The sequence below is a fragment of the Pelophylax lessonae genome, assembly GCF_965119305.1.
Source record: "Pelophylax lessonae genome assembly, chromosome: 3".
Taxonomy (NCBI): Eukaryota; Metazoa; Chordata; class Amphibia; order Anura; family Ranidae; genus Pelophylax; species Pelophylax lessonae.
Genome location: NC_138770.1, coordinates 216,467,759 through 216,611,937, shown reverse-complemented (window position 1 = coordinate 216,611,937; position 144,179 = coordinate 216,467,759). Strand labels below are relative to the sequence as shown.

Sequence of the window (144,179 nt, the reverse complement as noted above, 5' to 3'; positions counted from 1 at the left end):
AATGTTTGTGGAGTTGCACGATGAGTTTCCCCTTCTCTTTTTTTGGTGGGTATACTACTTTGAGAATGAATCCTGCGAGCAACCTTGAGGTCCTAGATTAATGGGCTATCTGCTGCAGACACTCCACCTCTCATAACAGTGTAAATAACTTAAAAATAAATAGTGCCAATATATAATAAGCAATGTTAAAGTGCCAATAGTGCCAATAAATATATATATATATATATATATATATATATATATATATATATATATATATAAACGTGAGTATATAAAGTGAAATAGATAAAAAAGTACAGCATGAAAATAGTGGCAAATAACCGTGCTGAAAAAGGTATAAAAAAAGTCCAGTATGAAAACAGCAGCAAATGACCGTGTTGAAAATTAATAAATAGATATAGTCCAAACAACCATAAAAGTAATCTGTGCTCCCAAAGATGAGTAACCAGAGTGTCACAGTAGACAGTCAAACCGTGCACCCCCTTGTGAATGGTGCTCACCTCAGCTCTTTATAGAAAACGCATGATCTAAGGCGGTGCTGATCGGTCTCCCCCGCTATACCACCACGATTTCCATCATCTCTAGATGCGATTGTATATGTGCATGTTATGCACCTACTAATGTGAGTGAGACCATTACATCTTTTATTCAATAAATACTGGTTTTGAAGGATTTCATGCACTATTGCAAGTCTCTCTATTCCCATATTATGTTGCATTGAGTGATACTGCGAACCAGGTCTCAGCTGTGGATAAAAGGAGTCTTATAGATGCGGATGGATGATTCATAGGATCCTTTTACTTATGCGTTTTCTACAAAGAGCTGAGGTGAGCACCCATTCACAAGGGGGTGCACGGTTTGACTGTCTACTGTGACACTCTGGTTACTCATCTTTGGAAGCACAGATCACTTTTATGGTTGTTTGGACTATATCTATTTATTAATTTTCAACACGGTCATTTGCTGCTGTTTTCACACTGGACTTTTTTTATACCTTTTTCAGCACGGTTATTTGCCACTATTTTCATACTGGACTTTTTTACCTTTTTCACTTAACATACTCACGTTTATATATATATATATATTTATTGGCACTATTGGCACTTTAACATTGCTTATTATATATTGGCACTTTAACATTGTTTATATACACTGTTTTTGATGCACGCAGTGTAATTTATGATTATATATCCGCGCAGCACTATTTATTTTTAATGTATACTACTTTGGATACTATTTTCCTAAGCACCAATTGCATAGCCTTTGGAGAGGTCCAGCGAGTGTGGCTGATGAGACATGCTAAGTGTATGCCTACAAGTGGATGTCGTGGCAATGACAGGCTGTTAACCTATTATTGTCTGGTGAGTGTATAATCACTGGGAGAGGCTGCACGCGGTGTGGTGACGGTTTTTATATATCGCATTTCCGGATGTCCCTCACATGGTGTACCTTGTGAATATCTTCTGATTATACGGACTGATTAAATTCATATTTGGACTATTATGATATATTAATTGTTTTTTGTCCTAATAATCTATTTGGGTGGTGCTGTGTCATTTTAGCATATGCCTGTATGAATTTACGCTGCACCCAAGTTATGATTAACCTCCTATAAGGAATGTCTGCATATGCGTTTGGAGGACTTTTTATAAATACATATATTTGCATGTGACTGGGGTGGCTTATGGATTGATTTCAGTGTATAAGGTAACCACAACCTCTATTCGTGTTTTATTAATTTATTAATGTTATTAATAAGTGATTAGCGCCGCTTGATGTTTTAGTTCTTAGGAGCTTATACATCCTATTGCTTATTAAATAAAAAACGATCCCTTGCAGTGGGGCTGTGCCTGCATTACAAGGGTTACTTGTGTATTTATGTTTAAGGGAACAATAAAAGGAAGTATACTTACCCAATCCTCTGCTCCTTCCTGCAGCTAGACTGGTCCCTGCAGCTTCTGCACCCACTAGCGGACCAGGCTCCTGATATCATCAAGACCAGAGCAGGGTCCATAGCCCTGCTTTTGAAGTGAGGATGCCATGGGATTGTCCACCGCTGGATCATGGGAAGGCCCTGCCTGCTAGCTGAGTGGAGGATCAGGTAAGTAAAACTTTTTACCCTCTAGCCTGGACAAGGTTATTATTAATATTATTATTATATAAAGTTATTACCCTTGTAGTGTAGGCAAGACTCACTGCAATCGATCTTTTATTTTCTGCCCGGAGTTGGGCTTTAGGTAGGTAATCAAAAGTCAAGATTTTTCCCACCATAGGATTGTGGATAGGATGTATAGATAATTGGTGTCCAGCTTGGCCTTTCTGCTCAGGTGTCCGAGCCCTATTTTCTTTTGATATTGTTTCCCCTTTCATCTCCTCCCATATTGCTGGCATCTCATTAAAAGAGTTCAGTGCAATTTACCATCAAAAGCATAATATTATTTCAACAACTTACTTTGTTAAAATGCATATCACCAGATTTTACATAGCCTTTAGTCTAGTAAAGAAGATATTAAGGCAGTACTACCCCTTGTTTTATTATCTAAAAAAAATCTCATTCCAATATACAGCAAAACCTTAGATTGGGAGCATAATTTGTTCCGGAAACATGTTGGTAATCCAAAGCACTCTTATATCAAAGCAAATTTTCCCATAAGAAATAATGGAAACTCAGATGATTCGTTCCGCAACCATTTATTCATAAGTCCTTCAGTTTATTGTCCGTATAAAAAGATTATAGCAATGTCCATCCACAAATGGCAGCCTCCACAAGGGGATTAGAAGCAAAATCCAGCAGGAGCTACAGTCTATAAAAGAGAAGAGAGGCGCCTCTAAGTGTAACAATATGGTTACATTTAATGAAGGTACAAAATTGAGCAACTCACATGGTTGATGATTAAAACAGGCACATCTAAGTATGCAGGCATTCGGGGTAAAGCTGTCCACATAGACAATCCTCCACCCCGCAGCTCCCACCACTGTCAGTCTGCAATAGTGACTGGGAAGACTACCCTGCAGTAAAGTGAGGGTTGAAGCACTCGTGGAGCGTAGCATGGAAGGGATGACGTCAATGGCGATGAGGAAGATGGTCTATGTGGACAGCTTGATGCCTGCATACTTAGATGTGCCTGTTTTAATCATCAACCATGTGAGTTGCTAAATGTTGTACCTTCATTAAATGTAACCTTATTGCTACACTTAGAGGCACCTCTCTTCTCTTTTATACTCAGTTGTGACATGACGCTAATTGTATATCAAGACATCGCTTGTTTATCAAGTCAAAATGTATAAAAAAAATTAGCTTGTCTTGCAAAACGCTCTCAAGTCATTCTCAATCCAAGGTTTTACTGTACTGTAATTCCCCAGGAAAAAACAAGGCACAATTTTAAAGTGTTACTAAACCCACAACAGTAAAATCTGTCTGTAGATGCAGAATAGCATGCTTGTTATAATCACTGTGTAACTTAAGAAATGAATCCTCTGCATTGTGTAAAAAGGCTGTGTGATCCTGTATGCACAGATGCTCCCCCTCCTGCACGTTTACTCTGGGCATGTTTAGATAAGACACAGTAAGTGTAGTTCAGCTGCACATGCTCAGTTTTGTCTTTATTGCTGGATAGAAAGCTTCCTGGATTTAGCTGAGCTATTCAGGTCACATGGTATTAACATCACACATGTGGGCATGTATACAGATCCAAAATGACAGCCCAGTCCCTCCCTCCACCTCCATGCCCAGTAACTAAAAAAAACACAGTGGCTGGGATATCACATCTTGATTGATGGATGATCCGCCTCCCATAAAAGCATGAGGACACAGGCTATAGAGGATGTCAAGAGGCAGTGAAATCTCCTCCTACATGAACTCCTCTGGACATGGGCAGACCCTGCCCAGTACCACGTGACCATGGTATACAGATCCGCTAAGAAGGTATATAGCTGCAGTATTTTAATGTAAAAAGATTATTTATAAGCTGTGGGCAGTGCAGGGGGCTAATGAACATTTTTTAGATTTACTGGGTTTGGTAACACTTTAATTTGTTAAGCTCTTTCTTATATAGGCCGGCAATGACAATGCAATAGTGAGTTAAAATTTTATTACATATAGAATGCATTTGTTTATTTTTTTATATTTTGTTATTACAATTTAATTCATTAATTGAAGTATGGCTCCCAACCTTCCATCCCCAGGCTGTAAAGAACATAGGAGTCAATGTATGAAGAGCCATGATCAATATATGGGGGGTTACTGCGCTTCAAGGGTGCCAACTATGAATCCCTATTAATAGTGAAAATATATTACATAGGTGTATTTGAAATCAGCATATACCAATTAACGGAACTGGATAATAAATAATAATAAGGGTACTGATGAAACTAAAATAAATGTGTGCAAATCCTTTTTCATAAATTAAATCCTCTTATTACATAAATTAATAAATAAAGTGCTTTTTCTGTGTGCAGTGTGTCTTCCTTCTTATTATACCAAAATTATATAAATTATTCAATAATTATTAACGACAAATCAATATTGCAAATGTTTGAAGCATATATGCAAGTTATTGGCCATAAAAAGGGTATGGGAGCCCAGGTACTGCCCTGGGGGACATGTACCAATGCAAAAAACGTTTTTAAAAAAGATTGTTTTTGAAGGAGCTGTGATTTTAATGATGCTTAAAGTGAAACAATAAAAATTAAAAATTCCTTTAAATATTGTGCTTGGGGGGTCCTTTTAGCCTGCCTGTAAAGGGGCGCATCTGTACTGTGTATAGAACCTGCTGCAGCAAAACTGACCTATATAAAAAAACTTACTGCAAGCTTTCAAACCATTGCCGGCAATATAAAAATGTAAAATAAAATGGTGTGGCCCTTTGGGTCTGGAATGGATTTTAACCAGTTGCCTACTGGGCAGTGGGCACTTATACCCCCTTCCTGACCAGGCCAATTTTTTTAGCTTTCAGTGCTCTCACGTTTTGAATGTCCATTACTCAGTGATGTAACACCATACCCATATGACATTTTTGTTCTTTTTTGCACACAAATAGAGCTTTCTTTTGGTGGTAGTTAATCACCACTGTCTTTTTTTTTATTTTTTGTACTATAAATAAAAAAACAAAAAAAAAACAAACAGAAATTTCTGTTATAAAAGTTTGCAAATTAGTAATTTTTCTTTATAAATTTTGGCCAAAAGTTTACTGCTGCATATCTTTGGTAAAAATAACCCAAATTAGTGTATATTATTTGGTCTTTGTGAAGGTTTTGGAGTCTACAAGCTATGGTGCCAATCACGGAAAATGAACACACCTGATGTACCGATGGCCTATATCATTTCTTGAGCCACTAACAAGTCAGGAAAGTACAAATACCCCCCAAATGACTCCTTTTTGGAAAGTAGACATTCCAATGTATTTAGTAAGAGGCATGGTGAGTTTTTTGAAGTTGTCATTTTTTCCCACAATTCTTTGCAAAATGAAGATATTTTTCTTCACAAAATTGCCATATTAACAGGTTATTTCTCTCACATGGCATATGCATACTTGCAAAAAACACATTCTGCTACTCCTTCTGGATATGGCAATACCACATGTGTGAGACTTTTTCACAGCCTAGTCACATAGAGAGGCCCAATATGCAGGGTGCACCATCAGGTGTTCTAGGGACGTACTGTAATTTGCACATCTCATTTCTTGACTACCTGTTCTACTTTTGAAGGCCCTGGAGCACCCAGACAATGGAACGCCCACAAAATGACCCTATTTTGGAAAGCAAACACCCCAATGTATATTCTATGAGGGATAATGAGTCTTTTGAACATGTCATTTTTTTCCACACGTTTTTGAAAAATGTGAAAAGAAAAAGAAAACTCATTTTTTAAATGCATTTTTTATGGCACTGATGGGCAGCGATGAGGATCCACTGATAGGGTGGCACTAATGAGCACTCACTGATGGGCACTGATGCTCACTACTGGGCACTGATGAATACTAATAGGGCATTGTAGTGACACTAATGAGTACTGTAGTGGCACTGATGAACACTTTAGTGGCACTGATGAGCACTCACTGATGGCACTGTAGTGTGGGGTGGGACTATGAGCACTGAACCATGACTTTGTCCAATCAGGACTCTGACAGTGTTCTTGTGCCCTGACTGGGCAAAGGCTTGCATTGCTCCAGCCAATCAGGGCCCTAGAATGTACTTGCAGCGCATTGTGGGGCGCTCAGCGGACGAACATCCCACCAAGCGCCCTGCAAATTCAGGTGTCCGGCGAAGAGGCAATGTTCAGGCCTAACTTTTGCTCTCCTCAACTGTTCGCTCAACTCTACAAATAATGTTTCACTGTCATGAACTAATTAACATCTGATGTAAAACAAAACTGTTGGTACTGCCTTAGCTAAATATGATTGTTTTATAGATACATGAACCTAACATGTATTTATTGATGATGCCAATGCCCTTTAAACACTTTATAGATGCAGTAAATTGAAGAAAAATCAGATTTTAACATGTTATTTAAAGTTACATTTTACATATAGCAGAGGGATTTGTGCTATATCAATGTTATCTCTGTAAAATTTGCACAGTTGTTTCAATAAGATTTCTTTCCCAGGCCTAATTATGGAAACTAGAGGTTTGTAGATTCTGCATTGCTGTAATTACTCTCCTTGTATACTGATAAGATAACCTCAAAAATAATCTATGTCTTCATTTCACAGTGGGCCATAGGTCAGCAGTAATCTCCTACAAATAATGTACTATTAAAGAATAATGCAGCAATACATTTCAAGAGCTGTATAAGTGTAAGCAAATAAAAGTTAAGATTGTTCCACTTAGCCTCAATATCAAACAAGATGACATTTAATTCCATTACCATAGAAGAAATGTTACTATCATTATAATTTCACAATAATATTTAGTCATTTAACAGAGCCTGCTAAGAGATGGATAAAAAAGGTTAAGTGAAAGCACCATTAGGAGATAATAATATGAGATGATTTTTAGACTTAGTCAAATTGGTCACTAAAATGTTATGTGCCAATTACGCAGTGCCTAGTGAGCCCAGAAGTTTTTATAAGATGATATCTTTTCAGAAAGGTCCTTAAAGAGAACTAGTCAGAAATGGTTTATAATAATCTGAAAAGCTGAACTCCTGGCACCATCATTTGAATAGATTTAAACATATAAAAAAAAATTGCGCTACTGATCAATAGTGATAATAGCAATCATAAGTAAACATATGTAACCTATGCAATAGCCACTGAGCAGAGATTTATCATGGTTGGATATACACCAAATAAAGTCAAAGTGAAAAAACAATGTGTGAAGAAATTCAAAAAGTGAAAAATTAGGAGAATCAAAATCAAAAATAATATTGAAATTGAAAAATGTAAAAAGTATTGTGCTCTTCATAAATGCTAAAATAAAATTCAAAAATGTAGTGCATATAATAGAAGTCCATCACCCTTTAAAGATTCCAACTGTGACACAGCCACCTTAATGATAAGAATGCAGGCTTACCAGCTTTATATGGCCTTCTGGTTAGAGAAATAGCAACAGGCCATGTGGCCAAACAATCCAGACCAGGGTCTTGCTAAGGAATACTCAGAGGATTCCCTTTAGAGGCAGAAGGTTGCATAGTAACGGTCATCCAGATATCCCTGCCATGGGTTTAATTCCTCCCCTGATGATGTGCATGGCTCAGGTGGATCGGTCAGTCTCTCCAGTGTCCAGGAGATCAGATGGCTTTTCTCTCTGGTTTGTCAGTTCTGCCCCAATGGGGCAGATGTGACACCACCAAGACAGGATTGGCGGGGTTTTTGTTTGTCAGGAATCGGCACCCACTTCAACTCAAAGAGGCTGGAGAACCGACACACAGGAGAGGAGAGTCATCTCATCGACCAGACACCGGAGAGACTGATTTGTCCACCTGAGCCATGCACATCATCAAGAGAGGGATTCAACCCATGGGAGTGATACCTGGACGACCATTACTGTGCAACCTTATGTCTCTGAGTATGCGTTAAGAAAACCCTGACCAGGGTTGTTGCCCTGTTGACCGTTCTCTAAACAGAAGGTCATATAAAGCTGGTAAGCCTGTATTCTTAAAGTTAAGGTGACGGTGTCACAGTTGAAATTTTCTTTAAGGATGATGGACTTCTACTATATGCACTGAGTTTTTAATTTTTTTTTTTTTTTTTTTTTACATTTATAAAGAGCACAATACTTTTTACATTTTTCATTTTTTCAATATTATTTTTGATTTTGATTCTCCTAATTTTTCACTTTTTAAATTTCTTTACGCATTGTTTTTTTTCACTTGGACTTTATTTGGTATATATCCAACAATATATATCTCTGCTCAGTGGTTTTTGTATGGTTTTCATATATTCCTTTTGATTGTTATTATCACTATTAATCAGTAGCGCATACTTTTAATATGTTTAATTTAAGAGCACTGTGCCAATATCTCACAGCAGAGTTGCTGCTTATTTTCCCCAAAGAGATTTTTATTGTCATGTATTTTATTATTCATTTTGTCACTTGTGTCTAAGGACAATTTATTTTTCATTTTAAATTTGAATACATTTGCAGGGGTTGGTATCTGGTTATCTCTGGTGTGTAGCAATTCCGTATTTCTTTTTATCATACAGCTTAAAAACTGAGCTTTTAGTCACGCTTGATAGTACAGCTCCCTCTGTACTTCTGCCCCCTGCACAGCACTGCATGTATGATAGAGGCTAGTGCTTGTGTTGTATCCTTGTCCCTGTCTATGCTTGGCAATTCAGAACATGCAGCCTGTTGCAATACTGCAGCCATGCATTTTTGAATGGGAAAATACTGGCAGGAATGGTATCAGTGAAGGGGGAAGTACAGTGACAAATGTATTGTTCAGTAAAACTAAAATTGTAATTTTTAAGTATATGAATAAAAGAAGCCCCAACCTGCTACACAGCAGAGGTAAACAGACACTAAGCCTTCTGAAGCTATTCAAATGATTGAGCTTAGCATTATGAGAGGTAATTCAGATTATTGCAAATCATTCCTGACTAGTATTAGTTAATCACAGTGTTATGTCACTGAAAGCTTTTGTTGTTGTAGTTCAGAGTTGGACATGTTGGAGGGGGGCTGCTTTAGATTTCTCTTGTACAAACGAATAATGTGTTAATGCTGCAAAAAAATATATAAAATATATAATGAAAACCATTCAATTGTCAAATCATTTAATTGTTTATCGTTTGGACCTTTTATTAGGTGCAAATGAGGTTTGGTAGTAATTGGCCTGAAAGCCATAACTGGTTATTGATTGTATCTATTTTTTTTTTTTAGAACTGCATGAACGTTGTAAAGAATTTTATGAATGGCTTGAAAGGGAACATACTGTATTCATTTTAAAATATATTTGTCAAAATTATGAAATGAAAACTCCTATTTTATACTCTCAAGTGGCATATTAATTTAATTCTAGTGAAAATGAACTTACTCAACTTCAGTGCAGGTTGCATTCCTGAAACTAGCATTCAGTCCTAGAGTCAGAAAATGACTGAATGTCTAGTCAAAACATTTTTTTGGAGAGTTAGAACCCCTGCTGGGCAGGGGCAGGACAGCAAATTTTGATTGGGCCCCCAAGGAACCCCTTTCTGTGGCACTTGGCAGTTAAACTACAATATTGTCATTGATATAAACAGATCAAAAAGCTAAACTCAAGGACAGACAGAAGCAAAATGTATTTTAAGCTGCTATACCACTTGGAGTGCCGATCCAAGCGCAAATCCAAAATGCTTTTGGTGACACTCACTGCTGGCAGGTATCGACGTCCAAAAAGCTTATCTTTAGAATGCTACAATGCATGTGACAGCAGGGACAACGCACACCTAAACAGCTGTAATTATGAATGACAATTGTCTTCAACCTGGTTACTCCCCAGGCCACGCCCCCCGATAAGATTTGTCCTGCCCACAGAGTTTAATCATAGTTCTATGACTAAGTCTGTGGGTGAGATGAAAGGCATCAAGAGGGGTGGCCTGGGAGGAGCCTGGCTGAAGCCACTTTTCATTCATTCACAGTTACAGCTGTTTAGGTGTCCTCTTCACATGCATTGTAAGTGGTTGTAAACCCTTACATATACCCAGTGAAGGGACTATCCTCAGGTTATTCACAGAGATTAAACAAATCCATCTACATAATTTGTGTCTGTCTAGCTGCAGTCTTCTCTTCTCCACATCCATTCAATGTGCTGAATTTATAAGCTTGTCTGAAAGTTCAGAAAAAAAAGGGGTGGAAAGCTGATGCAGAGCTCAGTGAGGAGAGTCAAGCAGCTGGAGGTCCCTCTTCTGTCACCATTTTTCTCTTGGTGTCAGGAAAACGTGTCAGAAGCGATTCATGTTGATAGCAGAGGAATGAAGCAGCAGACAGAAATTACACTTAATGCTCCTAATTGAGACAAATTAACACTATAGAAGGATATGCTTTGTTCATATATAATGTCTAAGGTTTACAATCACTTTAAATTGGAGATATACATTTTTTTCTGTTCAGACTGTGGGTTAAAACACTGATTAGATGCAAGCGCTGTTCTGCTGACAAATTTCTGTACCGCTCATTCGACTTTTCAATCGAGGAATGTCAGATGGGAAGCAGCCAACGGACCAGCCACAATGCAATTTTCCGCCGGTTCATCAAGAACTTTCTAAATTTACTACGCTTATAGATAGCTTTAGTCGGTGTAGTACCAGGGACCAGCATTGTGGAGTTTTTGGTGAAGAACAGAAGTTCGGGGAATTCCCTTTTAACCTTAAAGGATAAGTTCACCTTTTGTAACATGTTACATTTTGTAATGTGTAACACTCATATTCAGGGTGTAACATGTAACATATTACAAATCCACTGGTCCCTGAACCTCCCCGGCTTCCTGATGTTACAAGCTCCAGCATTCTGTCATTATTTGCAAAGAAAGTGACCGTGCAGAGCTCCGCCCACCCAGCCACATCAGTCATTCACAGAGTTCTGTGAATAGAAAACTACAAGGTCCAGCATCCTTAGCGGCTGTTGGCTTGTATTTCTCAATGAACTACCATGGCGCTGTTGATCGCTGTGGTAGTTCATTGATGTTTCCTAAAAGTGTGTATATGTTTGACCGTATATTGTACAGCCAAACAGCTTACACAAAAAGTCTGCAAGAGCCCTGCATTGCACCCAAGATCTCCCAAAAAAAATAAATAAATAAATAAATAGTAATAATAAATTCATATTTTGTTATCTGCAAAAAGATGTGCATTTATTTTTTTTTTTTTAAAAGGTGAACTTATCCTTTAATCTTCAAGCAAACTCCTCTGTCCTTAGTAGCCTCCTGTTTTTTCAGCCTATTAGATCTAAGTTCTCAGGGACAAAAAATTGGTCATAGATGAGTCAGTTTATTTTTGTTCAAGCAGCACATATTGGGTGTGTATGGGGGAATCCTTCCCTCTGTGTTTTTATATTCTGACAACAAGGAGACTTCCCTACTGTCATAAGACACAGATCGGCACTGCAGTCTATAGCCTACAGTGCTGATCAAGCATTTTTTTTCCAACACAGCGATTGTACAGAAGTTAATCAGTAGATCGACTTCTCTTCAACCACAGTGACCATACTTGGATTGAAATTTGTCCTGTCATTGCTGAACTGACCGAATTTCAATCAATGTATAGCTTTAGTGTAAAGGGGTGTCTATTAGTCAGTAAAGAAAAACAGTTGCAGTAGCAATAATAAACATTAGGATATTTTTAATGATTACATAATTGTTAGCGCTCCTGCACACAATTGCACTATAGCCCTAGCATAGACTTCTTTAAACTCTGGCTTTTTTTTACAGAACTACAAATCTCTACTGCTTTTTTAGATTTTAGCTGATAATATATTTTGGGTTTTATTACAGTTTCAGAAAGACTGCACTAGGTATACAGAGTTAATTTTGGAGTGGCTGAGATTTAGTAGAATTTCTGAGGGAAATAAATCTGCATTGCTAAGACAGCTAAACAAAAAAGATAGATTGCAGACTTCACTGTTTAACAAGTGGAGGTTCATAGTCTGTTAACAAACATCCTGGAACTCAAGGAGCTAAAACAAGTTCACGGCTGCTGTGAACATGTTATCATTTTGTTCAGCAGGCTCTCGCTAATCAAGTAAATGTGATGTAGAGCCGATACTGTGAAGGTGTTGGAGTAGAAGGCAATGGAGACATTAGGGGTCAAATAGATGTCTCTATAAAGGTTACTTGTCTTATATGGAGCTTGTGATCCCATGTGAAACAGCAGTAAAGTTAAATTAAACAAAACATGTTAAAAAAATATATAATTTTAATAAAAAAAAAAAAATGAAAAAAAATGCAAAAGCAATCCTGTTGCCTTACGCACACTCATGCATGCACATGCTTTAGTTGTGCACACATGTAAAGATGTTACCAAACGTGTAGGTATTGATGTGAACTTCAAAATGAGAGGAATAATTCTAGAACCACCATTGTTTGTTAACTAACGAAATGCTTTCAAAGCCTTGCTATGGAAAATTTTGGGTACCATAGTTTTTTAATTTCATGGATATGCACAATTTTTGACATTTTCGGTGTCTATTTATTCTATTCAACCCCATCTTTTACATACCACACAATTTGGTGGTATATTGGGCTTGTGTGTGCTAAATTTCCTTTTAGTGTTTTCTTCCTGAAAATATTTTATTATACAGGACCTCTGCTTTCAGGAAATCTTAAATTGTTTGGGTTTTTGGGTAATTTTCTAGGGAAAAATGTAGATGTTAACCTTTGTGCATACATTAAAAAATGTTCCAAACACAAGGTGGTTAATTTGCCTCAACAGGCTCCAGTTATAGTGACCTCTTCCTACTACTAGATACAATAGATGGGCCACCAGAGCTATAGATTTAATGGTATCCAGACTTCTTTTAGAGATTTCCCCTTGCTTCCTATTCCACTACCAACAGTTTTACCAGACAGATAGTGAGGGAAAATCTACAACTAGGACAGAGACAGCAATTCAAAGCTGACAGGGTTTGATAAAGCATTTTATATGTTTTTTTGTTGCCATTAAAAAAATGTACCCTCACTTCTTGTCTGATTAAACCATTATCAGCAGAACAGGAAGTAATAGGAAATCTTTTTAAGTGAACTCTTGATAGCAATAAAACCTCATAGGGTTTCTACCCCTTCCCCAATATATTTAACCCCCCCCCCCCCCAAAAAAAAATTATGTTTTGGCTGGACATGCACGTTAAAGATTTTCACAGAGGTAAGTTGAAAAAATATCTAAGAGTTAAAGTAATTTAAAAAGATAAGCACAACATCTATGTAATACTTAAAAAAAAACAACAAATAATTGTTACCTTTTCTCTCTTCAGGTACAGCTTCAAAATTGTGAATTAAAACACCCTTAATAATTCTCAACATGAACGCTTCAATAGAAAATGTTGAGGTTGACTGTTCCAAATCAGGAAGACACAATTACTTATTCATCACTGTCCCAATAATATACAGCGTTATATTTGTTGTTGGAATTTTTGGGAATAGTCTTGTGGTGATTGTCATTTATTGCTACATGAAGATGAAGACAGTGGCCAGCATATTTTTAATGAATTTAGCCATTGCGGATTTGTGTTTTGTGATCACGTTACCTCTGTGGGCAGCCTATACAGCCATGCGCTATGAATGGCCTTTCGGTAGCTTCTTGTGCAAATTGGCATCAGGAGCAATTACATTAAATTTATACACATCTGTGCTTCTACTTACGTGTCTCAGCATTGACCGATACAGAGCCATTGTTCACCCAATGAAATCTCGCATTCGCCGCACCATGATGTTTGCCAAGATGACCTGTATTGCAATATGGATTCTTGCATGTTTAGCTAGCCTCCCCACTTATATCTTTCGGAGAGTAATCCTCATTAAAGAAGAAAACTTAACAGTTTGTGCTTTTTACTACAAGTCCAATGATACACAAAATGTATTGATTGGAATGGGCATCACAAAGAATGTTCTTGGATTTTTCATTCCTTTTTTGATCATTTTGACAAGCTACATCTTCATTGGGAAGACACTGAAGTCAACATTCCAAAGGCAAAGAGACAAATCCAGGAATGATGACATACTTAAAATGATAGTGGCAATCGTTATGGTGTTCTTCTTCTGTTGGCTTCCACATCAAGTGTTTACTTTTCTGGACATTTTGATCCAGCTGGAGCTCATAAAAAGTTGTGTAGTAGAAGACATTGTAGACTCGGCTATGCCAATTACCATATGCATTGCTTACTTCAACAGTTGTCTGAACCCATTTTTGTATGGGTTTTTTGGCAAGAATTTCCGGAAGCACTTCTTGCAACTTCTTAAATACATACCACCACAGATAAGGACACATGCAAGCCTGAACACGAAAACAAGTACTCTTTCTTATCGGCCGTCAGACAATAATAGAGCCTCAGTCAAAAATCCTTTGAAGTTGAATGAACATGAAGAAATACATACAGGGGGTACTTAAAATGGAAAATAAATAGGAGACAGTAAAACATAGCATTTGCATACAGTGGAATGGGGATGGATGAGTCAAATTGTAGAGAAAAATCCCACTTTTTATTGAGGAAAAAATTTTATATGTCAATTATATACACTGCAATTATATTAGCAAATTTCACTACTGAGTAATACCAATTCATGCTCTATAGCCACCGACATGTGTATTCCAATCACTTCTTGCTTTTAAGTGCCAGCTGGGACAGTCTACCTGATATAACGACATAAATGATCCCAGTGCTATAATAAATGAAAAACTGCCAAGTAAACAGTAAACTATTTCTGGGGGCATTCTGTACACAGACTGTGGATAAAGAAAATCCCTTTTTGCTATTGATATAAGGACATGATTTGTTTTTTTTGGCAGTTTAAGAAAATTATATCTGGTCAAGGATTGAAAAAAGGAAGCACAATTATAGTAATAATAATAAAAATTATAATGATGATGATCATCATCATGTGGAACTGTTATAGCTGTCTGTTTTAAAGCTCTCTTTTCCCGTTTCAACCCCTTGCCAGTTGTTGCTGGAAGAAAAAGACAGGGTAGAGCCCAAATTTTGTTGTTGTTACCAGAACAGTAATTGAAGAGAGATAAAAAGTTTTTTTCTGGAGATATCTGACAAGAATTGTGTCTCTGAGGCAGAAAGGGAGGGAGAGTACACATTGTAACCCTTGCCTTAACTCTTCCCATAACTAAACACTTTAAAGCCTAAGCATAGCCAAAAAAGAAAAATAATTTGCAAAATGGACATTACTTACTATTAATGCTCTGTGTCCCTTATGTTACTGGCTCATCCTCCAATCCCCCCTACCCCTACCGCCATAATCTTCCGGTGTGTTGCAAATGACAGGTTCCTCAGCTATAATAAACCCCACCGCGCCATAAGATTACAGTGGGTGGGGTGGGGTGGGGAGGGGGGGGGCATTGGAGAAATATTTCAACTAAAGCAGGAGGCAGCAGCACAAGGGACATATTAAACGTAGGCTTTACTGAAGTTGCACTTTAAATTAAAGTTTTTTTCTGGTGATATCTGACAAGAATTGTGTCTCTGAGGCAGAAAGGGAGGGAGAGTACACATTGTAGCCCTTGCCTTAACTCTTCCCATAACTAAACACTTTAAAGCCTAAGCATAGCCAAAAAAGAAAAATAATTAGCAAAATGGACATTACTTACTATTAATGCTCTGTGTCACTTATGCTACTGGCTCATCCTCCAATCCCCCCTACCACTACCGCCATAATCTTCTGGTGTGTTGCAAATGACAGGTTCCTCAGCTATAATAAACCCCACCGCACCAGAAGATTACAGTGGGTGGGGTGGGGAGGGGGGGGATGCAGTGAAGAAATATTTAAACTAAAGCAGGAGGCTGCAGCACAAGGGACAGATTAAACATAGGCTTTACTGAAGTTGCACTTTAAATTAAAAATGAGTAGTAGTCATATATAGTTTTTTTTTTTTTTTTTTTTAAGTTTTCTTTACATTTTGAAAAGTGCTGAATTGGTTGTTGCTTATGCAAACTAATATACAGTATATGTAAAATCAGGGAGAATGAGACACTTGTCCTCAAAACATACACTATTGCTGTATTTGTGGAAATGTGTACAGTATAGTAACCCACTGAAACCACTGATAACTCATCTTCCAATATGTTCATTCCAGCACAGTACAATTAGAATATTTGCTATTTTTGCTGCACCCGATCACTGTTCTCTGCACTACTTCATCGTATAAGCTCAAAGGGGCACTAGACTTAGAAGCAAAACCCAGCTGACAGAATACTTGCTATAAGCTCTTTCTAGGCTCCACATTCCAGAAGAATACAGTTCATATACATGCATGTACAGTTCATTTTGGTGAATAAACTGAATGAATGAGAGAATGGATGAATGGATGAATGATTGCACTAATGAACAAACTTTCATTACCATACCTCATTTTAGCAAAGAATCCTTTTCAGAATGTACTTTAATATTGACACATTTATCATATAAATGTTTCAATTTACAGTACTGTGCAAAAGTTTTAGGCAGGTGTGAAGAAATGTTTTAAAGTAAGAGTTATTTCCAAAATATATATATTACTTGTTTTTTTTTTTTTCAATTTACAAAATGCAAAGTGAGAGAACAGAAAAAAAAATCAAAATAAAATCAATATTTGGTATGACTACCCTTTGGCTTCAAGCCAGCATCAATCCTTACACTTGCACACTTTTTACACTTGCACACAGTCAGGGATTTTTAAGGAATATAGTCAGGAGTATGTTTAACAAATTATATCAAGCAGGTGCTAATGATAATCAATATCATAGTTGAAACACGTCAAGCTGAAACATAGTCATTGACTGACACAGGAACAGCTGTGTAGGAGGCTTAAAACTGGATGAGGGACAGCCAAACTCTGCTACTAAAGTGAGGTTACAAAAAAGGCCATACACCATGGAAAGACTGAGCACAGCAACAAGACACAAGCTGGGTATACTGCACCAGATCTCCCCCGGCCAATATTTCAAGCAGAACAGGGTTTCAAGGTGCTGTTCAAACTCTTATAACGGAGCTTAAAGAAACAGGCAACATTGAGGACTGTAGATGCAGCTGATGAAAAACACATCATGCTTACTTCCCTTCAATGTCAGAAAGTGTCCAGCAGTGCCCTTAGCACAGAACTGGTGGAAACCAGTGGGACCCAGGTACATCCAACTACTGTCTGGAGAAGTCTAAGAAATGTGGCCAAAAAGCCAAACCTCTGAAGTGGAAATGAGGCTAAGCAACTCAACTATGCATGAAAACTTAGAAATTGGGGTGCAGAAAAATGGTAGCAGGTCCTCTGGCCTGATGAGTCAAAATTTGAAATATTTGGTTGTAGCAGGAGGCTACTGCCTCAAGACAGTGGATGGGTGTACCTGGTTCCCACTGGCTTCTGTTGGTTCTGTGCTGATAACACTGCTGGACATCTGATGTCCAAGGGAAGTAAGCATGATGTGTCTTTGATTAGGTTTTCTTGGACAACCACTGCGTCTACGGCCCTTATAATTGCCTGATCAATGATGTCCTCGATGCTGAGAAATACACCATGCCATACCATCAGGAAGGCATGTGATTGGCCCCAAATATTTTCTGCAGCAGGACAACAACTCCAAATATGCAGCCAATGTCATTAGGAGCTATCTTCAGTTTAAAGAAGAACAAGGAGTCCTGGAAGTAATGGTTTGGCCCCCACAGTGTCCCGATCTCAACATCATTGAATCTGTCTGGGATTATATGAAGAGACAGAAGGATTTGGGACAGTCTACATTCACGGAAAGTGTGGTTAGTTCTCCAAGATGTTTGGAACAACCATCCTACCTGCCGAGTTCCTTCAAAAACTGTGCAAGTTTACCTAAAAGAATTGATGCTGTTTTGAAGGCAAAGGAAGGTCACACCAAATATTGATTTGATTTGGATTTCTTTTCTGTTCATTTACTTTCTTTTTCAATTGGTAAAAATAAACTATTAACACTCCTATTTCTGAAAGCATTCACAATTTACTGAATTTTTTCATACTTCATAAAACAACTTTTGCACAGTAGTATAAATGTATATATATATATATTCTGTATATATATGTGTGTATATATATATATATATATATATATATATATATATATATATATATATGGTATAAGTTTTTACATTTTCTGATTTATATGATTGTACATGTGTTGTACAGTCACATTCTGTTTTTTATCAATTATATTAATAATTGTTTTTTATTAAAAGATCTGTCCACCCAAACATGATATTTTGGTTAGAGTATAGTTTGATATATAGCTAAATTACACAGTGGCTTCTTAGGTGTTTTTTAGATGGGATCTCCTGCCATAGTGTGGCTATATCCTTTACTACCTTTGTGTTTGAAATGTTTCTACCGATCTATCGTGGGGCTTGTTCACTGCTACATCATGTATCCCCCATAATATCAAATACATAAAACATCTAACAAGAAGAATGTGTCCTTCTCATAACAGCCATGGCTGGTCTAGAAACTCAATATTAGAGATCTTGACACCCAGGGATAAGAGACTGATAGATTACAAGCCAACTAAGATTGACCAACATTACCAAAAATGGAAATATCCATGTTGGGTGGACAAATCCTAGAACTAATGTGAGGAGACTTCTGCATATTTATAACAGTAAGTACTGTTTATAATTCATTGTACATATTTATTTAAGCTACAGACAGGTTCAGAGTTATTATAAAGTGGCCATATACTGTTTTTTTGTTCCTTTAGGAAAAATTATTACAGTAATACCTAATATTGTGTTCCTGAGCTATTTGAAGACAGATTTTTCTTTGATGCTGTGTTATGATTAATAGCTGGGCGGTGTGAAACACAGTGACATTCATATTTGTACTTTTTAGGGCTCATGCATTTTCAATTTAAAATAATGGAAACACATGAAAAAATTAAAACACATATTACCAGGTGTCAATACACTTTACCTAGAGCTGATACCCATTTCAATGTGTGTTGCATTTGACTATTATTGCATATTATTACAAGTAATGATTTGAATGGAAACACATGCTGTAAGCGTTACAGCACAGGATGGGATTAATACGTTGTCATTGACCTTGCATTAATAATTAAGTAAAGTGGAAAAATAGTGCTGGACCTATAAGATTAACTCTCTGGTATTGGTATCTTAAATTATTATTGTTGATGTAACTTATCTGATTCCTGGCCAGGCAGCTTCTATACCCCAGAAGATCTTCATGGTGTTCTTGGCTGGTAGTGTAATGTAACAAAAATTTAAATGAAAGCACCACACCATTGCTAAGGCATTCAGATACAACTTTTTTTCAATAAAAGCAAGGGGGACATTTCAAAAGGTAGCCAACATGTTTTGGGGGTCAAAGAGTGCCTGCTTTATTCAGGGCTTCAATAACAACAATGTTAATAGACTAGAAGTAAATGTTATTTTCTCCAGTGTGATTACAAGCACAGGCCTTCCTGAAAACATAGATCAACCCCTGCTTGTAGAATATTATTATACAGGATGTATACAACATTTATTATACAGGAACATATATGAAATTCACCCCAGATGTACATTGTAGCAAAAACTGCTGCTTTATGCCTAATAGCCGAGGACTACAATCTGCTCTGGCACTTGTACTATTGAAGGTATTGTTTATCAAAAGCCATTTAAAGTGTTACCAACTCCAAACTCTGGGAAGGGAGGGGTTGATTTACTAAGGGCAAATAGGCTGTTTATTTTGCAAGGGAATTTTCCATTAGCTTGAAGAATGTGGTGAAATGTTGCTTGGCAAACAATACCCAACCATGTGCAAGAAAAAAAAAAAAGCATTGTTTTGCTTGCACACGATTTGATGATAGAAATCAGCAGAGTTACACCTCTTTCACTAAGCTAAGTGAAAATTCCCTTAAAACAGTATATTTTCCTTCAATAAATCAACCCCTTGGAGCTATCCGCTACTTTTTAACACATGTTAATAAACCAAATTCAACTTATATCTTACCACATGTTGTTTACAAATATTTAATAAAAATGCTGAAAAACAACTTAAAAAATGCAAAGAATTAATTCACCCTTGTGCACACAGTTTGCCAAATTGCCAATATTTATAAGCTCTAGTTTAAGACACATAAAATTGAATAAAAAAACAGCTGTTCCTAGTCCTGCACTACTTTGACGCGTGACAGTAGCCGCCCATTATCAGAACACCATATGACATTAGCAGGTTTGAAATGGCTAGTGTACAATTGTGCCATTTTAAGTAGCAAGAAGAGTAAGAACATACAGTATGTGAATTCCAAGAGGTAATACATTTTATCATTTTTTAAATCAATTTAATATAAATGCTGATGCTATTTTCTCTAAATATAGCCCTGTTGGATAAAGGGTGATGTCCAACAAAGGTAATAGATTTCTGCATATTACTACATTCTCAATGATTCCATGAATCAAAAATCATATTAAGAATTTAATTAAAAAGCAGAATATATCATATTTTATCCAATACAATATAAAATGTTAAAAGAACAGAAAGAAATCCAGAGCAAAGAGCTCATTACGTAGTAAATAAAATATTCCGATTTATTAAGTACAATGATAATATGCACTCACAAATGAGGTGGAAGAAGGAGCATGTAGTCTACAACATGAGCAGACAGAGGTCGCTCAGTCTGCATCAAGGCACAGAAATAATGGAAGAAACCTGGCCTGGCTGGGCAGAAATCATGGGGAAACACTAACTCTATTCTCGGGGAAGAGAGGCCATGCCCTGTTAGTGCAGACACAACTCCTGGATTACATCATATGTTGGAGATACCGGTTTTAATAAATTGGAATATTTTATTTTCTACACAATGAGCTCTTAGTGCTGGATTTCTTTCTGTTTATTTGCATGACTCTGGAGCTTACCTCTTTGGTCATCCAGGCAACATCAGGACACTCATGAGATGCCTGTTACATAGGTTTATCATTGACCATTTATCAATATAGGGCTGATCTATTCAGTTGATATTCACATTATTGTTTGTACCCGGCTTTTTATTTGTACAGTATACTATATATGCCATATCATTTTTGATATTTAATAATAATCCAGCATTTGGATTGAGAGCCGTGTCATATTTTTTTTTTTTTTGGTACCAGTAGAACATGTAAAACTGACAGAAATTAAAAAAAATTAACATTAGGCTATAAAAATACTATTAAATTGTAGTGCAGCTTCTTCTGTCTGTGAAGGTAATTGATAATCTATGTTGTAGTGGGTTCTATATTATTTTAGGAATATTCAGTAAAGTAGTGTAAAGATCACTTTATGCAAAGTGCAGTAATCAGTAGTCGCCAGTCTCTAAAGATGGTTTAAAATAGAAGTCCGGGTTAAACCTATCTATCCTAAACCTGCTCCCATCCCTGTTATACATTTTATACTAACTAGCCTGTAGAGGAAATATGTCTTTACTTACCTATTCAAAGGCACTCTGGTCTCGTAAATTATTCCCAGCACCAGCTTAAGGAGAAAGGAGGAGCATCTAAAAAATTATGCCATATAGTAAGTCTATATGTGACGTCAATGCCCAGGCATTACAGCCATTGTTGCTGCTCTTTCTTGTCCCCTGAATCCGGCACTGGGAGCTGATCATGTAACCGGACCAGAGTGCCCTTAAAATACATAAGTATAGACATCTTTTCTCTACATGTGTTGTAAGTAAAGTGAAAATATAAAAATTGCAGCGGTAAACCATAACACATAAACATGTGACCATATATGGATAAATGAACATCATATATATCAAATAAATCATATGTAACCAAACGTGACTCGGAATAATCAAATGTGTTGCCACTGAAAAAAGTTCGTAAAGAAAGTCCCAGGTGGTGATAAAACTAAATGTGCATCCAAATTCAAAGATGATAGTGAACCGTGCAAAAGGATCAAAAGGATCAAAAGATTGCTCTCACCGGAGGGTATGGACCCAAAATATTTTATTGTATATGGGCCATACGGGCTGATAATGCTGTATACTCCCAAGATAAGGCTGAAACACCGGATGATCAGGAAGGTAGCCAAAGTGTCACAAATGGAAGCTGTAGATCTCTCACAGTCATACATGGAGGAAGTCAGACAAAATCGACATAGTGTAAAACTGCTAAAACTATGCCTGAGATATTTCTTCAATGCTTGGATTCAACATTTACAGCAGTCAAAACACCTTATGTTCAGATTCCTTTGCATGTAAAAATTAAACCATGCTCGGTCTGGCTGTGTTCTCGTACACCCGGGCAGCGCTCCCCTCCTCCAACCCGGTACACACCGCTCCTCTGTCAGTCTCCTTCTCTCTGTTCAGATCTCCCACACCCCCCACTCCGCACTTGGGAGTATACAGCATTATCAGCCCATATGGCCCATATACTATAAAGTATTTTGGGTCCATACCCTCCGGTGAGCACAATCCTTTGATCCTTGGTGTGGGGTCCCTTGGCACGGTTCACTATTATCTTTGAATTTGGATGCACATTTCGTTTTATCACCATCTGGGACTTTCTTTATGAACTTTTTTCAGTGGCAACAAATTTGATTATTCCCAGTCACATTTGGTTATATATGATTTATTTGATATATATGATGTTCATTTATCCATATATGGTCACATGTTTATGTGTTTTGGTTTACCGCTGCAATTTTTATTTTTTCACTTTACTTGCAACACATGTCAGTTGATTTGCTAGCAGCTTTTTAGATTAATTTTTGTAGTTAGCGCAGTTTGACACACTTTATTTTATCTTTTCTCTACAGGCTGGTTACTATAGGACTTATAATGAGAGTGGGAGCAGCTTTATGATTTGATTGGTTTAGCCTGGACTTCCACTTTAATGGTAAAAGAATATGGCTACTTTGGGTTGCATCACTTTGCATATTACCATTGCTCCCTACACTGCCCTACTGAATTACATTAAATTAACTTGTGTGCTGCTCACAATTATGTTTGTCTTTCAAGAAATGTAACTGAGAAACAGAATGATGTATGTGAAACTGTACGGTTTGGTTATTTTTTTAGATATTGTGTTTATGTATAATGTTTTGTGATAATGCACTGTATATGTTACTCGTGTCAGGTATAAATATAATGCTCAAATATTGTGTTTGAAGTGAATGTACTTAAGTATTGAATCAAATGATATCTGTTTTATAGTTCTTAATAAAGTGACATTTGTTGTTTAAAATGTTCTTGTATGATTTATAGTCATTTTGGCTTTGTAAGCCATATTTAACAGGTGAATATAGAGGCTGATGTTGTAGAACTTCTGCTGATTACCTGGCTGTCATGTTTATCCAATAGTTTCAATACTTTCTTAGTCACTACCTCAAAACACATATGCAGATAAGTAGTAATTTTACCCTGACATTTGATACCTACTTATTTCAAGTTAGTGAATTATATAGTATAATTTTAAAGTTAGAATTAAGTTAGGAGCATTTCAGAAGATTTCTCTAATGATCGGTTCCCTTAAATTGTTATTTGTAACATAGATAAGCAGCAAACGCCCTTCGATATTTTGATTTATCCAAACTGATGAAAGGAAAACTATGGCTCAGGATACATGGTCACAGTTCAAAGTATAAGCTGACAGTATAAATCTGGCTTGATACAGTACTGGTATGTTAGAAAACATTCCAGCTGATAAAAGATCTTTTATCTTCTGTTTTAACCTACAAGTACAAGCTAACGTGACTGTTTCTGACATTTGGAGATGGCGCTTATCTCTTCTATCTGGAGAGGAGAGTAGTATGTTGACTAACCATGCAAACTTTTTTTGTCCCCATAAAGGTCCCTTCAGAGAATATAGTGAGGCCTACAGTATAAAACACCCCTATCTTCATCTAAATATATGGAAATATAAGTGTAAGAGTATCTATAGGCACTATAGCATGCAAAGTGAAGGTCAACAACACCTATGATAAAAGAACAATACAGGAAAGCATGAATGCAGGAGACTTCAACAGTATGCTGAATATTGCTGTCCAGGTTCCTAGTGATCCCTTCTGTCTATTTCAGACATGAAATCACCATGTACTGTATGAAATAAGGATCTGTATTATAAATAGTACTTGTAAGTCATTTATTATTACAACCATTTCCTGAGCTAATTTTCTTTCTTTTAGTGCCTATAGACTTCAAATGATAGTCTCCCTGTCTGGTCAGATTGCACACTAGTCTTGAGATTTAGTGCCAGTCTTTTAAATGACAAATGTTCTTAGAGATTCCAGGCAGTTCCAACACCAGCCAATAGACTTCTTTTAGATAAGACTTGATAGACTTGTTTTTGACTGAATCAGCTGAAAAAAATAATCTGGATCCATATACTTTTTAGTCCTTGCTCTTTAGAAACTGAATAACTCACCTGAACTGATTTGCCTTAAAATTTCCCTTAACGTATACATAAGTAATCCACTTAAGGTGTGTCATGAATTTCGTAAACATCTGCCCCAGCTCTACAAAGCTGAGAGAGACTGACCTAATACAAGCAGATGCCTTTTTTCCAGTCCCAAGCTTCTTTTCCTGTCATCCTCCCAAAGAGACCTGTTATAATGTCCAATTTCATCAGATAAAATACTTCAAGCTATCAAATACCTCAAGCCTAATAAGCAATCGGGCCTGATGGTTTAACAGCTACTTATTATAAAAAAAAAATTGCCGACTTACTGGTCCCCCTCTCAGCTAACTCTTTCAACTCCCTTCTTGAACAGTACTCTTTCTGAGTTGACAGCTATCAATACTATGATCTCCCAACTCACTCCTTAATTTAGACATTAAGATATTAGCTATGGTCCATACTTCTCACTTCAATGCTCTTATTGGGTCCTTGAGACATAAGAACCAAGTTTGGTTTATACCCCTGCGCTAGGCCCGTGACAATGTATGTAGGGTGGCGCTACTTTTTATTACAGCACACACCAGATGAATATCAATTCTTCTCTTATCGCTAGATATTAGAAAGACAATTGATACGGTCTCTTGGTCATATCTCCATTATATACAAGGACTCTGCCTTTTTGCAATGGGTAACTTCCCTCTACAACCCACCTGAAGCAAGTGAGATATGCTGGTTACTAGAGATCGACCAATATCGGCAAAGCCGACATATCGAGGGCCGATATGGACTTTCCCCGATATATCGGAATCGGCCTTTTATTTACAGATATTGCCGATATTTCAGGGAAAGTGCTTGTATCAGGGATATGCCTGCAGCTAGAGGCATTACCCCGGTACCGGTGTCCAAAGCCGACAGTCGGCTGTCTTGTAATGACAACCGATGTGGCTGTGAAGCCGCTCGGCTGTCATTCCAAGGAGTGGGAAGGGACGTCCCCCCCTCCCACCACCTTCTGTGGCCCGCCCGGGTCTCCCATCCCACCGGGAGACCCGGTAATCCTTCCTTCACCACCGCCATCCCATCCCTCCGGGAGACCCGGTAATCCTTCTTTCACCACCACCACTGCGTACCCGGAAGTGATGTCATGACATGACATAATTTGCGGGTACTGGCGGCGCAGAATTAAAAAAACGTACAGCATTCAAAACAGCCAAACTTGGCTTTTGAATGCTTAAGTGCAGAGGAGGGGTTTGGGGTCTTTTAGACCCCCAAATCCCTCCACCACAGTTCCTGTAGACATTAAAAAAAAAAATATCAGCAGATATCGGCCGATACCCGATGACCAAAATATCGGTATCGACTGTAAAAAAACCGCTATCGGTCGATCACTACTGGTTACTAGTCTGATTCTTTTACAATCAGTAGAGGAACCAGACATGGGTGCCCCCTTTCCCCACATCTATTTGCCCTCACTATTGAACCCATAGCACAGTTAATACAGTCTGATCCAAATATTAGAGAGTAGAGGTGGGAGTACATCAACACAAACTCTGCCTTTTTGCAGATGATGTGCTTCTCTTCGTGACATCCTCGCTCATTTCTCCACATTTTCTACCTTATCTGGGTGTCAAACTCTCCAGCAGACTAAATTACTTATTTAAAATGAACTATCCTCTTATGTTAACCCTTCTTACATCATTGCTCTCTTGTTGGTCCTGTTTCCCAGTTTCATGGATTGGAAGAATTCATGTTGTGGAGATGACTATCCTACCTCTATCTCTTCTGTGTACTGCCTATTATTTAAATTTTTTACAGAGTCTGGTCTCCCAATATATCTGGGGAAATGTGAAACCCCGCCTTTCCAGACGCATCATGAAACTTCCTATTCTGCTAATTTTTATTGAGGAAGTCAGCGGTGATTGGGCACAGTGTTTTTTTTTTTATTATTAATCTGCTTAATTAAGGTATTCTAAAGAACATTTGCCTTGTTCAATATTTTTATTGAGTTTGACAATGGGTAAGTCACTTGAATTACAGAGAGCAATAGGAAAGTAGCCCAAACAATGAAGTTGCAAAACAAAAAGACAAAAGACTTATGACAATCGGTTAATAAGCAATCAAGGGGGAAATCTGCTAGAGAAACACACCGCACCAAACAATCCCTGCCAGCTAACTCTATAATCAATACTGCAGTGGAGACTTAGTAGTTGACAAGAGTGTGGGAAATAAATGCCAGAGTGGGAAAATAATGCATCACTTGCCACCTATAAATCACAACAGTGCCTGAATGGTTCAAACACCATATGTGACAACTACAAGCACCACAAATCTAGTGAACCAGGCCTACACACTGCTGAGTGATAAATAGTGGTATGCAGTTTACAGTCACAATGCTTGGACATATAGTGAATAGCACAGTCAAATTCTCAAAGGATAAATGAAGACTGAATGGTAGGCTAGTGGCACTGACAACCTTCCACCCTAGGCACCTACCTTGGATCCAAGCTGGGACCAGGGGTAAATCACTTCAAAGTCTATCCCATAAAAGTGTTGCTGGTAATATCATAAGCCTATTGGGGCACAGTTAGCACATAATGATTGGTGAACTAATAGGGCACAGTGCTTGGGTCGCACTCAATACAGGAATCCCGGCCAGTATTGCCTCAAAGGTAGTTGCTCACCATTCCCCCAGTTCCAAGTCAATCCTGGCCATGTCACACTATACAGACTAATCACACTAAAACATGCAAAAAGAGCCCAAAACTTCACATGCTAGGTAAAGAAATAGATAAAATATTAATATTTAAAATTTCATGTTTACTAAGCCATAACAAAAAATCTCAATACAGTGGGTATAGAAAAGAATCACTCCTCATTTTGTTGCTTTGCAGCCTGAAATTAAGACAGACACAGTTTTTGTTGTATTCAGCTGTATTTAAAACATATGTAACTTATAACATCCAAGTGAAAGATATAACACCAATATGTCAGAAAAAATAAATAAATAAATAAATTAAAAAAAACAGAATCACTGAGTTGGAAAAGGATCACCCCTTGTGTCAGTATTTTGTTTAACCCACTTTTGCTTTAATTACAGCTTTTAGTATGTTAGGATATGTCTCTACTAACCTTGCAATATTTGCCCACTTTTCTTTGCAGAACAGCTCAAGTTCAGTTAAATTTGATGGTGATTGTTTGTGGGCTGCAGTCTGCAACTCATTCCACAGATTTTAAATGGGATTTAAGTCTAAGCTCTGACTAGGCCATGGAAGGACATTCACCTTTTTGTCATTTAACCACTGTGTGGTCATTTTGCTGTGTGCTTTGGGTCATTGTCATGTTTGAAGTTAAACCTTCTTTCCATTGACAACTTTCTTGCAGATGGCATTAGATTTTCCTTAAGAATGTGACTGTATTTGCCCCATTATTTTTTCCTTCTATCCTGACAAGTGCTCCAGACCCTGCTGCAGAGAAACACCCCCAGAACAGGATATTACCACCTCCATGCTTTACTGTAGAAATTGTGTTATTTGGATGGTGAGCTATATTGGATCTCCATCAGACATATTGTTTGGTGTTAAAGCCAAATAATTCAATTTTAGTATCATCAAACCATAACACCCTTTTCCATGTGGCCTCAGAATCTTCAAGGTGTGTTTTGACAAAAGTTCAGTCATGACTGCATGTGGCTTTTCTTGAGGAGTGGCTTTTTTCTTGAAACCCTCCCATACAAGCCACATTTGTGGGGAATTTGTGATATTATTGTTACATGCACACAGTTACCACTTTGTCATAAATTCGTGCAACTGCTTCAGGCCTCTTGGTAGCCTCGCTGACCAGTTTCCTCCTTGCTCTTTCATCCAGTTTGGAGAGATATTCTAATCTAAGGGGAATCTGTGTTGTACCAAATACCTTCCACTTCTAAATAACAGACTTTACTGTGCTTTTAGGCATTGATAAAGCCTTTGAAATTATTTTGTATCCATCTCCTGACTTGTGCCTGTCCCCAACTTTATTCTGGAGATTATTTTGACAGTGCCTTGCCACACAGAGTTTATTGTTTGCTACAGTTGCACTACCAGGGACTGAAATGCTCCAGGAAAGATCTTTTCATACTGAGCTAATCAAAATGACCACAGCTGATCACAGTTGAAAGTCAAATGGCTTTGTGTGCCATTGAGAAGGTGATTAGCTACACCTGATTGCATTTACAGGTCAATTTTAGGAGGGGGTGATCCTTTTTCCAACTCAGTGATTCTGTTTTTGAATTTTTCAAAAAGAAATTCTGACATGTTGGTGTTATATTTTTCACTTGGATGTTATAAGTTGCAAGCTACATACAGCTGGGTAAAACAAAAACCATCTGTCTTAATTTCAGGCTATAAAGCAACAAAATGTGTTTTTTTTAAAGGGGGAAATTATTTTATATACCCACTGTATGTGCAAAATCACTACACAATTGATTTTAATAGACTAATTTTTCCCTAATCCCATGAAAAATAAACAAATATTAAACCTTGTGAAAACCCGTAGTAGGAAAATGTGTGGATTTTCATGTTGTGAACCAGAATGTTGATTAAATTAAATAAATCATTGTCTAAGTAGAGTTATAAGCAGGTCACTAGGTTATAACAGCTTGAAATGTTAAATGGGACATTAACTTTTCTAATAAATATTGTAGTCAAAAACATAAAAGATAGGTAACACAGTTCCAATACTAATGTAGCAATACTTATTTACTATTATGTTTTGTATTCTGTCTAAAGTTCTTTTAGAACCCAACAGCATATCATTGTATAATCTTTGAGGACATTTTTTTATTGAAGCTGAACTCCAGATATGAATTTTAATGCATAGTTACATAGGTCCAGCTGTGTTATCAGTAGAACTGTTGTGAAAGCAGAAAATCACTGTAGTAGTTGCCGTTACTACAGTAATCGCTGCTGTCTTTCAGATCCTGCGCCAAACAGCTACTCTGCTGCTACATAATAACCAAAGAGGATCACTCACTCAGCATGGGCATTTTTCTCAATGAATGCAAAGTGTTCTCTGATAGCACAAGATTGAACCTGTGATGTCACTGCCCCCTCTCCACCTCATCCAATCATAGAATACTTTGCATTCATTGAGAAAAATTCAAGGCACCGTTTGAATTGTGCTTGGGCCGAGAGAGTGATCCTTTTGTGGTTACTTTGTTGCAGGGCAGAAGCTCAGCATAGGACCCAGAAGACAATGACGATCAATGTAGCAGTGGCTTCTACAGCAGTCCCGCAGGTATGGCATATGCATACTCACAATGGTCCAGGCTAGATCAAAGTAACTATGAACTTTGATTTTTTTCTGCTCCTCCAGTTCAAAATGTTATATTGTTTTTTTTCCAGCACATAATTTAATACAGTTGCTTGCTTAAAATATCCCTAAAATGTTTTAATTTCAAAAATAAACTCAGAAAAGAAGACATGTATAAACCAAAGATCAGAGTAGTAACCACATATGATCCCTTTATGGCAGTTAAATCTGAGTAAGAATTTAATGGAGGAATTTTATCAGGGACGGTAAAAAGACAGAGTAACTATGATTTAAAGGTCTCTAGGTTCTCAGTTGTGAAACATATCCCCATCTCATCTGCAAACGAAGTTATAACAGATCTTTGCACTAAAGATAAACAGGTTCTGATAATTTATTATGATGTCAGACTCATTTTCAAGACTTCAGTTGTTTCCCTACGTACCCACAAAATGTAGCGCATAAAGCCAATGACTGTTGCCTGAAAGAAATATTATCTAAAGAAATCCAATATATGTTAAAAAAAAGTTTAATTTTTATCATAAAATGTGCCAGTTTCCATTTTTACAGTTAAATAGTTTGTTACAATGTGTCAGCACTTGGTAACAGCTGTTGGATTTCACTGATTATGAACTGGCTTCTTTTGTATAACCAGATTAATACAGCTGGGTCAACACGAGTGCAACCAGAGATAATGAAAATATCCTCAATTATTGCATGGGGCTACTGCAAGCAAAAAATCTAAATATACAAATATTTGCATACTTCAGCAACATTTAAGAAGTTGTGTTGCTGATTAGATTTTGGCTATTCCTCATTTATGGTAATGTTAGTTTGCAAAGGATAACCTAATGGCAGATTAAACAGCAGTTACAAAATGCTAAAGCATGCTGGTTTACCTAAAGAATCATGAAAGATTTTTAGGGTGAAATGTTTTAATGTTACAGTGTGCAAGTTTAGGGTAAGATTCTGTAAGGTAAGCAGTTGGGGCAGGGTTGGGATTTAGGAAATAGATACTGCTCTTACACTGAAATTACCTAGTCACATATCTAGCACATAATTATAAACCTAACTTAAACCAAATAAATACATTATACATAACATATGAACATATGGGCATACCAAAGCTGCAATATGTTCTACACTAAACTTTAATGTAATATACACCAGCTAAGGCAAATTTATTAATTAAACAGCTCTAATATATAAGTGCAGTTACTGAGCTACAAGTATTTTCCTTCCAAATACCTTGCACCAAGCAGACAATGTTGATGGAGCTGAAAGTTTCCAGTTAAGAAGAATTTCTCTTCTTGCATATAAGATTAAAAAAAAACTGTTTTAGATGTATTACAAATATATTTGTACATCAAAATGATTACACAATGACAACTGCTCATATACAGAAACGCATGCAAGTTTCATTTGAAAACAAATTTCCTTGTGTATCCAGGAGCAGGGAATGTGCTCTGTCAGCAACTAGGGCCCCTTTTAATGTTTTATAGCATGATCAGAGAGAAATGCCTGTATTAACATCTGCACAATTTCACTTACTTAAAATCAACATAACATGAACTGAGCTGACCACAGATCATCTGTGCTCAGACTTTCCTTTTGTTAATAGAGTTGATTGTAAGAGTGCTGCTCGGAATGAAGTAAGGATTCAAGGCTTCCCATATAGTGTAGGCACATTTTTGTCATATGACCACATATCTTCTGATGTGATTTGTAGATTGGCCAGCTGTTCTTTGTGTGAACTGATACTTTGTACATTGTAATAGGATGTGACCCCTTTCCATTTATAAGTTTCAATGAATTAATATGAGTTGACCAATAGCCAGCACACCTCAATAGACCTTTTAACATTCTTGCAGTGCACAACAATGCACATAGGGTTCACATCTATGTGTGGTGGTGCACTAAAACGCCAGTCCATTTTGAGGCATTGGAATGCCATTCATAGCAAATTGTGCTGCAAAGCCAGTATAAAATGTGGATTAAGGTGGCCATAGCCTAAACAAAATACAGCCTTTTCAGTGGGGACAATCTGAATTTCAGCCACTTTGTGGCTGTCCCTGCTAAACAGAAGACACGCTTGAATGGCTGATCAATGTCCCGACAGGGGGGATTCCTCCATTTACCTTGCTTGTGTGCCCGCTGGCTGAAAAAAACAAAAAAAAAAAAACACCTGTATTTGACCAGCTATGGGGTTTCACCTAATTATTTAGTTTTTGTTTATTATCCAATCTCTAATTTATCTCTGTAAAAGTTCAAAATATCTATATATGTGAGTATACATACCATAGCTGCATGTTGTTTTAATTAATTTGATAAAATCTCATAGATCACCATACTACCCCCTCTTCTCAACACCTTTAAACACACATTACAGTGATACCTAAACCTGGCAAAGATCCATCCTTATGCAGAAGCTACTCCTCATTATAGATTGAAAGGTCTTTGGCAAGATACTTGCTTCCTGTTTTTCCCCTCTCTTACTCAGCATCATACACCAAGACCAAGTGGGTTTGGTCCTGGGTTGTGAGGCTGGGACATCGAAGATCCTCCATATCATCTCTTAGATTCACCTCCATAAACTGAAAGCCTGCCTCCTATCTTTTGATGCTGAAAATGCCTTTGCTAGAGTTGACTGGAGGTTTCTTTGTTTGTCCCTGGAACAGATGTGCCCTGGGCAATGTTTATTCTCTAAAATCATATCCTTATACTCCACTCCCTCAGCCTCAGTTTTGGTGAATGGAACTCTGACCCTTTTTCAATTTCAAATGGTACAAGACAAGACCGCACAATGTCTCCCCTCCTTTATACTTTTTTCATTGCCATAGAACACCTCGCACACGCTCTTAGGCTCAGTACCCCCATCTCAGGAATTCAAACTCCTTCTGCACACCAAAAACTTTTTCTTTACGCAGATGATTTACTTCTATATGTTCAACAGCCTCAAGTCTGTATTCCATCGAATTTGCAAGATTTTCATACGCTTGGATTGTTCAGTAACTTTATTCAAATATCTCCAAAACTGAGCCCTTAAACATATCACTTCCCCAAGCTTCCCCTTTTCAACCAGTGGGTAATTTCCCTTTCCAATGGCAATCACTGGGCATTTCTTACCCTGGGATGGTCATTCCTCCAAACCTGGCAGACTTTTACTCTCTCAACTATAGTCCTTTACTAACTAAAATCAGGAAGGACCTGGAGGGTTGGACCACTTCCTCTGCCTTGGTTTGGTAGAATCAATATGCTGAAGATGGATACCCTTCCCAAAATGTCATACCTATCTCAGACTATCCCTATCCACCTTCCACTCTCCTTTTTTGCATGCTTCATTCTATAGATATCTGCCTTATGTGGAATCACCTGCGATATAAGTCTTTGTGTTGTCCTAAATTGAACAGGGGTGGCGGTTTACCTGACTTTGAGTGATACCATTTCTAAGCCCTCATCGCTCACATGTTGGATTGGTTCCTGCACCCCTTTATTAAAGCCTCAGCCATGGTTGAACAAGATATATCCCCTCTAGATTTGAGAGTTTTGCTTTGGGGCATGAAGTTGAACTTACCGGTGGCTTCTCCTCTGACTGTTGCCTCCCTTAGGAAATGGTACTCACTCAAATTTGAATGTACTCTTTCTTTGAACCCCTCTGCATTGACTTTGCTGTTTGAAAACCTGGCTTTTCCATTGGACATTAAGGTCTTCAAGATTGGGCCTTTTTCTAGAGTAAATTGACTGGTTGCTTGCAAGCTAGTCCATGCTCGGTTCGGTCTTCCTATTCTATCTCACCCTGAAGACACAGGCACCATTGACTGACTCACTCATATACACCTGAAATACTTTTGTAGGAGACTACACTCTTCAACTACTTCACTGTCCCTTGACTGAATTCAAGAAGCTCTGTTTCATCTCAGAGACCCCCCAACACATGCTTTCCATGATATATGAACTCCTACAATCCTCACTGAACAGCTCATTTCCCTCCTATATGAAAATGTGGGCTAGAGATCATGGTGATCTGATATCTTGGTGATCTTGGTGATCATGATATCACCTCTGAGGACTGGAGTACATTGTTCGTATTCACTCGTACATCCTCTATATCCTGCTATGCACAGGAAAATAATTTTAAAATACTCACAAGATGGTATAGAGATCTGGTCTCTCTTTATTGTCTTTTCCCTTTGGAGTTGGCACTTTGCTGGAGATGTGGCCATGACCAGGGAACTTACATTGTCCTGGGATACAACCTTTTTGAGCTGCTGTGCTTGCAATGTACAAAAGGATCTATGATGAGTCCTTGTCTCCTTTCCCTGTAACTGCCCTGCTCTCTATTTTGCCATGTTCAGTGAAATTGCAAAAGCAAAGTTTGCTGTGACAGCTAGACAGGTCATACCCACTCATTGGAAATCCCCTACCACTCCACCTCTATCACAGTGGAAAAGATGTCATGAAGAAAAATTCTATATAATGGCACTACAGGGTTGTAAAAAAGCACAAATCAATAAAAAATCATGGTATAATGAATCAGTCAAATGAAACATCCATAAACTAAACGATGGTCAGGTAGTGCCTGGTGGCAACATCCTTGTGTCTAGCAGACACACCATCATTAAAACATCATAGTGTAATGGGTAAGTCCATAAAAAGAGTGCATAGAAAAAGGTTTTCAGACAGCACTTGATGGCAGCACCCTTAGAGCAAAGCAGGTAACTCTGTAAGTGAAGACAGGAGCTTCCTGATCCTATCCAGCAACACAGCCTGTGCTCGAGGCTGCCATGGCAACAGGAGGACTTGGAGATGCCCCAAGACTGAGGATTATACAAATTGTGCCGTTATTACTCATTCATTTTGTGAGTTGCCATTAATCTTTATTTATATTAAACTATTGATTTTAATGCTGTACTTAGTCTGGCGCCCCTCTGTTTCTGTCTTCATGAAAAGATGTCATGATATCATAAGAGTGAAAAAGATGTTAGCCTTTGATTCTGATTCTTTCGATACATATAAAATGCTTTGGTTTATTTGGATCCACTTCTCCTCCTCCTGTGTTATGAGAACCTTGATTTCTGTCTCTGTTTTCCCCACCCTTTCATCTCAACCTTGACCATTCGTGGTTGAGTGGTTGACATTGGGGCTCTTAAAGTTGCTTTTTTTTTTACCCTCACTGTTTTTATATATATATATATATATATATATATATATATATATATATATATATATATATATATATATATACTAGCCTTGAGTTACATTTATGAGCATGTGAGGGTCTTTTAGCACTCACTTTGGTTTCTTCTCTTTTTCTTGCCCTTTCCCCTCTATATTTGATTCTCTATCTTCCCTCTCTTCTCTCCTCAGTCCTTCACGCCCGATTTTCCTTTCATTCCTACTACTCTTCTCTTTTATTATATAACAGGTTGGATATGGCATTCTTTCCTATGACCACATGCTTTGTACTAGTGTTTTATATATTGTATATATTTTTTTAAACTAGTGTTATATTTGACTTGTTTTGCCACCTCTTCATTTATTATATCAGTGTCATAGCCTGCTGTTTTTGTGATACTTTATGCCACTTTGTTCTTATTACTATTTTGAGTTGTGAGTAGGGTTGAGCGGACACCTAGATGTCCGTGTTCGACGGGTTCGGCCGAACTTTAAAAAAAAGTCCGGGTCCGTGTCCCGGACTTTTACCGAACTTTTCCCGGACACCGAACCCCATTGAAGTCAATGGGGACCCGAACTTTAAGGCACTAAAATGGCTCTAAAACACCAAAGGAAAGGGCTAGAGTGCTGCAAATGGCAGCAAAACGTAATTAAGAGCATGGCAAGTGCTCTGCAAACAAATGTGGATAGGGAAATAACTTAAAACAACAAAAAAAAACAGAAAAATAAAACAATGTTCTTCTTCATCTCTGAAGGACGAGGCCCATATGGAGTAGGAGGGAGGTTGAGGTGGTGGTGGATGTGGCGGTGACATAGGCGTGCGCACAGGGTGTGCTGGGTGTGCCTGGGCACACCCTAATCACCTAGGGCACATAGCATTGCCAGTGAGGAGATGGGAAAGATCTCCCTGGGACCTGCTCTGCTCTATTTCTCCTTGCCTACAGGTACATGGCCCCGATACATTACTCTCCCTGCTGGCAAACACATGCATGTGTATTTCAACTTTGGGGTGCACACCTTAATGCAATAGGCTGCGCACACCTATGGGCGGTGTAGGTGGAAGCGGCGGTGGAGGAGGACCAGGGCCGGATTAACAGCATCATGGGCTTGGTGCTGAGGATTTTGAAGGGCCTTAAGGGCCGTGCCTTGCCATGCACCCAGAGGAGGAAGGGTGCAGCCATGCATGCCTAATTCAACATGGGATGCTGTCTCTGAAGCCCATAAACACATCCATGCATCGCCAACTGTCCCTCCTTGTCCGGCCTTCACGCTGTGTGGGGAGGTTCTGAGGGTGCTGCCTGGGGAAGCGAGCATAGAAGCCAGACTTCTGTGTTTACAAGTGACAGAAGAGCGGTAACAGTGAATATGGCCAACCCGGGGCCTATATAAAAGGTAGGGGCCTGGAGCTGCAGCTCCAATAGCCCCTACATTAATCTGGCCCTGAGGAGGAGGACGAGGTAGCCAACACTGCTTCTTTTCAAAAATTTTAAATGAGGGTACACCCCAAAAGAGTGAGAAAGAGCAAAAATGGAACAATGGGTGGGTAAGGTCGGTATCCATTGCTATTCTGCATAAGGTACGGAAAAGTCCCGTGGGATCCATGCCTGGTTCATTTTAATGAACGTGAGCTTGTCCACATTGTCTCTGGACAGGCGGCTGCGCTTGTCTGTTATAACGCCCCCAGCCGTGCTAAATACCCGTTCAGATAATACACTGGCTGCAGGGCACGCCAGCACCTCCAAGGCGTAAAGGGCAAGCTCAGGCCATGTGCCCAATTTGGAGACCCAGAAGTTGAAGGGGGCAGACCCGTCATTCACTACATGTAGGCGTGTGCACACATACTGCTCCACCATGTTGGTAAAATGCTGCCTCCTGCTAAGACGTTCCATCTGAGCTGCTGGTGCTGCTGTTTGTTGTGGCGTGCTGACAAAGCTTTTCCACATTTCGGCCATGCTAACCCTGCCTTCTGAGGTGCTGGCGGTGCCCTGGTTGCGTTGGCGACCTCCTCCTCCTCCTCCTCTGCCTTGTGCTTCCACTGTGGCCCCGCTGTCAGATGGGAATGCCAGCAGCATGGCGTCTACCAGCGTGCGCTTGTACTCGCGCATCTTGCGATCGCGCTCCAGTGAGTGAATTAAGGACGGTACGTTGTCCTTGTAACGGGGATCCAGCAGCGTGGCCACCCAGTAATCAGCACAAGTTAGAATGTGGGCAACTCGGCGGTCGTTGTGGAGACACTGCAGCATGTAATCGCTCATGTGTGCCAGGCTGCCCAGAGGCAACGAAAGGCTGTCCTCTGTGGGAGGTGTATCGTCCGTGTCCTCTGTATCCCCCCAGCCACGCACCAGTGATGGCCATGAGCTGGCCTGGGTGCCACCCTGCTGTGAACATGGTTCCATCTCCTCCTCCAGCTCCTCCTCCTCCTCATCCTCCTCATCCTCTAGAACTGTGCCCCTGCTGGACAATTGCGTCCCTGGCGTTTGCGTGTGCAGGAACCCACCCTCGGAGCCCCTTGCGAATGACTGCCCTGAAAGCCTTGGAAATGTTACCTCTTCATCCTCCTCCTCCTCCTCATCCTGTGCCACATCCTCTTCCATCATCGCCCGAATTGTTTTTTCAAGGAGGCATAGAAGTGGGATAGTTAAGCTGAGAACGGCGTCATTGCCACTGGCCATGTTGGTGGAGTACTCAAAACAGCGCAACAAGGCACACAGGTCTCGCATGGAGGCCCAGTTATTGGTGGTGAAGTGGTGCTGTTCCGCAGAGCGACTCACGCGTGCGTGCTGCAGCTGAAACTCCACTATGGCCTGCTGCTGCTCGCACAGTCTTTCCAGCATGTGCAAGGTGGAGTTCCACCTTGTGGGCACGTCACATATGAGGCGGTGAGCGGGAAGGCCGAAGTTACGCTGCAGCGCTGCCAGGCGAGCAGCAGCAGGGTGAGAACGCCGAAAGTGCGCACAAACGGCCCGCACTTTCTGCAGCAGCTCTGACATATCGGGGTAGTTTTTAAGGAACCTCTGCACCACCAAATTCAGCACATGCGCCAGGCAAGGGATGTGCGTCAAACCGGCTAGGCCCAGAGCTGCTATGAGATTTCGCCCGTTATCGCACACCACCAGGCCGGGCTTGAGGCTCGCTGGCAGCAACCACTCATTTGTCTGCTGTTCCATGCTCCTCCACAACTCCTGCGCGGTGTGTGGTTTGTCCCCCAAACAGGCAAGTTGTAAAACTGCCTGCTGTCGTTTACCCCTGGCCGTGCTGAAGTTGGTGGTGAAGGTGTTACGCTGTCCGGATGAGGAGGCGGTAGAGGATGAGGAAGCGGAGTAGGAGGAGTTAGGAACAGGAGGCAAACTGAAGCGCCCTGCAATCCTCGGTGGTGGAAGGACATGCGCCAAATTGCTATCCGCCTCAGGCCCATCCGCCACTGCATTTACCCAGTGTGCCGTTAGGGAGATATAACGCCCCTGACCGTGCTTACTGGTCCACGTATCCGTAGTTAGGTGGACCTTGGCACAGATGGCGTTGCGCAGTGCACACCTGATATTTTCCCCCACTTGGTTGTGCAGGGAAGGGATGGCTTGCCTGGAAAAGTAGTGGCGGCTGGGCACGACGTACTGTGGGACAGCCACCGACATAAGGTTTTTAAAACTGTGCGTCTCCACCAGACGGAATGACAGCATTTCAAAGGCCAATAATTTTGAAATGCTGGCATTCAGGGCCAGGGATCGCGGGTGGGTAGGGGGGTACTTCCTCTTCCTCTCAAGTGTTTGGGAGATGGAAAGCTGAACGCTTCCACGGGACATTGTGGAGATGGTTGTTGGTGACCCAGGTGGTGGTGTTGCTGACAGATCGTCTGTTTGCGGGGTGGCAGGTGCCGGTATCACTACAGATGTGGCTGGAGCGGCCGAGACTGCAGCAGAAGAGGAAGCAGGATGAGCCAGAGACGTTTCTTGGTTTTGAAGGTGTGTACTCCACTGCAGCTCGTGCTTTGCACTTAGATGCCTGATCATGCAGGTTGTGCTCAGGTTGAGAAGGTTTATGCCTCGCTTCAAGCTCTGATTGCACAGGGTGCAAACCACTCGTGTCCTGTCATCAGCACATTTTCTAAAGAACTTCCACGCTAGAGAACTCCTTTGAGCTGACTTTGGTGCGCTCGTTCCCTTGCTGCGTTGGGCAGTAGCGGGCGTAGTGTCTAGGGCACGGCCGCTCCGCTTCTGCACCCTGCTCCCTCTTCTGCTGTGCTGGTGGCTCTGTGCGACCACCGCCTCTTCCTCCAAACTACTCAGGTCACCTGCATGACGTTCATTCCATGTGGGGTCGAGGACCTCATCGTCCTCCACATCATCTTCCACCCAGTCTTCACCCCTGCCCTCCTTGTCGGTCTCCACAATGCTGAACGCCGCAGCAGTTGGCACCTGCGTTTCGTCATCATCGGAGACGTGCTGCGATGATCCTTGCATGTACTCATCTTGAGAAATAAGTGGTTGGGCATCGCTGCACTCAATCTCTTCCACTTCTGGGGCAGGGCTAGGTGGATGGCCCTGGGAAACCCTGCTGACAGAGTCCTCAAAAAGAATAAGAGACTGCTGTATGGCTTGGGGCTCAGACTGCTGGCCTGATTTGCAAGGGGGTGAGGTGAAAGACGGTTGGACATTGGCTGCAGGTGCCAACTCTGACCTTTCTGCAGTAGACTGGGTGGGAGACAATGTGAAGGAACTGGAGGCACTGTCAGCAGCAAACCAATCTACTATCGCCTCAACTTGTTCTGGCCTCATCACTTCTAGGGGCGTTTGATGCCCTACCAAATACTGATGCAGGTTCTGTCGCCTACTCACACTTGAGGAAGGTGTTTCACTTGTGCGTGTAGCTGGCACAGATCGACCACGTCCTCTCCTTGCAACAGGAGCTCTACCAGCAGCACCACGACCCAGGCCACGGCCCTTATTTGACGGTCTCCTCATATTTCTGTAATTTAAGATCTTGCCCTAGAAAGGTTTTTATTGAATAGCGGAATAGGAAATATGATCCAAAAAAGTGTATGTATCTCGCACGTACAAAACCACACTAGGCCCCAATTACTATTGTTTCTACCCCTAAAAGGATGGATGAGGAGTAGGAGGAGTATGGAACAGACAGCACCCTCAAATCTTCAGAAGTATGAGATGAACCCCAAAAACTTGGAAAGGTGGATCTCACACGTACCGACACAGACTATCCCGCAATTCAATTGATCCTCAAAGGTTTTTATTGAATAGCGGAATAGGAAATATGATCAAAAAAAGTGTATGTATCTCGCATGTACACAACCACACTAGGCCCCAATTACTATTGTTTGTACCCCTAAAAGGATGGATGAGGAGTAGGAGGAGGAGTATGGAACAGGCAGCACCCTCAAATCTTCAGAAGTATGAGATGAACCCCAAAAACTTGGAAAGGTGGATCTCACACGTACCGACACAGACTATCCCGCAATTCAATTGATCCTCAAAGGTTTTTATTGAATAGCGGAATAGGAAATATGATCAAAAAAAGTGTATGTATCTCGCACGTACACAACCACACTAGGCCCCAATTACTATTGTTTGTACCCCTAAAAGGATGGATGAGGAGTAGGAGGAGGAGTATGGAACAGGCAGCACCCTCAAATCTTCAGAAGTATGAGATGAACCCCAAAAACTTGGAAAGGTGGATCTCACACGTACCGACACAGACTATCCCGCAATTCAATTGATCCTCAAAGGTTTTTATTGAATAGCGGAATAGGAAATATGATCAAAAAAAGTGTATGTATCTCGCACGTACACAACCACACTAGGCCCCAATTACTATTGTTTGTACCCCTAAAAGGATGGTTGAGCAGTAGGAGCAGGAGTATGGAACAGGCAGCACCCTCAAATCTTCAGAAGTATGAGATGAACCCCAACAACTTGGAAAGGTGGATCTCACACGTACCGACACAGACTATCTCGCAATTGAATTGATCCCCAAAGGTTTTAATTGAATAGCGGAATAGAAAATATGATCAAAAAGAAAGTGTATGTATCTCGCACGTACACCACCACACTAGGCCCCAACTACTATTGTTTGTACCCCTAAAAGGATGGTTGAGCAGTAGGAGGAGGAGTATGGAACAGGCAGCACCCTCAAATCTTCAGTAGTATGAGATGAACCCCAAAAACTTGGAAAGGTGGATCTCTCTCACACGTACCAACACAGACTATCCCCCAATTTAACTGATCCCCAAAGGTTTTTGATTAAATAGCGGAATAGAAAATATGATCCAAAAAAAGTGTATGTATATCACACGTACACAACCACACTAGGCCCCAATTACTATTGTTTGTACCCCTAAAAGGCTAGATGAGGAGTAGGGGGGGTATGGAACAGGCAGCACCCTCAAACCTTCAGAAGTATGAGATGAACCCCAACAACTTGGAAAGGTGGATCTCTCTCACACGTACCAACACAGACTATCCCCCAATTTAACTGATCCCCAAAGGTTTTTGATTAAATAGCGGAATAGAAAATATGATCCAAAAAAAGTGTATGTATATCACACGTACACAACCACACTGGGCCCCAATTACTATTGTTTGTACCCCTAAAAGGCTAGATGAGGAGTAGGGGGAGTATGGAACAGGCAGCACCCTCAAACCTTCAGAAGTATGAGATGAACCCCAACAACTTGGAAAGGTGGATCTCTCTCACACGTACCAACACAGACTATCCCCCAATTTAACTGATCCCCAAAGGTTTTTGATTAAATAGCGGAATAGAAAATATGATCCAAAAAAAGTGTATGTATATCACACGTACACAACCACACTAGGCCCCAATTACTATTGTTTGTACCCCTAAAAGGCTAGGAGTAGGGGGAGTATGGAACAGGCAGCACCCTCAAACCTTCAGAAGTATGAGATGAACCCCAACAACTTGGAAAGGTGGATCTCTCTCACACGTACCAACACAGACTATCCCCCAATTTAACTGATCCCCAAAGGTTTTTGATTAAATAGCGGAATAGAAAATATGATCCAAAAAAAGTGTATGTATATCACACGTACACAACCACACTAGGCCCCAATTACTATTGTTTGTACCCCTAAAAGGCTAGGAGTAGGGGGAGTATGGAACAGGCAGCACCCTCAAACCTTCAGAAGTATGAGATGAACCCCAACAACTTGGAAAGGTGGATCTCTCTCACACGTACCAACACAGACTATCCCCCAATTTAACTGATCCCCAAAGGTTTTTGATTAAATAGCGGAATAGAAAATATGATCCAAAAAAAGTGTATGTATATCACACGTACACAACCACACTAGGCCCCAATTACTATTGTTTGTACCCCTAAAAGGCTAGATGAGGAGTAGGGGGGGTATGGAACAGGCAGCACCCTCAAACCTTCAGAAGTATGAGATGAACCCCAACAACTTGGAAAGGTGGATCTCTCTCACACGTACCAACACAGACTATCCCCCAATTTAACTGATCCCCAAAGGTTTTTGATTAAATAGCGGAATAGAAAATATGATCCAAAAAAAGTGTATGTATATCACACGTACACAACCACACTGGGCCCCAATTACTATTGTTTGTACCCCTAAAAGGCTAGATGAGGAGTAGGGGGAGTATGGAACAGGCAGCACCCTCAAACCTTCAGAAGTATGAGATGAACCCCAACAACTTGGAAAGGTGGATCTCTCTCACACGTACCAACACAGACTATCCCCCAATTTAACTGATCCCCAAAGGTTTTTGATTAAATAGCGGAATAGAAAATATGATCCAAAAAAAGTGTATGTATATCACACGTACACAACCACACTAGGCCCCAATTACTATTGTTTGTACCCCTAAAAGGCTAGATGAGGAGTAGGGGGAGTATGGAACAGGCAGCACCCTCAAACCTTCAGAAGTATGAGATGAACCCCAACAACTTGGAAAGGTGGATCTCTCTCACACGTACCAACACAGACTATCCCCCAATTTAACTGATCCCCAAAGGTTTTTGATTAAATAGCGGAATAGAAAATATGATCCAAAAAAAGTGTATGTATATCACACGTACACAACCACACTAGGCCCCAATTACTATTGTTTGTACCCCTAAAAGGCTAGGAGTAGGGGGAGTATGGAACAGGCAGCACCCTCAAACCTTCAGAAGTATGAGATGAACCCCAACAACTTGGAAAGGTGGATCTCTCTCACACGTACCAACACAGACTATCCCCCAATTTAACTGATCCCCAAAGGTTTTTGATTAAATAGCGGAATAGAAAATATGATCCAAAAAAAGTGTATGTATATCACACGTACACAACCACACTAGGCCCCAATTACTATTGTTTGTACCCCTAAAAGGCTAGGAGTAGGGGGAGTATGGAACAGGCAGCACCCTCAAACCTTCAGAAGTATGAGATGAACCCCAACAACTTGGAAAGGTGGATCTCTCTCACACGTACCAACACAGACTATCCCCCAATTTAACTGATCCCCAAAGGTTTTTGATTAAATAGCGGAATAGAAAATATGATCCAAAAAAAGTGTATGTATATCACACGTACACAACCACACTAGGCCCCAATTACTATTGTTTGTACCCCTAAAAGGCTAGGAGTAGGGGGAGTATGGAACAGGCAGCACCCTCAAACCTTCAGAAGTATGAGATGAACCCCAACAACTTGGAAAGGTGGATCTCTCTCACACGTACCAACACAGACTATCCCCCAATTTAACTGATCCCCAAAGGTTTTTGATTAAATAGTGGAATAGAAAATATGATCCAAAAAAAGTGTATGTATATCACACGTACACAACCACACTAGGCCCCAATTACTATTGTTTGTACCCCTAAAAGGCTAGATGAGGAGTAGGGGGAGTATGGAACAGGCAGCACCCTCAAACCTTCAGAAGTATGAGATGAACCCCAACAACTTGGAAAGGTGGATCTCTCTCACACGTACCAACACAGACTATCCCCCAATTTAACTGATCCCCAAAGGTTTTTGATTAAATAGCGGAATAGAAAATATGATCCAAAAAAAGTGTATGTATATCACACGTACACAACCACACTGGGCCCCAATTACTATTGTTTGTACCCCTAAAAGGCTAGATGAGGAGTAGGGGGAGTATGGAACAGGCAGCACCCTCAAACCTTCAGAAGTATGAGATGAACCCCAACAACTTGGAAAGGTGGATCTCTCTCACACGTACCAACACAGACTATCCCCCAATTTAACTGATCCCCAAAGGTTTTTGATTAAATAGCGGAATAGAAAATATGATCCAAAAAAAGTGTATGTATATCACACGTACACAACCACACTAGGCCCCAATTACTATTGTTTGTACCCCTAAAAGGCTAGATGAGGAGTAGGGGGGGTATGGAACAGGCAGCACCCTCAAACCTTCAGAAGTATGAGATGAACCCCAACAACTTGGAAAGGTGGATCTCTCTCACACGTACCAACACAGACTATCCCCCAATTTAACTGATCCCCAAAGGTTTTTGATTAAATAGCGGAATAGAAAATATGATCCAAAAAAAGTGTATGTATATCACACGTACACAACCACACTAGGCCCCAATTACTATTGTTTGTACCCCTAAAAGGCTAGGAGTAGGGGGAGTATGGAACAGGCAGCACCCTCAAACCTTCAGAAGTATGAGATGAACCCCAACAACTTGGAAAGGTGGATCTCTCTCACACGTACCAACACAGACTATCCCCCAATTTAACTGATCCCCAAAGGTTTTTGATTAAATAGCGGAATAGAAAATATGATCCAAAAAAAGTGTATGTATATCACACGTACACAACCACACTAGGCCCCAATTACTATTGTTTGTACCCCTAAAAGGCTAGATGAGGAGTAGGGGGAGTATGGAACAGGCAGCACCCTCAAATCTTCAGAAGTATGAGATTGTGTTCACTGTACCCCACAAAGATTGAGTTCACTGCACCCCACAATGATTGTGTTCACTGCACCCCACAAAGATTGTGTTCACTGCACCTCACAAAGATTGTGTTCACTGTACCCCCCAAAGATTGTGTTCACTGCACCCCACAAAGATTCTGTTCACTGTACCCCACAAAGATTGTGTTCACTGCACCCTAAAAGGATGTTGTTCACTGCACCCCACAAAGATTGTGTTCACTGCACCCTAAAAGGATGTTGTTCACTGCACCCCAAAAAGATTGTGTTCACTGTACCCCCCCAAAGATTGTGTTCACTGCACCCCACAAAGATTGTGTTCACTGCACCCCAAAAAGATTGTGTTCACTGTACCCCCCAAAGATTGTGTTCACTGCACCCCAAAAAGATTGTGTTCACTGTACCCCCCAAAGATTGTGTTCACTGCACCCCACAAAGATTCTGTTCACTGTACCCCACAAAGATTGTGTTCACTGCACCCCAAAAAGATTGTGTTCACTGTACCCCCCCAAAGATTGTGTTCACTGCACCCCACAAAGATTCTGTTCACTGCACCCCACAAAGGATTTTGTTCACTGCACCCCAAAAAGATTGTGTTCACTGCACCCCAAAAAGGATTTTGATCACTGCACCCCAAAAAGGATGTTGTTCACTGCACCCCAAAAATGATTTTGTTCACTCCACCCCAAAAAGATTGTGTTCACTGCACCCCACAAAGATTGTGTTCACTGCACCCCAAAAAGATTGTGTTCACTGTACCCCCCAAAGATTGTGTTCACTGCACCCCACAAAGATTCTGTTCACTGTACCCCACAAAGATTGTGTTCACTGCACCCCAAAAAGATTGTGTTCACTGCACCCCAAAAAGGATGTTGTTCACTGCACCCCAAAAAGGATGTTGTTCACTCCACCCCAAAAAGATTGTGTTCACTGCACCCCACAAAGATTGTGTTCACTGCACCCCAAAAAGATTGTGTTCACTGCACCCCAAAAATGATTTTGTTCACTGCACCCCAAAAAGGATTTTGTTCACTGCACCCCAAAAAGGATGTTGTTCACTCCACCCCAAAAAGATTGTGTTCACTGCACCCCAAAAAGATTGTGTTCACTGCACCCCACAAAGGATTTTGTTCACTGCACCCCAAAAAGATTGTGTTCACTGCACCCCAAAAAGGATGTTGTTCACTGCACCCCAAAAAGGATTTTGTTCACTGCACCCCAAAAAGATTGTGTTCACTGCACCCCACAAAGGATTTTGTTCACTGCACCCCACAAAGATTGTGTTCACTGCACACCAAAAAGGATTGTGTTCACTGCACCCCAAAAAGATTTTGTTCACTGCACCCCAAAAAGATTGTGTTCACTGCAGCCCAAAAAGATTGTGTTCACTGCAGCCCAAAAAGATTGTGTTCACTGCAGCCCAAAAAGATTGTGTTCACTGCAGCTCACACACAGAAAAATGGATGTGGATCACTGACACCTGCCTATCTCCAATCCCACACCACACAGCAATATCGATTGTAGTTTGTAGAACACAGTTTCCCTAAAATTCAGCAGACTCTGTCCCTAACAGGATTGAGAAGAGATCGTAGATCAGGATTGAGTGCAGATTCACCCCACCCCCCACACAGCAATATCGATTGTAGTTTGTAGAAGACACTGACCCTATAATTCAGCAGACTCTATCCCTAAAATGCCTACAACTCGCCCTGCCTAAACACTCCGACCTGTCCCTCAATTCTATCCGGACACAAATGGTTTTTTCCTGCCTATCTTTCCCTAATCAGCAGCCAGCACATTGATGTGTGCTCTGTCCCTTAGCTAAGCAGCAGAATGACGCTGCTGCGGCGGCTGCCTCGAACTTATAAAGACTTGGTCACATGCTTCAGACGGCCAATCACAGCTACTAAGACATTTGCAGGCATGGCTGGGATGGCTTAAGGCACACCAGTTAAACGATTGTTGATTGGCTGTTGAAAGCCCGCCATGAAAAGAGCGCCAAAGCATGCAAAACCCGGAAATAAAACGACCGAACACGGATTTTTACCCGAACATACAGTAAAGTGTCCGTGTCCGTGTTCGGGTAAAAAAAATCCAATTATTCGGTACGAACACGAATAATACAGTCCGTGTTCGCTCAACACTAGTTGTGAGGTGACTTGCATCTTCTGACCAAACTTTGTTGCTACCTATTTACTGTACTGTCTTTGTTACTTTTTTGTGAAAACAAATAAACATATATATATATATATATATATATCTACCTCTAATTTAAAAAAATATGTAAATGTATATTCATGAAACATCTTGTTCAAAGTGAAAAATTTCTAAATGCAAGACTTACACCAGAACTTAACATGAAGTGAGCTGAAGGAAAGTGATACAATATCACAATTGTATGTAAACCCAACTAAAAACCTTTTGAGATTCTAGCAGCGTTTTTCCTGCAGAAAAAAATGCTGAATTCTCCTACTTGCTTCTAAATGCTTCTAACTGCTTTTAAATGCTTCCAACTGCTTCTAAATGCTACCAAAAGGCTACTAAAAAAGTTTTTTTCCCCCCATGTACCGCAAAAATGCTAATAAAATGCTAATGCTCCTAAAAGCTTCATAATACTTCTAAAATGTACTAAAATGCTATTAGAAACTGGCACAAAAAATGCCATTATCAGCATTTTTCATCCAGCATTTTTTCTAGCTTTTTTTGAGCTTATGAAAAACACTAGTGTGCATGGAGCCGTACACAGACCTGCTCATTCAGACACCTCACATAATGACCATTTTCTTTTTCATTGTAATTTCTTTTCTCCCTACTCGCTTTCCCCTCAATTCCTTTAACACAATATAACCACCTACTGTTGGCAAGTCATTTAAATCACAACTCTACTTTATGCATACCCCCAAGCCACTCCTACTCATTTTCCTAAATTGTTATATACATACCCTAAAGCGGTATTAACCCCAACACCAAAAATGTAATGTATTAGATGTGGTGGCTACAATGGTTTTCTTTTTTTAGGCTTTTTTCCCTCTGTTTTCATCTGGTGACCTGGCCAGTAACATGCCTTCTGTATTAAAGTGCCCCCACTCTGGATAAAGGAGCGTACGGGCCAAACTACAGCTAATAGGCTAATAGTTTAAAAGCCTTTAAAGTTTGGGGGATAAATTAAAGCTGAAACCCTGCCAGGGGTAAATGGTTTCTCTCATCCTTGAAACTGATTCATGTGCAAGAGAGGTTGTTGTTTTAAAAACAAACAGACTTATTGGCTTTATCACAGGATGAAAATGCAAGAAAGAAAGCCTAAAAAAGATCACATCTAAGAACTGGTAAGTAACAATATAATAAATGTTTGCTTTTGGGATTGTTACTACTCACAATTGAGGCCTGGTACAATACATCAAAGATCCGTCCTCTTCTGCCCCGTCAGCAGCACCGAACAGTCTTTACTCTTGGCATTTGCCACGCTGAATCGTTATCTGCAGTATCCATGAACAAATTACTCAATACAGTAAAAAAGTATAGGAAATAAATAACACACCATTAAACCCAATGAGGTTGATTTACTAAAGGCAAATAGACTGTGTATTTTGCAAATACAGTTGCACTAATTTTCCAATCAGGTGCAAGGAAAATAAAAAAAAATATTTTTTTTTTTTCTTGCATTTGATTGGATGATGAAAATCAGCGGAGCTTCATCACATTTACCAATCTCTGGAGAAAAAGTGTGCAGCTGCACTTGCAAAGTGCACAATCTATTTGCCTTTAGTATATCGACTCCAATGTTTCCATTTACATTCTGCCATTTCACCCAGCCCTGATGAAGGAGGATTTTGTGGCCCCTGAAACGCATTGGCTGCCTTTTGGCCTGCTTGCTGTAACCAGCTGAACAAAAAAGACTTTGGACTTCCAATGATTTTTTATTCTCATTCTTATAATAGACAATTGAAACTTTGTAACTTTATCATTTAGTTTTAACGATGTGCATGGAATTGTTCCTGTGAGAAAAAACGTAAATATACATGTCAGGTTACTTAAATAAAACTAAGGAAAAACAAAGTCAGCCTTTGCGAGCTATTCCCCAGTCCTGTAAAAGATGCTGCCATCACAAAAACAAATATGATAATGACTTTCCAAATGTCACAGTGTACAAATAGGCATAGTTCACATGAAAGAAGGACGCACTTCAATGTATTATTAGCATGTTTCTGTCAGAACTAGTAAAGTACTGTCAATGACCCAAAATAAATATTGAATAATATAGTCTAATTTCTCGTACATTCCTAAATAAACCATGTGAACCTCAAAATTATGTAATGGGAAAAAGTATAAAGACATACAGTCATTTTGAGTCACCTACTTCAGAACTAATTGTGTACTAGCCTCATGGACTCTCCTCCCAAGAGTTATTTTTCTGATGAATGGCTAAAGAGAGGAGACAAGCATTTTTTTTGCCTTTCTTGCTGCAAATATATAACAATTAAGTGTTGACCTAGAACATTGATCTCCAAACTGCGGCCTGGGGACCAGACGTGGCCCTTGGCTTGCGTTTATCTGGCCCTTGGAGCATTATTCCCCCCCACTGCCAACAACAGTGCGGCGTAGTTCCTGCCACAGACATGGACAACGGGGCACTATTCCTCTCACTGACACCCATGATGGGGAACATTTCCTCCCATTGATACCAAAGAGGGGGCACTTTTCCTCCCACTGACACCAATGATAGGGCTCTATTCCTACCGCCTAATACCAATAATGGGTTACTATTCCCCCTCCTAATACCAGCAAAGGGGCATTGTTTGTTTTTGGCTTCAACTTTTGTTTCATTTCAGTGTTGGTGATCTCCTGCAGCTTATTTGCAGCCAATTCCTGTTTACATGCCATGCAAGAGATGACTGAATTGCATTTCTCAGTGCAGATTGGTGACAAAAGAAGACTACGTCTGTGTAATGTGTATTGAAACCACCACTTGCAGTCTCCATCACAGGCTAACAAGCATGAGCACAATTAGGACACAGGGACAGAGCATTGTCACCCTAAAACAGGAAGCGTCTGCACAAATATCTTCACAAATATCTTCATGGCAGGATCACCAGATATTATTTTAATGAAAGATGAGTATTAAAAATATTGTAAATACCATTTTTAAATGTCATTATTAGGTATATGTTAGTGATTCGATTAACATCTACTGTAATGCAGCTTTTCTCATTCAATCTTTTTGCAGTCAGGGCACCCTTTAAAATTCTGCTCACTCTCGAGGCACCCCATAAAATGGTAAAAAAAAAACAACTAATATGTTTATGTATTTCAACAGCATCCATACACATAAGACATTAGAGGTGATTTAAGCTGGATACACACTATACAATCTTCTGTAGATGTTTTTCTTTAGATTTACCAAAACCGTATAATAAGAGGCCAAACCTAAACACTTCCAATTTGTATGCAAACAGACAGGCCCTTGTACTACATAGTTAAAGGTAAATCTAAAGGAAATCAAACAACAAAAGTTGTATAGTGTGTATCCAGCTTTATTCTTTGAAAGCAGTTACACTTTTGCACACTGGTACTGACTAGTATTGCAGCTTTACTCTTTCCTCATTTTTCTTTGCCCCACACAGCTGACTCCAGCGCTGACATAGAGGAGCATTGGGGGGGGGGGGTCAAACAAGGATGGTGTGCCGGTGCCCAATGTACTCCTTTTTAACCAATGACGTCAGTACAATACCCACGATTGTAATGCTGCACAATAAAAATATGTGGCTTTGTGTATCAAAAAGGAAGGCTGATCCACTTGCTGGTAAACAATTTTGGAGCAATTTAGAGCAATTTTTAGGCATTTTGTCAAGGCATCCCTGAAGAACCCAGGCCAGAAGGCATCATAGAGTGCCTAGGGACCCTGGTTAAAAAAGGCTGCTCTAATGGATGATACTCCATGTGTAAACATGAACAATGAGCACTTGAAAAATTATTGCAAATAATGCAAGAATAAAATATACAAAACACTTATGAATCTTATACCAGTATGTAACTTCTACATAACTGCCAACACATGGCTGTTTTTTTCACAGACCTTTTCTTCAATACCTAGAATACAGGTGTCCACCAACTTTGTACAAAGAAAAAAGCAGAACAGGTTCTGTGGGAACAAAGTCAGGCTTCTTGGACAGTTATAAAGCAAAACTTCTAAAATGTTGCATCAGACTTTGATCTATGTCTGTATACAGGTTAGTCTAACAGTAAGTGCACTCATTTTTACCTTATGTCCAAATATACAAGGGTTACTGCTAACTATTATATTCAGAATTGCAATATAAAATCCTTTTATTCAGTTTGTATTTAAAATGTTTTTGTTACCAAAAAGTACACAAATGATTATTGGTTGATAAAGAAACTTTACTTTTTACTTGATAAAAACCCAAACTAGTGACAACAAGAACTACATACAAGTCACCCAAATGAAGACTATAGATTAGTATAAAAAATCCCCCCTTTCCAGTTTTCCCTCACATAATCCAAAAACATTTCCCAGTACACTTATCAGCTATCAGCAGCACAACAAGACTTTCTAAACAGTTTCCAGAATTTGTGCTAAAAACAGAGTTTTTTTTCTTTCTGGAGACATTTGAAAATATATGTGAATATGTATTTACAGGGCTTTCTTGCTCAGAGAATAGGTGCAGGAACTCCCCCCTTCTAAGTCATTTTGTGTCTCCTCCCCCTACTCACCTCCGAGCACCAACCCTTGGTTCCACCCTTACCCATCTCTGAGCACCGACCCTTGGTGCCGCCCCTACCCACCCCAGGCACCGACCCTTGGTTTGGCCCCTACCCACCTCTGAACACCGCTCTGGCCCTTGGTTCCGCCCCAACCCACACCAGGCACCGACCCTTGGTTTGGCCTCTACCCACCTCCGTGCACAGACCCTTGGTTCCACGCCCCTACCCAGCTCCCAGTATAGCCCCTTTTAGAGAATATAGAGCCAAGTAAAATGTTGTAATGCTAAGTAAATTGCATGGAATTTAGTATAGATGACAAGAAAAGCAGTAAAATAGATCCCTCGAAGCAAGCAGTTATAGACCTCCCCCCAGCAACAATAGACCCCACCAGCAACAACAAATCTCCCAGCAGCCAGCATTAATAGACTCTCCAGCAGCCAGCAACAGCAGACTCCTCCCTTAACAGTACATTGCTTCCACCAACAATTGACCTTCCAGTAACAAATTATCCCCCACCAGAAACAATAGATCCTCTAGCAGCCAGCATCAGCAGCCCCCCCCCCCCATCACACCCCAGCACCATTTGCGATTTTGCATACTGTACTACTACATTCAGTACTCCCCCCACATTCCCACTGAAAAAAAGCCCTGTGTATATATGCTTCCAAAACGTGGCCCTTAACGCTATTCTAACTGAGCTTCTAACATGTATAGGCAGGTATAGAAACACACCTAGACTAACTTACTGGAAGCTAAATACTTCTAGTGTAATACATATATACATATATATATATATATATATATATATATATATATATATATATATATATATATATATATATATATATTATTATTATTATTATTATTATTATTATTATTATACAGGATTTATATAGCGCCAACAGTTTGCGCAGCGCTTAAATATTATATATATATATATATATATATATATACATATATATATATATATATATATATATATATATATATATATATATATATATATATATACACACACAGTATACATAGCACATTTTCTTGTTAAATAGTTTTTATTAAGATTATTTCAAATAGTAACAAACAGGGAAAAGAAATCATAATAATAACAAAGGAAGGAAATCATAATAATAACAGAGGAAAGCAACCTCATAAAACATTGATATTATGGCCAGTAGCACATAGGTGCAGTTATGTAATCTAACTTTATGCCCATGTAGATAAGCCATTACAGCATTAAGCAATCCAAATATACGAATAGCATTAATACTTATAAGATGGGGTCGCTGATGGCCATTCTCTAATAGGGCCACCCCCAACCCCCCTGAACACCCCAAATGGGTACACACTGTGTCCAGTTGGGGGGGAGGGGGTAGACCCTCCGACAGCTAAACATCCGCGGACCACCATATATTAGACTGACATGTACATAGTTCTACAAGGTATTATTTGTGACACTAACAGAGAATACATGAAAGGTAAAGTAAAGGGAATACTCTTTGGTAGTAAATCAAAGCAGGCTAATTGGGCTTGAGACCAGGAGCACCGTTAGGATGCTCTAACCAGTGAATCCATCGTTTGCTAAAGATAGGCATTCTATGATCTTTAACAGCTAGTAACTTCTCAAAATGACATTGTGTGTTTACCTGTGAAGTAAGTTCCTGAATTTTTGGTGACTCAGGTGATTTCCAATGGTAAGTGATGGTCAATCTAGCAGCAAACAAGATGTGGAGTACTATAGTCTGGTACTTCGGAGGGATCAGATCTATTCCCAAGTTAAAAAGTGCCAAAGCCGGCCAGATAGAGAAGGTCGTGCCCAGAAAAACTCCAAGCAAAACCTCCACTTCCTTCCAAAAGGGTTGAACAAAGGTGCAATCCCAAAGGATATGATACAGTGTTCCTACCTTATTGCACCGTCTCCAACACAACGCACTGGAGGAGGGATAGATTTTAGATAGCCTATGAAGCGTTAAGTACCATCCATGGTATGTTTTCAGAAATTGTTCCCAATGATCAATACATTTAGACAGTTTATAGTTGACCGTGATGGCCTTATGCCATTGTGAATCTGTAAAGGCCAATTGGAATTCAGATTCCCATTTAGTCCTACTTGGGCCCAATGAAGGTGCTTGGGTATTGATATACAAGTTGTAAAAAAAAGATATGCCCCGTGTGCTAGATATAGCGTGGCCCCTAAGGAAGTCCCATGCCATAGCAGGGATGGATAACTGTAAGGCAAGTTTGTTAGTTTTGTGAAAATGGCGAATTTGTGCGGTTTTAAAGCAGATTACGGGGAGAGAGCTATCCTTAACGCTGAGCCAATACATAGCACCTTTTGAGCTCCTCTGTAATCATTGGAGCAGCTGTTGATTTCTTTGGGCTGTTCTGGGTCTCACAAATTGCAGTTTCACTGCCCAAAACCAACCCCCCGGCTTTCTAGGGGCTTCTAAAACATAGGAAGAGGATAATCAAATAGTTAGGTTAATATTGCCCGCGTGTCATCTAATCCTGGGGAGGGATGGCCCAGTAGGTGGCTGTAGAGGCTTATAAATAGTGTAAACTCCAGTGCAGGAGGGTCTTCCTGTTGAAGGGACTCCACCAGTCTGGAGGGGGAGTAGCTTCCCGCTCCCCTGTAAGATGTTCTACTGAATCAAGTTGCTGTTCTTCGAAGACCCAGAGCTGAGGGGCCTGTATCTAAAGTTATCTTTAACACAATGACATTTCCCCTGACAAGTCCAGTCTGCAAAACCTCACTAGAAGACGCCTGTAGGAAGTTGAATTCCCACAGCTGCTCCCTGGCTTTATGAGAACTGACTATTCTGCAAGATCCTGGTGACTTTGTACTATTGGGATATCTGTGCCAAGTAGTTCTTCTTTTATGGGGTTCCTACCTCTGGTCTCCCCTTAGTCTATCAAGGGGAACGGTATTTGTGCTGTTTAGCAAGAGATCAATATCTGAGTAGTGTGATACAGAGGAAAATGTCCTCTTAAGAAACTTTACATTCTGGAGTATCCCAAGCCTTGCACTCTCTTCCATTGTTCAAGTTCTAGCCATTAATCATAAAAGACATTCCCCTAGACTGTTTTAATGTGTCAGTGTGTCGTGTGTCAGTGTGCTTAGGACTGTGCTCTGGTGTACTGGCACCCTCTGTGCAAATAGGGGAGAACAACACTATCCAATGCCCACAACTGATCCAAATGAAGGCAAAAAAACCCCAATAAAGCTTGATCCAGTTTGCTCAAGCAGGGAAAAAAATGTCTTCCCGATCCCCGAGGAGGCAATTTGATATTCCCTGGATCAACTTTAACTCTAAATGTTAGTATCCAGTTATATGTGCATTTAGGGAAGGATCCAGGCCTTTCTTAAAACAATCTACTGACCAGATTCAGCTCTTGAAGGAGTCTATTCCACATTTTCACAGCTTTTTTTGGGAAGAACCCTTTCTGTATTTGGAGATTAAATGTCTTTTTCTCCAGATGTAAAGAGTGCCCCCTTATCCTCTACACCAAGTTCACTATATGGACCACTTATTCATTTATACATGTTACTCATTTCCCCCTTAACCTCCTTTTCTCAAGAGAGAATAAATTCAGCTCCTCTAATCTTTCCTCTATGTCTCCTATTAGTTTGGTTGCCCTTCTCTGCACTTTCTCCAGTTCCCCGATATCTAGTTCCCCGGAAGTGAAATATAAGGAAGTTCGGTATCAAAGCTTTAAAGCATGGTTTATGGCGTTTTTAAATACTGTGTTTTGTAAGTGCATTTCTCTAATAAGTTGGCTGTTTGTGTGGTAATGCTACACTATGGGAGCCCTCTTTTTATGCTAATTTTATTGAGAGTCCTATATTGTGGCCTCATGAATATCTAAAACACCTTAAAGGCACAGTACCTTATATATTTCCTGGAGATGTAAACTGGTATTCTAAGAGAGACCCGTGTGGACAGAGGCAGAAGTGGTCTTTTGGAGGACTTAAATATTATATACTGGCTTATTTTAAACTGGAGGTAAGAGTTTTGGGAGCCTGGAGGGAGCATGTGGTGTTCTTAAACACAGAGATTATTGCCAGATTCACAACAGTGTGGGATATATACAGTAATGTATATCGTGGATGATTAAGAATACTACATATTTGAAGAAATATATGAAATGATTGACATATGAACTTTATGGCTTTACATTGTTTTATTTTGTTTGATTATGAACTTTTAAAAAATGTATGAGTCATTTTTATTTGAAGTTTTAGCCACCTGGACTTTGCTGGGAGAGTTTGCAGTATCACATAAGCACAGTATATGTTTTTTGCCATTCTGCACATTCCACAGCAGCGCTACACTCTTTCTTGTTTTATACTATACCCACAGCCACTCCTTTTTTTAAGGTTTTGCATACCTCCTCATAAAAATAAATCAGATTTGTTTGACAGCTTCTGTCTTTTATGAACCCATGCTGGCTATTGCTTAATTTTTTTTATTTCTAGAAAAAAAGCATCTATGTGGTCTTTTATACAATTTTCCAGTGTCTTCCCAAGTATAGAAGTTAAACTAATAGATCTATAGTTACTAGGTAAAGACCACATTGGCCTTACCCTAATCCAGTGGTACAATGCTAGTCATTAAACAGTCCCTAAAAATTAGGAACAATGGCTTATAAATGACAGAGCTCAATTCTTTTAGGACTCATGGATGTACGCCATCCAGTCCAGATGCCTTTATTATTGTCTAAATATTTCTGGACCATATCAATTTTGAGCTATAGGGGTTCAGTGCATTCTAAGTTCTGATTGGGCAAAGTTTTGCCCAATCAGGGTGCAGTGAATAGCTGGTTGTTAGAAGGGGGAGTTTCTTTTGAACACATGTACTAAAGTAGGTTCTGCCACCGTCCCTATATGTATAATGTATAAGGGGTTGCTGGTGCCTCAGACCAGATCAAGTGGGACTTTATGGGCAAGTAGGAGGTATATAAAGCAATGAGCATTTATCACTCGAAATAATGTAGATAAATATTAAAATACAATAGTATTTAATCTGTAAATACCAATAGTATATACAACAAGCATTTGGGTGACAGTAGTGCTTAGGACAGAAGCCCAAGTGTGAGGAAAAGAAAGATGATTCCGTGGAATCAGTGACAATGGTGTTATCAGGTGACTAAACCAGTGGATTTTTTCGTTGTCCCTTGAATGTTGAATGGGACATAATCCCAGAAAAAATCCTAAATAGCTGACGCGTTTCGGCTCTCTTGTAGGCCTTTCTCAAAGCGTTCAATCACTCAGTCAGTAGTCTATAGAGGTAATATAAAGTATGATATGTAAGGATAATTTAGAATAAATCCTTGAGATGAATCTTAGTATTGAACATAAAACTTAAAAATTACATACATGGGTGCAGCCATTACTTCCGCCCAGAGGCCCCTGTATCCGTTTACAGTCACAGCGGGAATCGTGTAATGCAGGGCCTAGGATTATAATTGTATTGTTTCTTACAATATATTACATATATTTCAAATGAATCATATAATATATATAATATGATTCATTTGAAATATATGTAATATATTGTAAGAAACAATACAATTATAATCCTAGGCCCTGCATTACACGATTCCCGCTGTGACTGTAAACGGATACAGGGGCCTCTGCGCGGAAGTAATGGCTGCACCCATGTATGTAATTTTTAAGTTTTATGTTCAATACTAAGATTCATCTCAAGGATTTATTCTAAATTATCCTTACATATCATACTTTATATTACCTCTATAGACTACTGACTGAGTGATTGAACGCTTTGAGAAAGGCCTACAAGAGAGCCGAAACGCGTCAGCTATTTAGGATTTTTTCTGGGATTATGTCCCATTCAACATTCAAGGGACAACGAAAAAATCCACTGGTTTAGTCACCTGATAACACCATTGTCACTGATTCCACGGAATCATCTTTCTTTTCCTCACACTTGGGCTTCTGTCCCAAGCACTACTGTCACCCAATGCTTGTTGTATATACTATTGGTATTTACAGATTAAATACTATTGTATTTTAATATTTATCTACATTATTTCGAGTGATAAATGCTCATTGCTTTATATACCTCCTACTTGCCCATAAAGTCCCACTTGATCTGGTCTGAGGCACGAATAGCTGGTTGTTAAGGAGTAGGGCTGGGAAGCCTGGGATCCAAAGAAATGGACCTCCACCCTGGACCTGTATAGTACACAGCAATGTCACGAATTGTGCTTCATGCCAAAGTGAGGGACTAATTTAGGATTCAGTGCCTGAAACAAACATTACAGCCCAGCCCCACAATATGGCATCTGGATATTGTCCCATGTAGTATACACCAACTGAAACTTCTAGGAAGCACAAGGCAATAAGCAAAAAAGATTTTGATAGAAGAGTTAGATGAAAAAAAATTAATGGTTTAACCACTTGCCAACCGCTCACTGAGCTGGTACTGTGGCAAAGGGGCTCGTTATGGTCCAGCGACGTAGACCTACATCGCCGGACAACGCCCCCTCTCGGAGGCTCGCTCCCCCTGTATTCAGACACAGCAGGAGTCAGGCCAGGGGAGGAGAGGCGGTGATCACCGCCGCTCTTCCCCGATCGTCAGTGAGGAAATCCGCCCACTTGTGTAAATAAACACGGATTTCCTCTGTGACAGACAGTCACAGATTACAGGATTCAGCATTGCTGAACCTGCGATCTGTGTCACACAATCCCCTCCCCCCACACACGCAGTAAGCATGAGTCATACATGTAACCCCTTGATCCCCAATAAAGTTAACCCCTTCCCTGCCAGTGTCATTATTACAGAAACAGTGCATATTTATAGCACTGATTACTGTAGTAATGTCACTGGTATTCCCAAAAGTGTCAAAAATGTCAGTTAGGGATCCGATCTGTCCGCCACAATGTCGTAGTCCCGCAAAAAAAAATGCAGATCACCGCCATTACTAGTAAAAAATAATAAACATTAAAAATGACAAATCTTTCCCGTAGTTAATAAACACAATAACTTTTGCGCAAACCAATCAAAATACGCGCATTATGATTTTTTTATCAAACATATGTAGCAGAAAACAAATTGCCCCAAAATGTTAAAAAATTTTGATTTAAAATTTTTTTGGGGGAATATTATATATCAGAATGTAAAAAATATTGTTTTTTTTTTTTCAAAATTGTCGCTCTTTTTTTCAAAAATTAAAAATCGCACAGGTAATCAAATACCACCAAAAGAAAGCTCTATTTGTGAGGAAAAAAGGACATATATTTAATTTGGGCACAGTGTCGCATGACCGCGCAATTGTCCGTTAAAATAACGCAGTGCCAAATCGCAAAATATAGCCTGGTCAGGAATGGAGTAAAATCTTCCGGTCTTAAAGCGGTTAAAAATACCCTCATTGAGGATTTTTTTGTCAAAGACATGTAGCTAAATACATTTTGGCCTAAATATATGAAAAAAATTGAATATATTGGATATTTTTTAACTGTCAAAGTAGAAAATGTAAATTTTTTCGCCAAATTTTTGCTCTTTTTTTATGAATATCGCAAAAAATGAAAAGCTCAGAGGTGCTCAAATACCACTAAAAGGAAGCTCTGTTTGTGGGAAAAAAAGGACGTAAATTTTGTTTGGGTACAGGGTTGCATGACCACGCAATTGTCAGTTAAATTTGCGCAGTGCCAAGTTGCAAAAAGTGGCCTGGACGTAAAGCAGGAAAATCCTCCGGTGGTAAAGTGGTTAAAAAGTAAAAATACTTCTCTAGTAGAGATCAGGTCCATCATCTAAGGATACTAACAAAAAACTGGAGCTTCATTGAGTGGGTGGGGTTATTGGGGTACAATCTAAGGGCATCCCTAGCAAAAGTTTTGCCAGTGTACGATCATCTTAAGATAGTAGCATATAACCCATGTTCTATGAACACCAGTCCTGTGTCCTGTACTGTACAATGAAGATATACCATTTTATATATATTTATAAATATATTGTATTGGTTTGGGGCAATGGAATTACTTACATTGCATTCCTATATATCTTGTCTTTTCTTAACTGCTCTCTTACTCTTGCTCTGAATTTCTATTTTTGCTTTTCTTTTATCTTTATCCCTGTCTAATTTCTGTCTCCACAATAGGAACAGTTGTGCAGAGCTATTAAATAGGGCAGTGTTTCAAGGGACAAAACAATCTGACTGATGGTCTTATAAAATTCCTCTGTGGAGAAAAGGGTGGTTTTGTATAGATACAAAAATAAAGAATTATCAAAGACAATGGTAAAACCAAGTGTATAAATGAAATATTTAAACATCCTTTCTGGGTAACAGTTAGGAAATAGCAATTGACATTGTATTGCACATGATATAATAAAACACAGGTGTATGAAAAACAAGTCATTGGGTAAATAGAGCAAGGCCAGAGCTGTAATTAATCATACATGAAAAAATGGGCGTACAGTTTCTTTTAGCAAATGACATGCTAGAAAAACAACATAACCAACATATAAAAGTGACAGTTACAACCCATTCTTCCTGCGGTTATCATCATGTGGACCATACTCATTCTTGCAAGTATTGCAGCAGTGTCTGCGGAACCCCGAAGCTTTTATGGGTAAGAAGGAAATACATGATATAGTAAACATTTAAGTGAATGAAAATACTCTTATTCATTTTTTATGTATCTATTTATTTTCACTTTTAGGGAAAAAGTATTCCGGGCGTTTCCACAAACATATGAACAAGCGCAGCTAATTAAATCTCTGGGCGAACATGCAAAGGTAGGCTGTCAATTTAGAGATTTACCTATTTTCCTCTTTCTCATCTGAATCAGCATTTAATTATGTATCAAAACTTTTGGAAATGGAAAACAGGGGCAATAATTAGCACAAAATATTTGGCAAAGGAACGTTCTTGGCATTCTTATTCTTCTGGTGATACAGACGATAAAGGATTATTGGGCAAAAATGGTCAGTGAAGCCTACTGGAGGTCATTTTGTATAATTTTTGTATATTGTTTGAAAATGGCAGTATAATACCTTAGAACTTAGAAGAACATGTTGTACACATTTAAACACTTTGGCAGTTACATAGTGTGTGTGTGTGTGTGTGTGTGTATATATATATATATATATATATATATATATATATATATATATATATATATATATATATATATACTGTAGATAGATAGATAGATAGATAGATAGATAGATAGATAGATTATATCTATCTATCTATCTATCTATCTATCTATCTATCTATCTATCTATCTATCTATCTATCTATCTATCTATATATATATATATATATATATATATATATATATATATATATATCTATATATATATATATAGATATATATATCTATATATATATATATATAGATATATATATATAAAAACATGCAAGATTTTTACAAGAAGAGGAGCTGCTCCTCGAAAAGGTGGGACATTTGAAGCTATTTTATATGCTAGTGCCCCTATATTCCATTATTTTTCAGTAACTGTTATCTAAAAATATATAGATGTCTGGTATGATCAGCTGTAATAGGACATCATGTTCCTCGTTCAATTTTTTCAAGTTGCTCCTACTAGTGGTTGCACTTTCTGCTAGCTAACAGCTTTGAAAACAATGGATGCTCAACAAAACATTATAGCCAACATATTACTGATTATCAATTTAAGTCAGTCAGTCCTCATTAAAGATATTCAGCCATCACAGCAATGGACCAGTTATAAGGTCCGTGAGATGGGAGGGGACACGCCAGAGCAACAACAAACAAATGTCATGTTGTGTTTTACGTTTGTTTTTCCCATTGGTACACTTTATCCCAGAAACTTATGGTTGAGTACTGTTTATGGCTATCCAAGTACATGGGTTTTATATATACTGGATAATTACAGCATTCATGATGATACAAAAAGCAGATGCATTTTTAAAATGGCTTTAATTTTCCATTGAACTAAACTCTGCAGAGAGTAGTAAGCAGTCCTAATGGCCCTTTGTTCATCCTAGAATAAAGTGTTTTCTTGGCTCCAGAACAGAATGGTATATTACAGAAAACATCATATAATATTTGTTTCACATCTATCTTTGTTAGTGAAGGAAATGGGAGTCACAGGAATATCAATAATGTCTTTCATTTTCTTTTGTATTGTGTATTTCTAAGAAGCCAACATGTTTTGTATAGCATAGTGAGTATGAATCAAAACTGCAGATTATTCTATAAAGATTTTTACTATACTTGTGGCTAGCCTCTAACAGCTAGCCTTCCACCTAGTAAATATTTTATTGGGTAAGTGTAGTTGTGCTTCTCATTGCACCCACTCTGAACCAAGAGTCTTTTTCAAAATAAGAAAACATATATGTCCTATCACATATCCTACTTCAGTGATTTGCATGGCCGTTCATTCTGAATGGCGCCCCAATGCACTATATATTAGAGCAGTGGTCCTCAACTCCGGTCCTCGGGCCAACTAACAGGCCAGGTTTGCAAGATAACTAAATTACATCACAGATGATCTCATTTGCTGCTCAGTGATTGCAGTATTCTAGTCGGCATCTCCCCAAGGTAATACTTAAAATCTGGCCTGTTAGTGGGCCCCGAGGACCGGAGTTGAGGACCACTGTATTAGAGGACAACACAAAATACACTGCATTGTGCTGTAGTGTTATGGAGACTAGGGTTATGTGTGTTTTTGGGTCCATTGCAGTATGTTGGCAGTTCCTTCAAGGTGAATAGACTTACTTAGTGCAAAGCTAGTTAATATGCAGAAAAAAGAGCATTAATAAACAGAATGCATAAGTATGAATGGGTCCTTCCTGTACCAGTGACACCTATCTCACAAACCCCTGTCAGGCTCCCTTTATTGCCATGTGCATCCCTGTTACTGAAAACACACAAGGGAAATGGTCACCTGGATAAGAAGTGAGTGTAAATGTCCCCAATGAGAACAGAATAACAATAAAGACCCACAGGGGTTTTAACCCTTTTACCTCTGTTTTCAGAATTCACAACCAAACTTTGGCCAAAATTAAACTTTTTTTCCAGTACTAACTTATTCTTATGAATGTGTTCCTAAACCCTCCACCAAAAAAAAAGAATACATGGAGCAGCACACCTTATATCATCATTGTTTCCTGTCCACTAATCTGTGCAATCTTTGCAAATGATTGAGCTTTCGAAAGTCTGATGTTTGAGTTTACACCTATAAGGTGGCTCCTTTGCCTTTCAGGGTCTGCCTAGATCCACTCTGAAATGCGCAATCCTATCCAGGACTAAATTTTTACGCGCCGCTTAGTGCGGTGCTCCAGGATTGCATTGGTCTGGTGCATGTGCAGTATAAATCGCTACCACTCTGGTACTTTAATTGGCCTCTGCATGCACAGCATGGACAGCACACAAAGAACTGCTGAACATGTAGTCCTGAAGATTTAAATCTCTGATGTGCTCGGGGGAACACGCCACAACCTAAAGTTTGGCAAGCCCTGAAAAGAGGGACACAGGAAAGAGAAAATCATAACAGCTGAAAACACACTTTGAAAAACATTAAGAGACAATAACAATATTTTAGCTGCTAGTTGGGTAGAGATCAAAGCAAAAAAAGCAAAACTACAAAATTTAACACTACTTTAAGTAAAAACCTTCAGATGTTTATAAAATATTACGAGTGCTTTTTTGTAAATGCATTTCAGGTTCGTGTAAGTATTAATTTTCAGGCATATAATTTTTTTTTTCCACAGACTTTTTTAAACTGCATTTTAGAAATAGGTCTTGTTGTTATAACCTTCCCTCTTTCATGTGTATGCCTATAAAATGTTCTTTTTATCTGGATGAAGACACTTTAAGTGCCTATGTCCTTGCACAGTGGAAAACAAAACTTAAATCATCTGGCAATACAGTAGAAATGCATTGCTTGTAATTTATCATGTAATTGTTTCACATGCTTACTGTTCCTTTAGCACTTTCCTATATAGAATTTGTTCCAGGGGTAAGCAGATAGGTAATGACAAAGGGCTGCCTGGGGGAAGGCAACATTGGCACTCTAACGGTCATAAAACTACAAATCCCATAATGGTTCTGCCTCTGGTAGTCATGCCTGTGGCTGTCAGCCTTGCAATACCTCATGGGATTTGCCTTCCCACAACAGCTGACTTGCCAAGGTTGCCTATCCTTGGTCTCACTTTTCCCACCCGATCCAAAATTAAGCTCACCTAAAGTAGCTACACAATATTACCAAAGGTATTGGGGAGCATGCCTTTACACACACGTGAAGTTTAATGGCATACCAGTCTAAGTCCGTTGCAGCTATAACAGCTTCAACTCTTCTGGGAAGGCTGTCCACAAGGTTTAGGAGTGTCTAAGGGAAAGTTTGACCATTCATCCAGAAGCACATTTGTGAGGTCAGGCACTGATGTGGACAAGAAGGTGTGGCTTGCAGTCTCGCTCTAATTAATCCAAAAGGTGTTCTATCTGGTTGAGGTCAGGACTCTGTGCAGGCCAGTCAAGTTCCTCCACCCCACACTTGCTCATCCATGTCCTTATGGACTTTGCTTTGTGCACTGGTGCACAGTCATGTTGGAACAGGAAGGGGCCCTCCCCTTGGTATGCTGATGCCTTAAGAGTTCCCTTCACTGGAACTAAGGGGCCAAGCCCAACCCCTGAAAAAAAGCCCATAATTCCTCCTCCACAAAATGATTTGGACCAGTGCACAAAGCAAGGTCGATGAAGACATGGATGAGCGAGTTTGGGGTGGAGGAACTTGACTGGCCTGACCTCAACCTGATAAAACACCTTTGGGATGAAGGCCTTCTTGTCCAACGTCAGAACCTTTGCGAGGCAGGTCTTCTCGTCCAACATAAGTGCCTTACCTCACAAATTCGCTTCTAGAAGAATAGTTAAACATTCCCATAGACACACTCCTAAACCTTGTGGACAGCCTTCCCAGAAGAGTTGAAGCTGTTATAGCTGCAAAGGGTGGGCTAACTCAATATTGAACCCTATGGACTAAGACTGAGATGCCATTAAAGTTCAAGAACTTGTAAATGCAGGCATCAAAATACTTTTGGTAATATAGTGTATGTATAGATTATTATATTTATTTATGCTGTTTAAAAAAAATGCTTTTTTAGGAATATAACTGCAGTATGAAGCAAGGATTGCCTACAATGGACATTCACTGAAGTATTAACTAGCTCATGCTGGTAGAATCTTTAAAAAGTCTGCTTATATATTTCATATGCGGGGGTTTTATGGCAGTGCTACATTTAACCATAGAGGGTTCGGATCAATAAATAAGCATCATCTTGTTATTCCCAAAATCACTTTGTTCCCTATTTCATTACTGTAATCACTGTATTTTTATAACACTTTTAATAAAATTAGTAATCTTTAATTAATATATCATGGATTATTATTTAAATTTTACATAACAGCTTGACTTTTGGGTTCCCGACTCTGTGGATCTCGTAGAACCAGGAAGACGTGTTGACTTCCGTGCTGAAAGCCATGTGTCCTATGATGTTCAGGCCATGCTGGAGCAGAGTGGAATTTCCTTTGAGTAAGTTGAACTTTAAAGTTAAATAGTAGCCTATGGAGAAAACAATATGCTAAATGAAAGTTAGATAGGGAAAGTAGCCAATGTCTTCTTTATCTTTGAGGTATATCATTCTGAGTGGTAAGGCTCTCAGTTAGCTTTTCAGTTAAAAAAATGATTTTTTTTCTCTTTCAATATTCCATCACAACACACTATCCCATGTCTTTTTGACCAAATCATTTGTGCAAAATAAATGTAGGGGGATGCTGACTTAGATTGGTACAATGGTACCATTTACACAGATTTGTAATTGCAAATATGCAGAATGGCATTAAACATGCTAGTATGAATGTTTGACACTTGTGCAATAACTATAAATGTTCTTAAAAACATCTGAAGTTTCTGCTGGAATGTGTTTTTTTTTTCTTTAATATTTATAAATGTACAGTATATATTAAAGTGTATCTCTGGCCAAACCTTTTTTGGGAGGGGGGGTTTGACTAGAGGGGGAGGATTTCACTGCTATCTGTTACTCTGTTGAAGAGATTTCCCTCCCTCTTTTTTTGACTTATTGACAATGGTATTATCAGAAAGAAAAGTAAAAGAAAGTAAAAAAAAATCTGCAACAGGTACACAAACACTAATAAAAAAACTGACAGGAGATCTATCCTCCACCCTACTCCTAAGTAAAAAAAAATATATTTTATATTACTTTATTGTGTTATTGTTGAAGGTTTTATTTTACATTCTGTTTTTGAAATTATTGTCACTGTTATATTTAGTAAAAGTAAGGGGGGAATCTTTCAAATGGACCCTCAGATTACTGTGTAAACAGGGGTGTTAATCTTTCTCTATCCTGAAAGAAAAGAAAAAGTTTTGACTTGACATACACTTGATTTTCTTTTTCAGATCATGTATAATAGTGATCTACTTTTTGCTGTTATCTGCCTAAAATAATGTAATAATACAATTATTTGACGTTATCTGCGTACAATAATTCAATATTACAGTTATTTGAGTAAGTAGAGTCTCTTCTAAGATGGCCTTAGGAACTTATTCAACATCCATTACATCAGATAGACATGTAATGTATGTATGTAATGTATTACATATAATGTAATTTATCATGTTGCCCCAATGCAGAATCATTGTTGTTATACCATGGTGCAGTGCCACCTGTTAAATTGCTCGGCAGTATGATCACAAGCCCAGGAGTAAGTTAAGTTGATTTAGCTACTTGCCATTGAGCCGGACCATAAACAGCCAGTGATTCCATCTCTGACCAACTGCAGCCACTGCAGTGCTGAGCTAAAGATTGATTTAAAATAGTGCTATGACTAAAATATTGAAATTATCCATACTATATGGAGCAAAAATGGTTTAAAAGCTAACCAACTATCTGATTTCTATAGCTATGTTTTTCAAAAATGTATACTATATAATAATCTGCTTTTTCTTCAGAATTATGATTGATGACCTGCAGCTTGCACTGGAAAAGCAGCGTGATAGCAACATTCGTGCAGTACACAGCTATGAAAAGTACAACGATCTTGATACTGTACGTATGTCTACTGTAGAAAAAACATTAAAAAAATTAAAAAAAAAAAAATATATATATATATATATATTGTTCATGTTCACTAGAACTATTTGCATCCCACAGATCAATGCCTGGTCCGCTAACATCGCCGCTCAGAATCCATCTTTGGTGTCACGCTCTCAGATTGGAACCTCATACCAGGGACGTCCTCTGTATTTGCTTAAGGTAATTTCACTATTAGGATTATTACCAGTTCACCTTTATTCATGTTCATATTCAGATATAATGTAGTTTCACAAGGAATGATAATTTCTCTAGTTTGAACAGAGTAGATTAGTACTGGATTACATATTGGGTATTCCTGACTGTCCTGAAGCCTTAGTAGGGGCATGTCCGGTCTGAGCTCTTTACTCTCAATAGCCTGTGTGTTCTCCATAAATTGTTGTAGAGCAGCTTTTCTCAACCTTTTTATACATCGGGTAACCCTTGAAATAACTTTTTGGTCTCAGGGAACCCTTGATAATAAGTGCTATACCTAAAGCCCATGGTACATTAGTATGATGGTCACTGAAAATAATGCTCCTTACATTTAGGGTCATTGGGAGGAATCCCCTCTTATAAATAGCTAAAAAGATCAGTGGTGTCAGTGGTTACTTATCTGAGGGGCAGATAAGCTCATTGCTCATGGAACCCCTAGTAACCTCTGAATGAACTGCCGGGTTCCATTGAACTCTCTTTGAGAATGGCTGTTGTAGAAGATACACTGGAAGTACAGAACTTCCAAATACACAGCTTGGTAACAACGAACTGGCCAGCTCTGCAGAGAAACTCACCACCTAGCATGCCTGTGTAATAAGATGATTCTGATGAATTTTTTTTACCTTCCTCCACTTCACACAAAAAGAAAAATCTCTTTAACCAGACTTACAGAAAGAAGTTTCATTTCACAATGATGTGTAGTTAGTCGAGATGACCCATTCATAAACTCTCTCAGTTTGAGGTAGAGATCCCAGCTTGCCTGCTAACAATGAGCATTTTTACCATCTTTCTTTAAGATTTTATCTGCTTTGTGGTCTGTATATATTTTACATTTTTTTATATCAAAAACAAATCTGTCTACAATAGAATCACCCTGATCTATGTTGCTTATTTGGTTAAAAATGATGTTATGTTTTTTACATTCAAGGTTGGAAAAAGTGGAACAAACAAGAAGGCTATCTTCATTGACTGTGGATTCCATGCTAGAGAATGGATCTCCCCTGCTTTCTGTCAGTGGTTTGTGAAGGAAGTGAGTACATATTCCTTAACACAAACTCAAGTTAGGATAGGCCTAAATGGAAATACTGAGCGTAACATGATGATTGGTAATTTTTAGGGGCATATTTATAATGCAGTGACATTTAAAAAAAAATAATAATAATTCATTGGCGGTGAATCGTGTTAAATATATTCACAGGCAAAATTTACCTGCAGTCAATGTTTGATGAATGACACTTTTACTTGTAAGTTAAAATTGTATATTGCAATTAGTATATTGTATGCACGTTATTTCCCTGTAAAAGCCTCCCTTGTGTAGCCATACAAAAGCTCTGAGACAGCTAAGGAGCCACCATCTTAGTTGTCAGCAGCCCCAGCAGACTCACTCAAGTGACATTTTATTGTATTCTCCTACTATCTTCTCCCCACAGCTACATACATTTATATTATAAAGGGAGGTGGGACCTTGGCCAAGTTGGTGATAGGGTCACTTTAGGTACACTGATGAAAGCATCCCTCTCTGTTCATTGTTTATCCCATGTTCTCTGCCTCCTTGAACATCCCCTGTGAGCTCCTGAACCTTTTTCCCTCCTCACTCCCTGTTGTTTTAAAACAAGAAATGCACTGCTCTATACGCTCTACAAATCTCATAGTCAATAGCCCATAAGTTGCTCTTAGTTACACTGGGACCAGAAACAGAAATTTGGATCACACCAGTAAAAAAAAAAAAAAAAAAAAATTTGGAGGAGGCTGAGAGCAATAGAAGGTACTTTTCTAACAAAAAAAAAAAAAAAATAGAGTTTATTATCATTTTAAGAAATATTATAGGCTAAAACCATCTTGTTCACTTCCAAGACATTTAGCACTGTCATGTGGTTGGATAACGAACCTCAATAGACATAGGAGATTGTATGTGATACAGTTAACTTTTTTTTTTTCATATTTCAGGCAGTTAACAACTATGGTGTTGATGCTCAGTTTACCAACCTCTTGAACAACCTGGACTTCTATGTTCTCACTGTTTTTAATGTTGATGGTTATGCATATTCTTGGACCACAGTAAGTAGCCTATGACAGCCAATAACAAAGGGAGTTATTATTTTAGTGTTGCTAAAATTCCTAATTCTGGTATGTTGACTGTAGAACCGCATGTGGAGAAAGACTCGCTCTGCTAACTCAGGTTCTTCCTGCATTGGAACCGATCCTAACAGAAATTTCAACGCTGGATGGTGCAGTAAGTGGCTTCATGCTTTTCCAAAACATTTTTAAAATGGTATTAATAAATAATGGGTGCCTTCTCCTAATCTTGACCTCACCCTTGTGCTCTAATACCAAAAAAAATATAATAATATATATCTGTGACAAAACAGCGTAACTGCCCCTTTAAGTGTAAATAACACTGCCCAATTGACAAAATATAAAAAAGGTAAGGTGCTTCACATCCTCTATAACATCAAACAAAACTAAAGTCCATATATTCAAATGTGGTAAATATATATACTGTCCAACACCATGCTAATGTAATAGTGTTCTTTAAATATCCTTCAACTTGCTTCTTTGACTCAAAAATGTGCTCCATCACATGCTCCACACATACAGTATCTCACAAAAGTGAGTACACCCCTCACATTTGTGTAAATATTTTATTCAATTTTTCCATGTGACAACACTGAAGAAATGACACCTTGCTACAATGTAAAGTAGTGAGTGTACAGCTTGTATAACAGTGTAAATTTACTATCCCCTCAAAATAACTCAACACACAGCCATTAATGTCTAAACCACTGACAACAAAAGTGAGTACACCCCTAATTGATAATGTCTAAATTGGGCCAAAGTGTCAAAATTTTGTGTGGCCACCATTATTTTCCTGCACTGCCTTAACCCTCTTGGGCATGGGGTTCACCACAGCTTCACAGGTTGCCACTGGATTCTTCTTCCACTACTCCATGAGGATATCATGGAGCTGGTGGATGTTAGAGATCTTGCGCTCCTCCACCTTCCATTTGAGGATGCCCCACAGAGGCTCAGTAGGCTTTAGGCTTGGAGACATGCTTGGCCAGTCCATCACCTTTACCCTCAGCTTCTTTAGCAAGGCAGTGGCCATCTTGGAGGTGTGTTTGGGGTAGTAATGTTGGAATACTGCCCTGCGGCCCAGTCTTCGAAGGGAGGGGATCATACTCTGCTTAAGTATGTCACACTACATGCTGGCATTTATGGTTCCCTCAATGAACTGTAGCTCCCCAGTGCCGGCAGCACTCATGCAGCCCCTGGCTATGACACTCCCACCACCATGCTTGACTGTAGGCAAGACACTCCTCACCTGGTTGCTGCAACAGATGCTTGACATCATTTGGACCAAATAAGTATATCTTGGTCTCATCAGACCACAGGACATGGTTCCAGTAATCCAGGTCTTTAGTCTGCTTGTCTTCAGCAAACTGTTTGCGGGCTTTCTTGTGCATCATCTTTAGAAGAGGCTTCCTTCTAGGACGACAGCCATGCAGACCAATTTTATGCAGTGTGCGGCATATGATCTGAGCACTGACAGGCTGACCCCCCACACCCACACACACACACACACCTTCAACCTCCGCAGCAATGCTGGCAGCACTCATATGTCTATTTCCTGAAGATAACCTCTGAAAATGACGCTGAGCACATGCACTCAACTCCTTTCGTCGACCATGGTGAGGCCTGTTCTGAGTGTAAACTGCTGCAGCTCAGTTTCAGGGTCTTGTCAATCTTCTTATAGCCTAGGCTATCTTTATGTAGATCAACAATTGATTTTTTTCAGATCCTCAGGGCCATGAGGTGCCATGTTGAACTTCCAGTGACCAGTATGAGAGAGTGAGAGCAATAACACCAAATTTAACACACCTGCTCCCCTTTCACACCTGAGACCTTGTAACACTAACAAGTCACAGGGGAAGGAAAATGGCTAATTTGGCCCAATTTGGACTTTTACACTTAGGGATGTACTCACTTTTGTTGCCAGCAGTTTAGAAATGTATAGCTGTGTGTTGAGTTATTTTAAGGGGACAGCAAATTTGCACTGTTATACAAGCTGTACACTCACTACTTTACATTGTAGCAAAGTGTCATTTCTTCAGTGTTGTCACATGAAAAGATATAATAAAATATTTACAAAAATGTGAGCGGTGTACTCACTTTTGTGATATACTGTATGTACTCACCACAAATATGTCACCATTTGCTACAGAAGGTCATACAATGCTTTCTGAATAAATAGCTGTTCCCTCTAAAAGTTTGGTTCCAGGTTGCATTCCACTTTAATGGTCCTTCACTAACTTGCCACTATTCCTCTCTCTCAAGAAACAATCACTCCCCAAAAAAAGAAAAATGTTCTCATAGTGCAGTATCTATTTTTTCAAAGTGAATAAATGCCAAAAAAATAAATTAATTAACACTCACAATATGCAGTGCGCAGTACCTCGGCACCAATACATATAGCCTGAAGTTAAAAAACACGCACGCCTGGAGTCGGAAGTGACATCACTGGAAGAGACAAATGTAGTCTCACCCTGATGCAGTGCTGGACAGTATACAGTATATCTACCACATTTGAATATATGGACTTTACTTCTGTTTGGTGTAGTTGAGGATGTGATGCTCCTTACCTTTTTTATACTTTGTCAGTCGTGCACATTTTTAAAGTAATAATAAATCCAAAACCAAAAATGTAATATATTGTAACTTACTAACCCCTAGATGTGGTGGCTGCATTAGTTTTGCTTTTTTAGGCCTTTTTCCTTTCTGTTTTCACCTAGTGATTTGGCCAGTAACACACCTGTATTAGAGTGCCCCCAGTCTGGAAGAAGGACCACAGGGGCACCTCTGGACAGAAGCGTTGTCAGTCTAGGGGGAGGGCAGTGTAAAATGGACTAGCAGATTTAGATACACTAACAAACTGAAGCCAAAGTCCAGCTCATACTACAGTTACACAAGCAGTTACAGCTAACATTTTTTTTCTTTTGGGATAAAGGTTTTAAATTGAAGCCAAAGTTCAGCTCACAATAGAGTTGCACAAGCAGTTACAGCTAACATTTTTTATTTATTTTTTTGAGGATAAAAGCTATAAAATAATAAATAAAGTGAATTTAATAAATAAAAGCCGGTAAGAGCCCATTCACATTAGCACGACTTGTCAGGCGACTTGTCAGCCTGACAAGTCGCGATCGGTCGCGGTCCATTGATTAGCACAGGACCCGAACTAATAGGAGCGACACAAGTCGCTCCGACTTAGAAAAAGGGTCCTGTACTACTTTGGGGCGACCTGGAGGCAACTTGCATAGACTTCCATTATGTGAAGTCTCTGCAAGTCGCGCTGAAGTCACGGTGCACGCGACTTCACAGGTCGCCCCCCAAAGTCGTGTCGCGCTAGTCTGTATGGGCTCTAAATAGTGGTAAATAGTTTGCCTCAACACTGTATCTGCTATACTTGCAGGAGAGCTTGTTCTGTAGAAAAACAACAGACTTACTGGCTGAAAATAAAAGAAAGAAAGCCTAAAAAAGTAAACAATTGCATCCATCACATTTAAGAATCAATAGGCGGCAAAATAATAAATGTTTGCTTTTGGGTTTAATACCATTTTAAAAATCCTAAAATAAAATTTCTAAAATTCATGTAAGGTGTGTATAGATTGGCTTTAGAAAATAAAGAATAGTCTGGTCTTTGCCATTATTAATGTTGTAGTTTCTCCACAGCTGATGACATGCAGATAGTCTGACATGCAGAAATGCAAGTTGTCTATGACATTTTGGTGAAATTACATTGTTGAGTTTCTACCTAATTCCATCAAAAAGAGCTTACATTTAGTAATTACAAATACAGTAAACCCCCCTCCATTGCGGGGGTTACGTTCCGGACCCAGCCGCGAAAAGTGAAAATCCGCGAAATAGAAAAACCCTATTAAAATGCATTGTAGGCATGTTTTTTTTACTGTCACTGTACGTGTAAAAGCATATTAAGGTCTTTAAACACACTTTTAAAACAATAGAAACTCATTTAAACACATAAAAGATACTGAGAGACATAGCAAGAGCTATGGAAAACACAAAATATTTCATTTTTAATGATTTATATAGTAAAATAACATTACAAAAAAACCCGCAATATAGCGGGACCGCAAAAACTGAACCGCGATGGAGCGGGGGTTTACTGTACAGCACATATTTATGTGCTATTAGTTAAAGAAGTAAGATTTCTATATTCTGTGAATGAATAAGTCTGAATAAGATAAAATCCGTATGTGGGCTTCACGTATGAAACTGTCTGCCTTGTATGTAGAACCTACGTTCATTGTTTCTTACTGTATATAAATACATTGCTGCGTTTTAGATACTCAATATATTTACTGTAATCTTGTTTGCTTAATGTTTCCCTTTTAAGCTGTCGGAGCTTCATCAAGAGCTTGTGATGACACATTTTGCGGTTCTAGTCCTGAATCTGAAAAAGAATCTAAAGCTCTGGCTAACTTTATACGTGCCAACATTGGCTCCATCAAGGGTTACCTGACCATCCACTCCTATTCCCAGATGCTGTTGTTCCCTTACTCTTACTCTTATGCTGTTGCTAAAGATAACACTGAACTGGTAAGTTTGACAACAATTATTGTTTTCAAGGGAGTGAGGTTCATTTACTAAAAGACGATGAGCTGTTTACCAAGCAAAGTAAATTGTGAATTAGCTTAGAGAATAAAGTGGGGCTGTACTGAGTTCAAGCATCTAATCACGTGCAATCACAAATCCTGTTTTTATTTAATTTTTTTTTTTTTTAAATCATTATTTTTTCCCTTGCACATGATTAGACATTCTTTGCAAAGGGATTTTCCCCTCATTCCCACAGCTAAGTTAAAGATTCACTTTGCAAAATGAACAAAATAAAATTATATTTGAAAGTGTGTAAAAGGCAAGGCCACCAATTGCTGATTACTCTATTCTCTATTCTATTACTATATTCTATTCTAGATTCTAGATTACTCTATTCTAGATTTTAAGAAGTTGGCTTTTAAAAATTGTGTGAGTTCCTGGAGGAAATATTTATCACTGAAACCATAAAACTATCTTCCCGTACCTAGTACCATTCTATCTGACTTGTAAACAAGCAATAGTTTTGCTTGCCTCTTAATGGAAAACCTTTAGAAACGCACTGGGATTGATATACTAAAAGCAAATAGATGATTCACCTTCCAAGGGAAATTACACTTTTCAAGGACGTTTTCACCAGAGCTTAGTTCATTGGGTTAAACACCAGGGATTGGTGATCCTGGCCATATTCAATCACCTTTAGGGGAATCAGGAAGAAATGTATTTTCCCCTGCTGGAGCAAATTGGACTATGAAATATATACTATATTACCAAAAATATTGGAACGCCTGCCTTTACATGCACATTAATGTTAATGTCATCCCAATCCTAGTCCGTAGGGTTCAATATTGAGTTGACCCACCCTTTGCCGCTCTAACAGCTTTAACTCTTCTGGGAAGGCTGTCCACAAGATTTAGGAGTGTGTCTATGGGAATGTTTGACCATTTTGCTAGAACCGCATTTGTGAGGTCAGGCACTGATGTTGGACGAGAATGCTTGGCTCGCAGTCTCAGTTCTAATTCCTCCCAAAGGTGTTCTGTTGGTTGAGGTCAGGACTCTGTACAGGCCAGTCAGGTTTCTCCACTCCAAACTCACTCATTCATGTCTTTATGGACCTTGTTTGTGCACTGGTGCACAGTCATGTTGGAACAGGAAGGGGCCACCCCCAAACTGTTCCCACAAAGTTGGGAGCATGAAATTGTCCAAAATGTCGAGGTATGCTGATGCCTTAACCACTTCCCAACCACCCGCCACCTTTTTACTGAGGCAAGGTGGCTCTCCTGCGCAAACTGACGTAGACCTGCGTCGGTCGTGCGCGGGAAGCTAGGGGGTGAGCCCGCGCCGCCAGTGGGGAAGCCAATGCACGGGTCAGGCATCTCCGATTGCCGCCTGACACCCGCGATCGCTCCCCACTGAGAGAGTAAACAAAGCTGACCATTCTTCTCCCTGAAATGATCATAGAGCCCATGTGATCCTTCAATATAGGATCACATGTCTCTATAGTCATTTCAGAAGCCACGCCCCCCCACAGTTAGAATCACTCCCCTAGGCTCACATTTAACCCCTTGATCACCGACAGGGTTAACTCCTTCCCTGCCAATGGCATTATTACAGTAACAGTGCATATTTTTAGTACTGATTACTGTAGTAATATCACTGGTACCCCCAAAAGTGTCAAAAATGTCAGTTAGGGGTCCGATCTGTCTGCCGCAATTTTTCAGTCCCACAAAAAATCGCAGATCGCCACCATTACTATTAATAAATAAAAAACAATAAAAATGACATACATCTTTGCCGTAGTTAGCAGACGCAATAACTTTTACGCAAACCTAACAAAACACGCTTATTGCAAAATTTTTTTTACCAAAAATATGTAGCAGAAAACAAATTGCCCTAAAATGTTAAAAAATTTTGATTTTTTAATTTTTTTTTTGAGAATGTCGTATAGCAGAATGTGAAAAATATTGTTTTTATTTTCAAAATTGTCGCTCTTTTTTGTTTATAGCGCAAAAAATAAAAATCACACATATTCCACCAAAAGAAAGCTCTATTTGTGGGAAAAAAAGCACATCAATTTTATTTGGGTACAGCGTCGCACGACTGCGCAATAGTCCGTTAAAATAACGCAGTGCCGAATTGCAAAAAAGGGCCTGGTTAGGAAGGGGACAAATCCTTCCGGTCTTAAAGTGGTTAAGAGTTGCCTTCATTGGAACTAAGGGGCAAAGCCTAACCCCTGAAAAACAACCCCACACCATAACCTCCCCTTCATAAAGACATGGATGAGCAAGTTTGGGGTGGAGAAACCTGACTGGCCTGCACAGAATCCTGACCCTCAACCTGATAGAACACCTTTGGGAGGAATTAGAGCAGAGGCTGTGAGCAGGGCCTTCTTGTCCACTTCAGTGTCTGAACTTACAAATGCGATTCTGGAAGAATGGTCAAAAAATTACCGTAGACACACCCCTAAACCTTGTGGACAGCCTTCTCAGAAGAGTTGAAGCTGTTATAGCTACAATGAGTGGGTCCACTCAATATTGAACCCTGTGGACTAGGACTGGGATGCCATTAAAGTTCACGTGAAGTAAAGGCAGGCGTCCCAATACTTTTGACAATCTAGTGTATTCAGGGTTTTTGTCTTCCTCTGCATCAGGTGTGGGTATAGGATTCTGTATATCAAAATGTTTTATTTATGTAATTTAGTTGGTAGAACTAGACTTGTGTCTTTTTTTCAACATTTCTAACTATGCAATTATGTAACTTATGCAATGTGAATAAGGTGAAGCTCTGCTGGCTATCATCGTTCAATCAGGCGCAAGCAAAAATACTGGGGTTTTTTTTTTTTTCTGCTTGCACTTGATTGGACATTGTTCACAAAGTGAAATTTCACCACATTCACTATGTTCTGGGGAAAATTACTTTGCAAAGTGCAACTTCACTTGCAAAGGGAAAATCCTGTTTTCATTTTGTAAATCAGCCCAATAGAAACCCCATTACATGTCACCAATGTTTGGCAGTTCTAGGTGTCCTATCTTTTAATTTTTTTTCTAAAAGTGTGGTTTACACAGAAAAATTAAATTAACAAGGGCACACCTGCAGAGACATTGTACAATTACAATTTCATAGTGATACCAGTCTATGTGTAAAATAAATATGTGAGCATGGATTTACTGAAAAGTAGCCAAATCATAAAAGATACCTTCTATGTAAAGCAAATGTTTAAACAGATATGACATTATCAAAGTGTTCACAGGCCTTTCTCTATCTTTTGTACACAGGCTGCAGTACTTCCACTACTGTATTTATCTCCATGATTACAAATGTATATATAAAAATATCAGTGTAAGCTGTGTCATCAATTAACCCAGTTACTACTAAACTAAGCCTGGGATAAGGGAAATAGCTATTAATGACCTTGTTTTGAAAATTCCAATGTATGCTAAACCATAAGGTTCCTTATCATTGCTTTCCCAATATAACATGCCTTTTCACTAACTGAGTCCATACACCTAGAGCTGACCTCCTAGCTGGCATCAGAAACACAAACATATTGTGTAGGCATTGGCTTCTATTGGCTTTCCATAACTTGGGCTCTGATGGAGCTGCCAATAAAAATGGTATCGACTACTTTTCTAGTATATTTGTTCCAGATGAACTGATGCAGATTGGGTGAGCAGTCCTTCATCCTTTCCTCCACCAACCTACAAAGGCAAGGAAAGTGTGGCACATTTGAATTGGCTGAGAGGCAGAAAATATAAAACCAGCCCCAGGAATATTACATAGTGGATGCTGACAAAGCCAAACACTGGCTGCACATGAAAATTAGGGCTTGTTTAGTTGGGCATTAACCTTTATAAATACACGAATATGGGCTTTCTTTTGTTGGAGTGTATAAGATTCTTTCTTTTGCTACCTATCCTTGGTATAGAGTAAAAACTGACATAGAACAAGAATGTTGAAGGTGACAGAAACTTTCTATTATTTATGCTAACAAATATAATTTTGGCAATTGGCTGTTCTTCGAGCAATGATACAAATATAGCAAACCACACCTTTTAAATCACACCCAGGAGATTACATATACCAGTCCTAAATGTTTACAGTGATGATTTTTTTTCTCTTTAATACATTTGTGCTTCCATGTACTTTCTAGAATAATGTTGCCAAGGGTGCCGTTTCTGCTTTGACTTCCCTCTATGGAACCAAATACACTTATGGCCCAGGCGGAACTACAATCTGTAAGTTATTATTACTATTCTACACGATTTACACAGAGCTAACAGTATGAACAGCGCCTTACAAAATAAATGGAGACAGTAGAGTAACAATATTTTATTAGGACAAAAGGGTCAGAAGGGCCCTGATTGCAAGAGCTTGTAGTTAAAGAAGGGCAAGGGAAACAAAAGGTTATAATTGTGTGGGAATGAGTTGTTTAAAGAATTAGATTTCCAATTGTTAGGTAGAGGCAAGACAGGCTTCCCTGAAATATGAGTTTTCAGGGATCCCCTAAAGACAGATACTGTATAGTAGGAGTTAGCCATCCAAGTAGAGGTAATGCCTCGTACACACTGAGTTTTTTTTTTTCGCTCAACCCAGTGGGTTGAAGAAAAAATAACTGAGGAGCTCACTGTGCTAACTATGCAATGTTACTACAGGGATCTCCCGCTGAGTTATTGTGCTTTGACAAGGGGTCTGCCCCCCACCCAGAACACACCGGTTAGCACTGGAAGCAAATGGCTGCCGATTGGATGGCAATCAGATGCTTGTTTTCGGCCCGCTTCTGTCAGACAGGCTGATGTTAACAAGGTCCAAATGTCGGCCGTTTTTGTTGAACCGTGTGTACCAGGTTTTAGGAGTCCTAGAAGATATGAAAGGCTCTGGAGAAATCCCAGACATGAGTATGGGAGGAGGTCACAATGGAATCAGAGATCAGGAAGAATGAGGAGGATGGTTTAGGTGATATTTTGAGACAAGGTTGGTGATGTAGCTGGGGGCAGAGTTGTGGATGGCTTTGCATTTTATTGCTAATACACTGCCTGGCCAAAAAAAAGTCAGCACCAAGAAAAAGTTCACATACTCTAATATTTTGTTGGCTTTGATTACAGCACATATTCACTGTGGCATTGTTTTGATGAGCTTCTGCAATGTCAAAAGATTTATTTCCGTTCAGTGTTGCCTTCATTTTTCACCAGAATCTTGTATGATGGGAGAGTCGGACCACTGCACAAAGTACATCACAAAGATTCCTAATGGGGTTAGGTTCTGGACTCTGTGGTGGCTAATAGGATAGTTAGTGCATGCTTAGTTTAGCTAGTTGCTTAGTTAATTCCAGGTGGCCACTTTTTTTTTTTTGGTCAGGCAGTGTATATTATGAATATTTTTAACAAACAATATTTTTTGTTGCAGACCTTGCTGCTGGAGGTTCCGATGACTGGGCTTATGATGCAGGTGTGAAATACTCCTACACATTTGAGCTGCGTGACACTGGAAGATATGGATTTGCTCTCCCTGAAAGTCAGATCAAACCTACTTCCGAGGAAACTACGCTTGCTGTCAAATACATTGCCAACCACATCCTGAATAACGCATAAAAAAAATAAAAAAAACTTACCAGTGGGGCCAAATGCCATACATCCAATGAGAATTGTAAAGTTCTATTTTTATTTAATTTGGTTTCAATCATTTTTGACAAGTATAAGTATTAATTTGCAGTTGATTAACATGGATGTAAAATCCATTGATAAGAAAAGAAAGTGACAATAAAGGATGTTTACTGAAAATATGGATGTATTTGATCATTTATTTTATATTGTCGATTAACCACACATGCAGTAAATGTATACAGTATACATAGTTCTGGTGTATAAGCATCTGATATTGCTAGAATTTTCCAAATCCCACCTTTTTTAAATTAAATCTATAATTGACTAAAACTGACAAAATGGCAAATGTTTGTTTTAAAGCAGTTCATTAAGGAAAAGTAAAAATATAAAGATAACTAAAATAAAAAATCAGTAAATATTTTCTGGCCACTAAAAATGTTTTTGAAGTATACTGTGGATAGGAGACATAGCCTATATGACGGCCTATAGCTATAAATAGGGATGAACCAATCTGCTTGGGTTTTAAGAATAGTGGTATATAGTGGTGTGTATAGTGGTATATATACCACTATACACAAGTTCAGATGTTTTTCCTGACTCCAAAGAACCCAAAAAATGCCCAAAAAAATGCTTGCTACTAAACCGGCAATGTGTGAAAAGCGAGAAGCCAACTACCTGTGTTCTAAGTGACAAAATACAAACAATCTTTTTTTTATGGTTCTGGACATGCTACAGAGCTGAAACTTCACAGGTACACTTTTTAGACCCCCCAGACCCCCAGATACTAAATCCAAAGACATTTTTTTTTTTGTTTTTTTTGTTGTTTTTTTTTTTTTTTCAATAATTGGCTCTCTATCAAAAATTACAATTTTTAAGAACTTTTTTTGTGTGATTTTGTGTCTGGGGGGTCTAAAAGGTGTACCTGTGAAGTTTCAGCTCTGTAGCATGTCCAGAACCCCAAAGAAAAAGATCATATAGGTGTAAAATGGGGGTCCCACCATCCCTGCTCTACTGAAAAATTATCTTTTTTTCTGGTTCTGGACATGCTACAGAGCTGAAACTTCACATGTACACTTTTTAGACCCCCCAGATACTAAATCCAAAGATTTTTTTTTTTTTTTTTTCAATAATTGGCTCTCTATCAAAAATGACAATTTTTAAGAACTTTTTTTGTATGATTTTGTGTGATTTTGTATCTGGGGGGGGGGGTCTTAAAAGTGTACCTGTGAAGTTTCAGCTCTGTAGCATGTCCAGAACCATAAAAAAAGATCATTTGTATTAGTGCAATTATAGATCTGTAATATGGCTTCGCTCCTTTCACACCTTGCCGGTTTAGTAGCAGGCGTTTTTTTGGGCATTTTTTTGGGTTCTTTGGAGGCAGGAAAAACATCTGAACTTGTGTATAGTGGTGTATATACACACATACTTATATGTATATACACACCTAGACATATATAGGTGTGATAGGAGCAGAAATATATTGGTGTTAATTATTTCATTAGCGCAAGTAGTTTTTTCTGCTCCTTTCACACCTATATATGTCTAGGTGTATATATACAGACATGGGTGTGTATATATACCCCCTATACACATGTTCAGATGTCATGTCTGACTCCAAACATGTGCTAAAAAAAGCACTATCAACACCTGCAGCCAAAAATAATGCTGGCGGCGGCGAAGCCATATTACAGTAACGAAAGTGACTTGAGAGAAACTAGCTTTTCTCTATAGCGGTCACCCTGATATGGAAGGGTTTGGTCACCCTGCCATAGCAGTCACTGTCAGTTCACCCTACACTACATTACGGTCACCCTGACACTTCACACTTTCCCTACAGAAACTAAATTTTTGAAGCTAACTAAAGTGTAAAGGAGCACTCTAACTACACTAGATATCCCTTTCCTCACACTAATAAATGCTAAATGACACTTTTAAAGTAAAATTAACAGAACTGCTTCCACTCTCTTCCATGTCCTGTATAACAATGCTAGGAATTTGGCGGGGGCTATCTTATATACTGGGGGGCGTATTCACTAATGATTGGTCTAGGGAACCCCTAGTCACTCCAATCACATTCCTAGCATTCTCCTGCCCCCTCAATTGGCTTTTGCTAATGGTTCTGGTCCAATCACAGGCTTTTAAAGCCCATTTCCTGAACCATTGCATTTTGGTTGATTCTGGTTGCCGAATTCCGAACTTTTTGGGCAAAAAGTTCTAAATTCGGCCGAACCTCGAACACCCAATGTTTGGGCCGAACCGATGGTCGACCCGAACCGTTCGATCATCCCTACCTGAAAGTCCTACATTAACCATGAATCCCCAGAACAAAGATCGCTCCACGATAACAAAGTTTTCCCCAGCCACTCGAATAGTAAAACTGATTAACCAAATCAAAAAACAATAAGGTATAGAAATCGAATAAAAAGGACCGACTCTTAGTGGACCCAAACATAAATTAGAGCAAAGAACACAGTTTATATATAAAAAAAAGTCCAATACTTCCCATGAATCCCTAATCCTTTACAAATATCTCTAATGGGGCAATATTAAATAAAAACAATGAAAAGAATACATTGTCCTCATCCTTATTTATAGTCTTATTGTATAAAAAAAAATTAAAAATAAAAAGTAAAAAACACATACTGTATTGAAACATACTAAATCAATATTTACCTATAAAACAGTTCAGATGCAATTTTACATTCATTCCTCTGGATCTTAAAGTATTAGTGAAATAAATCAATTTTGTCTCATTTTTTGATAGATCTCTTACCCTATTGCCCCCCCCCCCTTCCATATTTAGAAGGTCCTATTAATCCCCCAGAATTTTAATTCAGATGGATCTCTGTTATGTTTTAATCTAAAATGTAGGGAGACGCTATGATTCTTAAAGCCAATTTTAATATTGTGTATATGCTGAGAAATGCGCTTGCCCAAAGTTCTTTTGGTGCGGGCCAATATAAATTAGACCGCAAGGGCACTTCAGAGTATACACAAAAAAAGTAGAGTTACATGAAATAAAACCCATTCAATAAAATCCCTGATCTCAAATTCTCTTCCGTTTGCAGTTGATGTAAATTTAGTTAAATCTCGAATATGTGTATTCACCTGCTGACATGCTCTGCACTTCCTACATGCATAAAATCCAAATTTATCCCAGAACATCTGAGGGTGCTCAGGTGGATCCAAGACATTCTTAACCAACTTATTCCCAAAGGAAGGGGCCTTCCTATAGATAAATAAAGGGGCACTTGGAAGCACTTTGTTCAACACTTTGTCCATATCTAATACATTCCAATATTTCCGGAATATGGCTTCAACCTCCCTAAATTGAGCATGATAGTTACTAATGAAGCCCCACTCCTGTTCCCCCTCAGTTATTCTCTTCTTATCAGCCAAGCAACTTTCCTGCAATATTTGACTAACTCCCTCAATTACTCTGTACAACTGTTGAGCTGTATAACCTTTTTCAATAAAACCTGCTGGGTAAGCTGCTTGCACATCTTTGCGGACTCCATACCATCAGTCCATTATGTCAGGGCTTACCTTGGTTGGAGTCTGTAGCGCAGAGATGTACGCTCACCCTTGCAGATATTCACAGTCCAAAGTGGCCAGGTAAGGAAGCCACATGGGCTGTGAATCTGTGCACGGGGGGTTGGCAGAAAAAGTGTTCCAATTAGCAGTACCAGCAGGAATAAAAATGGAAGGATAGGCCAGGAATAATCCGTAGTCAAAGGATGCCACAAGTCAGGATAAACACGGAGTGGAAGCAAGGTCAGAAGCCGGAGTCAGTCTGTAAAACAAGCTCAGGAGACAAGAACACAGGAACTAAATCTGTCAACCAGGAACAATGAACTGACACTGCTCTCAGGGAGAGGCAGTGTTTTATACCTTGCTTAAATGAGCAATTAGCTTCAGGTGGACAATGAGAAACAGGAGCATTCTCAGGTAAAGTCCAGCCCCCTAGTGCTGCAGGCAATGCCAGATAAACAAAACTGGATTTATATGAGCTGAAGTTTGGCTATGAAGACAGGATATCAAACCCAGAACATCAAAGTACCCAGGCTCAAATCCCCTGTTAGGTACTTAACGGCGGCCACGCCTGGCCATCTGTATGGCACGGCGAGAACTGAGACAGTGTATTACCTGAACAGTCAGAAATGTTGTTGGTAACAGGAGATGTATTATCTTTGTATACCATTATTCAGCATGATGGCGCTATGCTTGCTCTGAATTGGGCCCTGAGCCAAAGAGATGATTTACCATATGCACAAAAAAAGTCTTTGGGAATGGTATTAGACTTCTGTTTATCGCACAATTATTTCTGGTATTATGGTAAATTCTACACTCAGAAGAGGGGCGTGGCAATGGGCCAAGCCTCGCTAACCTCTTCATGAGTGAATGGGAAGATATTTTTTGGGAGCAAGAGAGAGGAATTATTGTTTTACAAAAGGTTTATAGATTATTTGTTCTTTATTTGGGCTGGAGATTAGAATTATTTAGGTATATTTGCTGAGGGTCTAAATATGAATACTAACAACATACATTTAGAGTTCCATTGGGGTAAGGAACATGTCAACTACTTAAATGTAAGCATAAGTATGTGTGATAATGCTCTATATACTAAGGTGTTTTTAAACCTACAGGTAGGAACAGTTATCTTCCCATACAAAGTGGACATCATCCCTTATGGCTCAACAATATTCCGAAGGGTCAATTTATGAGGGTTAGGAGGAATTGCTCCTCGGACTCTGACTTTATATCCCAGACCCAAATAATTAAAAAATGTTTCATTGAAAAAGGTTATACAGCTCCGCAGTTGGACAAAGTAATTGAGGGAGTTAGTCAAATATTGCAGGAAAGTTGCTTGGCTGTTAAAGAGAGAACAACTGAGGGGAAACAGGAATGGGGATTCATTAGTAACTATCATGATCAATTTAGGGAGGTTAAAGCCATATTCCGGAAATATTGGAATGTATTAGGTATGGACAAAGTGTTGAACAAAGTGCTTCCAAGCGCCCCTTTGTTTATTTATAGGAAGGCCTCTTCCTTTAGGTTTTTTTGTACAATAAGACATATTGTATAATGATGAGGACATTGGATTCTGGGGCGAAGTTCATGATTGTTGAGCGATCTTTGAGGGATATTTGTTCTGGGGTTTCATGGTTAATTACAATGTAGGACTTTCAGGCATTTATAATGTCTTCAGTGTTTACAATGCATTTAGCATCCCAAATATATCCCCATATGCTGTCCCAACTATTACTGACATTTGATTGTATTACCACACCGGTATTTGGAGTCAATATAGAGTTAATAGCCTTGCTCTGAGCCTAAAAATTCAATGAGCTGCGTTGGGTGGCCACACCCTCTGACAAAGTTGATGACTAAATGCTTTAGGGCGTGACCACTCGACTATGAATATTACAGACAGGGCGCACCTCTCCCAGGGAATCACCGCTGGTCGTGTTTTGAAGGGTGGTGAGATTCACAAGCTGGGGATATTATGTTATGCTTTACACTTGCTACTTTTGTAAGTGCATCTTTATAAGGGGGTGGGGGGGTTAACAATAAGGTATTGATACAGAGTTAAGCTATGAGAGTGTTCCCCTTCTTACATGATATACTGCCAAGGAGAGGAGATCCTTGGAGACAGCGTGTCCTAGTTGAAGCGAGAGCCCAGGTTGGTGTCTCGAATGGTCATGGAGGTTGATTGTGGCATGAGATCGTGATGGAGAGAGGGAGACTCTATTTACAGCATATCTGATTAGAGTTCTGGCGAGTTTAATATTCATGAGGAGCAATATTCCACCAGATGTGGTGACGGTTATATAGATCATCTAAACCTGTATCCATTGCCTACCTTCTGCAAGGAATTAGGACTCACCGGGTGTTTATGTGGACATTCTTTATGCAAATTTTGAAGGACCTATCTTTATTTTATTTGCTTTATTTATAGAGCGCTGCTAATGCTGTGGTTACCAAGTTTCATTAGCATATTCTGTATGAGCTGTACTTAAATTACAAAGCTTTATTGAACAGGTAAATAGCAATAAAAGTAACATAAAGTTGACTTTTTCATAGTTACATAGTAGCTGAGGTTGAATAAAGACAATAGTCCATCCAGTTCAACCTGTGTAGGTGTGTGTGGCCGTAATCATCTCTCATACCCCTGAATGTTCTGATCCTTGAGATGTACTTCTAAGAGTCTTTTGAAAGTAGCCATACTTCCCACAGAAACCACCTCTTGTGGTAGAGAATTCCACAATCTTGTAGCCCTAACAGTAAAGAACCCCCCATGTTGCCTGAGGTTAAAACACTTCTCCTCTAATTGCATTGTATGCCCTCGAGTCCTCATGCAATCCTTTTGACTGAATAGCTTTTTTTCTATGCTGAGATCACCAATGAGATATTTATAAATATCATGTCTCCTCTCAGGCGTCTCTTCTCCAGAGAGAATAAGAGCCCATTCACACTAGCGCGACTTGTGAGGCAACTTGTGTTGCCCCAGGTAGCTTGACATAACAAAAGCAATGTTAATCAATCAGTGCCGTCTTAATTGGCACTACTGAAGTTGCTCCGACTTCAGAAAAGGGTCCTGTACTACTTTGAAGCGACCTGTGATCCGACTGTCCCATATACTTCAATGGGAGTCGCCTCCTTATCTTAATTGACACTACTTGTTATCAGACTTTCCAGGAAGAAGAAAGAGATTAGCCAGGCATTCCCCACAGACAAAGTCGCCTGTCTCTTCAAAGTAGTGCACAAGTCTCTTCCAAGTCTCTTCCAAGTCGCTAAACAAGTCTCTTCAAGTCACGGGGCGACTTTCTGGTAGTGGTAGTGTGAACCAGCTCTAAATCAAGCGATTGCAGACACTCTTCATAATTAAGGTCCTCCAATCCCCTAATTAGTTTAGTTACCCTTCTCTGGACTCTCTCCAGCTCCAACACATCCCTCCTGAGAACTGGCGACCAGAGCTGGACAGAATACTCCAGATCTGATCAGACCAGAGTTTTAAAAAGTGGAAGGATTATAGTTTTATCTCTGGAATACATCCCTTTCTTTATGCATGCCAAAATTCTGCCGTTCTTCTGCATGCTATTGCTTGGCCTATCCTCTACCAAGACTCCCAGATCTTTCTCCATTTTTGATTCCCCCAAAGGTTTCCCCCTAAAGTGTATTGTGCTTTTATGTTTTTAGTCCCCAAGTGCAAAACCTTACACTTCTCCACATTAAACCTCATTTGCCATGTTGTTGCCCACTCTGTTATTTTGTCCAGGTCATTCTGTAGGATATCTGCTTCATGCTGTGCAGTTATTGCCATGCCCAATTTTGTGTCATCTGCAAAATCTGATATAGAACTACTAACGCTTTGATAACGCTCTGTGTGCGGAGCGAAACGCGTCAAGCCGTTCGTCCGAGTACGTACTACGCTCGACTACATCCACCTTCCGATATACGGGGACACGGGGAGTGAGTACAGCCGTTTGGATTGGCAACCCGCGGGATGATTTTTAGGCATTTGAACCTTTGCCATATTGTAAGTGCATCTTGTATTGCGTGCATCGAATAAAGTGGTTACATTCTTCACGATGCCAGCATCTGTTTCCTTTTTTTGAGCAATACCTGGATGATGTGATCTACAGTAAAGCTATTGAGTTGATGGTCCAATAAGGCTCGTCCTATCTAAGGATATTCTGAAAGCGGTGTATTATTTGGCTTCTGGTGAGTAGGGGTCCAGGAGGGGAGCACCTACTCATGTAGAGAGAGCACCGTCACTTGTTTTACGAGCACGCAGCACTTTGGACTTATATTTTGCACAAAGACTGTCACTATTTAAGCACGTCTTTAATTGAAGGATTTTATTCACATTCATTTTTTTCACGTGTATAAAATTTGTATTTATGTATATTTTTTTATATTGATTGGTATTTATGACATAGGAATGTGTATTTCAAGTTGAGCATTAGCACTTTACACAGATTATTTATACACAATATTTATTGAGATTTATTTATTAGTTTGCTTTGTTAGCAGCGCAGGTATACTTTTGCACTATACACTTTATAAAGGTACACCACCTTTTATACCAGCAGCAGCCCACTATACAGTGGTATCAGAATAATTGTAATCCTCAGCGCTAGCCTTTAATCCCTACTTTTCTTATTTGCCTCCTTGTATTGCTTGAAAGCCGATACTGTGCCCTCTGCTTTATATTTCTTGAAGGCCAATTTTTTTCCCCTAATAAGTTTTTTAACATTACGGTTTAGCCAGTCAGGTTTGGCTTTGTCTCTCCTAAATTTATTTCCCATAGGAATGCACTGCGAGAAGCATTTGTTTAGTATGTTCCTAAAGCATTTCCATTTTTCCTTTGTGGTCAGTGTTTGGTCCTAGTTTACCCTTTCCATCATTGACCACAATTTGGGAAAGTTTGCCCTTCTGAAGCTTAGGGTTCTTATGTTCCCCACTTGCCTTGTTATACTGTATTGTTATTTACGCTAAATGTGATCATCCTGTGATCGCTAGAGCCCAGGTTGTCCTGGACTCCTACCTCCGTTATTAGGTCTGGGTCATTTGTGATCAATAGATCCAGCACTGCATTTTCTCTAGTAGGAGAATCCACTAACTGAGACATGCAGTTGTCCTGTAAGGTTTCCATGAATAGACGGGCCTTCTGTGAATGTGTAGTCCCTTCTTCCCAGTCAATGTCGGGATAATTGAAGTCCCCCAATATGATGACTGATCCCAGTTTTGCCACTTTACCCAACAGTAATATAAATTCCAGCTCTACCTCCTCCCTTTGGTTGGGTGGCCTATAGAAAATTACTTTTCCCTTTACTTCTTCCCTATGGAGTTCTACCCACACGGATTCTAACTCAATACTCATACCTTCCATAATATCACTACTCTCTATCACCCTTATATTATTCTTGACATAGAGACATACCCCTCCCCCTCTTTTTTCTACCCTGTCCTTCCGGTACACCGAATACCCTTGGATATTGACCAGCCAGTCATGTGAGGGGTCGAACCAAGTTTCCGTTATTCCCACAAGGTCTATGTCCTCCTCATGTACTAACATTTCCAACTCATCCATTTTATTAGCTAGGCTCCTGGCATTTGCATATACCCCTCTTAGTTTTGTGGAAGTTGATAGTGAATGGTGATTATTTTTATTCCTGTTTGGTCTGAGGTTTTCCCGCACAGACCCCCCAATTGACGTTATGGAATTACTGTCGCTACTGACTCTAATACTGCCTTCTGTTCTTTGCTCCCTCCTGACTGACTCTACTTCTGAGCCCCCCCCGTCTCCTAGTTTAAAAGCCCCTCCAACTTGGTGGCCACCTTTCTCCCCAAAAGAGCTGTACCATCCCCATTAAGGTGCAGCCCATCCTTACTAAAGAGCCGGTAGCCGACTGAGAAGTGGGCCCAGTTCTCCAGGAACCCAAACCCTTCCTTCCTACACCAGTTCCTCAGCCACCTGTTAAGTTCCCTAATCTCCCTCTGCCTCTCTAGTGTGGCTCGAGCCACTCCCTTGGCAGCTGGGAGAGGGCACCTGCTCCAGCACTGCCACCCCTGAGCTGATATCCTCATCAACATGCAACTTGGCAAATTTGTTAGGGTGTATCAACTCAGGACTGGCCTCCCTAGCACTCTTCCCTCTACCCTTCCTAATGGTCACCCAACTGCCTACCTCTGATGCCTGCGTCTCCTCTACTCCTCCCTTCTCTATGCCAGCCCCTGCCAGTGCCTGATGGGTAATGTCCAAGCTCCTTTCCATGTTGTTAATGCTACGCAGTGTTGCCACTATGTTTTCTAGATCCAGGATCTGGGCTTCCAGAGAAAAAAGTCGCACACATCTTGCACAGCAGTATTTGCCCTTGATTGGTTCCTCAAGGAACGCATACATGCAGCAAGAAGTTCACTGAGTGGCATCCCCAATCCTGTCGGACATTATTACCCTCTACTCTATGGGGATAATATTCCTTACCTACACTACCTCTATCTCCCCTGGTACTAACCCTAAGGTACTCACCAGTCGCTAAGATACTCACCAGTTGCTAAGATACTTAACAGTCCTCCCAGGTATTCAGTTGCAGAGCACAGTCAGTCGCAGAGCTCGGTCAGTTGCAGTCAGTCGCAGAGCACGGTCAGTCACAGTCAGTGGCAGAGCACAGTCTGTCGCAGAGCACAGTCTGTCGCAGAGCACAGTCAGTCACAGAGCACAGTCAGTCGCGGTCAGTCGCAGAGCATGGTCAGTCGCAGAGCACAGTCAGTTGCAGAGCACAGTCAGTCGCAGTCAACCGCAGTCAGTTGCAGAGCACAGTCAGTCACAGAGCATGGTCAGTTGCAGAGCACGGTCAGTAACAGATCACGGTCAGTCACAGTCAGTCGCAGAGCTCGGTCAGTCACAGAGCTCGGTCAGTTGCAGTTAGTCGCAGTCAGTCGCAGGGCACGGTCCGTCGCAGAGCACAGTCAGTCGTGGTCATTCGCAGAGCTCGGTCAGTCGCAGAGCACAGTCAGTCGCAGAGCACGGTCAGTCGCAGAACACAGTCAGTTGCAGTCAGTCGCAGAGCACGGTCAGTCGCAGTTAGTCGCAGAGCACAGTCGGTCGCAGAGCACAGTCGGTCGCAGTCAGTCACAGAGCATGGTCATTCACAAAGCACGGTCAGCCGCAGAGCACAGTCATTCGCTGAGCACTGTCGGTCAAAGAGCATGGTCAGTCGCAGAGCATGGTCGGTCGCAGAGCACGGTCAGTCACAGAGTGCAGCCGGTCGCAGAGCACGGTCAGTCAATGAGCACGGTCAGTTGCAGGTCACAGTCAGTCACAGGTCAGTCAGTCACAAGTCAGTCTAAGGTATTTTTCCTGGTTGCTAAGGTACTACTCCTAGTACCAAGGTACTTGCAGGTATCAAGGTACTAGGTACTGTCAGATCTACTGCTTGTCTACCCTCGTCTGATGGAAGATCCTGCAGCCTCCCCCTGTCAGTCTCTCTACACGCTGTCTGTGCCTGTCTGTGTGATCCCTCTCCCCCTCACTCAGTCAAACAGCTGATTCAGCACACTCACATTTATGCTGTCTCCTGTCCTATCAGTCAGTCCCTGCACGCCTCCAGTTCTGTTCCCGCCACCTGGTGTCTGTCACATTGTCGACAGTCCCCCTTCAGTCACTAGTTTCTGTCCGAGTCTCCCTCAGCTGTTCCCCCGACGTCTGCTCCCCTGTACAGCATGGCAATCACAGTTCCTCTCCTCTCCACATGGTGCTCTCCTCTGCCTCCTCTGCCTCTAGTGGCCACAGTGGCCAACACACTTTTACAAGCTAGTAATAACTACCCAATTTCACTGATTATTGGAATACCTAATGGTCAGGTTTTGCAATGGGGCCGTAATTGTACAGTAAGTGATTTTAAAAATAGGGCTCAGCAATTATACACAAGATTTACACATTTTTTAATAGCATATGGCAAAAAAGTGTTATACATACCTCATTTAGGATAGCATGTGGATGGGTATATTTACCCACAGGTTGCCATTAGCAATTATTGTGGTCACTTTGATGTCTGTCTGTCTGCTGGCTTACTGCAGTGTAGGACAATGCTGTCTTTAATTTTTGGATTGGTATTTCTTTTTTTAAGGTAAGATAAACCTATGCGCTTGACCATATACCAGATGTAATAAATAGATAAAAGGTATAGAGTAAAAAGGGGAGGGGGGACCAGAGATTAGCAGCCAATGCTTAGTAGTGTCACCACATACATAAAAGCAAATAAAGTAGTAAATAAAACCAGCGCTCAATCAATCCCAATAAAGAAAATAAGTAGCAAGAATAAATGAACACACAAAGGCAAGGTAATAATGGGAACAAATAAATATTGAATAATATATAGAGGTGATGTGGTAAAGTGCACAGTGCAAATAGTGCAAATAAGGTGAACCACAATAAATATTTAACTATAAAAATCAATAATAAAGAAGTCACTATAAATAAAAAAGTGACAGTGGGCTATATGTGCAAAGTGCTGTTGACTGATCAAATACACAATGATACTCAACAGTAGGAAACAAAGAAGTCACTTATAGAAAAAAGAGAGACAGTGAACTATAAGTGCTAACAGCTGATCAGATCCACCAAATGGAGAATATGGTCTGATCTGAAAATAAAATGATAATAATGCACAGTAGATAAACAAATAACTGTGTAATGGGCAAAAAACTGTGACTGGTAATGATAAATTGAATAAATAAATGGAAAAAATCCCAAAGAAGCAAAAAACAGGGGTAAAAAATCTCATATAAAGATAAGGCACTTAAGTGGAAGCAAGTAAAACATAAACATTCATAAGTTCATAAAGAACAAAAAAAGTTCAAAGAGAAAGTGCTGGTGTGAAAATATTGCCGGATGTGTTTCCCGCACATCCGGCAATATTTTCACACCAGCACTTTCTCTTTGAACTTTTTTTGTTTTATTTTTGTTTGTTTTTTTGTTCTTTGAGAGTAGGCAGCAACAGCGGGGACCAACCTCCTTGGGCTGATCTGGGTACTGTCGTTAGACTGCTGTAGCTACCTCCTCTTCCTGATCCGATGCCAAGAATGGCTGCGCATCGCAAATGTCTTGTGATGGATCGGAAAATAATTCCAGTGACTCAGGCGGAGGGTAGGTGGTGGTGTTTGTGGTGGTGTCTTTGGGGGTGCACACAGCAGAGAGTGAAGAGAGTACAGATAGAGAGGATGAGGAGGGTGCAGAAGAGGAAGGCTGAGTGAGCCACTCAACCAAGTCCTTCGACGTAATCGAACGCACCTTCTGAAACTTCACACTTTGGCTCCGGCCTACTGCTCCTGCCCTACCCCTACCACCCCTGCAGAAGGGCCTGCCTCTTCCTCTGCCTGTCATTTTTTAAATTACCCTGTGACAAAAGTCTCTAGAGAATCACAGTATATCTGGAAAATGGTAACGCCTCACTTCAGTATGTGGTATTGGGGGGCCACTGATCTATCACACCAGTTGTACAAAAAATTGGCCAGTGAGTTTAGCTCTGTGTGCATAAGCGTTAACACAGCAAAAGAGGCAATATTGTTGCAGGACACAAATACACTTATAAAAGTATACTCAGGTGACACCCCACTTCAATATGTGATATTGGGGGGCCACTGATCTATCACACCAGTTGTACAAAAAATTGGCCAGTGAGTTTGGCACTGTGTGTACAAAAAATTGGCCAGCGAGCTTGGCACTGTGTGTATCAGAGTTAACACAGCAAAAGAGGCAATATTGTTGCAGGACACAAATACACTTATAAAAGTATACTCAGATGACACCCCACTTCAATATGTGATATTGGGGGGCCTCTGATCTATCACACCAGTTGTACAAAAAATTGGCCAGTGAGTTTAGCTCTGTGTTCATCCGAGTTAACACAGCAAAAGAGGCAATATTGTTGCAGGACACAAATACACTTATAAAAGTATACTCAGATGACGCCCCACTTCAATATGTGATATTGGGGGCCTCTGATCTATCACACCAGTTGTATAAAAAATTGGCCAGTGAGTTTGGCACTGTGTGTATCAGAGTTAACAAGGCAAAAGAGGCAATATTGTTGCAGGACACAAATACACTTATGAAAGTATACTCAGATGATACCCCATTTCAATATGTGGTATTGGGGGGCCACTGATCTATCACACCAGTTATACAAAAAATTGGCCAGTGAGTTTGGCACTGTGTGTATCAGAGTTAACACAGCAAAAGAGGCAATATTGTTGCAGGACACAAATACACTTATGAGAGTATACTCAGATGACACCCCACTTCAATATGTGGTATTGGGGTCCACTGATCTATCACACCAGTTGTACAAAAAATTGGCCAGTGAGTTTGGCACTGTGTGTATCAGAGTTAACACAGCAAAAGAGGCAATATTGTTGCAGGACACAAATACACTTATGAGAGTATACTCAGATGACACCCCACTTCAATATGTGGTATTGGGGGCCACTGATCTATCACACCAGTTGTACAAAAAATTGGCCAGTGAGTTTGGCACTGTGTGTATCAGAGTTAACACAGCAAAAGAGGCAAAATTGTTGCAGGACACAAATACACCTATGAAAGTATACTCAGATGACACCCCATTTCAATATGTGGTATTGGGGGCCACTGATCTATCACACCAGTTATACAAAAAATTGGCCAGTGAGTTTGGCACTGTGTGTATCAGAGTTAACACAGCAAAAGAGGCAATATTGTTGCAGGACACAAATACACTTATGAAAGTATACTCAGATGACACCCCCCTTCACTATGTGGTTTTGGGGGGCCACTGGTTTATCACACCAGTTGTACAAAAAAATTGGCCAGTGAGTTTGGCACTGTGTGTATCAGAGTTAACACAGCAAAAGAGGCAATATTGTTGCAGGACACAAATACACTTATGAGAGTATACTCAGATGACACCCCACTTCAATATGTGGTATTGGAGGGCCGCTGATCTATCACACCAGTTGTACAAAAAATTGGCCAGTGAGTTTGGCACTGTGTGTATCAGAGTTAACACAGCAAAAGAGGCAATGTTGTTGCAGGACACAAATACACTTATGAAAGTATACTCAGATAACACCCCACTTCAATATGTGGTATTTGGGGGGCCACAGTTTTCTCACACCAGTTCTACAAATAATTGGGTAGTAACTGTTGTCACTGTGTGTAGCATGGTTAACGCAGCAAAAGAGGCCAAATTTTTGCAGGACTACAATACACTCTTAGAAAAGTATACTGTTAAATAACACCCCACTTCAATATGTGGTATTGGGGGGCCACTGGTCTATCACACCAGTTATAATACATTAAAAGTGCTTTTGTCACTGTTTGTAGTATTGCTGCAGCAACGCTCAACACACCAGTCACAATGCTGCACAGTGCACAATACAAATCCACTAGTATGCTTTCTATATTACAAAGTATATTATAAGTGGATTACACCCCTATATAGTGCACTGCACACCTATAACAAATACCAACCCCTAAAATTACTTTTGTTGACCTTAACAGAGCGATTTGTGTCACTGGCAATCTCTGTCCCTGATGAACACAGCATACCTGTCGCTACACTGAAAAGAGACTGCAGCCGATCTGTCCCTGATGAACACAGCATACCTGTCCCTCCCTACACTGAAAAGAGACTGCAGCCGATCTGTCCCTGATGAACACAGCATACCTGTCCCTCCCTACACTGAAAAGAGACTGCAGCCGATCTGTCCCTGATGAACACAGCATACCTGTCCCTAAACTGAAAAGAGACGGCAGACCTATACCAAATACCAGCCCTTAAAAGGACTTTTGTGAATCTTAACAGAGCGATTTGTGTCACTGCCGATCTGTCCCTGATGAACACAGCATACCTGTCAATAAACTTAAAAGAGACTGTAGTAGACCTATACCAAATACCAGACCTGAAAAGGATTTTTGTGGATCTTAACAGAGCTATTTGTGTCACTGGCAATCTCTCCCTGATGAACACAACAGACCTCTCCCTACACTGACAAAAAGCAGAATGTGAAATGGCCGACAGCTCTGGTTTATTTATAAGGTAGGGGGCATGTCCATGTTCTGAAATGTTTCAATTGGCTCTCCCGTTCCACCTGACAGCTGTGTGATGGGTCAAAGTTCTCCCCAATGTAAACTAATATGGCCGCCGCGAACAACGCCATGTGTTCGCAAAATTGGCCGCTTGGGAACAAGCAGAATTCGCCACGAACTTCTCTTCTCAGCCCTTAACATTTATTCACCTGGATCTGTTGGGAGTAGCCGAAATCCTTTGAAACCTTGTGTGCTTTAAAGTTGGGATTATAGAGTGAGTGTGGCACTGCTTAAGAAAAGTGCTTATGTGTGCTACAATATGTGCCTCAGCAAGCATGTGCCAAACACAAGCATGTGCAACAAAACCAAGAAAATGCAAACATGTGACTAGTCCTAAAAATACAAAAAAACACTTCTAGCATCATGTGAACATATAAAAACCAAAATATACAAAAGTCCAAATATATCCAGTTTACTCGATAATAAAAAGTGCTCTTGTGCTCCAATCTTCTTAAAAGTGCTGAGGTGCTCCACATAAATTCCCTCTGTGATGTGACACACACCCCCTCCTTACCAAAATCAGTGGACCCCCAGATTTTCAGTCTGGGAGTCAGACAGACTTGACTTTTATTAGACCGATGAGATGGGTCACAAGGAACGAATCAAGGACTCCCCAGTAAACCTCTCAGATAATCTAAATAAATCCTCAAGTGCAAAACAAAGAGAAGGAGCCAATAGTGAAGTACCATAGGGTTGCAGTTTTAATTGCGCAGTAAAAACATACTTACAGGACATGTATTTTTATATATGAACTCAATGCCAGCTGTACCTTCAATAAACATTCATAATGCAATAAAACAAATGTGCCAAAGATTTATTAAATATAAAAATGAAATTGAATTCATAAAGTAGTGTAAAAACATTAGTGACAAGTGCTATGTATAATTCATAAGTCCATAAGTGATCGAGCAAAAAGTGACATGTGCATAAATTATTAGTCCTTGATATAGTGCTGCAAGGATTCACCTAGATATAATGCTGCAAAAGATCCCAAAAAACCATATGGTGTCCTGGTGTCTCCACATGTTCCCCCCCTCTTTTGCTGCACTCACCAGAAAACTCCCTCCATCAGGGGGTAACCAAGCATTCACAGCACCACTTGGCTGTATGTAAATTCCAAATCCAGCAGATAGCTGTTTCTTCTTTCTCCTTACTTACACTGCCCCAACAGACTCATGTATATGATAGGTATTGCAGTTTAGAAGCATGAGAACCAGGAAGTCCATTGAACCAAAACCGGAAGTGATGCAATGACGCTGTAAGCTCTTCCCTATGCGTTTTGTCACAACAACATCATCAGGAGCGACGTTGTGTGCTTTGTGTATTTCTTCCAGATCTGTGTAGTAATCCAGTGGGAAACTTTTCCTCTGTTTTGGAGCTTTCTGTAATAAAGACCGATCACTGCTGCTCTCTCTCCTTGAGCAGGGTGACTGGTCTTGTCTCCCCCCACCTCCTGTGGTTTCAGTGAGCAGCCTGTAGTGGGTCGAGCTGCTGCATCCCTACCACAGCTCTGATCTTTGCACAGGCTATGTACAGCACAGTGATTATGTCACTGTTATTTTTACAAGATATTATCTGGAATTGCGAAGGCATTTGGTGCACACAATTTATAACCTACGTTTCCATTAAGGAATATAATGAATGACAGTTTTTGTGCCCGGAGTTCAGCTTTAATAAACATGTTCTCCTCTGAGAGCTGCATACAGTATGTGGTGAATAGCCGTGACGTGCAAAGGCAGGCCAGAGCGTTGGTTAATATTAAAGTCTATTTGTACACCATGTTCAGGGCACATTTCACAAATGTTATGTTTGCTGTGAAACCTTCCACAGGTGTGGGGAAAAGGTTCAGGGCCATGGCTATAATTAAACACAAGCAAAGAAAAATGAGACACAGACACAGACAGATATTTCATGAAGCATGCGGCACGCATACCTAACACAGAGTATAAAAATGAGCAGCCAACAATTGACTTCTTGCTTCGCCAACATGTGGACCTTACTCCTTATTACAAGCATAGCTGCAGTGTCTGCTGAACCCCTAACCTATTATGGGTAAGGATAACATCTGTAGTTTAACTCTGCCTTAATTTAATATCTTTTCTTACTAAACTGTTTTATTGCGCAATTATTTTTATTTCTTTTAAGGGATAAAGTATTTCGGGTAGTACCGCAAACAACTGAACATTTGGAACTTCTCAAATCCATAGCCAGCCAGACAAAGGTATGAAAAAGATAAAGAATCAGGATGTATTCTAATCATCTTTAAAGGTATTCATTTACCTGCAAATTGTTTCAGCAAATATTCCGGTGACATGAAAACTCAGAGGTCCGACATGTAAAAAATGTAGGCATTCGCATACACAGAATCTGTCAAACAGCAAGTATTAGTGCGAGAAGCCTCCGATGCATGTTACCTCTCTAACTTCTGGGCTGCATACTAAGTCTGTGACAACTACATCAAATGCAGTAAAGCTATATAAAATGTATTGTAATTTACTTTCCTGGCCTTTTCAGGCAATGGCACTTCTATTTGAAACTTCTTTCATGGTACTTTACAGCAAAATATGTTCTTAAATATATACGTATTTATATATATGTTCCCCCCATAATCAAATGGAAATGTTGGTTGGATCCCAGTATGTTCAACGGTTAGTTCACCTTCACTTTACAAAAAGTTTGTTCTGCACTCCTGTGACCTGTTTTCAGCATACAGCAAGTGGAAGCCCTCTGTCGGCTGACGTCACAGAGCTGGTCCAGGTAGGGCTAAGATCGCAACAATGAAGTTGGGGTCTGCCCACATGCCTGGACCAACACATGTCCCAGCATCTCAGCAAGCCGCTGAGAGCATGAGCCAAGCGCTCCCACCCCCTCCACAGTCCAGTGCTCCAGTGAGCAAAGCAGAGAGCAGCTGACTGGCAGTCCCCAGCTCTCCAGCTCTCTGCATGGAGCTGTGAGAAACAAATGATCGGCGATGTTGGATCACTCAGTTCTCAGTGTTAGAGGCACCAGGAGGCAGGTGTAGCATCAGGCAGATGCTGCAACCACCTAGGTAAGTATGAATCTTAAAAAAAAAAAAATCCATACGTCTCTTTTAAGGCATTATAGCCCTTAGCTCAGATTGATTGTCAGGCAACTAGTATTTTCAGAAGCGAGGCCAGTAATAATATATGCTGAATACTCCCCCATTCCGGCCCCAGTCAGAATGGGTCACAGAGTCAGTGAGTGACAACTGAACTAAATATATCCATCTGCTCCCTGCCCAGACCTGTGATCACAGGGTCTGGCAGAGGAAATCTTTCCATCACTCTGACCTAATTTATGAGATGTTATGTGACTCAATGCGGGAGCTCTAAAGGAAGTCAATGCTTAAAGAAGGCAAAACTAAAGTGTGTTGTGCTCATTTGTTTAATTCCTGTCCACCAGCTGTACCCATACATATTATATCATCGACTGGGCCATCCAGGAGCACGCCTAAGCATGCACCCTCAGCATGAAGACTGAGTTGTCAAGGACAGTGTAATAAACAGGCTCCTGATGACGCGATCACCATGAAAACCAATCACCAGTAAGGAAGCCCACCCCTGTTTTTCTCACCTTAGTGAGGTGTGATACTTTGAGGGGCATTTATTAAAACTAGGGCAGACAGAATCTGGAGCAGCTGTGAATGGCAACCAATCAGCTTCTACCCTCAGCTTGTTCAGTTAAGCTTTGAAGATCTAGAAGCTATAAGCTTATTGAATTACATACACAGCTACTCCAGATCTTTGTGGAGGCTCTCTAGAAGCCTGTAATAAAAAGTAAAAATAAATAAATACATATATATACAGTAGCTCACAAAAGTGAGTAAACCCCTCACATTTATGTAAATATTTTATTATATCTTTTCATGTGACAACACTGAAGAAATTACACTTTGCTACAATGTAAAATAGTGAGCTTACAGCTTGTTTAACAGTGTAAATTTACTGTCCCCAAAAAATAACTTAACACACAGCCATTAATGTCTAAACCGCGGGCAAGAAAAGTGAGTACACCCCTAGCAAAAAATGTCCAAATTGGGCCAAAAGTGCCTTTTGTGTGTGGCCCCCATTTTTTTCAGCACTGCCTTAACCCTCTTGAGCATGGTTCACCAGAGTTTCATAGGTTGCCACTGGAGTCCTCTTCCACTCCTCCATGAAGACATCACAAAGCTGTGGATGTTAGAGACCTTGCACTCCTCCACCTTCCATTTGAGGATGCCCCACAGACGCTCAATAGGGTTTAGGTGTGGAAACATGCTAAGCCAGTCCATCACCTTTACCCTCAGCTTCTTTAGCAAGGCAGTGGTCATCTTGGAGGTGTGTTTAGGGTCATTATCATGTTGGAATACTGCCCTGCGGCCCAGTCTCTGAAGAGAGGGGATCATGCTCTGCTTCATTATGTCACAGTCACAGTACAGTTGGCATTCATGGTTCCCTCAATGAACTCCCTCAGTGCCAGCAGCACTCATGCAGCCCCAGACCAGGACACTCCCACCAACATGCTTGACTGTAGGCAAGACACACTTGTCTTTGTACTCCTTACCTGGTTGACGCCACACACGCTTGACACCATCTGAACCAAATAAGTTTATTTTGGTCTCATCAGTAATCCATGTCCTTAGTCTGCTTGTCTTCAGCAAACTGTTTATGGGCTTTTTTGTGCATTATCTTTAGAAGAGGCTTCCTTCTGGGACAACAGCCATGCAGACCAATTTGATGCAGTGTGTGGCATATGGTCTGAGAACTGACAGGCTGACCCCCCCACCCCTTCAGCCTCTGCAGCAATGCTGACAGCACTCACACGTCCATTTCCCAAAGACAACCTCTGGATATGACGCTGAGCACGTGCACTCAACTCCTTTGGTCAACCATTGCGAGGACTGTTCTGAATGGAACCTGTCCTGTTAAACCGCTTTATGGTCTTGGCCACCATGCTGCAGGTCAGTTTCAGGGTCTTGACAATCTTCTTATAGCCTAGGCCATCTTTATGTTGAGTAACAGTTATTTTTTTCAGATCCTCAGAGAGTTCGTTGCCATGAGGTGCCATGTTGAACTTCCAGTGACCAGTATGAGAGAGTGAGAGTGATAACACCAAATTTACCATACCTGCTCCCCATTCACACCTGAGACCTTGTAACACTAACGAGACCAATTTGGCCTTTTTTACTTAAGGGTGTACTCACTTTTGTTGCCAGCGGTTTAGACATTAATGGCTGTGTGTTGAGTTATTTTGAGGGGACAGCAAATTTACACTGTTATACAAGCTGTACACTCACTACTTTACATTTTAGCAAAGTGTAATTTCTTCAGTGTTGTCACATGAAAAGATATAATAAAATATTTACAAAAAAAAAAAATATATATATATATATATATATATATATATATATATATATATATATATATATATATATATATATATATATATATATATACAGTATGAGAGAGTGTCTTTCAGTTACTTTACACACTAAATTTGGAGTATCCAAATCTGCACCCAAACTAAGTTCAACCAGCACTAAACCATAAAAAGATACCCCTTGGTCTGGTCATTGAATAGTAAGACTGTCTGAGTGGTCCTGTGTCTGGCTGCCTGTATACTCGAATGGGAAGAGAGCCTTGGGTCAATCAGTGGGGCCTGTCGGTGGTCTGCACTACATTTATTTCCCTGATGTATACTCTGTCCTCTGTAGTTCACCAATATTTTTAGCCTATCCAATGTCAGATCCTAAATCTCCATGTAAATTAGTGTAGATTACAAACCCTTGCACTGCCTTGGCAGTCAATTGCCGAAAGTGGGGGTCTATTAGTAAAAAAAAAAAAAAAAAGGATTGAATAAGTAATAATAATAACCATCCTAGATATTTATTATGATTTTTTTTTTTTAATGGGACCTGAAATAGCAGCTGCACATTTTTTCACAACATGTGTTAAAGTGGTAATGTATTTGCCTTGGAGGTGCATTCCTTTACTGTTGGAGTGCCATTTAAAAAAAATAAATAAATAAATGGCACTGCAATGCACTGCACCATACAATGTTACCACCATATTCACAACGCATGTGAAATTGGTCTATAACCCTAACACAAACTTCTTTAACCCTAGATTTTTATTTTTTTTGCAGAGCTACAAATCTTAACATGATAAAGGTAGTGACAGTATAATCTTATAATCTAGTGACTTATATATAATATTATGTTTAAATGCATTATATCCCTAGCTAATAGCACCCCCCGGGGTCGGTTCGAGACAGAATTCTCGAATATTGAAAACGTTTAGACCAGAACCACGAACCCTATTAAAGTCTATGGGACCTGAACTTGAAAAATAAAAAGTCCCTATTTTGAAGGCTTATATGCAAGTTATTGGCCATAAAAAGGGTATGGGGGCTCGACTACTGCCCTGGGGGACATGTGCCAAGGCTAAAAAAAACTTTTAAAAAAGATTGGTTTTAAAAGAGCAGTGATTTTAATGGTGCTTAAAGTGAAACAATAAAAACTAAAAATTCCTTTAAATATAGTGCCTGGGGGGTCCTCAGTCTGCCTGTAAAGTGACGCATCTACACCGTGTATAGAACCTGATGCAGAAGAGCTGAAATTTATAAAGAAAAACAAAATTACATTTAGATTGATTTTTGCCACAAGCTTTTTTATTTGGACAAGTTGGAATTTAAACGCTGGGCATGTGGGTGGCAGGGCATGTATTTTTTTTTTATGCAGCAGCCGGGGCAGATAAATTTGCCTGTTATACTCTACAGCTGGTGGTGCGGTGCTGGCAAACATGTGGCAAGGACCCGTGACACCCTGCGCTATACCATCATCCCTGTCAGTGGAGGTTGCTGGGAGGTCATGAGATATAGCGGGGGTAGACATGAATGGTGAGGAGGAGAAGAGTGGTGGGAGGTTAAATGCCTTGTCAAGCATGTGGTACCCAAATGGCTGGTGTTTTTTCCAGGCTTGATCTGCTTACGGCAGAGATTGCAACAGTGTGATCGGCTGCACATGTGCTAAAAAAGGCACACACACCTGAGCTGTGGGAAGTGGGCTGGGAGATAACAGCTCCACAATCTGATGGAATAGGGTGGCTGCTCTCTACTCTTCCATGATGGCTTCCTCTGGCGGACATTCTGCCTCATTGGGGTTGTGCCTCCCCCTCACTTTTATCCTCTGCTCTATCCGGCACCCAAGTCGTGTCAGTAACCTCATCATAATTATCCCCTCCATCCTCATCATCATCATTGGAGCCAACTTGGCAAAATGCTGCTGCTGGGGGACCATGACTGCCAATTTGTGGACAAGGAGGCAGAATAAGACACTCTGGCAGCTGCGGCAGACTGCACACTGGTATCAGCTTGGGTCATACAGAATGAGGAGGATGGGGATGATTTAGTAAGTCAGTCCACCACCTCCTCTGCATGCTTTGGCTGAATAGCAAGGGCAATTTGAAGTGTAAGACCGCACTCAGGGTTTAGATGAAAGCAATGATTTTCTTTATTCCTCAAAAAATATTGACAGACAGACAGTGTACAGGAACAGACATGTCCAGTAGGTTGACGCGTTTCACAACATAAAACGTCGCTTACTCATAACCACACTGAAGGATGGCAGAGATCGGCTGATATTAGTAGATGGGCAGACCAAAGGAAGCTAATTAGTGTGATCACTCACAGGTTGTGCCCTTTGATCAAACCTTAAATATCATATATATTTATAAGTTTTGCTTAATCACTATTTGGACATGCCTATCATGACCCTCTTTCCATCTCCCCCCTCCCCCCCTCCCCCCCTCTTCCCTTCTCCCCCCTCCCCCTTCCTTCCCCTTCTCCCTCCCCCCCTCCTTTCCCCACCCCCCATCCTATAACAACCTGTTTATTATATTTATTATATATATATATATATATATACGCATATACTCTTTACATGTTAGTTGTTATCAGTTACAAGCAATCTATCTACACATCTTTGCATATTTATGGTCCTTACTATGTCTCTTTAGGTTTTGTCTTTTTTAGGTATAGTCTGCCTTATATTGACATCACCAGAGACATATCGGTCCGTATGTGTCCATGTATTTCGTTTCTTGCCTTGTTCTCTTGTCGGTCAAATTTGGCTCCATGGAAACCTTGTGTCATTTACTGTATATCTATTATGTTCCATTTATGGAGCCATCTCTTGGTTGCTTAAAATATTGTCGTTTACGATTTAAAAGAAGAGGGTTTTTCCACCTCTTTTATCTTGGGCGCCGGTCTCACATCCCCGAAATGCCGTGGACTTACGATATACTCGTTATATTATATATATATATATATTATATACATTTTTTTGCTAAGGCATTGTTTGCCCCGGTTTGTCTTGTTGCTCCTGAACATGGTTTGTTATGCCTACATCTTGACATTCTGTGTCTTTATATATATATTTTGACATTACATCAACTATATCTACAAAGTATTAAAGCAGACTATGTTTTGCACACATACATATGTTCTTTGTTCAGTCAATGAGCATCCATATATTTACTCCAGTCCACGGTGGCGATCTTGTCAGATTTGTTTCGATTTGTCTCGATCTGCCTCATTTTGAGACCGACCCCCAATGATATAGGACATATTGCGCTTATGGAACACATATATATAGGCATTTGTTTCGGATCCTCAGTGGTCCCTTTAACTGTTCTCAGCAGATTCACCAAAAAATACATACACTTTATATTCAGTGTTTTTTACACTTTGATACACGTTCTCTCCCTTAACACTAATATATGACACTCACTGTTTATATCAACATTGTTAAACAGATCACTGATCTATATCTTTTTCACATTTTCACATTTTCATATTTTCATATTTTTATATTTTTATATTTTTATATCTTAATTTTTATTTTAATTGTCCACTCCATTCTCAATTCTGATTATTTTTTATTTATTTTTTTACACATATAATGTTTTTTTGTCATTTCTGAAAAAAAAAATTTTGTCCATATATACATTGTATTTATTGTCATCTTTTCATATGGCGAATTTTTACACTACATTACATCCAATAACACAATTTTTCATGTGATGGGAGATTTATCTTCTTCTATATTAAATTAATGTGTTTGGATAAATCTTTTTGGCAAATACAGAAATATTCTTGCACCCGCATATATATATTTTTTGGTGATCTGACATTCAATCTATTTAATTGAATTTATGTTTGCCTCTATGATGTTCCATTCGCGCATACATGATTTTACTCTACTATATACATTTTCTAGTCTAGTGCTTCATATGTATATACACATTTTTTAAATTTTTCTTTTCTTATATCCCCCTAGTGGGTTTTTCATGTGTCACTGATTGTCCCAGCTGTTTGATTGCAGATTGACCGGCTTCCTCTTAGGATTCATCAAATCAAAGGGCACAACCTGTGAGTGATCACACTAATTAGCTTCCTTTGGTCTGCCCATCTACTAATATCAGCCGATATCTGCCATCCTTCAGTGTGGTTATGAGTAAGCGACGTTTTATGTCGTGAAACGCGTCAACCTACTGGACACGTCTGTTCCTGTACACTGTCTGTCTGTCAATATTTTTTGAGGAATAAAGAAAATCATTGCTTTCATCTAAACCCTGAGTGCGGTCTTACACTTCAAATTGTATGTTCCTGGATGGCGGATCTGACCAGCACCGGGTCCTGACATATGCACCTGAGTGGCTCTCTCCCCTTTATCTTCCATGAATAGCAAGGGCAACATCACTAAATAGAGACAAATGTGCCCTGCCCGGGGACAGACCACGTCCACACTTGCCTGTAGACACAGACACTGATGACCACCTCACAGTGCCATGGAAATGTCTGCCTCTCTTTGTTGACCTCCCAAACATGATGGAGGGGGGCTTATTACTCAAATTTAATAGAAACTGGGAAATGTGGGATTGGATTCACTTTATTGAATGAAATGTGGTGTTTGGTACACTTTAAATTAAGTACTGAATCTGGCAGAAATGTAAAAACTATAAAAAAAAATTAAAAAACTGCTGCTGACAATTTTTAAATAAGGAGGCAGGCAGAGGACAAAAATGACAAAAGAAAAACATGCAGCAACCAAAAAAAAAGGGTATACAGCACTGTATACAGTACTAAATGTTATGTAATGCTGTGTAAAACACTGCACTACACTAACACACTACTGACACTACACTATACTCACACTATACTGACACACTATACTCAAACTACACTATACTGACACACTATATTCACACTATACTAATAATACACTAACACTCTACAAAAATTTAACACACTAACTCACTAGTAGCAAACTGAGCCCTGCTCTGTCTCCACTCCAACAACACACTGCAAAAGCTTCTTGTGGTAAGGAACCTTTTTATAGTGTGGGGTGGGACTATGAGCACTGAGCCATAATTGGACAAGTTCATCATCACTTTGTACAATCAGGGCTCTGACAGTGCTATATGCCATAATTGGCAAAGCTTCATCCAATTAGAACCCTAGAAAACACTTTGCAGTGCGCAGTGTATTGTGGGGCGCTCAGTGAGTAAACATCCTGCCGAGCAATACGCAAATACGCAAACTTGCAAACTTTTACTCGGTTTGAACCATTCGCCCAACACTACTAGCTAATATGACATGTTGACTGCTTCAGTGTCCTTCAAAATCTTCCTGTGTGTATCATATTTAATGTCTTCAGTACATTCTGCAACATCGCCATGCTTAGTTACTCATGCCAAGCACAGCTTACAAAAAAGCTCCAAGGGCTTGTACAAATGTCCATGAGATATGCGCAAACAACTCTTATCAGAGCCAAGCTGCAAGCATAAATTGATGGCATAAGAAAAAAAAAACTTGAAAAAAATAATTTAATATTTAGTATTCTTAAAACTACAAAATATCATGTATTGATTTCACCCTTCATATGTACACAAATGGTTAATGCTATTAAACTGCTGAGCTGTATAAAACCCCCACTGCAGGAAATGTGGAATGGTATAATGACATTTTAATTATCTATGAACATGTAGGAGTTGTACAGAAACTGCAGGCTTGTCACTAGGAAATACTGACTCCTCCAGCCCTAATTCCTAACATTGTGTATGCAGTACATAGGGATGTCTGCATAGATAATCACACAACAGATATGAATACATACACTATTAAAAGGACCATTATTGCGAACACAATTTTTTTTATTGACATTGGCATTCAATTCTGACATTTCTCCTATGCATGCTAAAATCTCAAATTTTTTTGCTAGAAAATTACTTAGAATGCCCAAACATTATATATATTTTTTAGGCTTAGGCCCTAGAGAATAAACAGTTGGGTGTTGCAATTTTTTATGCCACACAATATTTGTGCAGTGTTTTTTTGCAGTGGTTTTTCAAAATTAGTAAACACAAACACAATATAATATATATTTTTCTTTTTTTTTTGTAAAATATAAAAGATAATGTCATCCAAACGAAAACAAACTATGATACCTAAACATTTTCATAGGTGACACTTTAAGTGCCTTTTCCGGTTACCAGTTTAGAGTTATGCAGGAGGTCTGGCACTAGAAATATTGCTCTCACTCTGATATTTGCAATAATACATTATGTGTGGTGACATCGCCATTTACATATGCATGCATGACCTACGTGTGTGTTCACTTTTGTGCATAAGCACGGGGGGTGGGGCATTTTTAAAAATGTTGCTTTTTTTATTATTTTATTTACATTTATTTTTTTTTACATTGTGCTATTTATTTATTTGGATTAGCTTTATTGCTATCAGCTTTATTGATTTATCTCTCCTCTGGCCGCAAAAACATCTGATCAAACCGACATTGGTTTGATCAAATGTTGTACAAGCTGGTATTGGCTTGCAAATAAACAAAATGAAACCAGAAGTGCTCAACACTTCTGGTTCCTGACATCACAGAAGAGTGGCAGGAACTTCTGTTCCTGCCACTCTTCCAAGGAAATGTGACCGAACCAGTCGCATTGCTACCGTGTTCCCTAGTTGGATGGGAGAGCCCACTAATGGAGACAGGAGGAGAGGGACCCCATTCTGCCTCCTGTAAAAGTGATTGAACAGCTGTATAACCACTTGGATCCCTTTTACTTTGAAGGGAAATGCCAGCAGAAAAGAACAATACCAGGGTAATGGTTGTAGCTGCAACCATGGTCCTAGTATAAACATTTCAACCTGAGGCTGTATATACCTATGGGCGACCTATGACCTATGGACGAGAAGTGTTTACGTTTTTCCCAACTCATCACTGTCACATTTGCTGTAAAGTTTGCTCTGCATGTAAATTAGAATGAAGAATAAATAAATGAAGGCATGCAAAATAATTAATTAATTTCATATGCAATGCTCACTCCCAAAGGGGCTGCTGGTAATAACCCAGGTCTTCCTTACCTGTTTAAAGGTTGCCAGCCCAGGTACCAGTTCCAGAGAACACCAATGAAACTCAGGTTTCATTTAGGGTGTCTTTTTGAAGAGTTCTTCTTCAGTACTTGCACACAGGTGAGTAGAGGGATGAGAGTGTAAGATTTTTCAAAAACATACGCTGGTATAAGAGGACAATTTCTCAAGCAAAATTCTGTTTCAACAGTATTTAGTCCTTCAGTAGCAGCTGCCAGTAATGCTAGAAGAAGAGGGAACAGTTAGCTAATCTGAGACTCTAAGCCAGCAGTAACAGTCTTTGCAGCAATCTCTGAGGCCTGGCCCTCAAGACACTTGCACACCTGGAGCTCTGGGCGAAAAGTCCCACTCACAATGTCCAGAGGCAACACCCCAACCAGCAACCCTGCAACACTCTCCCATGAAAAGATTCCCTCTCCAGCCCAGTTTCCACTGAGGATGTCTTCCAGATAGTTTCTTTAATTCCAGATTCCTCCAAGGCTCTCTGCCAAAAATATGCTGAGGCCTAACTGCAACCACTTCTCTGTAATACAAGCTGCTTCCCAAGGGAGAGGCCCCAAGGAAATGGCGCCTTTCTAGAGCCCTCTGATCAGACCCTCCCAAACATTTACCTTCTTTCCAGCCACACCTTCTGGACCACCCTCCCAGGAATTGGCTAGGGTCCAATAAATATTCATAGCCCAGGGATTGATGCTCCCGCAGTATTTCTGAAGTATTCTTCCAGAGGCAGGCAGAAGAAATCAACCTCCAGGTTTAGGGAAAACCTAACCAGAGCTGGAAAATAAATTGCAGCTTTGCTGGATATAACAAAGCCCAAAAATGAAATTAAGCCAGTCTAGGGCAAGGGCATTACACATATGCTAATTTATATTATTGCATGTATTAACTAGAATACAACTTTTTTTATGATGTTGTGTGTTTCTTGATTTCTGTTACAATATATTCCTGTTACTGAACCTGGGCTACAAGTATTTTCTGCCCGCAACATTGTGCCCCACCTACGCAGAAGCTCAGGAAGAAAAGAGTGACAGTCTTCCAAAAGAGGGACAGATGGAGAGCTTGCAGAGAGGCTCATAAAAAAAGAGTGACAGTCTTCCAAAAGGGGAGCTTAAAGAGGAGTTTAGGAAGAGAAGATAGAGAACAGTCTTCCAAAAGGGAGAGCTAGGATAGGAGCTCAGGAAGAGAAGAGTGACTGTTTTCCGAAAGAGGGAGCTTAGAGAGGAACTCAGGAAGAGAAGGGTGACAGTCTTCCAAAAGGACAGGGGGAGAGTTTGAAGAGAGGGTCAGAAAAAGAAGAGTGAAAGCCTTCTAAAGGGGAGCAGAAGAGGAGCCTGGAGAGGTGCTTAGAAAGAGAAGAGTGACAATTTTCCAGAAAGAGAACCTTGATAGTGACAGTTCTTTGAGTCTGTAATGTTATGTTTGGGGAGGGTGTAAAGTCTGAAATGTTTTCAGGTACATTATGATCTGATGAAACTGGATGGACAGTCAAGAACTCTGAGCTACTCTAATTTTATCCTTATTTTTCATTTAAATATTTATAAATATGTACAATATATTTTATAAATGTAGACATTTTAATAAAGAGAGCTGAGTGTTGTGCACTTAGGGCTAAGTTCACCCACAAGTGATGTAAACTAGCACACTAACTGTATAATATGGGGGAGTGGGTGTCTCACTTGTACTGTTGTAGTCTTCATTCTCCAGTTAAGCAGAAAACTAAACATTGTTTTTTTCTACAATAGTGCTATTAAATAAAAAATGTATAGGTAATTGAACCCAGCAGTGTCCACCTTCAATGTCCCAATTCTGCCTATCTACTGTTTTCTCCCTTAGCTGGATTTTTGGGTTCCTGACTCGGCTTCACTTCTTGAAGTAGGAAAGGCTGCTGACTTTCGGGCTGAATATGACACAGCTTATGATATTCAAGCTCTCATTGCTCACAGTGGAATGCCATTTGAGTAAGTGCAATCAAATCTGCTCTGCCTTTGTGACATTATGGACTTTTGTCATAGTGAGAACATTTTGGGAAATGTAGATTTTGTGATAAATATTGTTAAAGCAGTATTAAATCCAAAAGAAAGCATTTTTTTATATTGCAGCTTACCAATTCTTTGATGTGATGGCAACATTAGTTTATTCTTTAGGCTGTCTTTCTTCCATTTTCATCTATTCACGAATTATGTTGTTTTTCAAAAGCCCAAGCTCCCCAGCTCTCTAGCAGAATGTATCAGTGGATGTGACAAACCACTTAACATTGGAAGGGAAAGTGATTATTTATTATTTATTCAAAACCTTAATCTCAAAAGGAAAAAGGGAAAACACACAAGCTGACATTTGGCTTCAATTCATTAGTGTATCTAAATCTGCTAATACATTTAGACATACCCCCCCCCCCCCCAGACTGACAATAGAGTCTGCTGTGCCTCCTATGCTCATTTCTACAGAGCTGTGTCTCATTAGTACAGGAGGTGTGTTACTGGCCAGATCACCAGGTGAAAGGAGAGGGAAAAAGCCAAAGAAAACTGTATACATCTAATGACTGGTAAGCTGCAGGATAGTACATTTTTGGTTTTGGGTTTTAATACCAATTTAAATGTTGATTAACCTGACAATTGCTAATTGCTCTCTAGTCGCCTCAATATTTTCCTAAGTACGGACCTTGAATACATATGCAGATCAAAACATTTGGCAAAAAGTAAGATGTCTTATCTGCATGTTTGCCATAGGTCACTGACGAAAGTATTAAAAAACATTGGATCAGGATAACAGCTAAGTAAATGTTCAGCAAAAGAAAACTTTGTAGGGAGAACAGACAAATTTCAAGCAAACAGTGCACAAGGTGAGATTTAGAGCTTAACTCTATGCAACATTTTTTTTTGTTTAAATATTTTTTGGAATAGCCACCAAGGATATAATTCTACTTTGTGTACATCAAATGCATTTGGTATCCGATTTTTTTTTAAAGTAGCAGTGACATCATCAGTGTACTGCACATAGCCTGTGGGTGGTGCTTATTAGCGCCTCCAGGCTGCCTGCAGAAAAATACAGGGAGGATGAATATCATATCAGTGACTTTATGCTAGGAGAGAGAAACAGAAATCAGTCCTTTTTACATAAAACTCCTGAAAAGAGAGTTTTTTTCATTCTGGATTAAAGATGAACAGATCTGGAGAAAATATACAAAGGATACCAAGATTTCAGTAGGAATACACAAGCCTCTTGTATTTTGACAATATTTTTTTAGCCCAAAGTTCAGCTTCAAACCCAAACTCTGGAGATGCAATGCATTCTCCATATGCTCTCCACCAGTGATGGCGAACCTTGGCACCCCGGATGTTTTGGATGTTTCCCATGATATACAACTACACTGCAGAGTGCATGAGAATCATGGGAAATGTAGTTTCAAAACATCTGGGGTGCCAAAGTGCCATCACTGCTTCTGAAACCATGCTCCGAAAATATTCACAAATATTAACTGAAGGTCAAATTATATGTTGAGGGTAGCCCTGAAACACTGGTGAAAGAATACTAGTTATAGGTAATGTTTATTTTGTGCTTTTTATCTATTTCCAGACCATTCAGTTTATTTTTTTTTTTTCTGATAGAAGTTATTTTAAATAACTTTTGCATAAGGGACATAAATACAACCTTTACTTTGTGTAAACATATGAATAATTGCAAAGCTAGAAATGAAAAGTCTCTATGGCAATTATATGGAGGGAACTCCTCTAATTCACACTTCAAAAGTGTGCCTGTCACAAAGCTAGGTAAGATATGAAAAAGATGACAAGCAAATATTATCTTTGCTTAAAACTGCATGCCAACATAATAACCAGAGCTACAGGCTACATATATGAAAACAGAAAAAAATTGCACTTTGTGCTAATAATTAATAAATAATGTCTTGAGCTGCACCTATTATTCACCAGAAAAGGAGATGGTATCAATTATTTGAACAAGAAATAAATGCACATACAGACACAAACATCACTAAAAATGTAATTCAGAAAGAGGTAGGTCAGGAATTCCAGACTTCCACCAGCAGGATGTACAATTCTCAAAAAGCAAACCACATGAATGAGCCTCTCCCCAATTACAGAGATCAACAAAGATTATAAACACTAGGATGATTTCAAGCTTTTAACAGCAAATCAGCAGAATAAAACATCATTCATGGAGTCCACAGACATTTCCGGTATTGTTTGGCTCAGCCGAATGGCCATACACAGGCCATATGCAGAATGATATGCAAAGAAACAAAGGCCATACATTGTGTAATTCCATATTACGCATTTATTATATAAAAAATGTACAGACAGACACTCACAATTAAGCAGAAATAAAACAGTATAGAATGAGAAACCACCACGCCGTAAACCCATATCCCCTGACGAAGCGTAATGATGTGAAACGCATTGGGAGGGACTCTGCTTGTGATGTACGCCTGCCGAGTACCTGCCGGCATGGCGGTTTATCATTTTATCCTGTTTGTAAATTTTTTTTATATAAAAAACCTGTAGTACAGAATTACACTATGTATGGCCTTTGTTAATTTGCACGATTTTCTGCATATGGCCTGTGTTTGGCCATTTGGTCGACCCAATCGATACCAGAAGTGTCTTCTGATCTGCTGTTGAAAGCCTGAAATCATCCTAGTATTTATACGCTTTGTTGACCTCTGTAATTGGGGATCAAGGCAATCTAGTAAATAGCTCATTCATGTGGTGAAGGGCACGTGTGCTTTTTGAGAATCGTACATCCTGCTGGAGGAAGTGTGGAACTTTGTATCTACCTCTGTCGGAATAGACTCACTTTTTTACATTGATTTTTAACACAACATTTGGAAATCACTGTACTTTTACATTTTTAGTAATTTTTGTGTCTGTATGCTACACTTATGCAAATCATGACTTTTCACATACAAATAATGAACAGAAGGTTTTATTATAAAACATTTTTACCATGCTGTATAAAGAGCAGATTGCAAAAGTGTTTGGTCGCAGTTAGTTACAGTAAATCTATGGAAACATTTTATTTATTTTTTTAGCCAGTTATTTTTAGGCCATTTTGAAAAGCGCATGAGCATTTTTAAGAATATGATTTAAGGTTATTATTTTTCTGAGTCCTGTAATAAGAATTAGTAGCTACAACGCAGAAGCCTTATATACAGTACCAAGTGATCCATTTTGCACAATTACTGAAAATTAGTTCTGGCAAGTTCTATTTTGAACACTAGGATTAAACGTGACCCAGTTTTCAATTGACATTTTACAACAGAGCCCAGGGAAAGAAGGTATGTTTTTTTTTGTTTTTGTTTTTTTTTGGTTTTTTTTGCTTGATTTCTTTTTTTGTCTTTTTTTTGTGCCCATTTTAAAAGTTTTAGATGTGCATGGTAAAATAACCAATCTAGATTTTACACCAAATATTTTTTAAATCATTCTTTTTATTAAAAATAAATCTGTATGGTTTACAAGTGATTTAAAAGTCATGAGACATCATCAACTTAATAAAGTATTGACATCAACATGACATACTGGTCTGTTTCTGTGTAGGGTTATGATTAATGATGTTCAAATGGTTATTGACAACCAATTTACCAACAATGCTCGCTCTGGACATGGCTATGAGAAGTACAATGACCTTGAAACGGTAAGGCTGCAATTCAGTTGTAATAAATTTTCATGGAAACGCCTTATGAAAAATAATTTATAGACATTGTCTCCACTTTAGATTTATGCCTGGACTGCCAACATTGCAGCACAGAACCCAGACCTTGTCACTCGCTCACAGATTGGAACCTCCTATGAGGGACGTCCTATTTATTTGCTTAAGGTAACCATATCCTCAAATGTATTAAGATTTAAAAAACAGCTCGTGTCTATTTTAAGGAAAACCCATGTTGAGAAAATATTCAGTCTGCAAATACTATACTTTTTTTTTTCTGAGAATGCTAGTTGCTTATCTGTCTTGCTTATCCAAATGCCTCTATAGTTTCCGAGTCACTGACCTGGACAAGTATTCAGATCAGAAATTCTGATTGCCCTCTGCCAGAGAAAATCAAGCAACTAGAATTTTCAGAAAGAGGTTAGTGAAAGCAGCATCCATTTGTCAAGTTTTTTCTAAATTTTTAGAAATATGAGGCTATGCAATTTAGAAATTTAACCAAATAACATTACTATTGCTATTCCTTGCAATAGAGAACAGTTATATCGCAGTCTAGTAACCTCTATAATAATTTATCTATGAAAAGAACTTATATGGTGATATATAATAAACCGCGCTCAACCAATTAAACACACATCTTACTGTGCTAAGTATATAAGTGAAAAACAAATTCTGACCCACACTTTAGGTGCAATAATAATAAACAATAGAAGAATAAACGATGTTGGTAAAGTCTCATATTTTAATAAACAATGTTTGGAAGCCAGTTCTTAGATGTCTCTACACCTCCACCAAGTTAAGACCACCCAGTGTGCACAAACTGCTTACCGGAACAACCAGACCCCTTAATTACAGGGGGTCGGTTACAGTCGTAATTCTCAGAATGCTGACACAGGATAAGCTGATAACAAGCAAGCCCAGGTATTGTATGTCTTCCAATTAACACCGGCACCATCCACCTTATGCCCAGAAACCATCCGCTCATGCTCCGTATTAGCAGGGATAAGTGGAGAGATAAAGGAAGGCTCTCATGGTGTAGTATATTAAAATGGCGTTTACTAGAACAATACACGTATGCACTTACATTTAGGTCGCTTGCATGGATCAGTAAAAACACAGAGATGCTGTTCCCAGGTTAAGAACGCCGCTTCCACGTTCTAACTGCGTTCCACAGGCAACCGGAAGTAACATGATTATGATCCTATGTCCCAACGCGTTTCGTCAGCGCGTAGCCAACGTCTTTAGGGTCATGTGATCGTAATTCACAACCCAGTATTTATGCTGACAAGCGCATCGACTGACCAATCCGCCTCCATCCTGAGCCGGGACGTCCCAACCAGGAAGTAAACATCTTTCCACAATATCGGAACAATCTTGCCCATAGATTGAATTGTGTATTGGCATAGATTATATAACGGAGTGTGGAATTGGTCAGCGATTTAAACCTGGGACAAGGCAGGGACAAATCCCAATACAAATTCTAGAGAATCCATAACAAATTATTATATAAATATATAGCTTAGACAAATAAATTAAAATTGTGGCATATACGTTATTGGCTCTAGTATTTAGACATAATGCCTATCATAAAAATTACATATAAAATTATTAACATCTGTGCTTCATATGTACAACATATACCTTAAATATAAGAATAATCCGAAAACATAATTCACCTATCCTAAAGTAGAGATGTATAGATGGAACATATGGATATATATTAATATGACGTATGGAATATAACTGTATAAATATATTATATAAAGAATGTGTAAAATTATGTATATAAAAAAGGGGATTATTTTAAAATTTTGAAAAATATATGTAAAAAAATAAAAATTGGAATTGAAAAAATTACATTGACCCGTATCTCAGTAATTGGAAATGAAACAGTTTAAGTCGATATCAATATTCTTGCCTGAGGGATGCAGGGTGTTCATATGGTATATCCACTCTGTTTTATTCATATTGGCCTAAAATATGCACCTGATAGGGGTCTGGACAGGTTCCATACCTTTATCGATATTGAGAAATATATAAGGAAACTAAAAATAAAGAAGTATTTTTCGGAGAAACCAGTGATTGAAATGAACACTGAGAGAGTTTATCAGGAAAGTGGTTTGAGAAATCACTCCACTTTCAATCCGCCAAAAGCATCCAACCATTATCTGGAGGTATTCAAGGATATGGTTGAAGATGACATTCGGAAATTGAAACCTAAGAACTACTTTACCAAAGGGGACTTTGATAAAGGTATAGTTGAGCTGGAAAAGAGGAAAAATATTGTGATCCGGCCAGCCGATAAAGGAGGGAGGAATTGTTATTCTGAACAAATGTGACTACCAAAAGGAGCTAGATAGATTGGTAGGGGATGCTGTTACATATCAAAAATTGAAGCACAATCCAACAGTGAAGTCTAAGTTGGAAAAGCTAGTAAAGAAGTCTAAGGAAAATGGAATCTTGTCTAAAAAAGAAGCCTGTTATCTTGTACCAGAGGCTCCCCGATTACTGATGATATATCAGCTACCAAAAATCCACAAAAGGAAAACCAACCCCCCAGGTAGACCAATAATTATCAGAATTGGGACTATCTTCTCCAGAATTGGGGAATATGTGGATCATTTTTTGCAACCCCTGGTACCAACTTACCCTTCTCACTTGCGAGATAGTAAACGTCTTATTAATATTTTGGAAGATCTTCATGTACAAGAAGATACATTAATGGTTACCATAGACGTTGAGTCATTGTAAACAAGCCTTAAACAACAGGATGTACTTTCTACTACTATCTCTGCCCTAAACACCAAAACTACTATCAAAGCTGCCCAAAAGAAATGAATTTGTGAGTCGTTGGACTTAGCAATAAGTAACCACTACTTTTGGCACCAAGGACCTTGCTACAATCAGATAAAAGGTGTAACTATGGGTGCTAAGTATGCACCAAGTTTAGCGAACATCCTATTGGGAGAGTGGGAAGAAGAGGAAATTTTCTCTAGACAGGAGCCATCTCTAAAGCTGTACAAAAGATATAGATGATCTTCTGGTTCTCTGGAGTGGATCTGAAGATTCACTCAGAGAATTCATTTGAAAGATCAACAACAACAAATACGGCCTAACGTTCACTGCTACATGGAGTAAACAAGAAATTCATTTCTTAGATTTAACTTTGGAGAAACGAGAAAATATGACACCAAGACCTACTTCAAAGAAACCGATAGAAACAGCTATATCCCCACTAAAATTTGCCATCATCCCCAATGGTTGGGAGCTATCCCAAAGGGGCAATTTATGTGCATCTGACGCAATTGTAGAAGAGAAGAGGATTATGAAGTACAGTCCAACTTATTAATCAACAGGTTTGTAGAGAAATGATATAATTGCGGTGAGGTACAAAAAATAAGGTATAAAGTGAGTAAAATGTTGAGAAAAGAGTTAATGGGCAAGAAGAATAAAAGAAGATATACAAAAGGTGAAACAGCCATCCTTACTAACTTCAATAGAGACTACAAAAGGATGGAGGCCATTGTACCCAAACATTGGCCCATCCTTAAAAAAGATAAGACCCTGAATTTGATCCTGCCAAATAAACCCTCCTTTATTTATCGGAAGGCCCCTAACTTAAGACACAATTTAGCACCTAATGTTCCAGATCCCCCTGTAAAGAAAATTACTTTCTTGGATCAAAAGGGTTTTTACACCTGTAAAAGATGCAAAGTGTGTAAGACCGCTAATAACTTTAAGAAAGTATCATTCTTTAAATGATTTTGCATAGTATCGGCCAGACCTATACAATTAAAAAGTTAATCTCTAGTTATTCCACTCATGTCACATACCTCAGTCATAACCTGTCCATGTGGGCTACAGTATATTGGGAGAATCACCTGATAATTAAGTATTAGAATAATTAGAATAAATGAACATTAAAAACATTAAAAAGGGTTTCTCCAAACATAGTCTTTCAAATCACTTTCGTCTACATCACAATAGAGACCCAAGAGGTTTATCCTTTTGTGGGATCGATAAGGTTGAGCCCCGTTGAAGGGGAGGGAATATGACACAAAAAATCTCTATGAATGAAACAGAGTGGATATACCGTATGAACACCCTGCATCCCTCATGTATGAATATTGATATCCACTTAAACTGTTTAATTTCCAATTACTGAAATACGGGTCAATGTAATTTTAATTCCAATTTTTATTTTCTTACATATATTTTTCAAAATTTTAAAATAATCCCCCTTTTTTATACATAATTTTACAAATTCTTTATATATTATATTTATACAGTTATATTCCATATGTCATATTAATATATATCCATATGTTCCATCTATACATCTCTACTTTAGGGTAGGTGAATTATGTGTAATTTCGGATTATTCTTTTATTCAAGGTACATGTTGTACGTATGAAGCACAGATGTTAATAATTTTATATGTAATTTTTATGATAGGCGTTATGTCTGAATACTAGACCAATTACTTATATGCCACAATTTTAATTTATTTGTCTAAGCTATACATTTATATAGTAATTTGTTATGGATTCTCTAGAATTTGTATTGGGATTTGTCCCTGCTTTTTCCCAGGTTTAAATCACTGACCAATTCCACACTCTGTTATATAATCTATGCCAATACACAATTCAATCTATGGGCAAGATTGTTCCGATATTGTGGAAAGATGTTTACTTCCTGGTTGGGACGTCCCAGCTCAGGATGGAGGCGGATTGGTCAGTTGATGCGGCTTGTCAGCATAAATACCGGGTTGTGAATTACGATCACATGACCCTAAAGACGTTGGCTACGCGCTGACAAAACGTGTCGGGACGTAGGATCGTAATCACGTTACTTCCGGTTCCCCGTGGAATGCAGTTGGAACGTGGAAGCGGCGTTCTCAACCTGGGAACCGCATCTCTGTGTTTTTACTGATCCATGCAAGCAACCTAAATGTAAGTGCATAAGTGTATTGTTCTAGTAAACGCCATTTTAATATACTACACCATGAGAGCCTTCCTTTACCTCTCCACTTATCTCTGCTAATACGGAGCATGAGCGGATGGTTTCTGGGCATAAGGACATAAAAGGTGGATGGTGCCGGTGTTAATTGGAAGACATACAATACCTGGGCTTGCTTGTTATCAGCTTATCCTGTGTCAGCATTCTGAGAATTACAGCTGTAACCGACCCCTGTAATTAAGGGGTCTGGTTGTTCCGGTAAGCAGTTTGTGCACACTGGGTGGTCTTAACTTGGTGGAGGTGTGGAGACATCTAAGAACTGGCTTTCAAACATTGTTTGTGAAAATAAGAGACTTTACCAACATCATTTATTCTTCTATTGTTTATTATTATTGCACCTAAAGTGTGGGTTAGAATTTGTTTTTCACTTATATACTTTGCACAATAAGATGTGTGTTTAATTGGTTGAGCGCTGTTTATTTTATATCACTATATAAGTTCTTCACATTTACCTTTTTACACGGTTACGTTGCTGCTCACAATAGGAATTTTTCCATACACACAAAGAGTTATCCCAACTTATTTATTGATTTATTATCTTTAGTTGATCACTGAATAATTTACATTTCAATCACATACACCAAACATTAATCCTCTGCACAGGTGGTTTGGTGCTTAACACCAATTTCTTTTCAATAATTTATCTATACCCATCCAACCACTGCATCATTATGACAAACACCACAGTTCATACAGAGCAAGACAGAAATAGTTTTCATTGCACCATGCAAGATGAACATGCTAATGAGTAGGAGTGACCACACAAATGTTCAAAGAATTAAATAATACATGTACCTGTAGCACCCTCCAGTGTGTGCTAGAGTTAGTGTAGGAAAAACTGAGTTAGTTCAGGGCTAAGCTTAAGCTGTGGAATCTGGGTCAGGGTTTAGTGGGTCAGGGCTGGATGACTCATCCTGACAGTTCCCCTGGTGCCTCCCCCTGTTTCTGGGACATTGGAGGACAGGGGCTGACTGGCAACTTCTGGCCCAGGGGGCATGTACAACCCAGAGGCCCATGGTGCAGTAACTTGGCCCCCCTCCTAGACATTATAAAACAAAAGAATAGTAGTGGGGGTTTTACTTCACTAGTTAGCCCAATGCTCCACATTGTCCGCACAGGAAGAGGGAGAGACTGATGCACATTGCCCACATACAGAGAGAGAGAGACTGCTCCATGCTTCCTGCACAGAGAGGAGAGACTGCTCCACACTGCCTGCACGGGGAGAGACTGCTCCACATTGCCCCCACACAGAGAGAGACTACTCCACATTACCCGCACAGAGAGAGAGAGAAAGACTACTCCACATTGCCCGCTCAGAGAGAAAAAGACCGCTCCACATTGCCGACTCAGAGAGAAAGAGACCGCTCCACATTGCCCGCTCAGGTAGAAATACCACTCCACATTGTCTGCACAGAGAGAAAGACCACTTCACATTGCTGACACAGAGAGAGATAGAGAGAGACCGCTCCACATTGCCTGCCTGCACATAGAGAGAGAGAGACCGCTTCACATTGCCTGCACAGAGAGAAATACCGCTCCACATTTCCTGCTCAGAGAGAGAGAGAGTCCACTTCACATTGCCTGCACAGAGGGAGAGAGACCGCTTTACACTGCTGCACTGAGAGAGAATTTTTTCTCTCAGTGTGGGCGGCAGGGTGAAGTGGTCTCTCTCTGTGTGGGTGAGTGAGGCCATCAACACATGGTTGCACTTCCCCCAACAACCACATGGTTAATTGGCTATGCGGCAGCCATCTTTACATACACGACATCAAAGCTCCCTAATCCACCTGTGGGTGAGAGATATTATTACACACATGTATGAGAACATTTGTCATGAATCAGCTAAAAATATCCACAACTAATGGCACTTTTCCACTGCAAGTACCGGCTCGTACCGGCTCAGCTCTACTCGGCCCTGCTTGGCCCGGTTTGCTTTTCCACTGCTGGTACCGCATGGTACAGTGTTGGAACGGTTCGGTACGGTACGGTATAGGTTTGCTTTTCCACTAAAGTAGTACTAAAGTTAAGTGGGTGGGATAACAACGGGGTGGGTGGGTAAGTGGGTTTCTCTGACCAATCAGTGGCTAGTAGTGACTGCATGCAAAGGATTGTGGGATATGGTACCAGTTTGGTACCTGTTGGAACCACAATCGAGTAGGTACTGTTTTTTCAGAGCCGTACCGTACCGTTCAGTTCCATGCAGTGGAAAAGCAAACCTATACCGTACCGAACCGTTCCGACACTATACCATGCAGTACCAGCAGTGGAAAAGCACAAAAGCGTGCCGAACCGTTACGGTTCCATGCAGTGGAAAAGCGCCATAATACACCAGTCTTTCACTAGGACTGCCCGCCCGGCGCCCGTTATTATTCCCACCACCTAGCCCTGGAGGTGTGTGTGAAATGCAGGGCCGGTCAAGGGGGATCTCTTTCCGTTAGCCCATTATTTTAAATGTGTGGCCTGTTCTTTTTTGGCAGCTGGGGCTAGTTTTGGGTAGACTTGCCCATTGAAGAGCAGCAGATCAGGAGCAGCTCATGCTAAAAATCTGATTGCCATCATCCCCCAGTTGTAGTTGTGGTGCAAGCACAAATTAAGGTGTCAATTGGCAAATAAGATAAATAACAGGGAGAGCAGATGCCTATCAGGGAATGTGCTAGGCTTACAATGGAGGCTCCGCCATTAGGGTTATCGGCTGGTGTGATGTCACAGCCCTGCTGGGATTGGCTCTTCAGCTGAGAGATGACAGGCAGCTATTAGCAAAGATTTGCTCTGAGTGTGGAAGTCCTACCAGTGAGCCCAGGCACAGTATGCAGGGAAGGCAATATTTTGCACTGGCTCAGCCCAGCATCAGCCACCCTACCCAGAGCCAGCTCACTTCTCCTGCACACCTCCCCACCAAGGATGCCATGTGCTGAGCTGTGCAGACATATTTAAAGTGCAATTCCATTCCTCAGGTGTGCCCGCATGTCTGCCTATGCCACCATACTCTTCTGTCAGAGCTGAGCTACAGGAGTGCATCCTCTATGCAAGGAGCGGAGCACTGCTGTAGAGGTGGCATCAGTGCACGCTGCCAGGAGTTGTTGATGGAAAGATCACATGGAGGGATGGCATTCACTTCTCACCAGTGGCGGCCCGTGCATAGGGGGCGCCAGGGCGCCGCCCCCCTGCCCCTAAAAAAAAAGAAAAAAAAGAAAAAAAAATTACAAAAAGAACAATTAAAGTTGGGAAAAAAAAATTGGGTTCACAGGCATATGCGGTGGCACTGTTGGCTATGGGGGGGTGGGGTTTACGTCCCAGAAGAGACGCCGATTGGCTGCCTTCTGGGGGCGTAACCTGGGCGCAAGTCATTGCGATTGGTCACCCCCACTTTCCTGATATCCTGGCTGTGATTGGTCCAGGCTCCAGCCTGGACCAATCATCATCCAGGACATCCGATTGCGACGCCGCTGACGTCGCAATGGGGGCGGTGCCGGTGCGTGCATCAGTCACTCACCGTCACCGCCCGGTCAGCTTCCCGCCGCCGAAGAGGAGTCCAGTCCTGAGAAGAAGCCGGCGCCGGTCACCCGCCGCAGAAGAGGCCGAGAGGGAGAAGAGCCGTTCACCTTCCCGCCGCCGAACGAAGAAGAGGAGAGGGAGAAGCCGCCGTGACTCACAGATAAGTGCACTCTCAATCGGGCACGCACGCATAGCTCTGCATTGGGGTACATTACTGGTGGTCACTGGAGGCACGCACGCATAGCTCTGCATTGGGGTACATTACTGGTGGTCACTGGAGGCACGCACGCATAGCTCTGCATTGGGGTACATTACTGGTGGTCACTGGAGGCACGCACGCACGCATAGCTCTGCATTGGGGTACATTACTGGTGGTCACTGGAGGCACGTACGCATAGCTCTGCATTGGGGTACATTACTGGTGGTCACTGGAGGCACGCACGCATGCATAGCTCTGCATTGGGGTACATGTATACTGGTGGTCACTGGAGGCACGCACGCATAGCTCTGCATTGGGGTACATGTATACTGGTGGTCACTGGAGGCACGCATGCATAGCTCTGCATTGGGGTACATGTATACTGGTGGTCACTGGAGGCACGCACGCATAGCTCTGCATTGGGGTACATGTATACTGGTGGTCACTGGAAGCACGCACGCATAGCTCTGCATTGGGGTACATGTATACTGGCTGCACTGGAGGCACGCACGCATAGCTCTGCATTGGGGTACATGTATACTGGTGGTCACTGGAGGCACGCACGCATAGCTCTGCATTGGGGTACATGTATACTGGCTGCACTGGAGGCACGCACGCATAGCTCTGCATTGGGGTACATGTATACTGGCTGCACTGGAGGCACGCACGCATAGCTCTGCATTGGGGTACATGTATACTGGTGGTCACTGGAGGCACGCACGCATAGCTCTGCATTGGGGTACATGTATACTGGAGGCACGCACGCATAGCTCTGCATTGGGGTACATGTATACTGGCTGCACTGGAGGCACGCACGCATAGCTCTGCATTGGGGTACATGTATACTGGTGGTCACTGGAGGCACGCACGCATAGCTCTGCATTGGGGTACATGTATACTGGTGGTCACTGGAGGCACGCACGCATAGCTCTGCATTGGGGTACATGTATACTGGCTGCACTGGAGGCACGCACGCATAGCTCTGCATTGGGGTACATGTATACTGGTGGTCACTGGAGGCACGCACACATAGCTCTGCATTGGGGTACATGTATACTAGTGGTCACTGGAGGCACGCACGCATAGCTCTGCATTGGGGTACATGTATACTGGAGGCACGCACGCATAGCTCTGCATTGGGGTACATGTATACTGGCTGCACTGGAGGCACGCACGCATAGCTCTGCATTGGGGTACATGTATACTGGAGGCACGCACGCATAGCTCTGCATTGGGGTACATGTATACTGGCTGCACTGGAGGCACGCACGCATAGCTCTGCATTGGGGTACATGTATACTGGTGGTCACTGGAGGCACGCACGCATAGCTCTGCATTGGGGTACATGTATACTGGCTGCACTGGAGGCACGCACGCATAGCTCTGCATTGGGGTACATGTATACTGGCTGCACTGGAGGCACGCACGCATAGCTCTGCATTGGGGTACATGTATACTGGTGGTCACTGGAGGCACGCACGCATAGCTCTGCATTGGGGTACATGTATAATGGTGGTCACTGGAGGCATGCACGCATAGCTCTGCATTGGGGTACATGTATACTGGTGGTCACTGGAGGCACGCACGCATAGCTCTGCATTGGGGTACATGTATACTGGAGGCACGCACGCATAGCTCTGCATTGGGGTACATGTATACTGGCTGCACTGGAGGCACGCACGCATAGCTCTGCATTGGGGTACATGTATACTGGTGGTCACTGGAGGCACGCACGCATAGCTCTGCATTGGGGTACATGTATACTGGTGGTCACTGGAGGCACGCACGCATAGCTCTGCATTGGGGTACATGTATACTGGCTGCACTGGAGGCACGCACGCATAGCTCTGCATTGGGGTACATGTATACTGGTGGTCACTGGAGGCACGCACACATAGCTCTGCATTGGGGTACATGTATACTAGTGGTCACTGGAGGCACGCACGCATAGCTCTGCATTGGGGTACATGTATACTGGAGGCACGCACGTATAGCTCTGCATTGGGGTACATGTATACTGGCTGCACTGGAGGCACGCACGCATAGCTCTGCATTGGGGTACATGTATACTGGAGGCACGCACGCATAGCTCTGCATTGGGGTACATGTATACTGGCTGCACTGGAGGCACGCACGCATAGCTCTGCATTGGGGTACATGCATACTGGTGGTCACTGGAGGCACGCACGCATAGCTCTGCATTGGGGTACATGTATACTGGTGGTCACTGGAGGCACGCACGCATAGCTCTGCATTGGGGTACATGTATACTGGTGGTCACTGGAAGCACGCACGCATAGCTCTGCATTGGGGACATGTATACTGGAGGCACGCACGCATAGCTCTGCATTGGGGGCATGTATACTGGATGCACTGGAGGCACGCATAGCTCTGCATTGGGGTACATGTATACTGGTGGTCACTGGAGGCACGCATGCATAGCTCTGCATTGGGGGACATGTATACTGGCTGCAGTAGAGGCACGCACGCATAGCTCTGTATTGGGGGACATGTATACTGGCTGCACTGGAGGCACACACGCATAGCTCTGCATTGGGGGACATGTATACTGGTGGTCACTGGCTGCACTGGAGGCACGCATGCATAGCTCTGCATTGGGGACATGTACGCTGGTGGTCACTGCATTGGAGGCACGCACGCATAGCTCTGCATTGGGGACATGTATACTGGTCACTGCATTGGGGACATGTATGCTGGTCACTACATTGAAAGGGGGCATTTATACTGGTCACTATATTGAAGGGGCATGTACTGTGGGGTTTGTGCTAGGGGCCTGTACTGTGGGGTTTATGCTAGAGGGCCTGTACTGTGGGGTTTGTGCTAGAGGGCCTGTACTGTGGGGTTTGTGCAAGAGGGCCTGTACTGTGGGGTTTGTGCTAGAGGGCCTGTACTGTGGGGTTTGTGCTAGAGGGCCTGTACTGTGGGGTTTGTGCAAGAGGGCCTGTACTGTGGGGTTTATGCTAGAGGGCCTGTACTGTGGGGTTTGTGCTAGAGGGCCTGTACTGTGGGGTTTGTGCTAGAGGGCCTGTACTGTGGGGTTTGTGCTAGAGGGCCTGTACTGTGGGGTTTATGCTAGAGGGCCTGTACTGTGGGGTTTATGCTAGAGGGCCTGTACTGTGGGGTTTATGCTAGAGGGCCTGTACTGTGGGGTTTATGCTAGAGGGCCTGTACTGTGGGGTTTGTGCTTGAGTTGTTTGTGCTTGAGGGGTTTGTACTGTGGGGTTTGTGCCACTCTCAGTCCATGTATCCCATAATAGGATGTCTCTCACAGTATATGCCATAATAGGGCCCCTGTTCCCTATTATGGGATATACTAGCACTGATGGACCCCTTAATATGTGATATATTGGGAGAATTGGTTCACGCAAGCAAAATACAGGGGACAAAATGGGTGGAGTCTATAAGGGGTGGGGCTTCTGAGAAATGGGAGGGGTCAAAATGGAAGGGCGGGGTCTTGCGCCCCCCCATCTTAAAACTTCACCAGCCGCCACTGCTTCTCACTGCTGATGAATAGGGGCTCTGGCCAATCTGATAATGGGACACTGAGGGGACTGGTGTGCACAAACTTAGCTCACTCACATAGGTTTGCTTTGTTTTTGTTTTGTTTTTTTCTTTTTCTTTATTTAGACATTAGACAGAACCAGTGTTTCCAACTTCCCACACCTTTTTTTTCTGACAAAACAGGGAACATTTGCTGACAGGGTTATTTTGTTTAAGAGTTCTTACTGACAACCTGAAATGACAGAAATACCTTCTTAGAAGCTAAAATAATTGATATTTAAAGCAGATAAAAAATATATAAATATTAACAATGCTGGTAACAAGTAATCTGCTCTGTCTTACAATGAAAAATCAAAACAGTGAGACAAAACAGGAGCATGACTAGGATTATGAAGGACCTTGAGAACACTGCAATAGAGCCGCAAAACAAGTCCTGTGATGCATGTTGTGGCCAACAATGGAGATGGCCGCATTGTTGCGTAACAGTGGGATTGGCTTAAAGGGGGACAATTAAACAGAAGGAAAGTGTGCCAGGCTGTTTAGGATCCAAGTTCATCAGTAGTCCCTACGGGGGTGTGCTACATAGAGTCCTGGATATACTTGCCATTACCTGTTACCTTCAGAAAAGGTCTGCTTAGAAAAGATTAGTGAGAAGCTGTTCTCCTGGTATTGCTACTATTTTTTGAAGTATCATGTGACCCTAAACCCCTCTTATGTTTAATTTATTCAGCAATCAATTCTAAAAAGACATCCCCTGGACCGAGCATAATCTGTTGGTGTTTGTGGAACTGTACTTGTGACTGGCAGCATATATATATATATATATATATATATATATATATATATATATATATATATATATATATATATATATTGATATTGATATATATAAATATATATATTATACTGTATTTATGTGTACATACATTTATTTTTAAGGTTGGAAAAGCTGGTGCCAGTAAAAATGCCATCTTCATAGACTGCGGATTCCATGCCAGAGAATGGATCACTCCAGCATTTTGTCAGTGGTTTGTAAAGGAGGTTAGCTCTTTTAATATATTGCTTTAAAATTAGCATCTTAAACATTCAAAGATATACTGAAAGCATTGCTCGGATGAACATCATCTCAGGCTACACCCCCTTGCCCCACCTGCTGCCTTTTAGAATAACCCATCCCAGAAGGCTTTAGGACCAGTCTTTCCCTACCAAGTGATCTTGCGTATGCACAATGGGGAGCCAGATGTTAACCATTAGTCACAGGCATCTCCTAAATCCAAGATGTCAGCATTAGGGCTCTACAGTGCTGGACTCCATGGGACAATAAGTATTTGTTTTTTAAAAGTCAACAGCTACAGTATTTGTACCTGATGACTAGTGATGTCGCGAACATAAAATGTAATGTTCGCGAACGGCGAACGCGAACATCGGCAAATGTTCGCGAACCGGCGAACATTGCGAACCGCCATAGACTTCAATAGGCTTCAATTTTAAAACCCACAGGGACTCTTTATGGCCACAATAGTGATGGAAAAGTTGTTTCAAGGGGACTAACGCCTTGACTGTGGCATGCCGGAGGGGGATCCATGGCAAAACTCCCATGGAAAATTACGTAGTTGACGCAGAGTCGGGTTTTTAATCCATAAAGGGCAAAAATCACCTAACATTCCTAAATTGTTTGGAATAACGTGCTTTAAAACATCCAGTGTGTGTATACGATCAGGTATGATGTTGTATCGATCAGGTAGTGTAAGGGTTACGCCCGCTTCACAGTGACAGACCAAACTCCCCATTTAACGCACCGCAAACATCCGCAAACAGACCACAACCAACCAAAATGGGACAGGAACTGGGCTTTAAGGGTTAGGGTTAGGGTTAGGTTTAGTGTTAGGGGATAGGGTTAGGGTTATGGTGAGATACTTAGGGTTAGAGTTAGTAACCCTACCCCTATGCCTCTAACCCTAACCCTCTAACCCTAAGCACTAAAAATAACCCTAACCCTAGCACTAACCCTAGCCCTAACCCTAATTCTAATTTTTTTTCTGGTTCTGGACATGCTACAGAGCTGAAACTTCACAGGTACACTTTTTAGACCCCCCCCCCCCCCCCCAGACACCAAATCACACAAAAAAAGTTCTTAAAAATTGTCATTTTTGATAGAGAGCCAATTATTGGAAAAATTAAAATAAATAAATAAATAAATAAAAATAAAAAAATTATTTGGATTTAGTGTCTGGGGGGTATAAAAAGTGTACCTGTGAAGTTTCAGCTCTGTAGCATGCCGAGAACCATAAAAAAATTACGAATTAGGGTTAGGGCTAGGGTTAGGGTTAGGGTTAGGGGTTTAAGTTTAGGGTTAGAGGGTAAGGGTTAGGATTAGGGTTAGGGCTAGGGTTAGGGTTATTTGTATGGCTAGGTTTAGAGGGTTAGGGTTAGAGGGTTAGGGTTATGGTTAGAGGGTTAGGGTTAGGTTTAGTGTTAGGGGATAGGGTTAGGGTTATGGTGAGATACTTAGGGTTAGAGTTAGTAACCCTACCCCTACCCCTCTAACCCTAACCCTCTAACCCTAAGCACTAAAAATAACCCTAACCTTAGCCCTAACCCTAGCCCTAACCCTAATTCTAATTTTTTTTCTGGTTCTGGACATGCTACAGAGCTGAAACTTCACAGGTACACTTTTTAGACCCCCCAGACACCAAATCACACAAAAAAAGTTCTTAAAAATTGTCATTTTTGATAGAAAGTCAATTATTGGAAAAATTAAAAAAAAATATATATATATTTGGATTTAGTGTCTGGGGGGTCTAAAAAGTGTACCTGTGAAGTTTCAGCTCTGTAGCATGCCCAGAACCATAAAAAATTACGAATTAGGGTTAGGGCTAGGGTTAGGGTTAGGGCTAGGGTTAGGGGTTTAAGTTTAGGGTTAGAGGGTAAGGGTTAGGGTTAGGGCTAGGGTTAGGGTTAGGGTTATTTTTATGGCTAGGCTTAGAGGGTTAGGGTTAAGGTTAGAGGGTTAGGGTTATGGTTAGAGGGTTAGGGTTAGGTTTAGTGTTAGGGGATAGGGTTAGGGTTACGGTGAGATACTTAGGGTTAGAGTTAGTAACCCTACCCCTACCCCTCTAACCCTAACCCTCTAACCCTAAGCACTAAAAAACCCTAAACCTAAACCCTAACCTTAGCCCTGACCCTAACCCTAGCCCTAACCCTAATTCTAATTTTTTTTCTGGTTCTGGACATGCTACAGAGCTGAAACTTCACAGGTACACTTTTTAGACCCCCCAAACAATAAATCCAAAGACATTATTTTTTATTTATTTTTTTTCCAATAATTGGCTCTCTATCAAAAATGACAATTTTTAAGAACTTGTTTTTGTGTGATTTAGTGTCTGGGGGGTCTAAAAAGTGTACCTGTGAAGTTTCAGCTCTGTTGCATGTCCAGAACCAGAAAAAAAAGATAATTTTTCATTAGAGCAGGGATGGTGGGAACCCTCCTTTTACACCTATATGATCTTTTTTTGTCTGGTTCTGGGCATGCTACAGAGCTGAAACTTCACAGGTATACTTTTTAGACCCCCCCCCCCCGACACTAATCCCAAAAAAGTCATGCCTGCCTCCAAAAATGCCTGATAAATATATAGAAAAAAAATACTCAAATACCAGCCCTAAAAAGGGCTTTTGGGGACAATATATATATATATATATATATATATATATATATATATATATATATATAAAAAAATTACACAAATACCAGCCCTAAAAAGGGCTTTTTGGGGACAATAGATATATATATATATCCAAAAAAAAAAACTCAAATAAGAAGGGCTTTTTGGGGTGCTGTCCTTACAGCAGGAGTGTACCAAGAACACTGACTAACAAGACCGGGAACACTGACTAACAACTGTCCCTAGCTATTAACAGCAGCAGCAGCAGCACTTTTCCTGCTCTCAGTAACACACTGCTTCAGAAATGATCTAAGATGGATGCTGCCCTTGCTTATTTATAGGAGGTGGGAGGGTGTGGGAGGGAGGTATGCTGATTGGCCTGGAATGTGTCTGCTGACTGTGAGGTTCAGGGTCAAAGTTTGCCTCAATGATGATGTATAGGAGGCGGACCGAACATCGCATATGTTCGCCCACCGAGGCGAACGCTAACATGCGAAGTTCGCCGGGAACTGTTCGCCGGCGAACAGTTCGGGACATCTCTACTGATGATTTCCATTTTCTTTAAAGCAGAGCAAAATTCCCATTTAAATTCTAAATGCAAATTACTAAATTGTGGATTCAGGGCTGCAATTTAATCCTCATGTAGTTGATGTTTCAGTTATCTAAGACAGCATAAATAGTACATGAATCAGGTTGCCCCAATAAAATGTATTCAAGATAAGCTCTGTAGTTAGGTATCTTTAAACATAAGACTTACCGGTAAGTCATAGCTTTTTTTTTTTTTTATTTATTGTCATATTCAAATATTGTATAATATTCCCCTATTGGCCTTTAATGACTATGATTATGTTTTCATGTTTTATTGTAATTCTCTCAGTGTATGTGTTGTGTCCTCTGTATTTCTATGTAAGAAATAAAAAATATTTTTTTTAATATATAACAGGAACAAATACCACATGCTTCTAGTTATGTTTCTAACTTGGTATATTTATCTTTTTTTTTTTTTTTGCGAATAAAAGGCTGTTAATTCTTATGGCTCTGATCCACAATTTACCAACCTTCTTGACACTCTGGATTTCTATGTTCTGCCTGTCCTAAATGTTGATGGCTATGCATATTCCTGGACAAATGTAAGATGAAATTTTGTGCCTATTTTAAAAAATAAATAAATGCATAAATGCATATTTCATAATGACAAAACACTGTTGTATTTGATACAGGACCGCATGTGGAGAAAAACACGCTCCCTCAACCAGAACACACGCTGCACTGGTACGGATCCAAACAGGAATTTTGCTGCAGGATGGGGCAGTAAGTTTTCTAACTATTATCTATTGTGTATCAGCAGTGCAGACTGTTAACAAATCACTATCTTTACTAATCACTTAAACTTCCTGCTCCAACTCTTTCTACTATCTCTTAAAGCAATACACAGAACTTAACAAATACATAACATTTACTCCCCCTTTCCTCTGTTACACTTCAAATGTGATAACGTACATACTGGTCAGTGCCTAGGTAAAGTTTTGGTGTGTTCTGAACTCTGCTGAGTTCCACTCTCCTGTCCATGAGAATGGGAGTTGTTCTCTGGGCTTCCAGATGTTTGTAGATATGTGAAAGACAAAGCCACATTCTCCCAGGTAGGCCAATTAGGAGTAATGTCCTGCCCAACCATAGGATCTTGAATGGGTACTAACATGCTCACATGCTAAGTTGATCCATCCCCTAGCCCAGTGGTTCTCAACCTCAGTCCTCAAGTACCCCCAACGGGCCATGTTTTCAGGTTTTCCTTTACTTTACACAGCTGCTTTAAATCAATATTAATGACATGGTATTGATAAGAGCTATTTTATCTAAGGGAAGTTCCCAAAACATGGCCCGTTGGGGGTACTTGAGAACTGAGAATGAGAACCACTACCCTAGCCTATAAGTTCTTGGCCCCAATTGGGTGTTGATTCATATAGGATTGGACTGGGGTTAAACTTTGACTTACTGTAAAAATATAATTTTGCTTCTTCAGATAAGGCTTGCTCACTGTGGTGCAAAAATGTGTTTTTTCCATCCAAAGTCTGCCAAATAGACACCAGAATTTATCCAAAAAATCTCTTATCTTTTTCCAAGTGCACTAAATCATGGCCTTATCATACATATTGGCTCCCCAAGCTGTTGTTTTTAAGATAAGCAAAGCTTGCAGGTAAAATCATTTTAAATGTAATTTTTTTCTTTAGAAATGTCAGTTTTGCTGCAGCAGGTTCTATACACAGTACAGATGCGCCACTTTACAGGCAGACTAAGGGGACCCACCAGGCACTATATTTAAAATAATTGTTCATTGTTATTGTTTCACTTTAAGAATCATTAAAATCACTGGTCCTTTAAAAACATTATTTTTGGTACATGTCCCCCAGGGCAGTAGCCGGGCTTCCATACCCTTTTTATGGCCAATAACTTGCATATAAGCCTTCAAAATGACTTTGGACTTTGGAATTTTTAGGTTTGGGTCCCATAGACTTCAATGGGGTTGTATATAAGCTGGGGTTGTATATAATTCATTCCTTATTTAAAATGTAATTGAACACATACATTTGTAGTTTATTATATTAAATAAATGTCATCTAGTGTAAATTTACACATTATAAAGGGGACAATTATGATTCTGTAAGCCTCACAAAGCACATGTGGCACCTGGGTGACAGAATAATATAAAAAAATTGAAGCAAGAGTTTAAGGTATATATATTGTTCCAGTGGGGTTGACGTTCAGAAAAATCTAACCTGAGGCTTACAGAATCATAATTGTCCACTTTATAATGTGTAAATTAACACTAGATGACTTTTATTTAATATAATAAACTACAAATGTATGTGTTCAATTACATTTTAAATAAGGAATGAATTAATAGCTTATATACAAAATATTCTCTCTCTCTAAACATTAGTTTTATTGATAAGCCTTTCAAAATACATTATATCTTCTGCTGGCTACATGCTGGCAAATTCTTCCTACATTTGATATAGCTTTTGAGCAAAAAAAAATTGTTGTATTTCTTTTGACACATTTGTAAATGTATGTAATACATAATAAAATAAAACAGCTTTAGTCAAACTGATTTCATCATCTCTTTAGCTAACGGAGCAACATCAAGCCCTTGCAGTGAAGTTTATTGTGGTACAACTTCTGAATCGGAGAGTGAAACCAGAGCTCTTGGTGACTTTATCCGTTCTAATCTTTCCTCTATCAAGGCTTACCTGACCATTCACTCCTATTCTCAGATGCTTCTTTTCCCTTACTCCTACACAAATAAACTAGCAAAGGACTATAATGAACTGGTGAGTATTACATGATATTCAAAGGACTTTATCCTTTTGGTTTTTGGCGACACAACTCTATGGACAGATATAGAATATTGTTCTCTTGGAAGAAATGTAAAAAAAAAAAAAAAAACGTGGGGTCCCCTCCCCAATCCATACCAGGCCATCTGGATCTGGTATGGATTTACAGAGGAATCCCATGCAAAAAAAAATAAAAATTCAGTGTGGGGTCCCCCAAATCCATACCAGACCCTTATCTGAGCTTGCAGCTTAGCAGGCCAGGAAAGAGGGGGTACAAGCAAGAGCTCCCCCCAAACCATAACAGGCCACATGCCCTTAACATGGGGGGTGCCTTGGGGCAGGGGGGGCTCTGCCCCTCAAAGTACCTTGTTCCTATGTTGATGGGGCCAGGGGGCCTCTTTCCCACAACCCTGACCGGTGATCTAATAAGTTGTGGAATCAAGGGTGCTGTTCATCTCTCCTACAAGAGATCACTTAATTTTGCTCTGCAAACCATGTTTCACTTAGTAGCATGAAGAAAGCAAAATTATATTATTCTAGGTATGATTCTGACTTGATATGTTTACCTTTTGTGAATGAAAGGCTATTATTTCTCTGGCCCGTCATTTCTGGGGGATACGTTCATCTTTCGATAAATGGCTGACACAGTTAGCTCAACTAGAATATTTAGTTACCTAGTACAGAGCAGAGCATGCACGCGGCAGTGCGGGGGATTCGGGTATATGGACTACATCTGGGACATGCAAATTGACAAAGAAAGTTAAAGTCCAACTCTAGGATAAAATGAGATTTAAAAAGTGCATTGAGCATCAGTCACCATACTCCTCAGTCTTTATTCCAAACACCTCTTTCTGAGCCATACTGAGCCATCCTGGATTAAAATCCCAGTTTCCTTTATGAGCAAAGCAAATTTCCTGCCCTGGGGACCAGATATTTTTTCCTGCTTGTTATCTTCTTGGCCACTGGTCCCTTTATAGCCCCCATGAGTTCTCCTGCCTCTGAAACCTTAAAAGAGCACCTGCCTGCAGGGAGTGTCACCTCCACCAATAGGAGAAGAGCAAATCAATCAGGCAGTGATGTGGATATCCAAAAAATGATGCCAGGAAGTAAACAGAAGAATAGAGAAGATTCATTATGCGACCGTGGTTTCAGGTAAATAAAATGGGCATTCAGCTAGGTTTTATTTTTTCATACTGGCGGTTAGTAAGAGGGAGTTGGGAATTAAGTTGCTAATATCCTGGAGTTGGGCTTTAAAAGTTGTTCATTTAAAAGTTTTAAAAGATAATGTCCACTATAACTTGCATTATATAAGGTCATGCGTGTTTCAGTGAGACCAAAACACTATCTTATCCAACACACTGGGCTTATTAAAGTGACATCTAAGAGATGCGATGTAACTAATAACCCAACTCATGCCAAGGTCAGGCCAGTAGTAAATATGTGCCTGTATTGTAGCACTCATTGCTTAATAAAGTACAACTGCTGATTTGCAGCAGACTGTTGATTTGCCCTTCAAGGGAAAAGTGATAAGTTCCTTTAATTGCCATTACCTCTTCCACTGTTACATACCTTCATGTTTACATAGGGGATCATGTGGCCCTCTTCTTCACACAATGCAGTACTATGAGGTAGATCAGTATCCCTGTGCTCTGACACAGATTGGCAATGAGCATAAACAGGGCTTATAACACAGGATTCAGGAAGGCTAAAAAAAAACATGTGAGTGCTAAGTTTTAGGAGAATAGGGGTTTGGCTATCAAGAGAGCTTTTCGCATTGTCCCGAATAGGCAAAAAGTTAAGTTCAATTAGAAAAAAAAAAAATGTGACACTAAATCCAACACCAGCAAAGATCATAGCCCACGGGGACTTTTAACGAGACACAGCCCACAAATTAAAAACACAAAAATGTATTATTTGAAACAAATTATATTACATACATTTTAAAACCATATCAGGATAAATAGTTGCAAGAAGGATCCAACCTTAAAAAATACATGAATAAGTAGCGTGTAAATATATTGCGATATAAACATTCCAACAATTCTAGACAGTCTGTACTGTTTTCTCCATGCGTTTAGAAAATAAATAAAAGATAAATATGATGTTATTGACCACTAAATTAGATTCAGGGCCAAAAGTCTGTGAAAGTGCAAGGTAAAAGATGAAAGCAAGCACTGTGTTTAGTCACTGAGGACACCATCGTTATATTTTCATTGTTCCAAGTTTGTTAGTATAGAGTAAACCAATCCCATAGTATTTGTGCAACAAAGCCCATGCAGTGACAAAATAATAAGAGAAAAAAAAGTGACACATTACTATAAGAGCCGGTTCACATTAGCGCGACTTGTCAGGCAACTTGTCAGCCTGACAAGTCGCGCTCCCTCGTGGTCCATTGACCGCTACAGGACCCGTTCTAATAGGAGCGACACAAGTCGCTCCGACTTAGAAAAAGGGTCCTGTACTATTTCGGGGCGACCTCGGAGCGACTTGCATAGACTTCCATCATGTGAAGTCCCTGGAAGTCGCTCCGAAGTCGTGGTGCAATGTAATGCACAAGTCGCCCCCGAAGTAGTAAGGAGTCGTGTCGCGCTAATGTGAACCGGCTCTTAGGGTGGCAGAACGTATCTAGAATCAAAATTTTAAATCATACAGTATATTTATTTTTACCTTTAATCTCAATTATTTCTAGCCCACTCCTATTAATCTTAGTGACGTTGAAGTTTAAAAACATTTTTTCAACAATCCCACACATTTATTTCTTTGTAACAAACATTCACTATATCCTGTAAATATGCACTTCTGTGTCACATATTTCACAGAACCTGTCTTCTGAATTACAGGAGGCACAGTCAGTAGGGTAAACACTCCACAAGGTGCCATGAATTATATAGTTCTTATATAATGATCAGTTCACATCAAAATATGGTGTGGGAAACCTGCATTTGGTGTGCGTTTCCTGCACCGTGTTAAAAATGCACTGCGGATGTGATCTTCGGTGGGTGTCGATAATAGGTTAATGACACCCCAAATGCAGGTCACAAAGGCTGTGCGTTTGCCCGCACCGGATTGCATGGTACAGTAACCACGCGATGCAGTTGCAGTGAGTTTCCAAAAGCAGTGCATGGAATTTTTTTGGGTACAGTGCAGTGCAATTTTAGAATGAATGGACTGAAACTGCACTGCACAGAACTGCATGTGAATCGCAAGCCTGTGCGATTCCCGTTGTGAACCGGCCCTAAAATAATAGTATAGGAGGAGCTGCAAAGCATGCAGGGAATCCAGAAGGTTGTGAAAAGAGATGGCCAGCAGACAAGCAGCACTCAAATGAAATGAGATTTGTCAAGTAAGCTTATTTTGGATTGTCAAAATGATCTGTTGTTTGTATTACTATTACAATGCTGATGATATAAAATGAGATGGTTCAGAATACATTTTTATGCTGTAACTATAGAATGCCATTCTAACAATGTTTTTTTTTTCTTTAGCTTGCTCTCTCAGAAGGTGCAGTTAATGCTCTATCATCCTTGTATGGAACCACTTATACCTATGGGCCCGGAGGAAAAACCATCTGTAAGTTGAATCTCACTTGCTCTTATGTTGCTTTTAATGACACAAGGTAAAATCCCTAAAATCCCATAATTCATAAACCAAATATGACTGTAAGTGTAAGGTAGTAAGCCCTGTACAGTAAGGTTGATTTACTAAAGGAGTTGAGAATGTTCACAAAATTCTCCTAAATTACTCAATCAAGTGCAGATGAAATAAGGAAATGGGAATTCTCTCTTCATATGATTTCCTAATGGAAGTGAATATTCATACAATTTATTATGTGAAGATTCTCCATATGTTTAGCAAACCAGATACCAGTGTATTTATCACTAGTTTGCTGCCATGCAGATCTTACTTCTGTACTGCTAAAATTTGTTCAGTTATTATTTAAAGTATCGTTTTTTTTTTTTTTTCCTATAAAAAAAAAAACGTCATACTGCTCTTTTGCAGTGGATTTGCACAGAGCGGCCCAGATCCTCCTCTTCTCGGGTCCCTCTTTGACTCTCCTGGCCCCTGCCTCCTGTTCAGTACCCCACAGCCAAACAGCTTGCTATGGGGGCACCAGAGCCGAGTCACAGCTTCCTGTATCCATTCAGACATGGAGCCAAAACCCGCCACTGTCCCCCTCTCTCTCCTGATTGGCTAGCTTACTTTGATTGACAGCAGCGTCAGCCAATGGCACCCCTGCTGTGCCTCAGCCAATCAGAAGGGAGAATCTCGGATGGCTAAAACACTTGTGGACATCGCTGGACAGAGAGGGACCTCAGGTAAGTGTTAGGGGGGCTGAGGGAGGCTGCTGCACACATAAGATTTTTTTTTCTATCTTAATGCATAGAATGCATTGAGATAAAAAACCTTCTGACTTTACAACTCCTTTAACATTTATTTAAATCAATCAGTCCTATAAAAAAGAATATATTATTACAACAATCAGCAGTGTGCATATTACATCTGGCATTCATTTGTAAATTCCAAGCTAAAATCTCTTTGAATGTTGGAGTAACTGTACATTGAATATAGTTATCTGTTTGTTTACTGAAACATATTTTTCCTAGCAGACATACAAAAAAAGACAATTTTATTCTGGTAACTGGTCCCTTGGCAATGTTATAGTTTTTCCCACCGCTCTCACTGTGGCATTTACATGTGGAGTTGTAATGTTATTCAAAAAAATATACCAGTGGTATATCCCCCGCACCAAATGGTGTGTGTTAATAATTGTTGGGATTTAATATCAAAGTTTTATGGCAGCAGCTATAGAATGGAAGATGGAGGATGTAGGAAATAGCCTTGGGATTTGGGCTATCTACAGCGCTTGCTAAATTATATTCTCAAATTTTTAAATTGTATCATGTGACTTGTGCAATCAAATAAAAGTGCTAAGTTTAATAAATAAATGGTCTAGATAAGGACAACTCTCACTTGGCCTCACCAGGTTATTTGTGGAAGCAGACACACTGCTTTAACCATACTGCCACTTGTATGGAAGAATAAAAGTCCTCTTGCTCTCTCTAGCAGCAAACTTAATGCAAACTACTTTATCTTCAGGACACTCTCTAGCATCCCCTTGACTGATACTCGTTCAATGACTCTTCCTCTGAAGGGTTGGCCCTCACATGACAGGCTCCATGACACAGATCTGTACTCACTGTAGGCAGAATCAGATCCTTTGCAGTGTCTCTCTTCCAGTCAGCTCTGCAAGACCTCTGGGTTCAGCTCTTCTCTAACATTTGAGCCCTTAGGTCGACCACCCAAGGCCGCATGGCAGCTTCTACAGAAGAGGGGCAGCCACCCCCTCCCTCCAGGACCCAGCTCCCTAGCCAAAGACCCTGAGCACATGTTCCCTTGGCATTTATACAGTCATCCAGCATGCACTGAGGCACTGTTCTCTGCCAGTCACCAAGACTGTAACAATGCCTGAGCCCCCACCTGTCCCTATTGAACCAATGTGAAACATTGCAGACAAGCTGAGCTGCACCTGAGCACCATGAGCAGACCCTATCAATGGATCCTGCTCTCTGGTAGGGAGAAAGCACTATAAATTTACCTGGCAATCGCTCTAGTAAGCAGGAAGACCCAAAAACTATACTCTTTCTTTTAGCACCTACCCAGGAGGGTGCTACATGCATATTATAGTCTTTGTATTGTTAGAGTGAATATGCTGCAGTAACTGTACAATATTTTCCATTGTTTGCTTTTTCTTTTAGATCTTTCTTCTGGAGGCTCAGATGACTGGGCCTATGATACTGGTATTAAATATTCCTTCACATTTGAGCTGCGTGACACTGGAAGATACGGCTTCATACTGCCTGAATCTGAGATTGTAGAAACCTGTGAAGAAACAATGCTAGCTGTCAAATATATTGCTAATCATGTCCTGAATAATGCTTAAATAAAAATAGGTATTGACTACTGGCTCCTTTTTTACTTTGTTTTATGATTTTTAGTTTTATTTTCAATCCTATTAAGAATGTAAGAATTAGGGATGACTCAAGGTTCAGGTCAAATTTTGGCTTTTCGGGTGTGCAGATAAGCACCTGAACATTTATCTGTTCGACTGGTAAGTCTGGAATGGATTTTAAGGGGGTATCCCATGCAAAAAAAAAAAAAATGGCATGAGGCCCCTACCCCCACCCCCTCTTTTATACTAGACCCTTTAAGTCTGGTATGAATGTTAAGGGGGACTCCAATGCAAAAAAAAAAAATGCAGGAGTCCCCTAAAATTCTATTCCAACCCCTGAAAATGGTTCTAAAGCCAGTGTTTGTAAAAAAAAACCCTCACCCCCCTTTTATACTTGAGTCCTATCTTGATCCAGTGCTGCGCCTCTCTGCAGTTGCTCTCTACTCTTACTCTACTCACAGAGGCAGCAGCAGGAGCCATTGTCAGACAAATCCTGTGAGCACAGAGTAGGGGCAGGGCTGAGCCACACTGTATGTGTCAATAGATGCACACAGTCAAGCTCAGAATCGAGCCCACAGATGAGCCCCCATAGCAAGCAGGTTGCTATGGGGGCTTATAAAAAAAGAGGAGAAGCCCCAAGAGTTCCGGCAGGGGACCTCAGAAGAGGAGGTTCAAGGCCACTCTGTGCAAAGCCATTGCACAGAGCAGGTATTTGTTATTTGAATTTTAAAATACCATTACAGACGCTTTAATCAGATTCTTTTTATTTCTAAGTTACTTTTATGTACATGAGTAGAGATACTATGCACCCTATACTTATTCACATGAATCTGGGTGCTCTGTTATTTTTAAAGCAGGCTTCCAGATTCTGATAAGCCCTCCACGCACAGATCCCCACAACCACCAGGCCCGGGCTTTAGGGAAGAGGCCCTTTTCTTAATCAACATTATGGCAACGTGCTTTGCCAGGAGGGTGCTATACTAGGACACCAATGGCAACAACTAGTTGGGAAGGTTTTTTTTGCCATTGGTGTCCTTGTTAAAAATATTGCCCTTGCTCCCCCTGCTAGTATTGGTGGTCATATAAAGAAACAGAAAGAAATAAAATAATGACAAGAAATTGTGGTTGTAGTTGTGATTTAACATAAAATCATAATCCTGCACAGTGTTGATACAAAATGGGCCTGTACACCAATATACATATGTGTAAAAATACAATCAGCACTCACTATGTATCACCTTCAAAAAAAACTAGCTATCACCTACTTTTACTGTATAAAATAATAATGTGCACACAAAAAAATCATGCAAAACAAATCTGGAAAATCTGGAAAAAATAAATTCCTCAATAAGATATACTGTATACACTATATTACCAAAAGTATTGGGGCACCTGCCTTTACACGAACATTAACTTTATTGGCATCCCAGTCTTAGTCCATAGGGTTCAATATTGGGTTGGCCCACCCTTTGCAGCTACAGTATAACAGCTTTAACTATTCTCTTGCTCATCCATGTCTTGCTTTGTGCACCCTTCCAAATCATTTGGTTGAGGGGGGATTATGGTGTGGGGTTGTTTTTGAGGGGTTGGGCTTGGTCTCTTAGTTCCAGTGAAGGAAACTCTTAAGGCATCAGCAGACTAAGACATTTTGGACAATATCATGCTCCCAACTTGGTGGGAACAGTTTGGGGATGGCCCCTTCCTGTTCTAACATGACTGTGCACCAGTGCACAAAGCAAGGTCCATTAAGACATGGATGAGCGAGTTTGGGGTGGAGGAACTTGATTAACCTGCACAGAGTCCTGACCTTATCCCGAAAGAACACCTTTGGGATGAATAAGAGTGGAGACTGTGAGCCAGGCCTTCTCGCCCACGTCAGTGCCTGACCTCACAAATGTGCTTCTGGAAGAATGATCAAACATTCACATAGACACACTCCTAAACCTTGTGGACAGCCTTCCCAGAAGATTCAAAGTTGTTATAGCTGCAAAGGCTGGGGAAACTTGATATTAAATTGTAAAAGAATGAACGTTTAGTCACTCAACCAACAGCACCATCACCCCTGGACTAAAAGTGCAAAAAATTAGTTGGAAAGCTAGTAATTGGGGCTATAGCGGTGCTGTATAACCTGTCCCTGGAGACAAAGGATAGCAAGACAATGTTTTTATAAAAAATACCTTTATTTCAAATTACAAATGTTAAAATGACAAACTGACAGACATACATTAATACAACCAGCATCACATATCCATCAAACCATGAATGTGGGCCTCTGTAGACCACCTTACCCACACCCAGCTCCACATATAAATAGGGCTTGCCTATAGTGGTGCAGGGTATGGATCACCGATGCATTTCGCCTGTGCGGCTTCTTCAGGGCAAAATAGGTGCCGAAGACTCACAGAGGCTCATGGGGTTGTTAATACTGATATGCAACAGAAAACATAAAAAAGAAGAAAAATCAATATATTGTAAACATTGTGCATTTTGTCTTGCATTTTCAAATTTTTGCAATACATACATCTATCAAATCAGCAGTAGATATAGTTCATATTATGTAAGAAACAATCCCACATGTTTATATATCCAAACATTCTCCCAGAGTTTACAAAGATATATAAATACTCATAAATCAATTCAAAAGATGGTCACACATATGCAAGGGCCAGTGGGGCGTCCAAAGACAATTGTAGATTGAATCATCCACAGATGGAGTCCAGTTCCCTCAGATAGACTTAATATGTATTGCCAAAATTGTGATCGGTTTAAATCCATGACTGCCCAAATGGGGAGGGAAAATATAGAAAGATGGCCGGGGCTACTTAGGTCAAGTGAATTGATCCACAAGAAGAGCAGAACCCCAATCCTTCTAGGGACAACAATGTCCCTGGAGGATCCCTGTAAGTTTGAAGAAAGAACATTAATTGCAATACTGCTATCGGCCACAAGATGCCAGCAGAGGCTGCTCATTTCATATTATATATAAAAGCATAACCTACCAGTTCAAACTATCACAGGGTAATGGGATTGCTAGTGTGGACAGGAATGTCCCATACAGCAAATCATTCCAGCCAGTCCAGTGCCCAGCGACAAATAGATGGGGGTTCTAAAAGGAGGTAATATTAAGGAAATGCATTAGTAAAGGTCCCGCTCTCACCTCCAAAAAATCCATTCAGGAGGGCAGAGGAAACCTTACATACACGTACTCACTTCAAAGCCCGTCTGGTCTGCTTGCACAGCAATCTCGCTGTGCTCACAGATCCTCAGGCTATTTGAATGACTGGGTTTGGCGCCAAAACGGCAGCTGCCACCAGCCATCTCTCATTTCCCCCTGATTGCTGACATCTCCGGTCAGAAGCCGGAGAACGTCAGACAAAAGGATGCTACCGCGCATGCGCGAAAAGCCGCACATGCGCAGTAATGGCAGGACGTGCAATACACCATCCACTCCGCAGAAACTCCCCGTTGGTGAGGGGGAGGGAGAGTGAAGGGAAAAAACAATCGCCACGTCCCACCACAAGATACATGGGAGTACTGTCGGCCACCTAAGTTGCCCCAATAGGGGCTTAATCACCCAAATTGATTGGCAACTCAGTATTCTCTAAACCGGATGTACCCACTTATAATGCAAGGGGACATACACAATTGCTCTCCAGCGGTCTCTTGTGGTCAAATATAATAGCACGCATAAAAGGCACAGATACTTCCTTATTATGTTGTTAATAGACTATATAGCTTAGATAAAAATGGAAACCCTAGAATTGTGCTTGATAGCGAGTTTGTGGACAGAATGACTAGACAGAAGGTCCCATTTTATCTTACACCCTCAAAATTTGGGCAGTCATAGAATTTTTCCTGTTTAAATTGATATGTCAAATAAATCATTAGTCTGAGAGCATATACTAAAAATCAAAATGAATACTTCAAACAGCTTCAGACGCATATCTCACTGTCTACATATTATATCTCTGAAATAGCTTTCAGCGTAATTTTTTACCAGAAATCCTTTAAATGTGTGACCCAAACATTGATTCGCGATAACAAAGTATATTACTTCCCTATTTATACATATACATTTTATCCATGTGGCATTGCTAAGAGCACATTAATATAAATACCCTAACTGAAAAACAAAAATCCTAACAAACTTACTTTGGATAATAAGTCAGGACGTCACACCCTAAGAGTGGGTTAGACAGGACAGAGTCCAGAAAACCAAGTTCTATAGAAAACATTTATAGCTAATATACGCGTTTAAACCAGGTGACCACGTCGCATCAAGCAAGAAGATCCACTGTGTTTCCAACTGTAAAAGTCTCCTGTCTATGTCACCCCCTCTTGGTGATTCCTTAACATGTTCAAGAGCAAAGAAGCTCATACAGTCCAGGTTGAAACTGTGATAGAGGCCAACATGCCTACTAATGGCCGACTCCAGTTTCCCCGTATTGACCTCATATACATAATCTCGTATCCGTTTGTGAAAGGGTCTTTTTGTTTTCCCTATGTAGAAAGCTCTACATAGGGAACATTTCATATAATAAACCACCCCAACTGTGCGGCAGTTTATTAATTCTCATGGAGACCATTTCTGGCCGTTAGGCAACCGAATACTCTCTCCGACCCAAATTCATCTGCAAAAGTTGCAATCTCCGCATCTGGTATTGCCTCTGGGGTTCCCATTCCCCTCGGCAGTTGCCACTGGCTGCAGATGGCTATGGGTGAGATGGTCTCTCAGGGACCTAGCTCTACGATACGTGATCTGTGGTCTCTCACCTATATATTTGGTAACGATGGAGTCGTCCCTTAGCAGGTGCCAATGTTGTGCCAATATTTGTTCAACCTGTTTGCATCTGTTCCAGTTTGAATTGATTTGTGAGTATTTATATATCTTTGCAAACTCTGGGAGAATGTTTGGATATATAAACATGTGGGATTGTTTCTTACATAATATGAACTATATCTACTGCTGATTTGATAGATGTATGTATTGCAAAAATTTGAAAATGCAAGACAAAAAGCACAATGTTTACAATATATTGATTTTTCTTCTTTTTTATGTTTTCTGTTGCATATCAGTATTAACAACCCCATGAGCCTCTGTGAGTCTTCGGCACCTATTTTGCCCTGAAGAAGCCGCACAGGCGAAATGCATCGGTGATCCATACCCTGCACCACTATAGGCAAGCCCTATTTATATGTGGAGCTGGGTGTGGGTAAGGTGGTCTACAGAGGCCCACATTCATGGTTTGATGGATATGTGATGGTGGTTGTATTAATGTATGTCTGTCAGTTTGTCATTTTAACATTTGTAATTTGAAATAAAGGTATTTTTTATAAAAACATTGTCTTGCTATCCTTTGTCTCCAGGGACGGGTTATACAGCACCGCTATAGCCCCAATTACTAGCTTTCCAACGAATTTTTTAAACTTGATATTAAACCCTACCGATTAAGACAGGGATGCCATTAAAGTTCATGTGCATATATGTAGCACCCTCTAGTGTGTGCTAGAAGTACAGTAAGGTTTGTTAGTGTAGATCCATTTAGTTAGCTCAGGGCTAAGCCTGAGCTGTAAAACTGTGTCAGGGTTCAGTAAGTCAGGGCTGGATGACTCATCCTGACAGCTCCTCTGGTGCTGCCCCCCCTTTCTGGGACATTGGAGAATGTTCTAGAGCTAGTGGGTGGAGGTTAGGAGGAGCTGTCTGTTTATGGATCCTCAGCCAATTCCCAGACTGGCTGGAAGGGGGCTGAGACCACTTCACAAATAGACATGGGTCATGTCAGCAGGGGCTGTCAGGTGGAAGATGGAGATACAGTGCTGAGGAGGCTGTCAGTGGCCCTCAGGGGTGCCCCCTAGTTTGGGGAGGTGTCCTACCTTGGGCCAGGATTCAGGTGCTAGAAGGATCCTGCCACAACACACGGGGAAGCTCATCCTGGAAGCTCGGAAGGACAACGTAAATAGATCAGCACTGCTAGGGACTTACAAGATGGGAGACTGCCACATCTAGCCGGTTCTCCTTGAAGCAAGCCATGGGCTTAAGTCTTTATTCTTTCCCAGGAGATCTCCTGAGAATCAATCCGGTGGGCTGGTAAAGAGTTAGCCTGCAGGGCTAGGGAAAGGGGCAGCTGCAGCAAGGTGGGTTGGAAGTGCCTGAAGAGGTGGTGCTGGGATCAGTAGATATGTG

At 40.2% G+C, this 144,179-nt stretch overlaps 2 protein-coding genes across 2 annotated transcripts; both read left to right on the top strand.

Moving 5' to 3' along the window:
* Window positions 1–13,383: 13,383 nt before the first annotated feature.
* AGTR1 (angiotensin II receptor type 1) lies at window positions 13,384–14,823 on the top strand. Its single transcript, XM_082252170.1, has one exon. It carries the CDS (start codon window positions 13,431–13,433, stop codon window positions 14,514–14,516), a length of 1,086 nt encoding a protein of 361 aa, XP_082108296.1. The 5' UTR covers window positions 13,384–13,430; the 3' UTR covers window positions 14,517–14,823.
* Window positions 14,824–60,066: 45,243 nt separating this feature from the next.
* On the top strand, window positions 60,067–138,004 carry LOC309550449 (uncharacterized protein). Its single transcript, XM_082250827.1, has 23 exons — window positions 60,067–60,146; window positions 60,237–60,312; window positions 64,970–65,094; window positions 66,532–66,628; window positions 66,734–66,835; window positions 67,797–67,898; window positions 68,816–68,926; window positions 69,011–69,101; window positions 73,281–73,483; window positions 77,628–77,712; window positions 78,881–79,059; window positions 82,146–82,150; window positions 96,632–96,766; window positions 96,860–96,935; window positions 108,986–109,110; window positions 112,705–112,801; window positions 112,883–112,984; window positions 125,991–126,092; window positions 129,733–129,843; window positions 129,934–130,024; window positions 131,840–132,042; window positions 135,531–135,615; window positions 137,802–138,004. The coding sequence occupies exons 1-23, from the start codon at window positions 60,082–60,084 to the stop codon at window positions 137,984–137,986; spliced, it is 2,553 nt and encodes an 850-aa protein (XP_082106953.1). The 5' UTR covers window positions 60,067–60,081; the 3' UTR covers window positions 137,987–138,004.
* Window positions 138,005–144,179: the final 6,175 nt, after the last annotated feature.

Coding starts and splice junctions, on each gene's coding strand:
- AGTR1 (XM_082252170.1), top strand. CDS start 13,431: ATGAACGCTTCAATAGAAAATGTTGAGGTTGACTGTTCCAAATCAGGA.
- LOC309550449 (XM_082250827.1), top strand. CDS start 60,082: ATGTGGACCATACTCATTCTTGCAAGTATTGCAGCAGTGTCTGCGGAA. Junction 68,927..69,010: donor ATGCATATTCTTGGACCACA/GTAAGTAGCCTA, acceptor TGTTGACTGTAG/AACCGCATGTGGAGAAAGAC. Junction 73,484..77,627: donor CTAAAGATAACACTGAACTG/GTAAGTTTGACA, acceptor TGTACTTTCTAG/AATAATGTTGCCAAGGGTGC.